Below are 136,281 nucleotides of genomic sequence, written 5' to 3' on the forward strand. Positions count from 1 at the left end.
CTGATGGAGATGGTGCAAACAAGAGATGGCATAGGAGTTTGATGGCAGGGTAGGCAAGAGGTGGACTAGAGATGGCAGGTGTAGAAGCTTGATGGTAGGGCAGGCCATAGGTAGTAAGAGACAACAAGAGACGGGGGAGAGAATGTTCACACACACACATAGAGAGAGAGAGAGTTGCGTGCATAATAAGGGACAATCAAGAGTCCAAGATGTCTAATTGTAAGCATCTCCTCATTGGAATCTCTTTTGATTCCATTGAAATAAGATTTTCCATAATCATTCCTCCATATTTAGGTCCCTAAAAATTAATTTCTTAAATGTTGAATGCGGTTTTTGATAACTCGATTGTGTAACAAAGATTTAGAGAGAACTTCAAAGAGAGCTACACCACTTGTCAACATTTCAATGGCTTGCTATATTTAAGGTAAAGCGTTGAGCTAAAAGAGTAGCGCTAAATACTGCTCCTCGTAACCAATAGCCCAACGTCATGGAAGAGAGGGAAGGAGAGCTTCCATTCACTGTGTGTGTGTGTGTGTGTGTGTGTGTGTGTGTGAGAGAGAGAGAGAGAGAGAGAGAGAGAGAGAGAGAGAGAGAAATATTTAAAAGCTGATGTCCTTGAGAATGAGATTTTAGTTGCGATTTGAAAAATTGGTTCATGGAAAACAAATGAGGTTACACAATATTTGGCAGGAGGAGGATACATGACAAGAGGAATCAAAAGATTGGATACACACAACCTCAAATGGTGGCTACAGTCTTTGTAGCCAAGAGGGTTTCTGAAGAATATGATTGTAGACTTGGAGAAGAGATTGGTTAGGTTTGAGGATTGTACGGAGCCTGTGATAGTAGTAGTCAAGTATATGACATATAGAATGCTTCTAAGAAAAGTGATTTTGGATAGCCAAGCAAATTGTCGTTGGCTTGTAGAAGCAACACTAAAAAGATATTGCTATCAATGGAACGAGAGAGAGAGAGAGAGAGAGAGAGAGAGAGAGAGAGAGAGAGAGAGAGAGAGAGAGAGAGAGAGAGAGAGAGATGTACATTGTTCGAGCATCCAGGGGCAAACAAGCTATAAGTAGAACATGATGCAACAAAAAATGAAGGTGGGGGGTTTGTGGCTATCGGAGGAGCTATGGGTGGTTCAAGAAACATCCCAAGATTGCTATTTTGAATTCAGCCTTTGATGTTGTGTGTTGAATCTACTCTCTAGCAATGTGAATATTATGTTTTCTATTGATGCTTGTCGTAAGTCGACCTTGGATGTGGCCTATTGTTGTGCCTTTCACCCAATTGAAAAGACCCTTTTGAGGGTTGGGGGGATGGGAATGGAGCGAGCTTTTTTCAAATATTTCTCAGTTGGTCAATTTTTTAAAAAAAGGTCACTTCGGTCCAAAAAGAGTTTTTGGAGCGAGCATTTTTATATCCCTCTCTCTCTCTCTCTCTCTCCCTTCTCTCTTTCTTTCTCTTCCATCTCTCTCTCTCTCTCTCTCTCTCTCTCTCTCTCTCCTTCTCTTTGAATACCTACACACACACACGTATATATATATATATATATATATATATATATATATATATATATATATATATATATATATATATATATATATATATATATATATATAGATATATAGGAGAAGCCCTCAAAGCTATACACAGACTCCCATACAGAGGGTCCATCCTTCCAAACATTGAAGGAGGGGACACATGAGCAAACCATCAAATCTCTCTCTCTCTCTCTCTCTCTCTCTCTCTCTCTCTCTCTCTCTCTCTCTCTCTCGCGCTAGGAAATAGGGCATAGCTAAGTAGATATTAGAGTAGTTTACTTAATGGAAAGATATAGTCTTCATAATTTTCACACACGAGTATGAAAATTATGAAGACTATATCTTTCCATTAAGTAAACTACTCTAATATCTACTTAGCTATGCCCTATTTCCTAGAGAGAGAGAGAGAGCACACGACATATGTGGTTCACCCAATGTGGGCTTCACTCTCACCACCTTACATACACCTTGCTTCATCAACTTCACAATGCACCACAAAATGCGTTTTGTGTGTAGAAGAGGCCTCCTTTTATAGGCTAAAAGGGCTGCCCTCTCTCATGAGAGGCAGTCGTGTGAAGCCGCCCTTGTGTAGACAAGTCCAAGTTGCACTCTCCCACGCGTCCATGTGTGGCCACCCTTGAGAAGACAAGTCGCTAAGAAATCGGTCACCGGCCAACGACCATTGACTATCGGTCATCGGCCAATCGATGGGTCATTTTTAACTACTTTTCATCCGTCCAGCCATAATATTCCAACAAAAAGAGAATATTTTGTTGAGTTTTTGGTTTTCAAAGAATGATTTTTCTTATGCATGATGACTTCTCCTCATGATGGGGCCCTTACAAATGTGCGTTTTTAAGGCTAAAAGTTACAAGGGGTAAATCAGGATCCATACTTACATCTCTCTCTCTCTCTCTCTCTCTCTCTCTCTCAAGCTTGAGCTCATTATAAGATGTCATCAATCTCCAATTGTCACTCACATTCACAATCATAGAGTTATGCTTTGTGGGCGGGGGGGGGGAACTACTAAAATGAGTTTGTTGATCAATTACATCTCTACCATGTCCCCCTTTTCTCTCTCTCTACCATGTCCCCCTTCTCTCTCTCTCTCTCTCTCTCTCTCTCTCTCTCTCTCTCTCTCTCTATTTTTGTCTTTGTGCCTATCCTCTCTCTTTGTGATGCAAAATAGACGGCATGTACCATTTTCACATTTCTCTTTATATTTATCTATGTGTATATTTGTACCTATGTATTTTTCTATAGATATGTATTTGATATATCTACATTTACCTAGCTCTCACTCTTCCTACCTTAAAAAAAAAAAAAGAGGGCTTTAGCCCTATTGTATTACCTCCCCGCCCCGCCCCCCCCCCCCCCCCCCCCCCCCCCCCCCCCCCCGCCCTCGAGAGCTAGAAAAATACATTTTTCCTAACCAATGAAAGTAAGGGCAAACTTGAAATTCTCCCGTTTTTAGGTCAAAATTGGAAGCTTTTGCTATTGATAACACTAAAAAGTGTGTACATTTCTTGCTTTTTTAAAAGGCAAGCTCAATATCTACTCGAGGTTTTATAATCACAGCCGGTTAAAATTCACTCGGTTTTTTTCTAACACTGCCCTCCCCCCTTCTCTCTCTCTCTCTCTCTCTCTCTCTCTCACACACACACACACACACACACACACACACACACACACACACACATATGTTAATCTTTTGAGATACTCTCTCTCTCTCTCTCTCTCTCTCTCTCTCTCTCTCTCTCTCTCTCTCTCTCTCTCTCTCTCTCTCTCTCTGCCCTAGCCGTTTCTCTCTTCCTTCCCAGCCTCCCCTTGGGCGAAGGGCTGCCCTGTGGGGGGGACATCAAGCCTTAGCTCGCCCCCACCCGACTCAAGAGAACCCCTGCTCTGCTGGTCTCGGCTCATCCTGCACGTCGACCTAGTCCTGCGTTGCTCGGTGGTGCCCTGCCCAATTTTGCAAAGGTTACCACTCTAAAGGTCCACAATCGGAGAAGGCGCATAGAACAGCAACACTCAGCAGGTGCAGGATGCGAGAGGCTGCATCAGACTCATCGTGCAGGTCTCTCTCTCTCTCTCTCTCTCTCTCTCTCTCTCTCTCTCTCTCTCTCTCTCTCTCACACACACACACACACACACACACACACACACACACTCGTCAACCTACTCGGTGGTGGTTTTACCTTACGACCTCAATCAGCAGCAAGAATTCCTTAACTTTGACAAGATTCAGATTCATCTTTTGCTCTCAACAAACCCAATTGACTGGCTTTTCTTTTCCCACCACAGAAAAAAAACACAAGCATGGCTACAAGGGCTTCGTCCCGCGGAAAACTCACTTTCGCCGAGGTTGTGGCAACACCCCCAAAGATGGACAGCACCGCCCGCCTCCAAAATGAAGTCGAAAGGCTTCGCAAAGAAAACGACGAGCTGAAACAGAGAATCGTCGCCATCGAGACTCGACTCAACACAATGGAAAACGGCAAGAAAGAGGAGATAGAGCAAATGGAAGCGAGACTCAACAAAACAACGGCAGAGGTAGAAACCACCCTCACAAAGGCGATCAAGAATCAAGTGCAAGAGGTTATCTCCAACAAGGTCGAAGACCATGTGGCATCCACGTTACGCGAGCGACAACGACAAGAGGACATCTCCCTCAATGTTCGTATCGGTGGGCTCCCAAGTGACTGGAAAGGGGAGGGAGATCACAAGTTTCACGAGTGCTTTGCCCGTATCCAAGCAGTAACCCCCTTGGTACAATGAGATCCAACAACAATCACCTTTCTTACACATGAGCATCGCACCAATCACGCAATCCTCACTTTCAAGACCAAGGCGCATCGAATCAAACTCCTTGAGCAATCAAGGCTTCTCAGGGATACTAAAATTTGGTTTGCAGAAGATCTCACACCCACCCAACTCAAACAAAAAAAGGTAGAACTCCAGAAGATGCGAGAAGCACGCACAGCAGGGAAATGGGCAGTCTATCGAGGAGGTAAAGCCATCATCTAGGAGTTTCAAACTCCCAAGCCGGCTCCCTCCTCACTTTCCCCTTCTTAGTTTTGTTTATATTAACTTTTCTTTTGACACCTCTTTGGACCCTCAGTCCTTAACTGAGATGTATCTCACGATCCCCCTGTTTAGAAGAACTCCTTTGTAATGCTTTTCTTTCGGTCCCATGGGTCATATCTGACCTCCGCGGACGATAATTCAATCTATCTATCTATCTATCTATCTATCTATCTATCTCTCTCTCTCTATCTATCTCTCTCTCTCTCTCTCTCTCTCTCACACACACACACACACACACACACACACTCTTGTGCCTCGCCCTCTGCTAACCATGTCGAACGCAGCCTCTAGGATGGTTGTTGATGATGAACGCAAGCTCAAGTTTCTTGAGCTGAAGAGTAAGGAGCTAACCAGTACATCATTTACAAGATCGACGACAAAGCACAAAAGATTGTTGTGGAGAAGCTGGGTGGACCAAAGGAGAGCTATGAAGCCTTTACTAGATACCTTCCAAAGAAGGATTGTCGATATGCCATCTATGATTATGACTTTGTGACCCAAAAGAACTGCTAGAAGAGCAAGATCTTTTTCATTGCCTGGTCTCTTGATGTGTCGTGTGAGGGGACTAAGATGTTTTATGCAAGCTCCAAGGACCGCTTCAAGCGAGAGCTAGAGGTGACTTATGAGGTTCACGCCACTGATGATCGAGACAGAGAATCTGAAGGAGAGAGCTTATTGAGAGGTGTGCTCAATTTTCTTGGAGACAAGTTCTTAGTGCTTTCACCTGGAACATTTTATGGGTGCAACAATGGACCCTACTTGGGGCGTGTTTGAGTTACTAACCTGGTGATAAAACTTATATTTCTTTTGACCTTTTCTTAGGTTTGTAACACCATATTTTCTCTCTTTGACATTAAAGTATAGTTTTTTCTAGCAGTTGTATACGCAGATTTTCAAATATGTTGTTTTTTTGCTGAGAGAGAGAGAGAGAGAGAGAGAGAGAGAGAGAGAGAGAGAGAGAGAGAGAGAGAGAGAGAGAGAGAGAGAGAGAGAGAGAGAGAGAGGGAGAGAGAGAGAGAGAGAGAGAGAGAGAGAGAGAGAGAGAGAGAGAGAGAGAGAGAGAGAGAGAAGGGGTGTCATCAGACTATCACCTGCATGGATCCTACATCAAGGCACACAACATACGACATCATGGCCGGGGGGGGGGAGAAAGAGCTTGTATCCTTGCCACTAATTTCTTTAATATTCCACATCATATTTCTAGAGAGAGAGAGTTTGCTCATGTGTCTTCTCCAATGTTTGGAAGGATGGACCCTCTTTACGCCAGTCTACCTATAGATTCGAGGGCTTCTCCAATATATATATAAATATATACATATTATCAAGGGGGAGAGAGAGAGAGAGAGAGAGAGAGAGGAAAATAAAAAGCTCGCTCCAGAAACTCTCTTTGGAGCAAAGCAAGATTTTTTATTTTAATTGGTCAGTTGAGCAAAATCTGAAAAAAGCTCACTCCAAAGCTCGCTCCAAGCCTCAACTCGAGGGCTGGCACTTGGCTGGCACTTGACCATAAGATGCAGTTTACTTGCGTTCAAGATGAAGCTGCTCATTGTATGACCAAGTTCTTTGCTTAAGAGATGCTCTAATTCAAAGAGCCTATTGTACACAGCTCGTGTACATTTATGCTAATAGAGGGCTACTGTTTAGGTACACAGACAAATACGAAGATATTGGGAGACCCTAGGAGCGGCTGCTTGCACTTGCATGACAAAAGGAACACTAGAACTATGGGATGCCACCAAGAATATGAGTAGAGACTGAAGAGCAAGGGTGTTGCTAGTGTGCACCTTTAATGCTTATGCTTGTTAATGGAGCATTAGACAAAGGGAGAGAAATTTATGATGAGGTTGTGAAACAGGGTTGTTATGAGATAATGTCGAACTTGCATTGCTCGTGATGCCAAGTGCCATGCTCTCTTAAAGGCGAGAATGTGCCTGAGAAGCTCCATTTTGTAATGGAGTGTCTCTGAAGTGCACTGATTGCACAGGTATGTAGCAACATGTTAAGGTGACAAAGCATTAATGCACTAAGAACACACGACGGTGAGGAAGAGTTAGTGCAGACATGGATTCATCTAGTTAAATCCACTATTTAGAGTGTTCCCAACACAAGCCACTATCAATTGAATGGAGGGACACCGCAAGCGTGTATGCTGGCGGTTCAACGGCCTCTACATTTCTATGACAAATGCCTAATGGGTTCGTCCTCTGCGAAGATGTTCAAATCGTGACTTAGCAAAAAAACATTTCTTCACCTATGTGTAAGAGTAGCACCCTTGATGCAACGACGCAATACTACATTACGACATGCAATCACTCTAGAGGATCAAGTTTGCTCGGCACTTCACCGATTGTCCTTGGGCCCAAGCCTAGAAGTTTTAGCTGAGCTTTACTCTTGTGCCAAGAGCACGGCATGTGGGATTGTGCTTGAGTTTTTCCATGCCATTAGAGCATGTGGTTTGCATGACATGTACGTAAGATGGCCCTTAGAATCATGAACGCTACAACAAGCCGAGGAGTTTGAGAAAATACATGGAATCCCATTCGTTGTGGGAGCAATTGATGGATCTCATATTCCAATCATAGCCCACAAGAAAAACCATGCAAACTCCTATATTCGGACGGGTTTTCATTCTGTTCTATTGCAATGTACAATTGCAACAAATTGAGCTACGTAGGATTATGATGTAGGGTGGGCAGGCTCTATTCATGACTCTATCAATTTTACTCTTAGTGAAATTGGCAAGCGTTGTGATGCAGGGCGCCTCGGACGATACTGCCTTGTGGGGGATTGTGCATATCCACAATGTCCCTATATGTTAGTTCCATTTACAGGCAACAAAGATGGATTGTTTCGATTAAAATATAAATGGAACTTAATCCAATCAAGCACAAGAATGCTTGTTTAGAGGGCTTTTAGTATGTTAAAGGCCCCTCTCGGATCCTCTTGAAGAGATGCGATATGGATTTGCAGAATGTGCCCTCAATGGTTGCAACTTGCCTTGTGTTGCACAACATTTGCATAATGCACATAGACTCATTTGATATGGATTGGGTGAACAAAGCTGAAGGAGATCGTAGAGAGGTGCAATTGGAAGATGAGACCCTTTGTAGTGCGAGAAGCTCTTTGTCTGAGCTTCAAGCAGTGAGGTCGATGACAACCTCTAGTCGAGGCCTGTGAAGATGGGAGCATGCTTGGCAATGGTTTTGATCAGCATGACAATCTAGCGAAACTCATGTACAAGGAGTCTAAATGCAAATAAGTGCAGCTTGTATTTCCTTCTAGTGATTGTGAAACTAAGAGGGTCAATCAGTAGATGAGAGGTCTTCTCGAGTCTCTCTATGCACCTTCTTTTGTAATGTGGTTTAAAGAAAATGAACTTCATGATTGGACAATTATACCTTCTTCTAACTCTCTCTCTCTCTCTCTCTCTAAGGATTTTCTCTAACCCCAAATTGAATTTGGTTGTGGTTTAATTATGAGGTAATATCATCCGGATGGTTTTCTTGTGGGAAACACAGCTTATAGCATGTGGCTTCCTTTTGACGTGGCGAGGTCTTCTGGGTCTTGGTGTGAATGGCACTCACGGACTCTCAAGGGCGCAAGTCTGTTCCAAGTGGAAAAAGGTAGAGGATGGGTTGCGTAGATGCTGCACAATCTGAATGAAACCCGAAGAGGGGAAGGGGCGGGGCGGGGGCACTCGATTAAGAGATGGTGGGAACCGACGGATGGTTTGCTTGTGAGAAACACAACTTATAACGTGGGGTTTCTTTTTGATGTGGCGAGGTCTTCTAGGTCTTGGTGTGAATGACACACACGGACTCCCAAGGGTGCAAGTCTGTTTTGGGTGGAAAAGGGTAGAAGATGGGTTGAGTAGATGATGCGCATTCTGAACGCACCCCCAAGGGGGGCTCGTCACTATATGGCACGACTCTAGCTAGGGGGGATCTACGGTGGGAAAGAGAAGCGAAAATCGCAATGCAATCTCAGCCGTCCGTCGACTCGGTGAACTAAGGGTGAACTAGGGGCGCCCGAGTTCACTCCTAGTTCACCTGCCTCGCAGGGTGTGGGTCGAACTTGGGACATCTGGTTGCCACACAAATGCCCTACCACCACGCTAGCGCGCGTCGCTGCCCATGTGGGCACGGCACATGATCACACCCTCCAGTTCACCAACCCCTAGTTCACCCCCATTTCACTACATGATCCGACGGCTGAGATTAAAGCCGCCTCGCCCGCCCAAATGTGGGCCCTAGATCTCCTGTGAGCCAGAGCCGTGCCATATAATGACCCGGGGCGGGGGAGGGGGGGACGAGGGGGGAAACCAACTTCTATTATACCCAATCATTGCGCGCCATGCAAGCAGCACGGACCTGCCTTATATTACCAATCGAATATCTCCGACGTCCATCGTACTCCATACTTCACTACATAATCTGCAACACGACCAGATCGACAATCTTCCTTGTGAATTCGCTGCCATCGTCTGTCCACTCTTCGCCACGTGGGATAACATGGGAGTTGCAAGGGACCGAACAGAAGACTTCAAGGAATGCGTGCGTTCTGCAGCTATCAGACAGGGCATGGATGAGGTTAGCTCACCCCTTTTGTTTGCATAGTGATCTCTCTCTCTCTCTCTCTCACACACACACACACACACACACACACACACACGCACACACACAGAGTTTTCTCTCTCTCTCTCTCTCTCTCTCTCTCTCTCTCTCTCTCTCACACACACACACACACACACACACACACACACACACACACACAGAGAGAGAGAGAGAGAGAGAGAGAGAGAGAGAGAGAGATGAATGAAAGCACAGATCTTTTGATTGGTTGCGATTGTGAATCTGTGATCTCTGAAGACAGGTGTGGGATGGCCTTTTTATAATTATAACGTGGGGTTCGCCAAGTATTCCATTTATCTGGTTCTCTCAGATATTATTGCTTTCACTGGGCGTGCCAAACTTGCCATGAGCTGAGGATGCCCCTAATTCATACAAGTATGTAGTTAAGTGGGTTGTATTTCTTAGGTTTCAATTCCCAGCCTTGTATTGTTGCAAGTACTTTGTCCACTAATGTCTGAGATGAAGCCAATGAGATATGTTTACTAATAAGAACGAGGAACCAAGATACCTTTCATTTGTAGCGCCCGTTATGGATTCTTTTGAGGATGACAAGTCTGTGGGGATATTTGGATGTTCCTTTTGAGGAAACGAAGGCGACTTTCCATAAGACTTGGGACAAGCAAGAAAACATCTTCGGATAAGTATAGTCGTAAGAAAGCCTCTTGGCGCTCCCGCATGCGGTCGGAGCTGCCCTGAAGTCTCTCAAACTGACCCTGAGTCTGTACGAGCTCCAGCCAAATGTCCCGAAGAGTCTCAGCCAGTGGAACAGGTCGAGCCTCGAAGATGCGGAAGCAACGGGCCCGCTAAATGAATCAGAGTGTCAGGCCGTAGATAAGCTTACAACACCTCTCTATCACTGCTGTCACAAGACGGGCACCACGTGCCAATAAAAGAAGAGACTTAACGAACTTTTAGCACTTCAATAACAACTGAATTGAAAGAGAGAGAGAACACGTGACACGGAGTGGTGGATTTCCACCCCAGAGAGTATTGGTCCCAAACCTTGGCGCCCCTTTCGGTATTTATTTATATTTCATCAACATAGTACAAGCCGGTACTCCAGACTTTGCACCTCTCTAGGAAGCATGCCAAAGAATGAGCCCTAACCTCATATTTAAAGGCCCTTGACTTGAAAAGCAGTTACAGTGAAAAGCTTCAAACAAAGCAACTGGTCCAAAAAGCGTCAAAATCTGCAAGCGCAATTTGTGGAAATCCGTACAACTGCCACGTCAGTTGTCAACCCGTTTTGCGGCAATCTGCCACGTCAACATTGTCAACGTGAAACACTGAAATCCGTTTGGTTTTGCCATGTTAGCAGTCGACGGAAAATCCGGGCTGTGTATTGGTGGGTCCTGCTTTATTTTAATTCCTTTATGTCACTGGGCCCCCATCGGACGGGTCCCCATAAGTTGGTAGCACTTCTTCTTCTGTTACTTGTTCTTCTTATGGTTTAGGCCCCTCTAAACTCCACCCATTCCCTAGGCTAAGTCAAATACATTTGTTGACTAGTCCCTTTCTTGTACAATTTTTTCCACTCCTATAAATGCCCTAATAACTATCCATTTTTCCCCCCTTTTTTGGCAAGTACCCACTTAAGATGAGCCATCACCTGTCTTTAAGATAGCCTCTCCCTCTTCAAAATATGGTACCACTACAGTTTTTTGGAGCCACACCACACTTCCCTATTGGTACCACTACAGTTTTTTGAGCCACACCACACTTCACTATTTATACCCCCTCCATATCCTCCCTTTTGTTTACACCACTGATGAGCTAATGAAAGCGAAACGTGTTTGGTGTGAAACTGTTTGCTCTACCACCCCACCCCCCATCTCCTTTGTCTCTATCCTCTTTCGCAAGCTTAGGGTGATACGATTTCATTTTAAATTGCTGTTGTACCACCCCACCCCCCACCGCTTATCTCTTTTTTTTTTTTTTTTTTTTGCAAGATTCGCTCGCTATGATTTCATTTTGATACAATTTTGTTCTAGAGGAACTTCAATTATTCCTTTGTGATGTCCAGCGTAGTACTTGCATTTCATCATTTCCATACTTCTCTTATCCTCCCCTCTGTTTTCGCCCCCCCCTTATTTCACCGTCGGGAACCCATCTCAATAGATGTCCTTAACCCTTCATAATAAGCCTTTCCCTAGGCTTTGTGTATTTAAGAGAGCTCTGACTGCTTAAAGCCATGCAACTTCACCAATTTTCAAAACAAAGCATTTTTTAATAAACCCTGCATAATAAGCCGTTCCCTAGGCTTTGCTTATTTAGAAGAACCCTCACTGCTTAAAGCCATGATACTTTACCAACTCTCAAAAAAACAATTGTTTTAAAAAAACCTCGAGTTTCTCCCGAAGCTCGAAACCCACCCTAAGCTCCCAAGCGGGTTACTCACGCCCCGAGTTGCTCACCATTGCTCACCATAATCCACCTTTACAAACTGCTCGCCGCCTATTCTCCTTATCCCCCTTCACTCTGCACACTTTCTCCCCCATGGCTGGCCTCTGCTCACAAATCGCCCGCAGCTCACACATCTCCCACAGTGCCTCACGCTAGCACCTTTAATGCATCCTTGACGTCACTATAGAGGCAGCGCATACCCCTCACGGGTCGGCACCTCCACGCGGCGCAGGTCGCAACCACCTCCTCGACAACTCTACGCGGCGGCGGTCGCACCCTCCTCGACAACACACCGACCACGTCAACGACTGCAACAGCCGTTGCTCTCGGCGTTTGCCTCCGGCTTCTCAGCATCCCAGTACTTCCACTGTCTCGGCGTTTGAACTTTGCCTCCGGCTTCTCAGCATCCCTGCACTTCCACTGCCACGGTACAAATATTTCTAGGTGTAGCTATGGCTCTCGAAGCCGCAGGTTCGTGGCTTCTCTTGCTACTACTCGTCTCCTAGGCGTAGCTACGAGCTCTCGTGCTACTCACCTCCACGTTGCAAACTTCCACGGTGCGAGCTTCCACGGTGCAAGGGCCTGCTGTCTCGAGCTGCTCTCATGGTTTCTGCTGTCTCGAGCTGCTCCACAGTAGCACTAACCGCTGACGGGACTGGCAGATTCTAAAGGCGTTGTCATCCCGGCTGTTTTTTCTCGCACCTACGCTGTCATCTCCGGCTGTTTTTCTCGCACCCCTGTGATGTCGTCCCGCATGCACCCTTAAGCAAGGTCATCCCGCATCTTTTGAGCGCCCTTAAACTAGGTCGCGTTCCCACCAGCAAGATCTTCCCACATCTCAATAACCGACAACCCAGCATTTTTTGAGCACCCTTAAACGGGGTCGCGTTCCCACCCGGACACTCCACTCTCCCACCCGTAACTAGGGGGCAAGGTAATCTCCCTACCAACCTTATGGCGACTCCTTCCCCCTCTTCGACATCAATGTCGGGATCAAATCCTACCCCTATGACAATAGAGGGTAATTCCAATACATCGCTTTTGGCTCCTTTGCTTCCGGCTCCCTCCATTTCGGCCTCCCCTACCTCCAATATGGTGACCCACACCACAAATCTTCTAACGCCCACTTCCGCTTCCCCGACCATTGTAAATCCCTTGAAACCCAACACCCTTTCTAAGGGTAAATCTACCTTTCCCGGCTTTACCTCGGCGGCTAACCTCATGAAACTACCCTCTCCAACGTCATCTCTTCCTACCGCCTCGAAAAAGACCCTTTTTAGCTCGGAAGAAATTTTCGGCCTCACCGCTAACCTACCATTGGAAGATCTTGATCAACTCTCCCTTCCCGTAACAAAAAACATCGGCATCGCTAACCCCTCTCTCTCACATCATCCCGGCCTTACTTACTCTCCACAAAACATGCATGGTGTAGTTTTCCTCAACACCTCTCAAGGCGGCCTCCTCACAAGTCCTCCCCTTGCCTTCCCCTCTTCTTTTGGTTCTCTCTCCGCAAGTTCTTCCTCCCATACGGTTGTTCCCTCTCCCATTCTACCCCAAATAGAAAAGCCCTTGGAATTCAATAAAATTGTTTCCCTCTCCTTGTTGGAGTTTAAGGCCCTCAATCATAAGCTTAGCAAAGCCAAATCACATCTTTCTCATTTGCAAAACCTTCACTCCGTTCAAAAAGCCCCGCATAGCCTTTGTATGAAGCCTCCTCGTCTGACCTTGGAGGACTCTCAAGCTCAAGCACTCTTAAGCGCCAAGCTTAACGCTCTCAATATCCAATTCCAATTAGATTGCACTAAAGCTTACATCCAAGCCCAAGATTTACTTGTCAATAACCTCTAGAAAACCTTTGATGAGTACCGCGATCTTGTGGAAGAGAGGCTTTAGCCTTTCAGACCTTACCAAAAAACTTGCGCCCATTTCTTCCCCGAGGGTGCTACCCACCACTTGGGAGAATCAACTTTCTCTTTGGAAACAAACCTCCCTACATGAATTTGATGCACATTTTCAGAATAAGATACTCCAAGCTCATTTAGCCTCTTCATTAAGCTTAGCGGCGCACAATGCTAGGAAGAGGTCCCAATCTTCCATCTTGGAAGAGATAGAGTCTCTACCCAAGGAAGAAACAATGGGTGAATTGGTACTTCACGAAGTCACCACCCAAATGAAAAAGCTTCTTTCACCCCCCCCGAAAGAAGCCTTCTAACCAATCCTACGCAACCTCCTACAAGCCCTCTCCTCCAAAAGTTGTCTCACATAACACTCGGCAACCTTTCAAGAAGCCTCTCCCTTTGAATAAAACTTCCCATGAAAATTTCACCTATCAACGCTTTAAAAAGCCCAAGCCCTCTCCCCCATTAGGCCACCCTTGCAATACTACCCCCACCTACAATCCTCCCATGTTAACCTCTCCAAAAAAATCATGCCCTTCTCCTTCCTCATCAAGCATCACCCCCTTACCCACTTTACTCAAAACTCCCCATTACCCCCTCAACTCTTCCGCACCGCAACCCAAGCCTCTGCACCCTAAGTATAGCCTACCTAAAGCTTCAAAAAACTTGCAATGGAGGAGGGAGAAGTAGGGAAAGAGCACCCTACCACTTGGGTCCATTTGCTCTTCTCTCGTGTTCCTCTCTTTCCTCATATTTGGACCCCTCCTCCATGTTTGTTCCCTTTTCTTGCCCACCCTCCCTACATAGGAAGAAAACGTTGTAAATTTTGGCTACCCCTCACTAACCCCTACCTTTTTAAGATTTTGACTCTTAGCAAAATTACCACGTTTTCCCTTGAGCACAAGGTTACCAACCTCTCTTTCCATAACCTTTCTAATCGTTCTCTCTCTCCCTCCGAACAAAGGCTTGTCGGCCTTGGGCTCAATTATATTCCCCCCTCTCCCCCACCCCCCTATCCTCTATTCTTCAAGCTTATTCTAATTTAGAAAGGGGTTTGCAACTTAAAATGTTTTTTAATAAAGGACCCTCTCTTCCTCCCTCTCCTTTTTCTATCCCGAATCCTCTTTGGAATCCTCCTTCTCCCCCTTTACAACTCTTAACCAAACCTTTAGTCTTATCTCTTCTTTCCTAAAATCCCTTCTATCCTCTCTTCCTCCTTTTCACTCCAAACCTCTTTTAATGAATTCCATCTTATCCTTAAGAAATGATCGCAACATCATTATCAAACCAGCGGGGATAAAAATCTAGGACCTATTATCCTTTCTAAGTCTTGGTACTATAATGAAGCTTTCCGTCACCTTATGGATCCCCTCACTTATTCCAAAATCTCCACAACTCCTTTACCCTTTGTGCAATCCCTCCTTTCCTCCATCGTCACCAATTACTCTCTTCTTCCCTACAACGAAAAAGTTTTTATCCTCTTCTCCTCACTTGAAAACCCCCAGCTGTGCTCGTTCTTCCTTTTACCTAAGATCCACAAACCCATCCTCGTAGGCCGACCTATCTGCTCTTACAAAGGTTACATCTTGGAGAACGCCTCGAAGTGGCTCCATGCACAACTATACCCCATTCTCTTGTCTAAAACACAGCACCTTAAAGACTCTCACTCTTGTTTTAAACTTAGCTTTTACGTCTTTTCCTTCCAATATTATCCTCTTCACCTTTGATGTTGAATCTCTCTACCCGAGTATCCCCATCCGCGAAGGCCTCTTTGTCCTTAAAAGTTCCATCCAAGGGTTTTTTCCTTCCCCTAAAGTCAACTTCATCTTGTCCTTAGCCTCTTTTATCCTCAACCACCATTATCTCTCTTTCAATGGAGAGTTTTGGCACCAAATTAAAGGCACCGCCATGGGGTCAAACTTTGCAGTTGTGTATGCTTGTCTTTTCCTTTGCTTTTTGGAAGAAGGCATGGATCTCATATCTTCCCCTTCCCTTCTTTACTTCAAGCGATTTGTAGATGATGCCTTTGGAATCTGGAACGGTCCTCGCTCTAGCTTAAGCAAGCTCCCCCAAAAATATGGACACCCACTCCAAGAACATATCAAAATTTCTCTTTCAATCTCCTCTCAAGAATCTTTTATTTTGGACATCCATTTTTTCAAAGGACCCTCTTTTTTCACTTCTGGGATTCTTGATACCCATTGTCACCAAAAAAACCTAAACTCCTACAATTATATCCCTTGGCAATCTTGGCACCCTACTCACCAAAAAATTGCTTTTATTCTCTCAGAGCTTAAGAGGTACGTTATCAAGGAAAGCTCTCTTTCAGGCTTTATCTCTATATGTAACCTCTTTTATGCTAGGCTTAGAGCAAAAGGATATCCCTCCCCCCTGTTAAAAGCTTGCTTTCTCTACCTGTACTACGATCTTAGACCCTCTCTCCTTCAAAAATTGTTCATAACCAAACCTTCTCCTACCATCATCAAGATTCCCTTCTCACCTCAAATCCGCCATCTAAACTTATCTCGTTCCATTAACCAACCCCTCACTAATCTGCTTAAAAGCAATACGGACCTCGCGCACTTGCCTAGACCTTTGATATGTTGGATGAATGCGCCCAATCTCGGAACCCTTCTCTCTAAAAACACTTCTTCTTTTCCCGCTCAAAACCCCCCCTTCCCCCCTTCCCCCCCCTCCCCCCCATAAAATTCCGCCCTTATTCGACCAAACCTTACCTCAGCTAACTTCGGCCTCATGTATATATGCAACCCCTCTAAACTCCACCCATTCCCTAGGCTAAGTCAAATACATTTGTTGACTAGTCCCTTTCTTGTACAATTTTTTCCACTCCTTTAAATGCACTAATAACTATCCATTTTTCCCCCCTTTTTTTGCAAGTACCCACTTAAGATGAGCCATCACCTGTCTTTAAGATACCCTCTCCCTCTTCAAAATATGGTACCACTACATTGTTTTGGAGCCACACCACACTTCCCTATTGGTACCACTACAGTTTTTTGAGCCACACCACACTTCACTATTTATACCCCCTCCATATCCTCCCTTTTGTTTACACCACTGGTGAGCTAATGAAAGCGAAACGTGTTTGGTGTGAAACTGTTTGCTCTACCACCCCACCCCCCATCTCCTTTGTCTCTATCCTCTTTCACAAGATCAGGGTGATACGATTTCATTTTAAATTGCTGTTGTACCACCCCACCCCCCCCACCGCTTATCTGTATTTTTTTTTAGCAAGATTCGCTCGCTATGATTTCATTCTGATACGGTTTTCTTGTGGAAAACACAGCTTATAGCATGTGGCTCCCTTTTGACGTGGCGAGGTCTTCTGGGTCTTGGTGTGAATGGCACTCACGGACTCTCAAGGGCGCAAGTTCGTTCCAAGTGGAAAAGGGTAGAGGATGGGTTGCGTAGATGCTGCACAGTCTGAATGCAACCCGAAGAGGGGGGGGGGGGGGGGGGGGGGGGGGGGGGGGGGACACTCGATTAAGAGATGGTGGGAACCAACGGATGGTTTGCTTGTGAGAAACACAACTTATAACGTGGGGTTTCTTTTTGATGTGGCGAGGTCTTCTAGGTCTTGGTGTAAATGACACTCACGGACTCCCAAGGGTGCAAGTCTGTTTTGGGTGGAAAAGGGTAGAAGATGGGTTGAGTAGATGATGCGCATTCTGAACGCACCCCCGAGGGGGGCTCGTCACAATATGGCACGGCTCTAGCCAGGGGGATCTATGGTGGGAAAGAGAAGCGGAAATCGCAATGCAATCTCAGCTGTCCGTCGACTCGGTGAACTAGGGGGTGAACTAAGGGTGAACTCGGGGCAAAATTGGCACCCGAGTTCACTCCTAGTTCACCAGCCTTGTAGGGTGTGGGTCGAACCTGGGACATCTCGGTTGCCACACAAATGCCCTACCACCACCCTAGCGCGCGTCGCTACCCATGTTGGCACGGCACATGATCACACCCTCCAGTTCACCCACCCCTAGTTCACCCCAGTTCACTGCATGATCCGATGGCTGAGATTAAAGCAGCCTTGCCCGCCCAAATCTGGGCCCTAGATCTCCTGTGAGCCAGAGCCGTGCCATATAATGACTCGGGGGGGGGGGACGAGGGGGGAAACCGACTTCTATTATACCCAATCATTGCGCGCCATGCAAGCAGCACGGACCTGCCTTATATTACCAATCGAATATTTCCGACGTCCATCGTACTCCATACTTCACTACATAATCTGCAACACGACCAGATCGACAATCTTCCTTGTGAATTCATTGCCATTGTCTGTCCACTCTTCGCCACGTGGGATAACATGGGAGTTGCAAGGGACCGAACAGAAGACTTCAAGGAGTGCGTGCGTTCTGCAGCTATCAGACAGGGCATGGATGAGGTTAGCTCACCCCTTTTGTTTGCATAGTGATCTCTCTCTCTCTCTCTCTCTCACACACACACACACACACACACACACACACACACACACACACACACACACACACACACACACAGAGAGAGAGAGAGAGAGAGAGAGAGAGAGAGAGAGAGAGAGAGAGAGAGAGAGATGAATGAAAGCACATATCTTTTGATTGGTTGCGATTGTGAATCTGTGATCTCTAAAGACAGGTGTGGGATGGCCTTTTTATAATTATAACGTGGGGTTCGCCAAGTATTCCATTTATCTGCTTCTCTCAGATATTATTGCTTTCACTGGGCGTGCCAAACTTGACATGAGCTGAGGATGCCCCTAATTCATACAAGTATGTAGTTAAGTGGGCTGTATTTCTTTTGTGGGGGAAGGACTTTTTAGGTTTCAATTCCCAGCCTTGTATTGTTGCAAGTACGTTGTCCACTAATGTCTGAGATGAAGCCAATGAGATATGTTTACTAATAAGAATGAGGAACCAAGGTACCTTTCATTTGTAGCGCCCGTTATGGATTCTTTTGAGGATGACAAGTCTGTGGGGATATTTGGATGTTCCTTTTGAGGAAACGAAGGCGACTTTCCATAAGACTTGGGACAAGCAAGAAAACATCTTCGGATAAGTATAGTCGTAAGAAAGCCTCTTGGCGCTCCCGCATGCGGTCGGAGCTGCCCTGAAGTCTCTCAAACTGACCCTGAGTCTGTACGAGCTCCAGCCAAATGTCCCGAAGAGTCTCAGCCAGTGGAACAGGTCGAGCCTCGAAGATGTGGAAGCAACGGGCCCGCTAAATGAATCAGAGTGTCAGGCCGTAGATAAGCTTACAACACCTCTCTGTCACTGCTGTCACAAGACGGGCACCACGTGCCAATAAAAGAATAGACTGAACGGACTTTTAGCACTTTAATAACAACTGTATTGAAAGAGAGAGACGACACGTGACATGGAGTGGCGGAATTCCACCCCAGAGAGTATTGGCCCCAAACCTTGGCGCCCCTTTCGGTTTATTTATATTTCATCAACATAGTACAAGCCGGTACTCCAAGCTCTGCACCTCTCTAGGAAGCATGCCAAAGAATGAGCCCTAACCTCATATTTAAAGGCCCTTGACTTGAAAAGCAGTTACAGTGAAAAGCTTCAAACAAAGCAACTGGTCCAAATAGCGTCAAAATCTGCCAGCCCAATTTGTGGAAATCCGTACAACTGCCACGTCAGCACTGTTAGCCCGTTTTGCGGAAATCTGCCACGTCAGCACTGTCAGCGTGAAACGCTGAAATCCGTTTGGTTTTGCCACGTCAGCAGTCGACGGAAAATCCGGGCTGTGTATTGGTGGGTCCTGCTTTATTTTAATTCCTTTATGTCACTGGGGCCCCATCGGACGGGGTCCCCATAAGTTGGTAGCACTTCTTCTTCTGTTACTCGTTCTTCTTAGGGTTTATACCTCTCGACCGGGATTTGCAAGTTGGCTCCATTCTTCAGGGCTTAGACATGTTAGCAGTTTGTGACAAGTGCACCTCTTTTTGATGGATGAACTATGTGGCAAGTTGCAATTTAGGTCGACCCTCTTGGATCACTATCATCTTGCTGGTGGAAGCCAATTCAAAATGGAGTGCTAGGCTCGTGAGAGTGGACCAAGCTGCAACGCCCCAAGTGTATTGTCAGGTTGTAGAAAGGGCTAGCATCAGCCGGAGAACATCACACTAAACCTAGTGTGCCAAAGAGGTAAAGTTACTCATTGATACTTGGTGAAGTTTGAGAATTAGTTGGCCACGGATACAAAGTGGATGGAGGTGGGTGACCGCCAGAAGCTAGTACTAAAAATAAGTTTTCTTTTATATCTGTAGGGTGGCTGTCCCCAACGATCTCATCACTTCCATGCGGTGTCACAAATTGCTGATGTGTCAAGCCATTGAAGAATAGTGTAACAAACTGCTGACTTGTCAAAGCCTAAAGAAAGGAGCCAACTTACAGATGTCGGCCGAGGGGCCTAAACCCTAAGTGAAGAGGCACAGCAGTAGGAAATAAAGAAGGGCTCACACACACACACACAAGAACTTGCGAAGCAAACTGATGATGTGGTAGATTTTCGAAAATTGCGTTGGCATGATGACGTGGCAAGTTGTACGGATTTTCGCGTTTTGTGCTGGCTGATGACATGGCAAGCTGTACGGATTTTCGTGATTTACGCTGGCAGCTTTTTGGCTTTGCTTTTGGACCAAATGCTTTTGAGTTTGAAGGCTTTTCACTATAATTGCTTTTCAGGCAAAGGGCCTTTAAATAAGAGGTTAGGGCTCATTCTCTGGCATGCTTCTTGGAGAAGGTGCAGAGTCTGAAGTACCGGCTTGTACTGTGTTGATGCAATATAAAGAAATAGCGAAAGGGGCGCCCAGGTTTGGGGCCAATACTCTCTGGGGTGGAATTCCGCCACTCCGTGTCGCGTGACGTCTCTCTCTTTCAATTCAGTTGTTATTGAAGTGCTAAAAGTCTGTTCAATCTATTCTTTTCTATTGGCACGTGGTGCCCGTCTTGTGATAGTGGTATCAGAGCATCAGGCGTGTGCTTTTCTGAAAGCATACCGGTCCTACAAAAGAGCAGACAGAGCTATTGGAATTTTATTTGAGGGATCTTCGCCCTCCAACCCGGACTTATTAGCCACTCTCATCCTTTATCACGCATCGGGGGCGCTCCCGTCTTCACCGCTCATGTCTTACGGGGCATAAGCCATAAAGATCACTTGCAAGAGAAGGATCCAAATTTGTTTCAAGTCACAGTTTTTTCTCAAAAGCAGTGCCATGCAGATGTTGATGTCTACAGCTACTAAGCAGCACATTCCAAGGACTTGGCAAGCTTTCAAGAAAATTTTTACCCGAAGTCTTCCTTCGGAGTGCAACTTCTGGCAGAGTGGGGTGTCCTGAAATGCTTGCCATGGAAACCCTAGCAGATTATAACTTGAAATTTCTCGACATCTCTCAGTAGATGTCTCCCCACGAGCAGATGACCTTCGAGATCCAGTGCGATTGCTATCTTGGGACTACCATCGCCGCCAACGAAAACACTCTGTCCAAGAGCTGATGGACCATGCTGTGCTCGGCTACGACCTCATGGAAGGAACCTAACCCTAATTTTTGGTGTAGGTTTGAGGAGGGAAAGTCAGTCGACTTTTCGAGCTCGATTGATGTTGAGATTGCTTTTTAAGTTTGAATTTTGTCTGAGAATCTGTTTGAGAACTTGTTCGGTCATCCTGTTTGGAATTTGTGTGAAATGGATGGTATCTGTTTTGAATTTGTCTTGGTGCCGATTGACTCTGGTTTTAATACTGGTTTCAATGATTGGTGATTTTACTCCCGAGTGGAGTAGTGAGAAATTATGTTTGAGAATGCTTGTTCACCGGACCCTTGTGGTTATTTGTGGGGGGAGTATTGAATGTTTGAAAAGTGCTGTTTTTTTTATAAAACTCATGGCCCGGACCCTTGTGGTTAATTACGGGGGGAGTATTGTTGTTGTGACTCCCGTCCCGGACCTGGATGGTTATGCGGGAGGAGTATTAAGAAGTCTGAGCAGTGGTTACTCTCGGCACCTCCAAACGATGCAGGTTGCGGTCTGGGGGGCGTTTGGTTGTAAAAGGCCTCTATATCTCCCGGCCCATACCTTTTTAGGTTATGCGGGAGGACTGATGAGGGAGTCGTTGAATATCTCCCGGCCCGGACCTTGTTAGGTTATGCGGGAGGAGTGTTCATCGGCGACTTTATGTTTCTATGTCTTGTAACATGCATATGTGAGCATTTGTGTTGCATTGTGATGTGCCAATTACTGAATATTCCTAATTGGATGAGATTGCCCGGGTATGTAATTTTAGTCCATCAAGACACCCATGGATGATCAGTACGGTCTGGGTGTGATGGCTAATTTTACTACGCCGGAATATCAAGAGTTCCGATCTGGACGAAAGGAGAAGTTAACTCCTTGATCAAAACAACCGAAAGGAGAAGCTAACTCCTTGATCAAAAGAGCCAAAAGGAGAAGCTAACTCTTTAACTAAAACAGCAAACTGATTGTCCCTCAGAAATTTTTGAGCTAACTTGAGCTGTTTTGTAGATATGCTGTAATTGCGGAGGATTACTCTCTTTCAAGAAGGGGAGATGTAACAAATTGTTGATGTGTCAAAGCCTAAAGAATGGAGCCAACTTACATATGTCGGCCAAGGGGCCTAAACCCTAAGTGAAGAGGCAGAGCAGCAGGAAATAAAGTAGGGCTCACACACACACACACAAGAACTTGCGAAGCAAAATGATGACGTGGCAGATTTTCAAAAATTGCGCTGGCATGATGACGTGGCAGGCTGTACGGATTTCCGCGTTTTGCACTGGCTGATGACGTGGTAGCTGTACGGATTTCCGTGATTTACGCTGGCAGCTCTTTGGCTTTGCTTTTGGACTAGATGCTTTTGAGTCTGAAGGTTGTTCACTATAATTGCTTTTCAAGCGAAGGGCCTTTAAATAAGAGGTTAGAGCTCATTCTCTGGCATGCTTCCTGGAGAAGGTGCAGTCTACATAGTTACCCGGAACGGGAACGGGGAACGGGAACAGGAGGGTCCGGAACGGCACGGGAACGGGGAGGAGGAGGGGGGCCGGAATGGGAACGGGGCCGGAACGGTCGACTAAAGTAAGACTTGAATTACCTCCATTCAGCTTAGTCCCAAATAAACTCCTAAACAACCCCAAATCTGCCCCCTAACCTGCCTCCTAACCTGCCCTCAAACTGCACCAAATATGTTCCCCAAACAGCCCCAAATCTGTCTCCAAAAGCCCACTTTTTTGCCCCCAAATGCCTGCTTTTGCCTGTTTCGACCTGCGTTTCGCCGTTCCGCCTCATGTTTTGCCTTGTTCCCCCCATTCCGGAACACCGTTCCGATTACACTCCGTTCCGGAACGGCGTTCCGTTCCCGACTCCGTTTTGGGAACGGGACTCGTCCGGAACGTCGTTTCGAAACGTTTAGGCTGTGTTTCCCCCGTTCCCTGTTACACTGGGTGCAGAGTCTGGAGTACTTGGAGTACCGGCTTGTACTGTGTTGATGCAATATAAAGAAATACAGAAAGGGGCGCCAAGGTTTGGGGCCAATTGTCACGTGACACATCCAACCCTATGTGTCTGTGGACAAGCTACAACACGACAAGGGTTCCGTCAGCCCAGTCAGTCTAGATTAGAAGTGTTTTGGCACTTTTGTGAGTCTGTTCGCAGACCGTGCATGCCTAGGCACTTAGTGTAGATGCATATCCTCTGGTTGCACACAGCATGATCATAAGCATTCCCATCAGAATCCATCAGAATCCTTCAGGGGAATTTTCTAGTGCATTTAGCCTATTTTCCCTATTTTTGACATTTTTCAGTTATTACTTTTAAGTGACTTTTGTTGGAAAGTAGGTAGGGAAATTGAGTAAGTTTGTATATAAGCAAACCTAGGCTAGCACTAATTGGTAGAAGAGAAGGAGAACACAGGCCGCAGGTTCCCCCTCTCTCTCTCTCAGAAGATCCCCCCCTTGGTGGCGTTTTCCCTCCAAGCAAGAACTCCCAGTATCCAACGTTTTTCACCTGCAAGACCTCATCGCCAAGAACTCCCAGTATTCAACGTTTTTCACCAGCAAGACCTCATCGCCAAGACCACAGTACCTAGCGTTTTTCAGCATATCATGATCGCCCACATCCCAGGCATTTTCAGCAGTGCATAGCATCATAATATGAGCGTTTTTGCCAGCTAAAACCAGCGTTTCCAGCCGGCAGAATTCAGCTCAAATCAACGTTTTTGGTCCCAGTAGATTTCAGCTCATCAGCGTTTTTGGACAGAAGGAAAAGTAGCATCAATTTTCAGCCTTAGCGTCGATCTCGTCATCCCCGTCGTCGACATCGACCTAGCCTAGACTTGCATCAGTCACATGCATCCACTTTGTACCAGTTTGTGCAATCAATAGTAGACCACTCTCGCCAACGAGAGTGGGGCCTTCGGAAGAGGGTTTTACAACGTCTCTGGTGTCGTATTTCTCTTCTCTCTCTCTCTCTCTCTCTCTCTCTCTTAGTCTCATCCACTTTCTCGCACTGTGTCCATTCACTTCGTGTGTCCATTGCACTCTCTCATTAAGAACGGAAGGCTCTCCCTTCCATAAGAACAAAAAGGAACCTTGAGCACAGTTCGGAGCACTCATCTTGAGCAAAGTTCAAACATTCATTCCGCTGCACCTTACATTGGTATCAGAGCTTTGGCAATGTTCTGTATCACTCAAGGAAAGAACCACAAGAATTTTATTTGCTTGTTGCGGTCGCACGAGCCCAAGTTCGCTTGGGCGTGTCGATTTCTAATCGTGTTTTGAAGAGTGACAGGAATCCCAAGAAAGAAGGGCTTGTCTAGCCTCCCCTTGTGCCTCTTTTCACTCATTGAGAGCGGACCGTGCACTTAGCGGCCGGCAATTGACGTGAGGTGGGAAAAAGCAACCTTGGTGTGAGCGCAAGGCCGCCAAGGGGTGCGCCTGCGGAAAAGAGCAGAACTCGGGTGAAGAGAAGATCCTTCTCTAACACAGTTGCAAGCAAAAGAAGACCCTCAAGAACCTCAAGAACCTCAAGACCTCAAGACCCTCAAGAACCCAAGAACCGCAAGAACCCAAGTTTCTCGCGAACTTAAGAACCAAAGATCATAGTGCATGGTCATCACCCGAAGCGGAATAGATACTTCGCATACAGGTGATGAGCATGAGAGAGGCGACGAAGAATTTTTCCCACCAGGAGGTTTTTCCGACCCTCCCCCTTTTCCATCTACGCCACGAGTTGTACCAAATCCTATGGAGGCGTTGGTCAAGTCGATGCTGGAGATGTTGGCACAACAACAAGAAACGAATCGCGTTGCGATGGTACAACTAGAAAGAAAAGCAGAACAACAAGAAGCGACTCGCATTGCCTTGGAATGCGAGTGCGATGAACGACAAGAAAGACAAGCAATACAACAAGAAGCGACTCGCATTGCCTTGGAACGCAAGCACGAGGAACGAAAAGATAGAAAAGCACAAAGAAAGGAGGAAGCCGAAGCAAGACGAGCGGCCTTGGAGACCGATCGGGAGGTTCAAAGAGACCTACGCACGCAAGAATTGGTTCGACAAGTTCTTGCCTCGAAGTCTTAACCAGCCAAAGATGTTGGTAGTTCCTCATGTGGCGCAAGCCGGGATGCGGACTCCAACAACCCAGTCACAGAGAAGTCGACTTTCAGTAAGTATGATGGTAAGATGGATGCTACGGTTATTTATTCTTGGTTGCATCGATTTAATGCTTATTTTGCGACAACTAAGAAGACAGGAAATAGCAAGGTTTTGACGGCAGCTATGTACCTTGCCCGTATATGCCATGAATTGGTACCACGCATGGCAAGAGGCACAGTTAGCCGCGCACCTAGAGGAAGCCGACGAATTTACGCCCCTTTCCTTCAATTGGGCTGATTTCCAAGACAAGCTCAAGGCGCGGTTTATGCTACCTCAGTACCTTGCACGATTGAAGGACGATTGGCGCGCTCTCAAGCAAAATGGTATGCCGGTTATGTCTTTTTTTAATCGTGTTTTGCAGCTAGGTACCCAATTACGCAAGTCGGCTAATGAGCGCAAAGAGGCTTTCCTTTATGGATTGGACGAGTATATCAAGTACGATGTTGAGGTGCTCAATCCAATCGATCTCAACAAGGCGGTAGCAATTGCTCTCGCACAGGAGATGAAGCACAACAAGGGAAAGCCTAAGGAGAACAAGACTTTAACAAGTACCTCCCAGACTTCTCAGAACCCTCCGAATGGTAAGAACGGTAAGAATGGTAAGAACGGTAACTCTTCTAACCAATCTTCCAATAGTCTCTCAGAAAAGAACTCTTCCAATGAACCTAAGGGTAAGGCTAACATTCTAAGGAAGGTTGTTGTTTTCATTGTCACATTAAGGGTCACATAAAAAGAACATGTCCTAAGCTTGAATCTAATGAATTTAAAGAATCCACAGTATCCACTTCCTCTGTCAATGCAATCAATGACAACACGAGTGTGCTTCAAGTTTCTCCCGACCCTCCCATTGATGAGTTTCTCATTAAATGTTATTGTCATATGATGGGGCAGCGTTTTGTCATATTGTTTGACCCAGGTAGTATGCATGATGTGATCAGTCCCTCTCTTGTTGGGAGAGCCCGCCTAGAGGTTAGTCAGAAATCTCCTCTCGAGGTCTCTGGCTTCGCTCCCGGTGTGGACTCTCATCACGAAAGAGTGCTTTGATGTGTTGTTTACAGTTCAAGCTGCTTTCCGAAGAAAATTTTTAGTCTCTCCTCTCTCAAGATGTGATATGATTTTGGGTATTCGATGGTTTCTTGAGCATAACCCTCTCATTGATTGGGCAGAAAATACGTTCACTTTCAATGCCAAAAGTGACTCTCCCATTGTCATTCGTGGAGAGGAAGTTGTTCATTCTCCCTCTCTCATTGCAAATGTGCAGGCGAAGATTGAACAGATTCAGGAGAAGGAGACTCTCTCAGTCTCTTCTTCTCCAAAGCATGAAACACGGAATTTGCATGATGATACGCATGATGATTTGAATGATAATGATGAGCATGATGATTTGGATGACACTGACAAGCATGATGATTTGCATGATCTAGATGTGATTTCTCACAAGCATGATGATTTGCATAAAGATGACGTGATTGTTCACAAGGATGATGTGCTAGTTGATACTTTTTCTAGTGAAGCTAACCTCATTGCAGATTCGATCAATCACAAAGAACCGATCTTGGCTCTCAAGCCTAGGTCCAAAGAAACCCCTCAGGAAGAATCGATCTTGGCTCTCGAGCCTAGATCCAAAGAACCCTCACAAGAAGTTTTATGTATTCGCATGTTTAGTACGCACGCATTGTTCGAGTGTTTCATTCGTGATCGTTTCTTGTATTTTCATCAAAGCATGAAACACAGAATTTGCATGATGATACGCATGATGATTTGAATGATAATGATGAGCATGATGATTTGGATGACACCGACAAGCATGATGATTTGCATGATCAAGATGTGATTTCTCACAAGCATGATGATTTGCATGAAGATGACGTGATTGTTCACAAGGATGATGTGCTAGTTGATACTTTTTCTAGTGAAGCTAACCTCATTGCAGATTCGATCAATCACAAAGAACCGATCTTGGCTCTCAAACCTAGGTCCAAAGAAACCCCTCAGGAAGAATCGATCTTGGCTCTCGAGCCTAGATCCAAAGAACCCTCACAAGAAGTTTTATGTACGCATGTTTAGTACGCACGCATTGTTCGAGTGTTTCATTCGTGATCGTTTCCTGTATTTTCATCAGCGTCTTTATGTATTCCTTTTCCTAGGCATGACATATTGTCCGTTGAGCACGTTTCACTCATGAGTGAGCACGCATGTATGCGGATTGTTCACGCAAAGCTGAAAAGTATGCATTTTAGGAAGTCACATTCCATGTCTCTTCCTTGGCATCACACATTTGTAGAAAGAGCACATGATAGTATGAGCACAAAGCATGGGCATTTCCGTTGTGAATTGCCACAGTTAATTGCTTTAGATCATAAGAGAGAGATTTGATCTCATTGTTTGCGTGTGTGTGGTGAACGGTTTGGCACTCCGTGTCTTTGTTCATCTACATTGCATGCACAATCTTTTAGGAAGACGAGAGTTTTTCCACTCACTTTACGTGGAATAGGTATGTTCATGGTTTTGTGTTGGAAATGGTTCCAGGAATTTTCAGCCATGGAGATTCTTGAAGGAGAAAGAAGCACGACTCTCGACGAAGTTGAAGCATCGAAGAAACCTAAGAAGGCTTTGTGTCGCTTTCGGCGCGGCCCTAAGAAGCAAGCGTTACAGACCTTTATGAAGTTCAAGTACCGCACGACGCACACATCAGAGTGGGCCGGCAAAGAGTCCCTCCCAGGATTCCGAAGGCTATTGACGATCTCCATCGACGCCATACAGTTCGGTACCAGTACCTCACTTTGAAAAGGAGGGGATGTCACGTGACACATCCAACCCTATGTGTCCGTGGACAAGCTGCAACACGACAAGGGTTCCGTCAGTCAAGTCAGTCTAGATTAGAAGTGTTATGGCACTTTTGTGAGTCTGTTCGCAGACCGTGCATGCCCAGGCACTTAGTGTACATGCATCTCCTCTGGTTGCACACAGCATGATCATAAGCATTCCCAGCAGAATCCATCAAAATCCTTCAGGGGAATTTTCCAGTGCATTTAGCCTATTTTCCCTATTTTTGACATTTTTCACTTATTATTTTTAAGTGACTTTTGTTGGAAAGTAGGTAGGGAAAATTGAGTGAGTTTGTATATAAGCAAACCTAGGCTAGCACTAATTGGCAGAAGAGAAGGAGAACATAGGCCGTAGGCAGTAGGTTCCCCCCCTCTCTCTCAGCAAGATCCCCCCCTTCGTGGCGTTTTCCCTCCAAGCAAGAACTCCCAGTATCCAGCGTTTTTCACCAGCAAGACCTCATCGCCAAGAACTCCCAGTATTCAGCGTCTTCCACCAGCAAGACCTTATCGCCAAGACCACAGTACCTAGCGTTTTTCAGCATACCATGATCGCCCACATCCCAGGCATTTTCAGCAGTGCATAGCATCATAATATCAGCGTTTTTGCCAGCTAAAACCAGCGTTTTCAGCCGGCAGAATTCAGCCCAAATCAGCGTTTTTGGTCCCAGCAGATTTCAGCCCATCAGTGTTTTTGGACAGCAGGAAAAGTAGCATCAGTTTTCAGCCTTAGCATCGATCTCGTCATCCCCGTCGTCAACATCGACCTAGCCTAGACTTGCATCAGTCACATGCATCCACTTTGTACCAGTTTGTGCAATCAATAGTAGACCACTCTCGCCAACGAGTGGGGCCTTCGGAGGAGGGTTTTACGTCTCTGGTGTCGTATTTCTCTTCTCTCTCTATCTCGCAGTCTCATACACTTTCTCGCATTGTGTCCATTCACTTTGTGTGTCCATTGCACTCTCTCATTAAGAACGGAAGGCTCTCCCTTTCATAAGAACAAAAAGGAACCTTGAGCACAGTTCGGAGCACTCATCTTGAGCAAAGTTCATTCATTCATTCCACTGCACCTTACACCAATACTCTCTGGGGTGGAATTCCGCCACTTCGTGTCGCGTGACGTCTCTCTCTTTCAATTCAGCTGTTATTGAAGTGCTAAAAGTCTGTTCAATCTGTTCTTTTCTATTGGCACGTGGTGCCCGTCTTGTGACAAACAGAGCCAACCTACAGATCCCGATTGAGAGGCAGTGGTACAAGAAGAAGCAAAAGAAGTTCCCACCAAATTATGTGCCCCATCGGATATGGGACCTCGTCGAACGTGGCCCAAGTAAACTAAAGATAATAAAATAAAGCAAGACCAGTCCACACACACACATGCTAATTTGTGAGTAGCTTGATGACGTGCCAACTGTTGTACGGATTCCCGAATTTTGTGCTAACTGTTGACGTGGCAGCCTACACGGATTTCTGGATTTTACGTTGACTATTGACATGGCAACTTGTATGGATTTCCGCGTTTTATGCTGACTGTTGACATGGCAGAGCTGTACGGATTTTTGTATTTGTGCTGGCACTTTTTGGGCATCTGCTTTTGGGGCCAATAGCTTTTAAGTTTATAGCTTTTCATGTAAAATGCTTTTCGTAGTCCAAGGGCCTTTAAATATGAGCCAAGGGCTCATTCTCTGGCATGCTCTTCGAGAGGTGCAGAGGATGGAGTACCGGCGTTGTACAGAGTTCAAGTGATATAAAGAAATATAGAAAGGGGCGCCAAGGTTTGGGGCCAGTGCTCTTTTCGGGTGGAACTCTGCCACTCCTCGTCTTGTGTCGTGCATCTCTTTCAGTTTAGTTGTTATTGAAGTGCTAAAAGTGTGATCAATCTGTTCTTTTTCTTTGGCACGTGGTGCCCGTGTTGTGACAATGGTATCAGAGCTACAGGCATGTGCTTTTCTGAAAGCATACCGGTCCTACCAAAGAGCAAACAGATCAAGGTGACGCTTCCAAAGTTTATTGGAACTTTATTTGAAGAATCTTTGTGGCCCGACCCTTGACTTATTAGCCACTCCCACCCTTACTTCATCGCGCATGCGGCGCGCTCCCGTCTTCATCACTCTCTCACAGGGCATAAGCCATAAAGATCACTTGCAAAGAAGGATCAAGGATTCTTTTCAAGCCGCTGTTTTTCTCAGAGGCATTGCCATGCCAAGCCGTACACTCCAAGGACTTGGCAAGCTTTCAAGAAATTTTTTGTCACAAAGTGATGACGTGGCTGTCCGAAACCCTAATTCTGATGAAACCCTAACCCTAAAATCAGAAACCCTAATTCTATCCAAAACCCCAATTCTACTGAAACCCTAACCCTAAAATCAAAAACCCTAATTTTGCCCTAACCCTAACCCTAAACCTTAACCTATCCCTAACCCTAACCAGCCTAACCCTAACCCTAACCCTAACCCTAACCCTGATTTGTTGACGTGGAGGGCTGACACGTGGCCTGTTGTACGGACACCAGCGCGATTTACGGAAAGCTGGGCAGAATTTTGGCATTGCTTTTGCTTTTGCGTGGGCTGTTTTTGATTTCAACTTTTGGCATTGCTTTTCCACGCAATGGGAAAAGAGAGAAAGCCTCTTTGCTTTATTTCATTTAAGCAAGAGAGAGAGAGAAGAAAAGCCTCTTTGCTTTATTAAAAGAAAGAGGGAGAAAGAACTTTTGCTTTATTTTTCAAAGCTTTTACTTAAGCTTTTAATTTTCAGCTTTTGGGGCTCTACTTTTGGCAACCCTTGTACTCTTTAATTAAATGGGTAGGCCTCTCACAACTCAGAGCATCTGGATCGCAGAGTCTGAGTGTGAGCGCCTTCCCGCACTCTTGTACTTAGAACACAACAAAGAGAAATACCGAAAGGGGCGCCAGTCTTTGGGGCCAATATCTCTAGGCACGGAACTCCGCCGGGCCAGTGTCGAATCAATTGTGAGTCTTGAAGTGGTTATTTGTGCTGTGGTGGTAGATTCTTGACTTGGAGTGTCCAAGTCTGTTACAGTGGTATCAGAGCGCAACCGATTTCTCTTCTACGGAAAATCCAATCCCAAATTTTTTTTCCGCGGCACTTGTGGCTTCAGGCAAAGATTAGTCAACTCCCTCTGCATCCGGAGATGCGGGAAGGGATCACAACGAAGATTCCGGCAAGGAGTATGGCCTACCTCGGCCTACTCAGGCGGAGTGTCGAGAGATGGAGCGTCGTCAATTGATCGGCGATGCAACAAAGATGATGCTCAATTTTGCGAAGGACCCAAAATTTGCAAAATATACGAGTGAGACTTCTTTTCAGGAAGTGCATGCGCAGTGGCAGAAAACCACAACACCACACTCAAGAAACCTTCTGCTCACAAGAAATATTTAGAGAAGGAATTAGAAGAGGTGGTTGATGCACGAATTGCTGAGCTTTTTGATGCGCAAAACAAAGCTAAAAAGCACGGCAAAAAGCAGGAGAAAGGCACTGACTTCCCGGGCTATTTGGGTCATTAGTCGACATTTGAAAAGGCAAAGAAACAGAAGAAGCGTGTTCAATTTGAAGAAGTACCCAGTTCTTCTTCTTCTGATAGTTCTTCTAGCTTATCTGACTCAAGCGAAGAAGACCGAAAAGGCAAAAAGCGAAGCAAGAAACAACGCTTCGGAAAGGGCAAGAAAAAGACAAAGAAGTCTAAATCTCGCCCCGTGAGTGACAGTTCTACAGAGGACTCGTCTACAGACAGTTCGGACTCTGATGACAACAACTTTTATGCAAAGAAGAAGAATTTTTACAAAGCCAACCAGTATGACTTTTTGGAAGACAAAAGCAAGAAAGTCCGAGAGTTTAAAGAAGGTGGACAGTCAATTAAATTTGACACATTTTTGGGATATAGAGATGCTTCGAAGGCTTTGTCTTTTGTACAACAGTTTGACATCGCTTTCGCGGGAGGACGTTTCTCGGAGCACTCTAAGATTCGGAGAGCTGCCTCTTACTTTAAGGGGAATGCTCGAACTTGGTGGTCCACGCTTCTATTAAGCAAGACTGGGCCAGTTAAATGGCTGAAATTCAAGAGGCTTTTTATTTTTTCTTGGCTGGCTCGAGAGTATGAACGTGATATACGAACTGCTTGGAACCATCTTCAGATGACCAAGAAGGATACAATGGACGCTTATTACAAGGGATTTTGAAGCTCTTTTCTATCCGCCTCTTCATTTAAGATCTCGTTCAAGGAACAGATTGAGCGGTTTACCTTGGGTGCACCTACAGAGATCCGAGATCACTGCTTGGAACAGAAGTCAGCTTCTATTGAGGAGTTGATGAGTCATGCGAAACGGGGTTTTGCCATCCACTCTGGCAGTCTGACTTACCCCACCGATGAGATCATGTTACAAAGAGCTGAACAGACTTCGACAAATGAAAGTAGAAAGAGAAAGAGCAACTCAGAAAAGAAAGATGCACGACCCAAGCTTACTCCTCAAGAGCGGGCTCGCTACATCAGGGAAGGAAAGTGCTTTGGATGCGGGGAAACTGGACATATCTCCGCGAAGTGCCCTAAAAAGGCACCGAATGAACAGGATGACGAAAGGCCAGAAAGTTCTAAAGCAGTCGAGAAATGTGGCAGAAAAGGCAGATAAAAAGGAGCATTGGTATCACATTGTGTGGGACCCGAACCGAATTAGATACATAAAAGTATAACTTTTCCTTTTTTAGGAAAAAAGAAAAGATTAGGAAGCTCTTTTGAGGGAGCCAAGGCCAACTTCTTGTGAATTGGCGGCTCGATTTGGAATTACGCCCGACAGGCTGAGGCCACAGGCGGAGGTAGTTCGGGTGGCACCCGAACGGGATGTTGCCATTACACCGAGCATTGGCAAACTTCGTTTGCAATGACAGGGGTGTTTGGGGCATGCGGAGTTTTACGTAATTGCCTTGGAAGGTTGAGACGTTCTACTCGAAATCCCTTGGTACCACAAGAACAACGCCGTGGTTGACTACCGGGCGAGAATGCGACTTTGACATTTGAAGGGCTCAGAGATTGTACTTGATGAACTTCAGTTTCTTTACTCTAATTTTTTTGGGAGAGAACTGAACGATGGATAAAGGTCGATATGTTTTGACGTGAACAAAAGAACGTCAAGATTTTCTCCACACTCATGCCAATTGCTTTTCAGAGGGTCTACCAGGCGAGTTACCACCTGCTCGTCTTGAAGATCATACCATTGATCTGATTTCTGGAAGCACACCACCAAACCGGCCACCCTACCGTGTGAGCTGAGCACAGAATGAAGAGATTATGAACCAAGTGAAAGGCCTCCTAGAAAAGGGTCTTGTCCAGCCTAGTACTTCACCGTATTGCTCTCCAATGTTGTTGGTTTTGAAAAAAGACAGATCTTGGAGAATGTGCATCGATTATAGAGCTCTCAAAAAAATCACCATCAAGAACAGATTTTTGATTCCTAGGATCGATGATATACTCGACAGATTACATGGATCCTCGTGCTTTAGCAGGATTGATTTGAAGACTGGATATCATCAGAGCAGAATCGCGCCGGGAGATGTGTACAAGACAGCCTTTCGGACGACTTTTGGTGATGCCTTTTGGCCTAACCAATGCTCCGGCGACATTTAACCGGATGATGGACAAGATTTTTCGAGAGTACAGGCTATTTGTTGGCACTTTCTTTGATGATATCATTGTTTTCTCCAAGAATGAGACAGAACTTAGAGATCATCTGCTTCAGGTCTTTTAGGCATTACGAGATCACAAGTTAGTGATTAATGCAAAGAAAAGTGAATTTTTTCTACCAGAGATGCACTTTTTCGGACACATTGTGTCAGCAGTAAGAGTGCAGATGGGTCCGGCCAAGAGAGAGAGACTATCCGTGATTGGCCCGATTGAAGAATGTCCATGAAGTTAGAAGCTTCTTGGGATTGTGTTCGTACTATAGGCGATTCATTCGAAAGTTTGTAGAGGTTGCTTCCCCTTTGCATATCTTGACACAGAAAGGAGTCCCTTTCTCGTGGGGACCCACAGAGGTGACTGCCTTCCAGACTTTGAAAGAGAAATTGACTATGGGACCAGTTTTTGACTTTGCCGGACTTGCAGAAGTCATTTGAAGTATATTGTGGTGCTTGTGGTCGTACTCTCAGTGTGGTCTTAATGCAAGAAGGCCATGTCATTGCTTACGAGAGCCGATTGTTCTCAAGGCACATCATAGATTTATGAGAGAGAGCTTTTGGCGGTTATCCATGCTCTTACTCGTTGCGGCATTACCTCTTGGAGCGGATTTTACTGTCTTTAAAGACCATCAGAGTTTGCGCTACTTCTTGTCACAGAAGCAGCTATCAGAAAAGCAGATGCGGTGGGTGAACATCTTGTCACAGTTCACTTCCAGATTGTCCATGTTGAGGGACAGAAGAATGTGGTGGCAGATGCTTTGTCTCGGAAGGCGTTGGTTCTGGCTATTTCCGTGATACATCATAGGAACTTCGAGGATATGGTCGGTCAATACGCCACATGACAGATTTTGTAGATTTATTCAGTTGAATACAGAAAGGGGAGATAGTAGCGGACTATTCCATTCGGGATGGCTACTTGATGAAGAAAACCATGTTGTGCGTTACACAGCCGTTGAGGGAAAAGGTTCTAATTGAATGCCACTGTCCGCCTTTTACGGGTCACCGCGGCATTGCTATCGCCATGAAAGGGGCCGAGACTCTAGAAGGATGTGGACGAGTTTGTGCACAGATGCTTGCTTCTTCTGACCGAGACTCTAGAAGGATGTGGACGAGTTTGTGCGCAGTTGCTTGGTATGCCAGAAGGTCAAGTTTGACAGGCATAAAGCACAGGGATTGTTACAGCCTTTACCCATACCCACCCACCCCTGGGAAAGTATTGCAATGGATCTCATCTCCCGAGAACACAATGTGGGCACGATTGTTTATTGCCCAGGTCTTCAGATTACATGGCATGCCTGAGAAGATTGTCTCTGATAGGACCCTAGGTTCACGAGTTTGTTTCGGACGGCTATTTGGGAGAACAGAGGCACGCGGTTGCAGTTCTCGTCATCGTTCCACCGACAGACTGATGGGCAATCAGAGATTGCTAATTCAGTGAAACACGATTAACTCTTTGATGGGGAATGTGCCATTTGCGATTCTTGAATTTGCTACGAAGGTTTCACCCTTCCTTAGCACGAAAAGATTTTTCTTTGAAGCCGACCAGTTCACGAGGGACTTGGTCCCGAAGGCTTTGCAGAAATTTCAGGAAAGATAGAAAAAGGCAGCAGATCGCCATCATCACGATTTGAAATTGAAGGAGAATGATTGGGTGCTCTTACATTATGGGAAGGCACGCTCGAGAAAGAAAACAAAAGGGAAAGGAGCGGCTTCTTTGTAAGCTTAGCATGACATAGTGTGGACCTTTCTAGGTTTTCCGGAAAGATAAATGATATCTCCTTTGGACTGAAGCTGCCAGAATGCTTGGAGGATTTACATTGTTTTTCATGTGAGTCTCTTGAAGCCTTTTGAAGGCGATGTGCCTGTTGATGATGAACAACCCGAAATGGACGAAAACGAGCAGATACTCGTTCCAGAACAGACATTGGCATAGAAAGAAAGAAAGAAGGTAAAACGAACTGACGGTTCTTGGATTAATTCAAGACCTACTTTGCCTTGGATGCGAAGCGAATGGAGGAGGAAGACCTAGCAGATATTCCTGGGAATGAGAATCTTTACCTTGAAGCTTTTGGTTTAGCATAGTCTATTCCAAATGGAACCCATAATTCAGCTTGGCCGGAGATCTGGTGCAGTGGGTTTGCACAAGAGGGGAGTTACTCCGCTCCTTTGTCAACAGATGCCTCGATTTTTCGAATACTAGATTCACTGATGTCTCTGTGAGCTTCAGGGATATTGAGAGCTGGCAGTATTCTGCTGGATGACTTTATGAAATGGAATTCCTGAATATGAAACTGATTTGTTCTTGACTTGTTTATAAGTGCAGGAATCGATAGACGAAATGACTGTAGCAGTTTGGTCTACTTGATCTCGAATAGACATGGTTGCAATAGGGGTTAGTCAATCGGGCAAGGGATGGCAAGTGGGGACGGAAAAGTGGGAACGCCCAAAAACTTAATAAAACCTTTTAAGTTAAAAACAATGCTTTCACAGCACTTCCCAACGTCCCTGGATGCAATCACATGCACAGTTGCAATGCAGACATAGACTCCCTCGTGGGAAAGCATCTGCTTTCCCGAAAAGCAATTCCGCTTCCTTAGAAAGCATTTGTTTTTTCCTCAAAGTTTCCTCTGAACCCATCTTCATTCAAGTGCTTGCTTTTCCTTGTGCACAATACCAACATAGTTCGGAATTTCCTCCTGACTATGGATATTCCTTTCCGATGTACTCATCACCCACCTTGTGACGCATCAGGAATACCCATCACCTAGTCCCTTTCCTACCGGACTTACGGTACAATCTCCTTCGCGATGCCCTATGTCACCCATCCTATGATGCATCAGAGATGTCCGTTCCCGGATGGTCGGATACTTCTTCCCGATGTTCCCTGTCACCCATTCGATGTGACGCATCAGAAGTACCCGTTCCTGGTGGCCTTACAGATATTCCCTTTCACAGTGCTTCCATCATTACTCTGAATGACACACTAGGAATTCTCTGTACTCGGATGTCTCCAGTGAAAAAAACCCCTCTCACTTAAAATTCTAATAATTCATTTATAATTATTTTTCTTGGTGTTCCAAGCGAGAAAACCCTTCTCACTTATAAATCCAATAATTCATTTAGAATTATTTTCCTGTCAGGTAAAGCCAATTTAGCAACATCCCTCTCACTTATAAACAGTTGTCCTCAACTGTAGAGGTCCAACTGAACTGCTGGGGAGAAACCGGAAAAATTCCAAATCTTGCTCAATGGTGAGTTGAGCTGGTCCTTTTTGAGTAGAGAATTAAAAAAGTAATTTTTTTTTCATAATTCAATACTTACCTTACGAGTTCATGTCCTTCCTCTAGTACCTCGAGGATGTCCTTCATCATTCATCAAACTTACGAGCCATGTAAGAACTTGTCATTCGCGTCTTTCTAAGGATCTGTTAACTGAATTCCACCTTCTCAATCCTGAGAAGAATAATTTTCCTAAAAATCAATCTAGATCTATGTCCTTGCGCATAACCTTGCGCTATTAGTCGTGAGGATATTAAACCTCTTGTGTCCTCCCGCATAGGGCATGTCGAGAGCATTAAGCTCATGTGAATCTTCCTGTGGCAGACAAAGTGTGTCTCTTACCGAAGTAAGTTCTCTTATTCCGGGCCTTTGCTTTGGGTAGGTCAATTGTTCTGATCCAAAGTTTCCTTATTCGAGACTCTGTTAACTTGATTCCGTCTTCTCAAATTTGAGAAGAATAATTTTCCTAGAAATCAATCTAGGTATCTGTCCTTGCGCATAATCCTGCGCTGTTAGTCCAGAGGGTATTAAACCTCTTGTGTCCTACATAGGGAAAGCCCAAGTCATAGAGCATTAAGCTCGATGTCTTTCTTTCACAATTTGCGATCACCTTAAAGAAGGCTCTTGTTCCGGGCCGTCGCTCAACGTAGGCGGACGGTTCCAATCCGAAGATTCCTTGTGCACGGCGGCACTTCCTTCCAATCTTTTCCTCCTGCGAGTTATTACCACCAGCAGTGTTTTCCCGACGCCCATTAGAGTCTCTTCCTTACAGAATCATAAAAAATGATTCACCGTGCAAGCATCAATGACGACTTGCAAAATCTCAGGCAGATAGGATTCTAGCCATAGCATTTTCTGAACGTACATTCAAACCGGGTTCACAATAGAGTGAATCCTCTTTGATTCTCAGGGATGTTCTCCCATATGTAATTCTTACTATTTTGAAACGGTTGGCGAACTATATTTTTACGAACATAATGATTCGAATTTATTCCAGCAGCGTGTAAATGCTACTTGACAAACTCATGGAGAAACATATACCGCAACCAAAAGTTGCTACTGTAATGGTAAAAGACACATAGCGTACTCAATGATCAACGACCATTAGAAAACCTCTTCTCCGTAGAAACTCAAATTCCTTCTACCGAACACATCTCAAATAGAGATTCTCGTGTCGGGGAACATCCTTGCGCGCAAAAAGGCGCTCAAGAGAGTATAACAAACTCCCGTCGAGTTCCTAAAAAGGAAGTTGGTTCATCTCATTCCATTCAGCAGGAAAAAATTCAACTGGTAGATGACCCACCTTGGCATAGGTCTGCATCTTCGTGTGTTATCCATGTATCCAAAGGTGTACATAATTCTTAAGTTGTGTTAGAGTTTCGGTGAGCCTGGGAAATTACCTTCCCTTTGTAAGATCCTTAGAGCAAAGACGCTCACCTGACAATCCCTTTGCTCGATCTTAGAGCAAAACCCGCTCATCAGATAATCTAGGATTTCAATCCTTGGATTCCTTGAGCAGAGGCCGTAGTCGTCGCTTGTTCCTTCCCTCGTAAAGAGAGTATTCCTTCACTTGTACGAAAAGCACTACCATATCTTCTCTTACTGGGTAGGGGGTGTGGGCTTAAAGAGTACTCAAGCTTCATGAAAGCTTTTCTTTGCTTGAAAGCTCAGAATGGTTTCTTCAAAATTTCCTACCCGCAATAGCAGGTAATTTGTTGGAGAACTACTGGATACCAGATCAATCATGGACCTTCCGGATGGTTAAGCAAAGCAGTTCGTCGTATAAAACAACGTTTTGACTCAACCCTACTCTCATAAACACTCGAGAGTGATTGTTTTGGTTAGACACGTGCATATCTTGTGCATAAAAGCAATACGCAGTTGATGAGTTCCTCAAAGATTTAACTTTGATCAAAGACCTACCCTCTCACTTAAAGTTTGAGGGTCTTCTATTAAAAAACTCAGGATTTGGACTGAATTCCCTTTCTCCAAACTTTCTCCGGATAGCAACGTATCCTTCGAGGAGAGGTAACAAAAATTCGTTGTTTTTGTGTTCAATGGTTCTCGTCCCACTGCGGGGATTGTATTCTATGTACACTAAGGTGTACACTTTCAGCTTTTATTGTTGAGTCCACCATCTGTTGCAAAGTATCTTGCAGATGGGTTTTACAAAATTCGGGCAGAAGTCCTTCGTTAAATTTTTTCATCTTTCCTTTCTCAGAGAGGATCAAGAATGGAGCTACCTTGGCAAGAGTGAACCACTACTTGCTTTGACTCGCTCTTGTTCCTATTGAGCAAACCGATCCCAATCTTCTTGAATGCCTTCCTCAAAGCGTAGAGGAAAAAACTTTGTCGGAAAATTCAGCCTTGAATTGAATCGAAGTCTTGTTGTAAGTTCCTTTGCAAAGCTTTGGTATACCACCAAGTACTTGCAATCCCCCTTGAGGTGTTTGGTCACATGCCTCACCTTCGACGCTTCTGAGAAAACTTTGTCGGAAAATTCAGCCTTGAATTGAATCGAAGTCTTGTTGTAAGTTCCTTTGCAAAGCTTTGGTATACCACCAAGTACTTGCAATCCCCCTTGAGGTGTTTGGTCACATGCCTCACCTTCGACGCAAAGGCAACTTCAAACTGTCGAATGAAAGCGGTAGCTTTCGGAACATCTTCCCTTCCGTCAAAAGTATGAAACTTGACTGGAGAGTTCTGAGGTCTAAAGATCTTCATATCCTTCTCGGAATGATGGGATTTCTTGGCTATGGTTCTGGATTGATGTTCATGGATATTTTCTGGATTCTGAAGGATCTTGAGCATTCCGCTCCTTCGATTCTCTAGGATCTTGAGAATCATGCTCTTGTTGCCTTCTCAGAGAATCCCAACTCTTGTGTCGACTTCTTGCAGATAGAAAAAACATTTCCCAACTCTGCGAGCTTTTTCTTGCAAGACTTAGGGTTCCGCCTGCTTATTTCTCTCTTGGCTTGTCATGGCTTCTTCCCGTATCTTCCCAGAGTCGTCCTCCTTTACAGAGAAAGAGAGGAGACCATGCTCTGATACCACTGTCACAAGCGGGAGCGCATAGCAATATAAAATATACTCGGATAAATAAAATTTACCACTTAATATTGAAGCCAGAGGATATAGAGAGAAATAGATAGAGAGAGAGAGATAGAGTGAGAAGATCGACACAATACTGGGGACCAGAAGATGGGCTGGTCCCCCCCCCCTGTAATAGTATCTTAATTACTGAGGAGAAGTCTATACAAGCACTTGAACCGAACGTATTACCACGTTCGTTCTAGAATAAGACTTGATGGTTCCCGGAAACCTCAGCTTCCGGTTCCTAGGGCAAAACCCTATTCCAAGGAACTTCCGTTCCTTATTCCAAATCCTTAAGAACCAAGGTTCTCGCCTCTGGATCTCACCTTCCAGACTCAGGGCATGGCAACCCTGCAACTCTTTTCCGACTCTGTTCCAGAGTCCTTTTTCCCGCAGAACAACTCTGCTTTCTTGGACACGAAGTCCTTCCCTTGGGAATTTCAACTTCCGGATCACATCTCGAGAGTCTACCTCTCTTCTATCCGTGGATCTGCTTCCCAAACTTGGATAACGAACCCTTGGGCTGATCTGGCTCTAGTTCCTCAGAGCGCTTTCTCCTGCAAAGGCTCATGCCTTCCTCTGCTCCTTCTCCCTCACTAAGAGGAAGTACACCTGCAAACAAATACTTAGAGATCATAACATGAAAATAGTTACCTTCAGAGTCTCGACGCTCGAAATGCAACTTGGTCCTCGAAAAGCAATTCCCTGGAAGAGATCTCTACATAGAAAATCCTCTCTTCCAATCCTACACACAAAAGGGGTGTATTCTTGGGTTCCTTCTCGTAAATCAGCCCCGTCTACGACGTTTATGGGCTGAAAACAGAGAAAAACAGCAGCTTGTCGCGATGGAAACACGCTCCGTAGGCACTTCTTCGCGAGGGAAGTCGCGCACTTGGTCTTGGCGACATTTGGTACACTTGGGGCAGCCATGGGCATCACCGGCAACGTCTTCTTTGCGGATGAAATCTGCAGCAGCATCTTCTTCTTGCAAAAATTGATCTTCCCCTTTGAGTGAGGGCATGTGATGCTTTTATAGCTCCTGGCCACGGGCACGAATAGCTGCTCGAGTAAAGATCGTAGTCGGGGGTTTTTTTTTTTTTTGGTTTGCGTTGTTTTGCCAGAAAAAGAGAGAGAGAAAACGCTGGCTGATCTGTTGCCTTATTTATCAGATGGCTGCCCACTTATTATATGGGCGGCCGGCGTATATAGTCTGAATTTGCCCAAAAACAATGCTTTCACAGCACTTCCTAGGCGTCCCTGGATGCAATCACATGCACAGTTGCAATGCAGACATAGACTCCCTCGCAGGAAAGCAGATGCTTTCCCGAAAAGCAATTCCGCTTCCTTAGAAAGCATTTGGTTTTTCCTCAAAGTTTCCTCTGAACCCATCTTCATTCAAGTGCTTGCTTTTTTTTGTGCACAGTACCAACACAATTCGGAATTTCCTCCTGACTATGGATATTCCCTTTCCGATGTACTCATCACCCACCTTGTGACGCATCAGGAATACCCATCACTTAGTCCTTTCCTACCGAACTTACGGTACAATCTCCTTCGCGATGCTCTATGTCGCCCATCCTATGACGCATCAGAGATGTCCGTTCCCGGATGGTCGGATACTTCTTCCCGATGCTCCGTGTCACCCATTCGATGTGACGCATCAGAAGTACCCATTCTTGGTGGCCTTACAGATATTCCCTTTCACAGTGCTCCCGTCATTACTCTGAATGACGCACTAGGAATTCTTTGTACTCGAATGTCTCCAGTGAGAAAACCCCTCTCACTTAAAATTCCAATAATTCATCTATAATTATTTTTTCTTGGTGTTCCAAGCGAGAAAACCCTTATCACTTATAAATCCAATAATTCATTTAGAATTATTTTCCTGTCAGATAAAGCCAATTTAGCAACAGCTGACGTGTCAAGCCCCTCAAGAACCAACCTACATATCCCAGCGAGAAGCCTAAAAACTAAGATGTAGCAGTAGTAGAAGAAGAAGCAGAAGAAGTTCCTACCAACTTATGGTACCTCGTTTGATGGGGCCCAAGTGAACTAAAGATATTAAAATAAAGCAAGACAAGCACACACACAAAGAGGCTAATTTTCGAGTAGCTTGATGACGTGGCAGCTGTTGTACGGTTCCATAATTTTGCACTGACTACTGACGTGGCAGCTTGTACAATTTTCCGGATTTTACGCTAACTGGTGACATGGCAGAGCTGTACGGATTTTTGCTTTTGCGCTTGCAGTTTTTGGGCATTTGCTGTTGGGGCCTGTTGCTTTTGAGTTTATAGCTTTTCATGTAAATTGCTTTTCATAGGCCAAGGGCCTTTAAATATGAGCCAAGGGCTCATTCTTTGGCATGCTCCGTGAGAGGTGCACAGGATGGAGTACCGGCGTTCTACAGAGTTCAAGTAATATAAAGAATTATTGAAGGGGGTGCCAAGGTTTGGGGCCAGTGCTCTCTTGGGATGGAACTCCGCCACTCCCCCCGGCTCGTGTCGTGCATCTCTTTCCGTTTAGTTGTTATTGAAGTGCTAAAAGTCTGTTCAGTCTGTCCTTTTCTGTTGGCACGTGGTGCCCGTGTTGTGACATGCTGCCCTTGCCGTAGCGTTTTAATTCTGCTCCCTTTGATGCTCTATTGGCTGCCCCAATTCAGCCATCAACCATTGCTGTAATCTCAGCCCTTGTTACGTATCCAATTCAGCCCATCTCTCGGCTTCCAGAGGAGTTTTCATCTGCTGCAGTTCAGCCCATTGTTGTCGGTTATCGTGGTGGTTAGAAGGTGTCAAATAAATGCAAATCTGCTGCGTTTTGTGCGGACAATTTTCAGCCAAGGTGGACTTCACATTTGGGACATTGTTGGCCTCCTAATCAATCTCCATTGGTGGCCATACACAGCTCACATCGAAGATCTAAATTGGCTACATCAAATCAGCCCCAAAGGTGCCTCTTTCGAGGAGTTATTGAGGCAATATTATTTCCTTTTTTAGTGACTGTTGTCCTACGCATGGTGTACATTCTATTTTGCAATGCAAAAGCAAATACCAATCCAGTAACATATTGGGGGAGCCTTTAGAGGGTTTGAGACCCCATCGGTGTGTCGGTCTTTTCTCTCTCTCATTCTCTCTCTAAAAAGAACCATCACTCAAGCAAGAAAAGAAGTAAAGATTTGTGGAAGGGTAAAGTCTAGATCTTCACTGTTTCAATTTTGCTGCACCTAATAGAAACAACCCCACTGAGCTCTTCCCCTCGAAGCTCCAAAACGAAAGGTCTCAAGGTCTAGTTCCCAAACCTAAGGGTTATCAACCAATTTGCCCTCAACTCAATCTAGATGATTAGGCATCACCAAGTCACTTGCCCCCTCCAAATAGTTCAAAAAGATCTATCCTTTTTTTTTTTTCTTGTTCCTGCACGTATTCAGCCAAGTATATCACCTCTAAGTATTTGAAGACTGAATTCTAGAACGTCGAGATCCTCCCTTTAAAAAAAGAAAACCTTAAAATTTTTCAATAGTATTCATCTGATGCTTTTCTTTCTGTGCAGGGATACATTGTGGCTAGAGAATTTCCTCCATTTCTTCTAACAGTAAGATTTTTCATATACTACCCGTCCTGAGCATGGGCCATCATCTGTTGAACGCTTGTCCCCTATTTTTCAAGTAAAACGCTTGAGCTCCTGAGGCAGCCCCAAACAATACTTTTCCAGGTGCTCTTCCGGAGTAACAAGTCACAAAGAAGCTGTAGGAAGATGAGAGTTCCAAAACTTCTGATCATAGTCCTTAAGGGTATCTTCCTTTCAAAATGCAACTGGTTAAATGCCATGAGAATGTCTGCTTCAAAGGATGGTGTCAGCCATAAAGATGCGCATAGTTGCTTGAACTCAAGCCATGTTCTCAAGGCCTGGCCTTATGACAAGAGTGTTGACCACCATTGCAAAGCTTTCCTCATAAGAAAGAAGTACCCTTTCTAACCTTGCAAGCTTCTGTGATATTTTTCCAAAAAAAGTTGTTTCGAATTGCTATATGAAGGTCAAGGCGTTTTGTTTATCCCGGGAGCCATGAAAGGTGTCAAAGTTGACACTCCCTTCACCTGCCTTGTAATCTTTCTAGACAGCCCAGGATGTAAGCTGAGCCAATTTGGCCGTTTGCATGGATGGTCTTCTATGGTTGTTGAATGCACTTGTCCATAATTGGCGGATTTTTGCAGAAGCAACTAGAGGAGCTTCTATTGCTTGAGCATCAGAAGCCTGACATGGTGCAGGGCGCCTAGGAGAGAGGAATCGACACACTTCATCTGTGGGCTGATTTTCCGGTTTTATAACCATACCTAGGCCAGCCGGTTGCAACTTCAACTTATTTCTCATGTTCACTATCATCATGACCTTTGATGTCTTCTTCATCAATGAATTCAACCTCGACCTTCTCCTCAACTCCTTCATAATCCTCTTGATGGTTGATGCAATCCTCGGAGTTCTCCAGAGTTGCTGAATATTGCTATCCAATCTGGATCAAATTGTCCAGTAACCAACAAGCCACTAGCAAGGCGGTGAATCCGATACACCAGCAGTTGTATTGTGGATTTATTGATATAAAAGAAGTACCGAAAGGGGCGCCACACTTTGGGGTCAGTGCATCTGGAGGTGGCACTCCGCCACTTCGTGTCTCGACTACAGTTTGTTTTTAAGCTCAAGTGTTATCAGTTTTCAGTTATGTTCGGGAGTTTTCAAAGGCTCAAGGCTTAAAAACATTTGTTACAAAAGCAATGCACCCTCAAAAGCTTCCGTTGCTAAAACATGGCGCCCAAAACCTTGGAGGTGAACTACTTCTTATAATCAATGCTGAAAGAGCTCCCACATCAACCATTGTATGGATTGCCACGTCAGCCAGCAATTCGTCATGGGACGCAATTTCCAGCACCTTTTCTGGGCCGTAGGTTGGGCTCTGTCCTACCAATCGATGGTCATGCCATGTCATCATTTTGTGACATAACCCCCCCCCCCCCCCCCCCCCCCCCCAAAAAAAAAAAGAAAAAAAAAAGAAGAGTAATCGCCCTCGATTATGATTGCAAAACCAGTAGTGGACAATAAACAAGCTCAGTAGACGCCGGCTCTGCATTTGACCCCTCAAACCATGCATTTAGGACAAAGACACTAGTCATTGGTGTAAAGGCAGAGAAGCTCTAGCTTGTATTGTTGACAAGGGTTTCTAGAGCCTGGTGGACTTTGATGATGGTTGCTAGCACTTGTTGCCATTGGAGATCAGGATATTATGGGCTGTACGGTATTCTGTCGAGAAATGTGCATGATGGAGTGGTGGAGTGTGTAACAGACTTGGGCACTCCAAGTCAAAAATCAACCGCGACAACACCAAATAACCACTTCAAAACAATTCACAGATCACAATAGATTTGCACTGGCCCGGCGGAGTTCCGTGCCTAGAGATATTGGCCCCAAAGACTGGCGCCCCTTTCGGTATTTCTTTTTATATTAATCAGTTCAAAGTACAAGAGAGTGGGTCGGGATTCACTCTCAGACTCTGCGTCTAGATGATCTGAGAAGTGAGGCCTCACCACTAATTTAAAGGTTACAAGGGATGCCCAAAAGCAGAGCCCCAAAAGCTTCAAATCAAAAACAACTGCTCTCTCTCTTTCTCACAGAGAGTCGAAACTTGAAAGAAAAAGCATTCTCTCTCTCTCTCTTTCTCATTGCATAGAGAAAAAGCAAGATTTGCGTCGCTCATCATTCTATAATTTTTTATTTTTTATTATTATTTTTTATTTTTAGTCTCCGCGATTTTTGAAAATTAGGGTTTTTGGCAAAAATTAGGGTTGCACGAATTTTAGGGTTTCTAGCAGAAATTAGGGTTTCTTCTGTCCGTAGCCACGTCATCACTTTGTGACATACCCCCCTCTTGAAAGCATTGTAATCGACCGCGATTACGCTTGCAAAACCGACAAAAGCCATAAACCGTCTTAGCAGACACTGACTGGTAGTACCTACGTACTAGGAACACACATCTAGCACATGTACAAAATCGACAGTCACATCACACGACATCACAGGACATCACTAGACATCACAGGACATCACATGACATTCAACATTCATTCGGATCTTAGACCATGATTTATCGGCAATGTAGCTAGCAATCACATCTAGGTCCAATCGGGACCTCATCGATGTCCGATTGACTAACCCCTATTGCAACCATGTCTATTCGAGATCAATCAGACCAAAATGCTGCAGTCATTTCGGCTATCAGTTCCTGCACTCAAAAGAAGTCCAGAACAAATCAGTATCATTATCAGGAATTCCATTTCATAAAGTCATCCAGCAGAATACTGTCAGCTCTCAGTATCCCCGAAACTGAAAGAGACATGAGTGACTTTAGTATCAAAATCAATCAAGGCATCTGTTGACAAAGGAGCGGAGTAACTCCCCTCTTGTGCATCCCACTGCACCAGATCTTCGGCCAAGCTGAATTTCTGGGTTCCGTTTGGAGTAGACTATGCTAAACCAAAACATCGAGGTAAAGTTTCACAATCCGAGGAGTATCTGCTAGGTCCTCCTCCTCCATCCACTTCACATCAAATGCAGGAAAGACCTTGAACTTAACCAAGAACCGCCTTCGGACTTTACCTTTCTTCATATCGTTATGTGCCAAATTATCTGTTCAGGAACAAGGATCTCCTCGTTTTCTTCCACTTCGGGTTGCTCATCAGGCTCCCCATCATCAAGCACATCCCCCTTAACAGGTTTCAAGAGATTCACATGCAATGCATTGTGAATCCTCCAAATATCTGGCAGTTTTAATCGGAAGGAGACATCATTTATCTTGTCAGTGATATGGAAAGGTCCGTAGTATCGCATACTAAGCTTTGGAAAAAGCCTCTCCTTTCCCTTTTTCTTTCGTAGGCGTGACTTCTCAAACCGTAAGAGAACCCAATCATCCTCCTTCAATTTCAAGTCGCGACGATGGCGATCCGTTGCCTTTTTCTGTCGTTCTTGAGACTCCTGCAAAGTCTCGCGAATATTCATCCGCTTCAAATATCTAATCTTTCGTGCTCAGGAAGGATGGAACCTTCGCAACACTTTCAACAATCTCACATGGCGTCTTTCCCGTCGAATAGTGTATGGTGTTATTGTAGGCAAATTTCACCAAAGGTAAGTTCTTTTCCCATTGAGTCTTCTGATCCAAGATAGAAGACTTCAATAAATCTAAAATCACTGAATTGGCAATCTCAAATTGCCCGTCAGTCTGCAAGTGGAACGATGACGAGAACTGCAACCGCGTGCCAATGTTCTCCCAAATTGCCTTCCAAAACAAACTCATAAATCTGGGGTCTCTGTCGGAGACAATCGTGTTAGACGTGCCATGTAATCGGAAAATCATCGTGATCATTCTGTGTAATCGGGAGATCAAAAATAAAATCCATTTCAATATTTTCCCAGGGGCGGGTGGGTATGGGAAAAGGCTGTAACAATCCCTGTGCCTTATGCTTGTCAAATGTGATCTTCTGGCATACTGCGCACAACTCTTCCACATCCTTTTTGAGTCTCGGCCAAAAGAAGTCTCTCTCTACCCCCTTCATGGTGGTATCAATGCCGCGGTGACCCATAAGAGGTGGACAGTGGCATTCAGTTATAACCTTTTCCCTCAACGGCTGTGTAACGCACAACATAGTCTTTCTCATCAAGTAGCCTTCCCGAAGGGAGTATCGAGCTACTGTCTCCCCATCCCGTATCCGTGTGAAAAATATCTGCAAAATCTATATCTGTTGCATACTGATCGACCATATCCTCGAAGCTCCTATGATGTATCACGAAAATAGCCAGAACCAACGGCTTCCAAGACAAAGCATCTTCCACCACATTCTTCTGTCCCTGCGCATGGACAATCTGGAAGTGAAACTATGACAAGATGTTCGCCCACCGCATCTGCTTTTCCGAAAGCTGCTTCTGTGACAAGAAGTAGCGCAAACTCTGATGGTCTGTAAAGACGGTAAAATCCGGTCCGAGTAGGTAATGCCGCCACTGAGTAAGAGCATGGATAACCACCAAAAGCTCTTTCTCATAAATCTGTGCTGTCATCTCCGGCCTAGAGAACAATCGGCTCTCGTAAGCAATGACGTGGCCTTCTTGCATCAAGACCGCACCCAGACTATGACCATAAGCATCACAAAATACTTCAAATGACTTCTGCAAGTCCGGCAAAGTCAAATCTGGTCCTGTAGTCAATTTCTCTTTCAATGTTTGAAAGGCAGTCACCTCTGTGGATCCCCACAAGAAAGGGACTCCTTTCTGTATCAAGATATGCAAAGGGGAAGCAACCTCTGCAAACTTTCGAATGAACTGTCTGTAGTACGAACACAGTCCCAAGAAGCTTTCAACTTCATGGACATTCTTCAAATCGGGCCAATCACAGATAGTGTCTATCTTGGCCGGATCCATTTGCACTCCTGTTGCTGAGACAAAGTGTCGCCCAAAAAATGTATCTCTGAAGCATATGATCTGTGTGGTCTACTTCATTCTTGGAGAAAACAATGATATCATCAAAGAAAGTGCCAACAAATAGCCTGTACTCTCGAAAAAAATCCTGTCCATCATCCGATTAAATGTCGCAGGAGCATTGGTTAAGCCAAAACGCATCACCAAAAACTCAAATAACCCAAAAGTCGTTCGAAAGGCTGTCTTGTAGACGTGTCTCCGCGCGATTCGGATCTGATGATATCCACTCTTCAAGTCAATCCTACTAAAGCACGAGGATCCCTGTAAGCTATCGAGTATATCATCGATCCTAGGAATCGGAAATCTGTTCTCGATGGTGATTTTGTTGAGAGTTCTATAATCGATGCACATTCTCCAAGATCCGTCTATCTTCAAATCCAACAACAGTGGAGAGCAATACGGTGAAGTACTATGTTGAACAAGACCCTTTTCCAAGAGGTCTTTCACTGGGTTCATAATCTTTTCATTCTTTACTCGGCTCACACGGTAAGGTGGCCGGTTCGGTGGCGTGCTTCCAGGTATCAGATCAATGGTTTGATCTTCAGGCCCTCTGAAAAGCAATCGGCATGAGTGTGGAGAAAAATCTTGGCGTTCTTTTGATCAGGTCAAAACATATTCAACCTTTATCCATCTTTCAGTTCTCTCCCAAAAGAATGAGTAAGAAACTGAAGTCCATCAAGTACAATCTCTAAGCCCTTAATTTATCAAAGTCGCTTTCTCGGCCCGGTAGTCAACCACGGCGTAGTTCTTGTGGTACCAAGGGATCCTGAGTAGAACGTCACTCGCGTGCCCTGAACACCCCTGTCATTGCAAACGAAGTTTGCCAATGCTCGGTGTAATGGCAACATCCCATCTGGGTGCCAGTCGAACTACCTCCGCCTTTGGCATCAGTCTGTCGGGCGTAATTCCAAATCGAGCCACCAATTCCAAGTGAAAAGAAGTTTGCCTTGGCTCCTTCAAAAGAGCTTCCTGATCCTTCACTTTGCCCCAAAAGCGGCAAAGTTTGTACTTTCATTCATTAGATTAATCCTAAAATTCTTGCAAACCCTAATTTTTGCCAAAAACCCTAATTTTCGGAAATCGCAGAGACTAAAATTAAAAAAATTTATAGAATGATGAGCGACGCAAATCTTGCTTTTTCTCTATGCAATGAGAAAGAGAGAGAGAATGCTTTTTCTTTCAAGTTTTGACTCTCTGTGAGAGAGAGAGAGAGAGCAGTTGTTTTTTATTTGAAGCTTTTGGGGCTCTGCTTTTGGGCATCCCTTGTAACCTTTAAATTAGTGGTGAGGGCCTCACTTCTCAGATCATCTGGACGCAGAGTCTGAGAGTGAATCCCGACCCACTCTCTTGTACTTTGAATTGATTAATATAAAAAGAAAAACCGAAAGGGGCGCTAGTCTTTGGGGCCAATATCTCTAGGCACGGAACTCCGGCGGGCCAGTGCAAATCTATTGTGATCTATGAATTGTTTTGAAGTGGTTATTTGGTATTGTCGCGGTTGATTTTTGACTTGGAGTGTCCAAGTCTGTTACAAAGTGGACTTGTAGATTCAAACTCTTGGAGCCCCAGATTCTTGGCTCTCCAGAAATTGAAGGGGGTGTGTCACCAGCGTGTGACTACTATCTATCCTTTTTGTTGATTTCTTTCTTATTATCTATTTACTTTCACTTTTTGGAAACACCCCTCGGGAAATCTAACTGCCCTGCATTGCATAGCTAGTGTGGAACTGTTCAGAGGGAGTCCAGGCCTGAGGGCAAGAGAGCACTAAGGTTGGACAAGGACTATGGTTAGCCAAGTGGGGTCATTGACTAGCCAAAGTGGAATCCTTTGCTATAGAGGCTACATTTCAGTTCTGGATGTGGCCGCAGTGTACAAAGAGGGTCGGATGACCTAGAAAGATACAATGGCAGCATCTCCTAAAATTTAGGGAACTGCTACTTTGGGACCTGAAAATGTGTTGACGTCATTATCTCCGGAATGACAAGGGGAACATTTTCTTACTCTGTCGTGAAGTCAACTGGGCAACCGGTTGGGATATTTTTAGACGGCAACCCCGAAACGGGAAAATGCTTATAAATGTGCCAAGTGGCACCTTCTGGTGCACTTGCCTCATGCAACAAGAAGTGGCGCTGAATTTAGGAGGGGGAGAGCCTCATTTTCAGATTTGTCACAGGTTAAGAGCTATGGAGTGCTTGCTTTCCCTCTTATGCACAGTGCGGTGCTAGGAGTGATGCCCTGCACGCTACGCACTGCCCTCTCTCTCTCCTTTGGCAGTATGTTATGCCCCTCTAGTGGGCTCTTCATTTGACCAATGTACAGTTGTGTGGGTTCATGCGCGATTGCCGAGGCAAGAGCCTCTTGCACAGGTACTGGATTAGCTAGCGGCTAATTCCCCCGTAGGTACAGGTGAATTTGGAGAGGTTTCACGTGCGAAATCCCGTCCGATTCAAAGGGCAAGTAGCCCAACAGGTGCAGGAGCTCGAGGACTTGCTACGGATGCGACCGGCACGCGAAACGGAGCCCGAAACAGTAAATTACAGCCTGCTGTGTATTTTTGCAGGTTTAGGGTTTTGGCCCTAAACGGACCCTAATACCCCCAGGAGGTTCGGGGACGCAAGGGGACCGCTGTACAGGTGATCTGGCGCATTTTCAGGGCTGAAAACAGAGAATTCAGCGTGCTGCAGATTCTCGCCAGGTTTTGCAAAGTGCCCGTTTGCGTCGGGAAAGTCAGTCAATGCGTGGGAATACTGACTGTGAAGGGTCCTAGTACAGTTATGTTGCCGAAATCAGGTCGGAACAGTTGAAATTCAGCCAAATTTGTGCGGGGCAGCTTGTAGGGATCCACAGCATTTATTCCCTCTTTTAAAGAATAAAGAAATACCGAAAGGGGCGCCTAAGTTAGGGGCCAATCTGGTGTCGGTCTTCTCATATAGGTGCATTCTAGCATCTGTATCCCATTCCCCTCTCTTGTGTCACTATAGCGCAGGTATAATAGAGGACTAATAATGGGTGAAAGCTAAATCAAGGTTTAAAGTAAAGTCTACCGCCCTTTTTGGATTGAACAGGCCGGTTTGATGGTTCCATCGACGGGACTAAATCACTTTTTCCCATAGAAGTGAGCCTTGGTCAGTTTTGGGCTTGAAGACACAGGGGATCATAGACCAGACACATGGAATTGCAATAATGGCTGACAGACCAGATGATGTGACTGAAGAGGTTTCCTCTTCACAGGGTCAACAGACACATGAAGTGGGTGAGTCTTCAAGACCACCACAGACAGATGACGATATATTCAGGACCCAGCTGGCTACTGCTGTGGCTATGTTCACACAAGTAATGCAGAACCCGAGGTTTTTAGCCTTTCTGCAACCTCCTGTTCCGTCTCAGCAAGTTGGGTCACTGGATCATATTCAAAAGCCTGTTAAGGCTCGAGCACAAGTGATTCATACCGCACAGTCAATGGAAACACCTGTACACTTGACGGAGAACATGCAGTCTCCACAACCTATGCCTAAGGTGCAAGAACAGGTGGCTGAGATGCCAGTCTTTCAAGCTGTACCAGTTCAGCCTGCCACCTTTCAGCAGCCTATAGCTGGTTCTAATGGGCAGGGAAGCAACCTACAGGCTATGCAACAGGTCTTCCCACCACCTTCAGTACACCCTGGCTATTTTGGAGGTGGATCCGTATTCCAGAGCATGGCTGGTCATGCACCTGGAAATCAGTTTTACACGCCAGGAACAGTGTTTGGGGGTGCTCAAACGATGATGCCTAACCCCATGTACAGTGTCATGGGTATGCAACCAGGGTTTCAGAGCACTCAGGGCCAATTTGGGATGCCACAAGCAAATTTTGGTATGGCTGGAATTACAAATCAGCAGCCAAATATGGCATTTCCAGGTCAAGTTAATAGCGGCCAAGGAACACAGATGAACCCTAATAGTGTTCCCATGTTTCAGTCACTTCCATATGACAATTTAACGCCGCTGGAGAGGCCAACTCCGTACAAAGAAGGTGGCAAAGGTGTGTCATTCACGACCTTTACAGGGTTTGATGACAGGAAGAAGGCTCTCTCATTCCTCCAGCAGTTTGACAAGGCCTATGTAGGGGGAAACTTTACAGAGGCTTCAAAGGTCCGCAAGGCAGCCACTTTCTTGACAGGGAATGCGGGACAATGGTGGACAACTTTATTGCTTCAAGGGCAAGCTCCGTCCACATGGATTTACTTCAAGCAGATTTTTGCAGTAGCATGGTTATCTGATGACTTTGAAGCAGATGTCATGACAGAATGGCACCAGCTAAATGCTGCCACTTGCAGAAATCTGGATGATTACAATCGGAAGTTTTGGAAAGCTCTACTTCCAGTAACTTCCTATAGGTTTGTGCCATTGACAGAACAGATTGAAAAATACTGTTGTGGCCTACCCAAAGGATTGAGAAAATACTGCACGAAGACAAAAGTCACTACTTTGACGTAGCTCATCGAGGTAGCAAACACTGGCAATGGTTTGCTCAAGGGAGAAGATTGTGAATTTAACACTGGCGTCAAGGCAGGATCAGGCAAGAAAAATTCAGCCAAGAAGCACGTTCCCAATGAGGCTCCTAAAGGGACTCAGGAGTCAGCCAACGCAGGGAAAGATAAAACTACGGCTGAATCAGAAAAAGGACCAGCAAAGAAATGGAAAAGACGTTTTCCTCGCAAGTCAGAAGAGCAAAAGAAGGTCCTGAGAACAGAAAACAAATGCTTTATATGTGAGCAGCCTGGCCACATTGCTTACAACTGTCCTACAAAGAAAAGGCCAGTTGATTCTGAAGACAAGGAGGACAGGAAAGGAAAGAAGCCCATGGCTGGTCTAGTGCCAGATATGGTGGGCGACAAGCCAAATTCAGATGCAAGTGAGCTTTGCAGAGCATGGGGAAAGGTCAGGGATCAAACAGTGCTTATCTTCTTTGATCCAGGTGCCAAAGCCAACTTCATTTCCCTAGAATTGGCTTCAAAGTTGGGAATCAGGCCTGAAGAGATGGGGTATACAGCAGAGGCAGGTTTGGCATGTCCTGGCCATACAGAGGCTGTGACACCCATCATTGGAAAGTTGCGTCTACATATCCAGTCCTATGTAGATGTTGAAGAATTTTACATCATGCCACTGGACGGATGTGATGTGTTGTTAGGTATTCCTTGGTTGTTTCGTGTACAGGGAATCATGGATGCCTACAACAAAAAGATCACTGTACAGAGCAGGGGAAAGACTCACATTCTGGATGTAAAGCTTAAAGGGGAGTCTATTCCCATTGTATCAGCTTCTGCTATTACTTCTGTAATGAAAAAGCATCTTTCTGCGTACTTGGTTTTTGCACGTGAAGTGTTAGATTGTGATGAATCAAATTTATCTATGCTAGATAAAGAAAGGTCAATGTTTTTACAACAGTATAGTGACTGTTTTTCCGATTCATTACCGTCTCAATTACCGCCAGAGAGACCCGAGGACCATGCGATAGAGTTGGTGCCAGGCAGTAGCCCACCAAATAAGCCTCCGTACAGGGTTAGTGCGGCTCAGCAGAAAGAGATAATGAGCCAAGTACAGGAGTTGTTAGAAAAGGGGCTGATTCAGCCTAGTTCATCTCCATTCTGCTCCCCAGTGTTGGTGCAGAAAAAGGATGGCTCATGGCGTATGTGCATCGACTACCGTGCACTGAACAAGAATACCATCAAGAATAGGTTCCCTATACCTAGAATTGATGATATTATGGACAAATTAGAAGGAGCAGCTATGTTTAGCAGGATAGATCTAAAGAGTGGGTACCATCAGATCCGCATTAGATCAGAGGATGTGCACAAGACTGCTTTTAGAACGACGTTTGGCCTTTACGAATTTTTAGTGATGCCCTTTGGTCTCACAAATGCTCCTGCTACGTTCAATAGGATGATGGACAGAATTTTCCGTCCACACCAGCAGTTTGTTGGTACATTCTTTGATGACATGATAGTATACTCAAAGAATGAAGAGGAGCATAGGCATCACTTGGCCATTGTGTTCAAAGAGCTACGCAGTCATAGGTTGCTCATCAATGCAAAGAAAAGTGAGTTTTTTCTGGAAGAGATTCACTTTCTGGGACACATTGTCTCAAAGGATGGTGTCAGAATGGATCCTGCAAAAGTTGAAGCGATCAAGTCATGGCCAAATTTGAAGACGGTGCATGATGTCCGAAGCTTTTTGGGACTATGCTCCTATTACAGAAGGTTTATCCGAAATTTCGCTGAGATTGCTTCACCTTTACATGCTCTTCAAAAGAAGGCAGTCACCTTTAGATGGACACAGAAAGAGATTTCAGCTTTTAATCTCTTAAAGGAAAAGATGACTTCGGATCCAGTCATTGTGTTGCCAGATCTTAGGAAGTCATTTGTGGTCCAGTGTGATGCCTGCAGTAGTAGCATTGGTGCAGTGCTAATGCAAGATGGCAGGGTAGTAGCCTATGAGAGCAGAATTTTGCAAGGGCCAGAGATGACCATGCAGGTCTATGAGAAAGAGTTACTGGCTGTGATTCATGCGCTCTTAAGTTGGAAACACTACCTGCTAGGTGCAGATTTCGTTGTCCAAACGGATCATCAGACCTTGCGGTACTTCTTGACACAGACAAAGTTATCTGAGAAGCATATGCGATGGGCAAATATCTTGTCCATGTTCCATTTTCAGATTGTGCATGTGGAAGGTAAGAAGAACGTTGTGGCTGATGCCTTGTCAAGGAAGCCACAAATTTCAGCTGTGTCAATTCCTTATCATCATGAACTTGATAATATGAGAGAACAGTATGAAAATGAAGAAGATTTTGCAAGGGTCTTCGAGCAGCTAATGCAAGGACAACGTCATGAACACTATCTTCTCAAAGATGGGTTCATGATGATGCATGGCAGATTGTGTGTCACAAAGCCATTGCGATGCAAAGTGATGGAAGAGAGTCATGTCCCACCGTATGCAGGGCATCGTGGTATCGATGCTACAGTTAAAGCGGTTGAGACATTCTTCTATTGGCCTACATTGAGAAGGGATGTGGATGCCTTTGTGCGAGAATGCCTAATATGCCAAAAGGTCAAGTTTGATAGGCAAAAGGCACCGGGGTTATTGCAACCACTACCTATTCCAGATAAACCATGGGAAAGTATTGCTATGGATTTTATCTTTGATCTTCCGAGAACGCAGACAGGAAACGATGGTATTTGGACCATTATTTGCAGATTCAACAAACAGGCTCATTTTATTCCTGTCAGGAAGAAGATAAAGCCAGATCAGATGGCACGCTTGTTTATGAGCAATATTTTCAAGTATCATGGCATGCCACAGTCGATTGTTAGCGACCGTGATCCACGCATGACAAGTTTGTTCTGGAGAGGCTTGTTTGAGAATATGGGCACCACGCTCAAATTCTCTTCGTCATTTCATCCTCAAACAGATGGGCAGTCAGAAGAGGCAAATTCTACTGTCCTAGATCTGCTGAAGTGTTATGTGTCAGAGCATAAAGGAAAGTGGGAGCAGTATTTGCCATTGGTGGAGTATGCATACAATAATACAGTGCATTCATCAACTGGCAAGGCACCCTTTGAGATAGTTGAAGGTGGCAAGAAAGTTCCTCCCATACTGCATACAAAAGACAAGATATTTGAAGCAGATAAGTATGTTCAGGACATGGATGAAATGTACAAGAAGGTCAAAGTGGCCTTAGAAAAGACTCAGGCAAAGCAAAAGAAAGCAGCTGATCGTCACCGTCGTGAAGTGGTATATTCACTTGGTGATTGGGTGCTTTTACGCTTTGAAAAGGCAAGGTTAAAGAAAATGAAGGGCAAGGAAAGACTGTTTCCAAAGCTCAGCATGCGTTACTATGGGCCTTTTCAAGTATGCGACATAATCAGTGATGTTGCATATAGGCTGAAATTGCCTGACAGTTGGAAGATTCACAATGCATTTCATGTGAGTCTTCTCAGACCCTAGGTGGGTGATATGCCAGAAGATATGCCAGCTGAAGATCAGCCGAAAGTCGAGGAACTTGACGAGATCTTGGTCCCGGAACAGATTTTGGCACACAAAGAAAGGAAAGTGAAAGGCAAGGTTGCTAGGCGATACTTGGTAAAGTTCAGAAACTATCCACCAATGGATGCTAAGTGGATGGAAGAAGGTGAACTTGGAGAGTCACCAACTGTGTTATCACTTTACCTTGAAGCCTTCGATTTGCAACCTACCTTGACCCCTTGAGTTTCAAAGCTACATGGATTGTCAGTGTGACAATGGCTTCTGAAACAAATGATGTACATGGTATTTAAAGTGAACTCAAATGAAATACCTGTTACATGAATGTTAGAGCTCTACAGATTGTCAGTTTGGCAATTGCTCTTATGGAATGTTCAAAAGTTTGGTTAGTGCTATAGAAGTGAGTATTTCTTGTCAGTTTGTCAAGGATACAGTGATTGCTTCTATTGAAGAGTACATGTGTAACTGCATTCTTAAACTGTCGGTTTGGGTATATGCTCGAAAGTGTTACGGGATCCAACGTGTACTATAAGACAGTGGCAAAATGTGCAGCTACCATTTTGTCATTGGAAAGTTAGTGACTCAAAGCAATGGCAGAGTGCGAAGCTACCACTATGTCATTGGGACAGGGTTCACACGCAAGCAATACATGAGTCGACGAGGTGTTGAATACACCAGGGTTGACAATGAGCATGTATATGTCGCACATGTGTCGACAGGTGTTGAATACATCAGTGTTGACTAGGAGCATGAACGACATAGATGCAAACGAGGACGTTTGAGATTTCAAGAGGGGGGGTATGTCACCAGCGTGTGACTACTATCTATCCTTTTTGTTGATTTCTTTCTTATTATCTATTTACTTTCACTTTTTGGAAACACCCCTCGGGAAATCTAACTGCCCTGCATTGCATAGCTAGTGTGGAACTGTTCAGAGGGAGTCCAGGCCTGAGGGCAAGAGAGCACTAAGGTTGGACAAGGACTATGGTTAGCCAAGTGGGGTCATTGACTAGCCAAAGTGGAATCCTTTGCTATAGAGGCTACATTTCAGTTCTGGATGTGGCCGCAGTGTACAAAGAGGGTCGGATGACCTAGAAAGGTACAATGGCAGCATCTCCTAAAATTTAGGGAACTGCTACTTTGGGACCTGAAAATGTGTTGACGTCATTATCTCCGGAATGACAAGGGGAACATTTTCTTACTCTGCCGTGAAGTCAACTGGGCAACCGGTTGGGGTATTTTTAGACGGCAACCCCGAAACGGGAAAATGCTTATAAATGTGCCAAGTGGCACCTTCTGGTGCACTTGCCTCATGCAACAAGAAGTGGCGCTGAATTTAGGAGGGGGAGAGCCTCATTTTCAGATTTGTCACAGGTTAAGAGCTATGGAGTGCTTGCTTTCCCTCTTATGCACAGTGCGGTGCTAGGAGTGATGCCCTGCACGCTACGCACTGCCCTCTCTCTCCCCTTTGGCAGTATGTTATGCCCCTCTAGTGGGCTCTTCATTTGACCAATGTACAGTTGTGTGGGTTCATGCGCGATTGCCGAGGCAAGAGCCTCTTGCACAGGTACTGGATTAGCTAGCGGCTAATTCCCCCGTAGGTACAGGTGAATTTGGAGAGGTTTCACGTGCGAAATCCCGTCCGATTCAAAGGGCAAGTAGCCCAACAGGTGCAGGAGCTCGAGGACTTGCTACGGATGCGACCGGCACGCGAAACGGAGCCCGAAACAGTAAATTACAGCCTGCTGTGTATTTTTGCAGGTTTAGGGTTTTGGCCCTAAACGGACCCTAATACCCCCAGGAGGTTCGGGGACGCAAGGGGACCGCTGTACAGGTGATCTGGCGCTTTTTCAGGGCTGAAAACAGAGAATTCAGCGTGCTGCAGATTCTCGCCAGGTTTTGCAAAGTGCCCGTATGCGTCGGGAAAGTCAGTCAATGCGTGGGAATACTGACTGTGAAGGGTCCTAGTACAGTTATGTTGCCGAAATCAGGCCCGAACAGTTGAAATTCAGCCAAATTTGTGCGGGGCAGCTTGTAGGGATCCACAACATTTATTCCCTCTTTTAAAGAATAAAGAAATACCGAAAGGGGCGCCTAAGTTAGGGGCCAATCTGGTGTCGGTCTTCTCATACTGGTGCATTCTAGCATCTGTATCCCATTCCCCTCTCTTGTGTCACTATAGCGCAGGTATAATAGACGACTAATAATGGGTGAAAGCTAAATCAAGGTTTAAAGTAAAGTCTACCGCCCTTTTTGGATTGAACAGGCCGGTTTCAGGGTGTAAGCATATTGGAGGTCATCCCTAGGGCTTTCTCATCTAGATCTTGTGAATGAGGGCTTCTTTGTGGTTGTGCCCAACCTTGCGAGGCTTTTCTAGAGTCTAGGCAACATGGGGGATTTTTCTCGGATTTTGTCTGTTGTGCTACCTTTGTACTTCTATTGGGCACCTATTTTTATGTTTTTGACCCTCCCATTTATTTAACATGGGTTATTGAGATGTGGGTCGGGCATTTTTATTAGTTCCCTATCTACGGGGAGGGGCACCCCATTCTAGCATTGTATTGTGCAGAACCTTGTATTCTCTTGTTTGCAGATTGCCCCATAGGACTTGTCCACTCTCTCCATCTTCTCTCTCTAGCATTTCTCTCTCTCTCCCCCCCCCCCCCCCCCCCTTCCCGCATGTTCCCTTGTCACTACACCTTCCGCTACACTTTGACATTAACAAGGAACCAATAGCACAACATTCGTTACCTTTAGAATAAACTTGATAAGACGTCTCTTAACACAAACCCTCGAAACACACCACACCATATCATCATCCCTTGTAGATATCCCTAGAAAACATACTACTATACCATTATCTTGCTTGCAATGAGAGATCACAAGCTACTCCTATATTCAATAAGTCTTGTCATTGACAAGCGTGGGGTGATCTTCTCTCAAGAAGTGTGGTGCTCTAGACTATACGAACCTAAATGGCTCTACTCATGGCAAAGATGCAACACCTAAGGTGAATCTGCCAAGTCATCCTCCTCCATCCATTGTTAATGTCGCCAAATGGTTCTTAAACTTCCCAAGTACCAATAAGTAACTTTACCTCTTACCTTACTCTCTTTATGTACTAGAATCTCCTCATGTTGTAGAACCTATTCAAATCTTTAACATCGGCAATTATGCATCTTCTTATTGTGTTGGCACACATCCAACAAGTGTCATAAGGCCTTCTCAATCCTCGAAAGCACCTAATCTGCTTGCTTGAACTAGAGACAGCATCGATACTTATCGAATGTTTTTTTCTTGCTGTTTACTATATATGTTTGCTGGTTTCTTTCTTTTGATTTTTATTTAATTTTTGGGGCCGTTGGCCGAGAGTTTCCCGCAAGGGTCAAGGCCAGATAACCATGAGATGGTTGGGCCAATCGGCATTGGAATCCGACTAGTAAAGAAGTCAAAAAGCACAGTTAAAGTCATTTAGGCCCCTCAGCAGGACTTCATAAGCTGGTGGGTACTAGGAATTGAACCAAAAGGAGCAAACTGGACACATGGCAATAGGAGAGCAACGTGCAGGTCAAAACTCACTCCAGAAGGTCTCATCCAAGAGCGGGTGCCCAATTTGAGGTTGGGGGCTGATTTTTGAACATTGTGCTCCATAGTGTGTGTGTGAGTAGTGGGTGCAGGTGATCACAGCTTTAATGGAAAGCTTGCCTTCTCCCTTGTCTCATGGAGCGCGATGATTTGCTCTCGTGCATCTCTCTCCCCCCTTTGTACATCTGGTAATGCCCCACTAGTATGACCATGTACAGTTCGGGGGGTTTTATGCGTGTTTGCCAAGGCAAGAGCCTTTTGTACAGGAACTAGATTAGCTAATTGCTAATCCCCTACAAGTATGCATAGTTCCATCGCAAAGGATTGCTAAAACGGAGAGTTTTGCCCCGTGAAAAGTTAAAACTCGTCCGATTCAAAAGAGAAGTGTCCCATTGCATGCGGGAGCTTCTGAGACACGCATAGACGTGTTTGCTCCGCTCAAAATGATGTGAAACAGGGAATTATAGCCTGCTGTGTTTTTTTGCAAGTTTAGGGTTCCGCACCTAAACTGCAAGGTAATGCCGGGGAGCCTCGGGAAAGCCTCGGGTGCTTGTACATAACAATTTAGAGAGATTTCCCGCGAGGAATCTGGTCTAATGACCCTACAGATACAGGAGCTCAAGGGCTACCCACAGGAGTGATCGACACGCGAATCGGAGCACAAAACAGAGTATTACAGCTTGCTGTAATTTTTTGCAGGTTTAGGGTTTTGGCCAGTTTTGATGCCTACAAGTTCCAAGAGCTTTGGGGAAGCCAGGGAATCATCGAGCAGGTGTTCTGGCCATAGTTATCCGGAACGGGAAATTGGAACGGGGAACGGGAACATGCATGAAATGCCATTCCCTGTTTCGGATACTCACGTTTGAAACACGGAACGGGAAATTGGGATGGGAACGGGGGACAGAGACTTGAAAATGGCCATTTCCTAGTTACTATGGTTCTGGCGCAAATTGGAAGCCAAAAGCAGAGAATTCAGTATGCTGTAATTTCTCGCGAGGTTTTGTAAAGTGCTCCAAAGTGCGTGGAAAGTCACTGTTTACTTGGGATTTTGTTAGTGGAGACTTCTATTGTGGTTATGCTACCGAAATTGGGTTAGAGTAGGGAACTTTCAGCCCGATTAAAGTGGGACAGCTTGTAGAAGTTTATAGCTTCTCAAGTGGAATAAGAATAAAGAATATCGAAAGGGGCGCCAATCTTTCAGGCCTATAGAGTGTCGTTGTCTACTTGGAGGCACGCTAACTGCCAGGCTGGAGTTTGTTTGAAGTGTAATTCCTAGTCACAGGTTTATTCGTAAAGTTCCTCTGTGTCGTAAAGTTAAGCAGTTTAAAGATGGGGTGAAAGCTAAAGTCTACCGCCCTACGGACCAGTTTTATGGTTCCTTTACTGGGACAGAATCACTTTTTCCTTAAAGAGTGAGCTTGGTTGGTTTTCGGCGAAGACACAGAGCACAAGAACTTTAAATTACACTATCGTTGAAATAGTAAATGACACCAGGGAAGAGGGTTCCTCTTCACAGGACAGAATTTGAAGTGCTTAAAGTTGTTCAATCTGTTCTTTTCCGTTGGCACGTGGTGCCCGTCCCGTGACATTTATTAACCATAACCCCGATCATTGTCTGCACATTGCCACGTCACAATATGCCCCTCTTCAAAGAAGAATAATCGCCCTCGATTACGCCTGCAAAACAGACAAAGGACTCCAGTAGACACTGACTCTTAAGTACCAACGTGCGAGACTACACACATTCAACACTTGCACATAGACACAGTAATTGAACATTCACATCATTATCCCCGTCGAGTCTGAGATCTCGTATGAGAATCATGATCATTGTAACTTATTTAGCAATCACGTCTCGACCGTGCTTATCTTTTCACAGATGTCTTGATCTACTAGATTTGGTTACTATCTCATTCACATCACCAGCGAGTGGGCCCCCCTTGCCTCTCTTACAGTTTGGTTGTGCCGTAGATCCGCATCCCATTTTGGAGTTCATTATCAGGAAATATTAGAATGGATGCAGATGATTTTGGAGGCATGTCTTAGGGGTTTCATATTCCCTTGGCTTTTGTGAGCTGCTACAGGAGGTTTTTACAGCGGATGTTTTATATCAGTCATATAAACAGAACTGGGCTTGGTGGTTTTCGCTACATTGGCCGAGGTGGACAAAAATTTGGGCAGATTTGTTAGACTTGGTCACTATCCAGACAGCTATACTTCACCATCTGGTTAAAGTATCTCTATCCCAAATGTTTGTGTGGTTTGTTATGGGTATTTTCCCCATGAGTTCATTGTACATTCGTCTAAGGTTTTTCCCACATATCTTGTATATGGACCGATGGTCTATTTTTATGTAATGCAAAGGGTCAAGCCCCACTTTTATTGCATAGAGAGAGAGAAGAAGAAGAAGAAGATTATTTTAACGTCGTAGGAAAAGAGAGAGAGAGAGAGAGAGAGAGAGAGAGAGAGAGAGAGAGAGAGAGGCCCTGATACATTCTCTATTGGCAGGTACACTTGGTGAAATTGTCGAACTTTCTTATTATGCCTAAAGCTGTTGAGAGATCATCTTTCTTGAATTCAGCAATTGAGACGGTGGGAAGGCTCTTCTCTAAGTTAATGAATACTAAGGATGCTCGATGTTGTACTCTAGATCATTGTTAAAAGCTTCTTGTGAAATTTTTAATCTATGTTTCTGTATGTATTGAAAGCTTGCCATTGTGTGTTAAAGTGTAGGACATGAGATCTTCAGTTTTGAGGTTCATGGGCCTAAACTGTTTGGGATGAAATTTATGAAATAATTTCCCTTAATTACTATGACGTACGCACAAATTGAGTCATTCAGCCAAGCTGCTTTATGAAGACTGAGACTTTGCTTTTTCATTTTGTTCACGCGTATTTGATTATCGACTTTAAGGCTACAACCTTAATATTTCTGGAAAAAAAATGTTTTGCCAAGCTTGGTACAATGTGTGACAGGTAAGAATGGTCTGCTTCGGCTAGATACAGTAGAAAAAGGTTGGATTTGAGAGTTCTTGTGGCATGCCATTGTGGTGGTTGTGGCCATGCATATTTGGACACTGGTTAGAGCGGATTTGCTCTGTATTTCTGCTTGCTTCATTTGTGACGGGTTTTAGGTTCAGGCTATATGTGTTGAGGTCAAGACACAAGTGTACATTGTGTGCAGTGGAAGGAGAAATGGATTGATATATTAACATCTATGGAAGGCCAAAGTGACCCATGAGACCCAAAAAGTTACAAGTGGTGAATCTAGTACAATGTTTGAGTACAACTAAAAAGGGGGGGGGGAAATGGGAGATGATACAATGGTACAATGGGTGGGCTGATACAATGAGTGATACAAAGCTAGTAGAGGTAGGCGGATCAGGGGAGGAGAACGGGGGGGGGGGGGGGGGGGGGGGGGGGGGTTAGAGGAGATCTCTCATCGGTCAGTGGTGAATCTTGTCAATATCCTCCATAGTCAGTACTCTGATTGGGCGACTGGCATGTCGAGCTAGGGTGATCCGGATCCTCTGCTGCAGCCTCCTCCCATATTTGAACTCCATAAAGCATAATTAAAGCCACTAGAGTGTCAAAAAGCCAGAGCTTTGTTCGAGGTTAAGCTTTGGTCATTCTCGTCTGGGCCACTGAAAACCACCTCAAGATAGGTATATTCATTTGTATATTCCACTGTCTCTCGACCATACGTAAAGGTGGGAGTGACCTCCTAACCCAGTGTGCCGTGGTGTTAAACACCATTACCTTGGTCTTACACATGTAATGCATCCAAATGACGCTGCATCCCCTTTGGAGAATGTGAAATCAACACAATTTCATTAGCATATAACAACAGCGGAAACCATGCCTGCTAACTAAGCACTGTCTCCCTCTCGCTCTACATAGTCTGAAAACTCATCCACATACATCCCAAAAAGAGTTGGAGATAGGGGGCATCCCTGCTTCACCCCAATAGTGGAGTGGACCATGTCAGACATGCCCTAAGTAGTATGTACCTGCCCCGCCACTATCCTATATAAAGCCAAGATCCCCCATATCAACTGTGTGGGCATCGCCTGAGTCCTGACTCATAGATACCAGATACAGATCCCGCTCTAACTCAGATATATCAGCCCTCTCTCAGAAGAGGACGAGCTCTCCTCCTCTGAACTGCTAGATGGCCTTCCAGCCTTCTAGTCTTTTTCAGAAATCTGCTTTTCTTGCTTTTTGTCCGCTTCTTCCACCTTTTCTCATCCTCAGAGGACGACAAACTGTTAGAACTCTCTGAAGACGAAGAAAAATCTGAGTCATCCTTGAAATGAGTACGCCTCTTGGATCTGCTTGCCACCTTGAAACTCGATTTCTGGCCCTAATAACCGGGGAAACCCACCAATTTCCTCTTCTTCCGAGAGTGCTTCAAGCCTTTCATAATTTGGTTCATCTTCTTTTTCAAGAGCTGTGTCCAGCTCTTCTTGCGAGTATAGTTTCCACTTTTTTGCACTCATTTGTCCTTTCAGTTTTCTTCCCAAATTGAGAGGAGAATCATTGTCCTCACGCCATCTCAAGTGAATGAAACCGGCCTGTAGGGCGGTAGACTTTAGCTTTCACCCGAATCTTTACTTCATAAACTTTACGACATAGAGAAACTTCACGAATAAACCTGTGATTATAATTAACACTTCAAACAAAGCAGAGCTTGGCAGCTAGAGTGCCTCCAAGCAGATAGCGACACCTTGTAGGCCCCAAAGATTGGCGTCCCTTTCGGTATTCCTTTATTCTTATTACACTTGGGAGAAAAATCTGCAAGTTCCTATGAGCTGCTCCGCAAATGGCGTACTCTAGCCCGAGTTCGCTAGCATAACCACAGTAGGTGGCTTCACAGACAAAATTCCTGTGTAAAAGGTGACTTTCTTGGAGCATACAAGCACTTTTTTAAATTTGGCGAGAATGTGTAGCACGCTGAATTCTCTGTTTTCTGCCCCAAAAGTGCATTAGATCACTTGTACAATGATCCCCTCGCTTCTCCGAAGCTCCTGAGAGTGTTAGGGATCAATTAGGGTCAAAACCCTAATCCTACAAAAATACACAGTAGCCTGTACTTTACTGTTCAGGGCTTTTGCGTGCTTGTCGCATCCGTAGCAAGCCCTCGAGCTCCCGCACTTGTAGGGCTACTTGCCCTTTGAACCGGACCAGATTTCTTGCATGAAATCTCTCCGAGTTCACCTGTACCTGCGGGGGATTAGCAATTAGCTAATCCAATACTTGTGCAAGAGGCTCTTGCCTCCGTAATCGCGCATGAACCCACACAACTTTATATATAGATGAAAATCCCTTGAGCGGGGCATCACGATTCTGTACTCAAAGGGGGGAGGGGGGATAGATGCACGAGAGCGGATTCATCGTGCTACATAAGACAAGGGAGAAGGCAAGCTTTCCATTAAAGTTGTGATCACCTGCACCCACTACTCACACACCAAGTAGTTCACTTATGAAGCAAATTAGCCCCTTCTCTGAATTTGGGTGCCGTCCCCTCTTCATGGAGATGTGGCAAAATGATTTGGAGCCGCCAAGTGTCCACTTTGCCTCTTTTAAGTTGATTTCTTAGTACCCACCGACTTAGAAAGTGTAGCGAGGGGCCTAAATGACTTTGAACTGAGCCTAGACACCCTTTTACTGCTCGTATTTGAGTGCCGACTGGCCCGAGCATCTCGTGGCGTCCAACCATTTGTGAAATCAAAAAGAGGGTCCCAAAAATTAAATAAAAATGAAGGGAAAGAAACCAACAACTAAGGTTCGTGATTGCCTCAGCCTCGTGACATACCCTGCTCTTGAAATCACAAACGTCCTCGATTGCATGCTCGATATACATGCCATACATGATTTAGTGTGGCTAGCACCCTTTTATCAAAATATGTATCCGCAGGAAAGGTCATGAAACATAGATACAAATGACTTAATGAAACCTTCATACTTTTGTCATTTCCATCTATCATAGAAGTGAGCATAATACCTTTTCTAGAGCAGTGTACACTTCTATTGCACTGAATCCGTATGTACATTTGATGTGCTAGCTCCGTTATTACCCCTCTTTCGAACACGTTGGGTTGGGGCATACGTAGGTTGTAACCCAAAGGCCTCAAGGTAAAGTTGCAGTACATTTGGTGACTCTAGCAACTCACACTCTTCCATCCATAGGTGGATAGTTCCTAAACTTCATCAAATACCGCCTTGCAACTTTTCCCTTAACTTTTCTTTTCATATGTCCCAAAATCTGCTCAGGTACCAAGATGTCATCAAGTTCATCAACTTCTGCTTGATCCTCATTTGGCATATCTTCTGACACATCTCCCACGAACGGTCTTAGAAGACTCACGTGAAATGCATTATGAATCTTCCAATTATCAGGCCATTTCAGCCTATAAGCAACTTCGTTGATCTTGTCAAGTACTCGAAAAGGCCCATAGTAACGCATGCTTAGCTTGGGAATAACCTTTCCTTGCCCTTCATCTTCTTTAACCTTGCCTTTTCAAACTGTAAGAGTACCCAATCACCAGGTGAAAACAATAACTCATGGTGATGATCAACAGCCCTTTTCTTCTTTGCCCGAGTCTTCTTCAAGACAAGCCTGATTTTCTTGTATCCATATTCTCAACACATCGATTTGCTTCGAATTTTTTTCCTTATGTGTGGAGGAACCTTTTTGCCACCCTCAACAATGTCAAAAGGTTCCTTGCCTGTTGACGAATGCACCGTATTGTTGTACACATACTTAAGCATGGGGAGATATTGTTCCCACTTGCCCTTATTATTTGACACACAGCATTTCAATAGATCTAAGACAGTAGAATTAGCCTCTTTTGATTGTCCATCAGTTTGTGGATAAAATTAGGAGGAAAACTTGCGCGTGGTGTCCATGTTTTCAAATAAGCCTCTCCAAAACAGGCTCGTCATATGAGGATTACGATCACTGACAATTGATTGTGGCATACCATGGTACTTGAACACCATACATTTATGTCGAAATGATGTTGGGTTCAAGGCCTAAATAATCCCTTTTTGTACATTTTTATACTTTGTCAATATGAACCTGGACACATTTTTTAAAGGTCACTTATAATAAAAGTGGGAAAACCCAAAACTCACTTATTGAGTTTTCCCCAAAAACGTGAGCCCTCTCTCTTCTGCTAGAGCTTCCTCTCCTGCTGGTCTTCACCTCCCCTCTCTACACACACTGCACTTTCTCGCGTGCTCTTTCACTTGCACACACCGCCGCGTGCTCATCAACTGGTATCAGAGCCTCGATTAGAGTTTGCCCCCAAACCTGCAAATGCTGAATTTCAGCCAAGAAGGTCAACTTTCACGCGAGATTTTGCAATTTTGTCGCCAAAGGACTCGTCCCCGGACACTAGAGAGCTCCCGGCAACCAAAATTGACCTAAAACAGGTTGAAATTAGGTCAAAAACAGGAAATTACAGGTCATGACAGCAAAATACAGGGTTTGCAAATGATGTATTAAGGTGTGGGAATACTTTTGCTAAGTCCCCGCTACCCGAAAACCCTGAAATTGTCGAAAAACAAGCTCTAAAACAGGTGTCTGAAGCAAATTTCAGATTTACGCAGGTTTTTGCAAGTGTTTTTATAGTGTGATTACATTCGGAAAAGTGAAAATTGATACAATCTACGCACGTTTGACAAATTTTGTCGATGTATGACCATTTGTGGCTCAATTTCATGCAATTTTGATGCTACAAATTGGGGCTTTTGTGCTTACATGCTTCTAAAGGCTGTGTATTAGCCTTATGTACGTCTTCTGAGGCTAAAAACAACTAAATTTGTTGTTTTCGAGCACAAATTTGCTCGCTGAAATTTCCTGCGCATAAATTTCAGAAATTGAATTTTGTGTCCAAATCGGCCTATTTTGCCCCAAATTGCTCCTGTGACCATTTGGAGCTGTAGTGCACATCTCTGTGAGGCTATACTCCAATTTTTGCGCATTTTGTCCAAAAATTCAGCGTATTATCCCTTTTATTTCATGCAACTATGGCCTTATCTTCTTCGGATGTGAAGAATCTCTTCGAGATTAGGAGGTTCGATGGAACAGGTTTTGATCTTTGGAAAGATAGGATTCAAGGAATCCTATTTGTTAAGGATTGTGAAGGGGCACTTGAATAGGTGAAGCCACAGAATATGACAGATGAAGCATGGGTTAGCATGAACAGGAAAGCCGTTACATACATTAAAATGGCCACGACAGATGAGACCGTCATTGATGTGAAAGGTCTCACGATTGCTTTTGATGTGTGGGAGAAGTTGAAGGGAATGTATGAAAATACAACGCCTGTCAACCAGGTGCACTTGATGCGAAAACTTGTTGGCATGCAACTAGATGAGTCCAAGAGCGCGGCAGAGCACTTGTCATTATTCGCAAGTACTTTATCGCAGTTACAAGATTCTGGCTTGCCCCCTTTTGATGATAAGCTGAAAGCTATCTATGACCTTACCCGAGTCATGGGAAACTTTGGTGGTTTCGTTGTCCAATAACCCCAATTTGACCTTTGATGGTGTTAGGGGTTCTATCTTGAATGAAGAAATCAGGAGGAAAGCAAGTGGAGAGGGAGGCAGCTCTGCCAACATGGTTAGAGGCAGGACAGAAAAGAAGAATGCTTATGCACAAAGGAGTAAGAGTAAGAGTAAGAAAGGGGAAATGCAAGCAAAGGCAAGGGTGATGTGACTTGCTATCAATGTGGCAGGAAAGGTCACAAGAAACCCGATTGCAGGTACTATAAAGCTGAGTTAGAAAGGAAAAAGAATGGTGGAGACAAAAAAAAAGAGAAGAAGGAAGTCAAGGCAGATGCATAGGATAGCTCAAAGGGCAAAGAGAAGGCCAATGTAGCTTCTAGTGTTGTGATTGAGGAGCTGTCAGATGTAGAGGACATCTTGTGTGCCACTTTGTCAGATGATGATGCTTATGACTATGATGCCTCTCTCAATGTTCATTCACAGGAAATGTAGATCACCAAGAGTGATCTTATCGATGCTTTGTTGACTATCAATGATGCATTGTCCCAGACTTGGATTGTTGAATCTGGTGCTTCATTTCATGTGACTCCTATTAAGGAGTGTTTCTCTACTTTTGATGTAGGCAAGCGTTGCCATGTATACCTTGGAAACAATCATGCATGTTCCATTGAGGGTATTGGCACTGTGCATCTCTCCATAGATGGCACAAATGAGCTTGTCTTGCATGATGTTAGATATGTGCCGGGAATCAAGAAGAGTCTGCTTTCTGTTGGTCAGATGGATATGCATGGTTACAGCATCTTGTCTGAGAGAGGATCATGGAAAATGACCAAAGGCTCAAGGCTGATTGTAAAGGGCACAAAGAAAGGGCACTTTACTGCATGCATGGAAAGGCTGTGCTGGGCAAGTTTATTGCATTGGCTGAAATTAACTCTCACATGGAGTTGTGACACAAGAGGCTTGGCCACATGAGCCAAAAGTGCCTTTCTAAGCTTTGTACTTTGAACAAGCTTGATGCTAAAGGCACAAAGCTTGACTTTTGTAATGAATGTCAATATGGCAAGCAAGTAAAGCGTTCTTATTACGCTGGTGTCTCTCATAAATCTTGTGTGCTTGATCTTGTACATTCTGATGTATGTAGCATGCCTGCTAAGTCTATGGGAGGTGCATGTTATTTTGTCTCCTTTGTTGATGATCATTCTAGGAAAATTTGGGTTTATTTGCTTAAGTCTAAGGATGAATCCTTTGCTGCGTTTAAGAGATTTCATGCATTTGTGACCACCCAAACATGTAGAAAGGTAAAATGGTTGCGTACAGACAATGGGGGGGAGTACACAAGTGCTGAATTTAACAAGTTTTGTGAAAATTTGGGCATTAAGAGGGAGCTTACTGTGCCATACAGCCCCTCTTCTAATGGTGTGGCTGAAAGATTCAATAGGACACTTTGTGAGAGGGTGAGATGCATGCTGTCCACAGCTAATCTCTCTCATGGATTTTGGGGAGAAGCTTTGAAAACTGCAGTGCATATATGCAATCGATCCACTCACATGTCTTTGAAAGGTGACATCCCTGAAGAGGTTTGGTCTGGCAAGCATGCTTCATATGATCACTTACGCATTTTTGGTTGCGAAGCTTTTGTGCATGTAAGACCTGAGTTGAGGAGTAAACTAGATGCGAAGTGCATTAAAGGCCTCTTCATGGGATATGGTGAAGAAGGCGAAATGGGTTACAGGATTTGGTTACCTCAGCTCAAAAAGGTTGTAAGCAGCCGGGATGTTGTTTTTAATGAGGCAAGGGTGCTTCAAAACAATTGTGTCTCAAAGCATGACCATAGAAGGGTGAAATTTCAGCATGACCAGCCACCTGTTAGGCCTATTTTTGACCCTCAGGATGCACCACAAATGGCTGAAAATGTAGATGATCCAATGGTGTTTGAGCGAGATGATATTGGACAGCAAATTGAGGCTCCTGAAGGGCATTTGCAGCCAAGAAACAATGCTGAAAATGATGTACAACAGCCCATTGTTGATGATTTTGTAGTGCCACCTGATGTAAACCCATTGCCGGATAATGTGGATCATTGGGTGAGGCGGTCTACTCGTCAAAGACGGCCTGTGAGTCGATATGACTCCTCTTTGCATTACATTATGTTGACAGATGAGGGAGAGCCTTTTACGTATAAAGAGGCAAAGACATGTGAGCACAGCGACAAGTGGGAGCTTGCTATGCAGGAAGAGATTAAAGCTTTGCATGCTAATCATACTTGGGATTTGGTTGAATTGCCCAAAGGAAGGAAGGCTATTCCTAACAAATGGGTGTATAAAATCAAAACTGTTGATGCAAAACCCAAGTATAAGGCAAGGCTTGTTGCAAAGGGATATGTTCAAACCAAGGGCATAGACTTTCAGAAAGTGTTCTCTCCTGTTGTGAAGATGACCACTTTGTGTGTATTGTTTGCCATTGTGGCTGCTCGTGATTGGGAAATGGACCAAATGGATGTACATACCGCTTTCTTGCATGGTGATGTGGAAGAAGAGCTTTACATGAAGCAACCCGAGGGTTTTGTCATCCCTGGCAAGGAACATTTGGTATGTATGCTCAATAGAAGCTTGTATGGGCTAAAACAATCATGTAGACAGTGGTACAAGAAGTTTGATCGCTTCATGCTTAAACATGGTTACAAAAGAAGCCATGCAAACCATTGTTTGTATACCAAACGTGATGAGGATGGCAGCCCGATCATTCTTGTGCTCTATGTAGACGATATGTTGATAGCTGCAAAGAAAAGAAGCATTATAGATGCTCTTAAATGGCAGCTGAAATCTGCGTTTTCAATGAAAGATCTTGGGGCAGCTGAACATATACTTGGAGTGAGTGTTACACGGCAAAGAGACAAGCGCCTATTGTATTTGTCGCAAGAAAAGTACATTGAGAAGGTGCTGGACAGATTTAACATGGCTGAAGCAAAGCCTCTTGGTGTGCCATTACAGCCATATGTTAAAATTTCCAAGGATGATTGTCCCAAGTCAAAGGAAGAAGCCAATGACATGCAAAGTGTGCCTTATGCTTCAACTTGTGGTTCACTTATGTATGCTATGGTTGCTGCTAGGCCTGACATAGCCCATGCAGTGGGAGTTGTGAGCCGGTTTATGGCTAATCCAGGCAGGTTGCATTGGGATGTAGTGAAGTCCATTATGAGGTACTTGAAAGGGACTAAAAACAAATGTCTCTGCTATGGTAAAGGACCAATGGAGTTGAAGGGATTTTGTGACTCTGACATGGCTGGTGATGTGGATACACGGAAATCCACAAGTGGCTATGTATTTACTCTTGCGGGAGGTGTTGTTTCATGGTGTTCTAGATTGCAAAAGATTGTTGCATTGTCTACGACAGAGGTTGAATATATTTCAGCCACTGAGGCTTCCAAAGAAGCTATTTGGTTAGCACGCCTATACAGCATAGTTACTAGGAACGGGAAACCGGAACGGGAACGGGGAACGGGAACGCGGAACAAAATGCCATTCCCTGTTACGGGTACTCACGTTTGAAACACGGAACGGGGATTCGGAACGGGAACTTGGAATGGGAACGAGGAACGGAGACCTGAAAACGGCCATTCCCTGATACTATGCTATGCAGTGAGTTTGGTTTGCCTGCCAAGGCACCTATGCTTGGTTGTGATAGCCAGAGTGCCATATGTCTGGCAAAGAACGCCATGTTTCATGCACGCACAAAGCATATTGATGTGCGGTATCACTTCATACGTGAAGTTCTTGAGGATGGCCTTATTACATTGGTTAAGGTCTATACATCACAAAATCCAGCAGATGCTCTCACTAAGTGCTTACCCAAAGCACAACATCATCTATGCATAGAGATGGTGGGAGTCACGTAGCTTAAAGGCGCCATTTATGCCTTTAAGTGGGAGGTTGTTGGGTTAAAGGCCTAAATAACCCCTTTTTGTACATTTTTATACTTTGTCCAGGTTCAATATGAATCTGGACACATTTTTTAAAGGTCACTTATAATAAAAGTGGGAAAACCCAAAACTCACTTATTGAGTTTTCCCCAAAAACGTGATCCCTCTCTCTTCTGCTAGCGCTTCCTCTCCTGTTGGCCTTCGCCTCCCCTCTCTGCACACACACTGCACTTCCTCGCGTGCTCTTTCACTTGCACACACCGCCGCGCACTCATCAAATGACCTAGTGACACATAGTCTGCTATGCATCATCATAAAACCGTCCCTGAGGAGGTAGTGCTTATGGCATTGTCCATCTTGTAACTGTTCAAAGATTCTTGCAAAATCTTTATCAGTATCATACTCTTCCTTCATGTCATCAAGCTCATGATGATAAGGAATTGACACAGCTGAAATTTGTGTCTTTCTTGATATCGCATCAGCCACGACATTCTTGTTGCCTTCCACATGTATAATCTGAAAGTGGAACATAGAGAGAATGTTTGCCCATCACATATGCTTTTCAGGAATCTGTACAGCCTGTCACGTCATCAGTGCAAAACGCGGGCATCCGTACAATTGCCACGCTATGAGTGCGATTTACGGAAAAATCCCTCTAGAGTTCAAGCTTTGGGTTTTTAGGGTTTTTGGCCCCACGGCCGGTGCTCGCAAGTTCTTCAAATTGGTGGGTTGAGTTTCTCGTCCACTTGGCCATTTCTCTTCCTGCTGGTCATGCCACGCCATCACTTTGTGACATCAGCTGTCTTTTCCCCTCATCTTCATCATTGATACTCTCTCCCTTCCTGTCCATCCATTACCTCTCGCTGTAAGATCTTACCAATTGGCGGGTATATGCCCGATGCCGAGCTCTTGCAGTTGCTCATTGTCACTTTTCACCACTCATGGGTCTAAGTGGTTCAGGTGCTTGTTCTATAGTTATTGATTGGGCTTTTGGTGGAAGTGCCTTTCTTTCAGAGGCTGTTGTCATCATTAGGTTAACAGGGCACTTTTTACTCCCTCCAAGAGGAGTTTTTTTTACCCCAGCATTCAGTTTATACGGTTTGGCCATGTGGCTAGCTATCTAGATCTTCCAGATTTTCGTTTGATGCCTTTGGGCCTCCTATGTAATCAGTGATGTACTTGCCCTCAGAATAGGCGGGCATTCTAGGGGACTTTCAAGTAATAGAATCAACCTCTTTTCTTGGCAGAGAGAGAGAGAGAGAGAGAGAGAGAGAGAGAGAGAGAGAGACGTATATTAACCTAGGAGACTAGTGAGTTACATCATGGTGAGGAACCTACGAGCCCTCCTGAGTCCTGCTGTTCTTCATTGCAATTCTAGGGGTATACGCGCGCTGCCACCAACTGAGAAACCTGCTGCGCTGCATGGGTACACCCTCTGCACCCCACGTGTTGCCAACTGCAAGCCTGCCGTGCTGATTGTTACCTGCAGTGCTACTTGCTCCCTGACGTGCAGCCTGCCCTCTGCACAGTAATCCATGCCCTGCGCAGCAGCAGCCCCTGCACGTTACTTATTACATGAACAGCATCCCATGCCCTGCGCAGCAGCAGCTCCCTGCACGTAGCCAGCTCCATGCGCAACAGCCTGCACATAGCGCTTGCTGGCTGCATTCTGCTGTCGCAATTCAAACCATGCTGCAGCAGAAGAACCAGCATAACCAGGCAACAGGCTGCCCAACTTCCGAGCTACCGCCCTACCTTCCGCTACTTCCACGCCTTTGCCTCCCATACCAGCTTCCCTACCTGGTGCTGTAGACTCCCTGGCACTTGTTCGGGCGTTTCTCCCTATGTTGATCCTGCTGGTTTGTTGGTGCCTTGCCTGCTTCAGGTTTGGTTTTTCCTCTCTATCGCTCCTTCCTCTCTCCTTGGTTCCTTTTTTTTTTTTTTGGTTTTGTGTGTGTGTGTCTGAAACCGGCCTGTGGGGCGGTAGGCTTTGGCTTTCACCCAAAATTCTTTACTTTACTATAGACACAGAGAGAGAGAGAGAGAGAGAGAGAGAGTACTTTGCAAAGGTAACTTGCGACGGGAATTAACACTTATGCACACACACGGCTCGGAAGCTAGAATACTCCGAGCAGACACGCCGACAACTTGTAGGCCCCAAAATTGGCACCCCTTTCGGTATTTCTTTATTCTTTAAAAGGGTAAATTACAGAGAAGAGTCTTGGGAATTCTTTAACTGTATCCAGCTAGATACCACTTGTTTTGGCAAAATTTCGGCCGCATAACAGCCCCAAAACTTGCCCAAAACCAATTCCCCTGCTGGAAGGCATAAACCCTCTGATTCCTGCCCAAAAACAGTAAATTTAGCACGCTGTATTTGCTAATTTTTGCCTTGTTCTCAGCCCTAAACAGTCCCTTAAATTCTTTCAAGAGGGGGGTATGTCACAAAGTGATGACATGGCATGTCCATCCGGACTCAATATTATAAGTTGTTCCAACTTATGGGGTCCCGTCCGGTGGGGCCCAGGGGACACTAGGACAATAAAAATAAAGCAATCGCGTGAAATTGCTGACGTGGCAGCGCTGTACGAACAGCTCCACGATTTGCGTGGGTTGTTGACGTGACATCGGCAGCTTTTGGCGCTAGGGAATTGAGACCAAATGCTTTTGGACCTGAAGCTTTTCATGTAACTGCTTTTGGAAGGCCAAGAGCCTTTGTAAGGATTGCTAGGGCCTCATTCTCTCTCAGATTGGCTTGGGAGCACTGAGCAGAGAGAGGACCCTCAGACAGTGTACTTACCAAGAATTAATAGAAAAAGAAATACCGAAAGGGGCGTGAAACTTTGGGGCCAATATCTCTAGGCATGGAACTACGTCGGGCCATGCCGTCTTTCTCAGCTGTGATTAAGATTTTTTAATGGTTTTCACTTTCAACTTCTCTCACGTCTGTCGTGCCAGATTCTTGACCTGGGGTGACCAAGTGTGTCACAATTTCTTTATATTGCTTTAACACGGTACAACACATGTGGCTCTGCACATGCATCTGCATGTGGTAGAATCCCAAAGAGAGAGCCCACAATTCATATTTAAAGGCCCTTGGCGTATCAAAAGCAGTTTACATAAAAAGCATCGAATTCAAAAGCATTTGGTCCCAAAAGCTGCCAACTCAATTCGCGGAAGCTCGTGGAGCCTGCCGTGTGATCAGCTAACGCAAAACGCAGGCATCTGTATAGCTGCCACAACATGAGTTTTTATGCAAGGCTTTTTGTGTGTGTGAGTGAGTTCTGCTTTATTTTATTAATTTTGGGTCCCATAGGATGGGTGCTAGGGTTAAGGATCCTAACCCTTCCTTAATACTCTGGGCCACTCGGCAAGGAACATAAGTTGGTGAGAACTTTGTCTTCTTTTGCTTCTGCTAGGGTTTAGGCCCCTTGGCTAGGATTTGCAGGTTGGCTAGGGCTAGGGCTCAGGGAGCCCTAATCTGCTGCGTCTTCAATGGCTTGATACGTCAGCAATTTGTGACACCTGGATTCATAAATCTTAAATGGCGCCTTCCCTGTCAATGTATGGACCGTGTTGTTATAGGCGAACTCACCAATGGCAGATATCAGATATTTGTCCATAAGCATTTTCAAATTTAAGTCTGATATCACTGGAACCGGCAATTCACCTAAATAGGTGGTAAATTACTGCAACAATACTAAATTGAAAGGAAAACAACAAACTTGAACTGAAAAATAACACTGTAGTAGACAAGAGACTCAGAGTGGTGGAGCTCCACTGTAAGAAGCACTAGCCCTCCCTTGTGGTATTACTTTATTCATTGACTGTGTGGATGACTCAGAGGGAGTGTGTGTGCTCTTCGACAATTGTAACTTCAACTTACGTCAATGAACAAGGGGCGCCTACTTGAGGGCAAGTGCTTCTGAGAGTTGAACCCTGCTTCTCTATGTCTTGTGTCTACATTGATTTCTTTCAGTTCAATTTTGCTGTTTTCAGTTTAGTGTTGTTGCAGTGAGTAGTGCCTTTGCATTTTTCTGGTTTTTCTCCATCTTCTCCACAAGTGTTGATTTTAGACGTGATTTTCTTGAGAGAAGCGACCTCAGCCTGACTATCACTGCGAGTTATTTTTCCTTCGCAGTTTCTGTGTTCTATTGTCCTTGAGCCTTGCTGTCTCCATGCAGGTGACCCTCATGTGATGAAGCTTGCTGACTGGGCTGTGCAGCAGTGAAAAATCATTAGACAACAGTCAATAACGGGATGCCTGTGAATCGTGCCTACTTATAGATGTGCACAGAAATTTTTTTCGGTTGAGTTTAGCTTGCAGCAATACCATTTTTTTAGCATGATGTCACACTGTATTTCTGATCAATTCATCCTCTTGAAGTATGCAGATGAAAAGCATTAATACTTTACAGAATTTTGTCCTAATGCGACAGAAGGATTATACAGATAGACTTCGAAGCACTGAGCAAGATCGAGACAGCATCGAACACGAGGTGTGCTTAAGCTACAGTTATAATCAGATTACATTTGTGCCATGTTTATATTGTGTGTATCCAATGGGATTTCAAGAAAATTATGTCCTTAGTTTTTGGTTTTTTAATAGTTTAGACTTGGCATAACATTTATATGTTCTTTTGTCAAGTAGACTTTGCAGCCATTTTGTTTTGCTTTTCTTATAGCTTAGTAGCTGAAAGGACATGGTTGTTCATCTTAGTTCAATTTTGTTTCTTTAACTTATACAGTTTTTCCCTTTGTACGATTCACTGCTGTGCAGCAGGGCATTATGATTTTGCCAGTAGTAACTTTGTAGTCATGTTCAGGTTGGATTATTTGTAAAGACTTGCCGAGAGCGTATAGATTTTCTGACAGCTATGATAGAAAAAGAGGAAATAGTGGGCCATCCTAGATGGTTTTCTGGACGTGCTGGCAGTTCTGGTAATGCTGATATGGTTGCACATCAGCACGGTGTGGTAAGTTTTTTTCGGCTTTCATATGTGAGTTTAGTATACTCACGTTTGGGCTTACTATTATGTGAGTCTTTTGGAAATTGACCAGCTGGAGTAACAGGTATGGTTTCCAGGTCTTAATATTGAGTGAACGCCTACATTCTGTGACTGCGCTGTTTGACCGTTTTCGTGCTGCACGGTTTCAAGAGGCCATTGAGAAGAGCATGCCAAGGTGGAGAAAAGGGGAGAAATCAAAGAAATCAAATACATGGGCTGACAATCAAGAACATGGGAAGGAAGAAGCTTCAATCGTACAGGATCTCAAGCAGGACCTGCTAGAGGAAGAGACCCATGCTTTGCAGGTATTCTCTCTCTTCTCTTCTCTTCCCCCCCAAGCCTGTTTTCTTTTCTCACTTTCGTGTTTATTACAAACCACTCTCTCTTTGGTCTCATAGGTCATTTTGGCCTTTCGAAGACGTTAATATAACATTTCATTTCATTTCTCTCTCTCTCTCTCTCTCTCTCTCTCTCTCTCTCTCCTGCCCATGCTGCTGAAATTCATAAGTAAAAAGGCTTACGCAGCCCCCCTTTTGCCCACGCTGTTGCAGTTCGTAAGAAAAAAGGCTTACGCAAAACATTAAAGCAGTAAAGCTTACGCAATAAATTACACCAGTATGTGGACTTGCGTGGCAACAAACGGCAGGGAGGCGGAACCTACAGTAAAGCACCAGGGACAGCAAAGATAAGGTCGTAGCACTCAAACAGCAGCAGTAGTCTCTCTCTCTCTCTCTCTCTCTCTCTCTCTCTCTCTCTCTCTCTCTCTCTCTCTATTTCAGAACCTGCAGACCTGGTTTTTCAGAGCATTCAGAAAATTTAAAATTCAGAGCAAAGAATTTCAGAAATTCAGAAATTCATAGAAACTGCAAGGGGAGGGAGGGGGGGGGGGGGGAATTTGTAAGCGAAATGTATGCTTGATGCGGGAGAAAATGCATGCATAAGTGTGGAAAGTTCTGGAAACAGCTGTGTGTTTAGTGTGGCCATCTTGTGATGGAGGTCATGAGCGCAAACCCAGCACTTCCTAAGAGCTCTAGCCCCTCCTCCTTGAGTGGTTTGCATGCAATGGCATCATCAACAATGAAGCAATCAACTTTTATGGCTACCAGCAAGAGATTAGCAAACATGAAAAGGAGATGAAGACGTACAAGAGAGAGATGGAAGAGTTGAAGATGGAGAAGGCGGTCTTTCTTTAGGGGAAAATCAAGGAGGCCGAGCTTCGAACTGTGGAGAAAATGGAGCATCGGGCCGAAATTGAAGACCTCAAGAATCAGATTTCAGCCCTCAAGAGAGACCTAACCGAGGCAAGAGCCAATGGTGGACTAGAAGAGGGAGAAATCCAACCCTCAGTAATAGAAGAACTTAAGGTAATCAAAAAGCAAATGCAAGCCATTAAGGAAGAGGAGAAACAATAGGGAGCAAAAACATCTTTCGTGGATAGATATGATTATCAAAACCCATAAGAAAATGGAGGAAGTCAAGCAGTGGATTTCGGTCGCAAAGAAGGACAAAGGCAAGGAGGTATCAATCCCCACTCCCACCATCATCAACATGACACTTGAGGAGGAACAACGAAGACGTATAGGGGCTTTGCATGTGAGGGTTACCGGCCTCAACGATCAAGACAAAATTGATGAGGAAGTACAGGAGGTCATGGTACTAATGGGGATGCAAAAAGCGACACACACAAGAGCATGGAGAGTTGGTAAGAAAAGTGGAGGCACGGGGGAAACATCGAGAGGAAGAGCTCTCATATTGCGCTTCCCCTCTATTGAGGAGAAGGACTTTTTGAGAAGGAGGCCCACTCTCAAAAAGACTTGTATCTTCCTTGGTGACGATCTAACCCTCTCACAACTTGCCCACATGCAGAAGTCATGCCAGAGATTAGGGCCGCAAGAGAAAAAGGGAGACAACTTTTTACAGAGAAGGAAGAGTGGTCATTATGGAGAGACGCCCTACATGACGGTGTGAGACCTATGGGACCACACTAAAGATGGCTACTTGAAATTGTAATGGGTCTATGAGGTTGGATGTTGGGGCCTTTGAGGACAGTTTCAGAGACAGGGACATTGTATTCTTCTCGGAGACTCACCAGGCGCCTGTACAGGTGATGCCACATGTGGGTGGATATAGATGGGAGACAGCCCACAGGACCGTCACGAGATCTGAGCATGGGAGTAGAGGTTCAGGAGGAGTAGCGGTGCTATTTAGAGAGGAGCTAAAGTCACTACTACCTATTGTACGGAGAGATGAGCATGCTAGATACATGTGGGTGAGGTTGAGAGCTGACACATGTCGATTTCTATACATTGCCATATGTTACTTCCCTCCTAGTACATCAGTATATGGTGCATCCAAAGGACAATCGCCTTTCTCTATACTGGACGATGATATATGGGAGTTTTCTAGGGATGGTGATGTCATCCTCCTAGGGGACTTCAATGCCCGAACGGGTAACTCTCAGACAGTCTTCTACGACACTTTAGATGAGATGCTTAGAGAGTTAGATGTGGGGGAGTTGGGGCTTGACAGACGCTCACATGACAAAGAGCAGACGGAGTATGGGAGATACCTCACAGAGATGACGACTACACATGGGTTAGCCATACTTAACGGCTTACAGCGATTTCTTGGAGGAGCCGGCTTCACATATTTTCCACACAGACATGGGGCGAGTACAGTGGACTATGTTATGACACAGTCGAGCTTTATCCCTTGCATTCAGGATTTCACAGTGGAAGCAAGGCCAGTGGGCGTAGCAGTAGATCATGCTCTCTTGACACTACCTGTTTCATTCCAGTATAGTACAGCCCAGACATCAGGAGGCAGGTCACACACTCGTTATACATTTACACCAGAGACTGATTCTGTTTATACATAGGAGATCTGGGACCGTCTATAGCAAGGCACAGCTGGTACAGGCCTCTCAGTGGAGGAGTGCACCACTTTACTGACTTAGACACTGCATGGTGCTGCATCAGTGGCATACCCACACACCCAGCCGGGCAGGAGACCACATTCTGGGAGCATGCCCCAGAATAGTTGGTACGATGAGGAGTGCAGAGAGATGAGAGCCCAGCTTCAGAGGGATCTTCTTTTAGGAGTCATCACTTACAGACAGTCTCGGATTGCTTCCCTGCGCCTTGTGCGGCAGAAGAAGCGAGCTTACCTGGCTCAGATGGAACAAGAATTATATCAGATGTTCTTGAGTAGGGGTTCAGGAGAGGCATGGCGACTCTTTCATAAGCACTCCCCTCCCCCAGTGATTACTTCACCTAATGTGTGGGGCCATTGATAGGATGAGGACAGGGAGGGCATATGATCATGACGGTCTAGTAGCGGAGCACTTTATACATGCTAGGGATATGCTGATGGAGGTTCTTGCAATGTTGTTCAATCGTGCCATGTGTGAGGGGTTACCTGAGACTTGGAGGTTGTCTACTATTGTGCCTATCTTCAAGGCAGGGGATCCTACAGAGCCTGGGAACTACCGCACTATTATGGTTGGACACACATTGGCACGGTTGTATGCATCCATTCTTGAGCAGCGCTTGAGTATTTGGGCAGAGGATGAGGGGGTACGGGCAAAGGGTCAGGCCGGTTTCAGGAGGGGTTTCTCCACTCTTGATCATATTTTGACACTCAGAGCCATCATTGAGGAGGGCAGGTCACATGGGAGATAGATTTATTGTAGCTTTGTGGATTTTCGCAAAGCATTTGACATGGTAACGAGAGCTCGATTGATGCACAGACTACAAGAGATGGGGGTGCCCTTAGAGTTGATATGGGGGATTATGGCTTTGTACAGATCAGTGATGGGACATGTAAGCACTCCTGAAGGGGTATCTGATTTAGTTCACTCTACTATTGAGGTGAAACAAGGCTGTCCACTGTCTCCTACTCTATTTGGTATGTATGTTGATGAGGTGTCTGATTACATTGTCAGAGAGGGTGACAGAGGTGTCTAGCTGGCAGGGACGTGGATCCCATTGTTGTTATATGCTGATGATATTGTGTTGATATGTGACTCACCAGAGGGTATGCAGCGACATTTGGATGCACTACACAGTTTTTCAGAGGATAGTGGATTGTGTGTAAACCTTGGTAAAACCAAGGTTATGGTGTTTAACACCACACCACAGTGGATCAGGAAATCAACACCTACTTTCACATATGGTCAGGAGATTGTGGAGTATACAGATGCGTACACTTACCTGGGGGTAGTCTTCACTGGGCCGAGATTTTCTTTGAGAATCGAGCGGAGTTAGCTGGCCCCCCTATGGAGATTGAGGCGCTTACCAGATTAGTCTCCTTTGTACACAGCCTGTGGGATACTACCAGAGACAGATATGCCAGGCTGGCCCTATTGTCCTCCAGACAGCTAGCTCTACAGGGGGATACATCATGCTGGTATGCACAGATGACATCATGGTTTCAGACACATGGCTTCACTATGGACAGGCTGCCTCCTTTTCAGTACTCTCTACAGGCACCCTTGATGTCTCTGACACGGGTGGAGATTACTAGAGTCATTCGCCAGGATCTGATCCAGCTGGACACGAGGAGGACATGGATAGAGCCGGTACAGGAGTTGGGCACGAAGATGGCTTTCTATAGAGAGCATCTTCTCCACCTCACAAGGGATGGGTTTGTGATTCGACCTAGCTATATGGACACACATCTTTCTCATGGCTTGCGCTGTGCCATTGGCCAGATACGCACATCCTCACATCAGCTCGAGATTGAGACTGGCAGATTCAGAGGGATACTAGCAGATAGCAGGATATGCCGCTTATGTCATATAGAGCCAGAGACAGAGTCACATTACATATGTCATTGCACAGTGTACTATTCAGAGAGGGTTTTGAGCCTCTATCTAGGGTCATGAGCTATGAGATTCAGAGATGTCTTAGACTGTATCTACTTGAGTTACACAGGCACAGAGACACTTTATTGAGGAGAGCTGGAGAGAGACGGTCTTAGAGACAGATTACAGATTTCTTTACAGTGGATATTGGACCCCCAGAGGAGCAGCCAGAGGAGCAGACACCATTGCAGAGCTCTGCCCGCACTCATACTACTGCTACTGGCATTCTCATAGACCGAGCATTGGAGCTAGGGAGATCTAGAGGCCCGCGATTGAGGAGAGGAGCTACACAACATCGACGGAGACTACAGCAGAGGATTCGAGCCATACTCTCTCAACGTCCGGAGTGCAGATGAGGATGGATCTCCACCATATCTTCCTGCCTTCTTTCATTGTACTACACATTGTATTTTGTTTCAGTTCTTTTTGATTCCGGACATGGTATCAGATGGCTTGGTCTCATAGGTCATTTTGGCCTTTGAAGACGTTAATGTATCATTTCATTTCATTTCATCTCTCTCTCTCTCTCTCTCTCTCTCTCTCTCTCTCTCTCTCTCTCTCTCTCTCTCTCTCTCTCTATGTGTGTGTGTGTGTGTGTGTGGAAGCGTGAACAACAGATCACACTTCCACACACACACGCCCGCTGTTGTTGCCAGCTTTGGTGGAGCAGCAGCAACCCTGGGCTCTCATGGTCACACATTTGTGTATGCACATTGTCACCCCATCTTTTGGTCATTGGAAACCTACTTATTGAGATGTTGTTTTTGGGAAGCTTAAAGGAACATTCCTGGATGTCCCTTTACTTCTTCTCTCATTGTTGATTGGAAGGTTGTCACTTTGCATTTGGCTTGGAATGGTCGACAATCCTCTGTGGGTAACTCTCTTCATTTGGAGAGTCTGCATTGGAGCAGGGCCTTCACTTCGACTTTGGTTCAACGGTCTCCTCGCCAAGTGTATTTTTTTTCCCAAAAAGGAATCTTTTAGGTGTATCAGGTGCTTGATGACTCGGGTTATGTTCTTTCGTTCGCGGATGCAGTGTCCCGCTTTCGGTTGGGTCCTCACTATTCTCCTCTCTGGCGGGAAATTCAAAGGAGGAATGGGTGAGTGATTGGATGGCATCTCAGCTGGCAGTGTCTATGCCATCCTTTAGTCTGATGTATGGATTGTGCATCATGGTAATCAGCTGTGGTTGCTTTCCGAGTCATCCTTGTGGTAGCAACACACATGGTCTCGCATTTGGCAGAGTCGTCTACCTTTGAAGGAACGTGTTTTCTTGTGGCGCTGCTTGGTGGGAGCTCTACCTGTTGGCAATGTGTTACATGCTCGGCATATTGCGCCTTCCCGTTGCCCCAGATGCCTTGAAGCTAAGGAGACCGTACCACACTTACTGTGTCGTTGTTGCCACTCCAAAGCCTTCATTCATTAAGTGTCGACTACTCTTCGGCTGTCTTTTCCTTTCGGCTCTTTTCACAGACACTTTTGGCTTTTTAGGGTGCTCTAGTCACCGAAATCTCAGTTTGCAGTGTTCTTCACCTAGGTCAGATTTTGGACTCTGTGGGCCATCTGACACCATAGAAACTCCTTAATGTTCCAAGGCACTTATGTTGACCCCTTTCCCTATTTCACATTCTCTTGGTCAAGTGTTGCATTTTGCTTATGACGTTGGAGACATCACTCTTGATACCTATAAGATTTACTTTGATTGTTTCTAGCCTTCGGAGCCTCATCATAGTGCTCCGCTTTTGTATCCCTTTCTTTTCGTGGGTTTTCCTCGCTTACATTTTTTCCCTCTTTAGGAGGTTTTTTCCCCCGTGCATTGTATACACGCCCATCACTCTAGGGCTATCTATCTTTCCATTGCACACTAAGTAATATACTCTCCATTGTGTGCCTTGAGCTTCCTTCGTCTTCTCCAAGCTGTGTGTGTTTCTCTGCAAGCCTAATTCCAACAATCGGTATCAGAGCAGGTTGCTTCCTCCCGGGCTTAGTCGCCAGCTGCTCCAATACACGCTTGCTCACTCTCTCCGATTTCTGTGAGCTTTGGCGAGCGTTCGCAGGTCGACAAATATTTGGGGCATGCTCAAAGAGCTTGGTCTGCTCAGATTTTTGATTTGGGCTCATTTCGGCCTCTGTTTCCACTACAGGCAGTATTGCACAGGCTATTTCGTCATTTTGTGCAGAATTTCTGTCAGTGCCGTTTTCTGCATAACAGGTGCCTTACAGTCTTCTATGGTTTGTGCTATATAGCACGTGTTGTTCACGTTCCGTTTCTCCTATTTTTGGGCAGTTTTCACATCAGGTGCAGCATTTACCATGGCTGACAATAACAACACAGATGTGTTCAAGATGTTTGCTGCTCAGGACAGGTTGGATGGGGACAATTACCCTATGTGGGCTTATATGATGCAACATGTTCTTGTGTCAAAGGGCGTCTGGAACATTGTGCAGGGCATTGATGTACGTCCTGGTTCTGAGGATGTAGGCAATGTTGAGGATGTTACAGGTCTTGCTGCAAGAATTGCTGCTGTTAGAGTTGTTTTGCGTACGGTAGAACAAGCTCGTTGGGATGTTAAGGATGCGCAGGCTCATGCATTGATTGCGTTGTCTGTGAAGCGCACCATTGTTCCTCACATCCGTTCAGCAAAATCTGCAAAACAGGCTTGGGATATTCTAGCAGGTCTTTATACAAATGTAGCGATTGTTGAGTCTTCTGTGAAAGGAGAATGTGGTGCTGATGTTGATGCAGAATGGGCTTTTAGCGCAGAGTGCACTTACAATCCTGCTGTCCATGATGCATGCTTGTTAGTTGCTGCAGATTCACATGTGTGGTATTTCGATAGTGGTGCTACAAAGCACATTACCTCACATCGTGAATTGTTTACCTCTCTCGAGTCTGTCCCTCATGGGAATTCTGTCACTTGTGCCAACAATGCCTCTTATCCAGTTCAGGGAGTTGGAAAGATTGTGCTTACTGCTGCTAATGGCAGTTCTTTCACACTTGTTCATGCACTTTATATACCTGGGATCAAGAAGAATCTCTTGTCTGTATCCGCACTTGCTAGACTTGGACTTGTAGTCAAATTTGTGGATGACAGATGTACAGTTCATGATCTCAGTTTTGGTGATGAAATTGTTGCATCTAGCCTTTTGTGCCGTGGGCTGTATAAGCTCACTTTGTATGACAAGTGTGGACAAAATTTTGCAAATGCTGTTGCAGATTCAAGGGCTATTTCAGATGCAAAACTTTGGCATGCACGTTTTGGTCATCTGAATTTTGCCAGTTTGCTGCGTTTGCAGAAATCTGATATGGTTGCTTCTTTGCTGCCTCTTGAAGCACCTATCAAACATGTTTGTGAAGGCTGTATTTTGGGTAAGATGCAGAGTTCTAAGTTTCCAAAGGATGGTTCAGTTTGGGCCACATGCATGTTGCAGCTTGTGCATAGTGATGTTTGTGGGTCCATGCAAACTCCGTCCTTGGGCAATTACGTGTACTTCGTGACTTTCATTGATGATTACTCCAGGCATGCATGGGTATTCCCGCTTAAAGCGAAGTCTGAAGTTGGATGGCTGCCATGCAATCAGAATATGATGCACTCATAGAAAATGACACATGGACTTTATGTGATTTGCCTCCTGGCAAAAAGGCCATTGGTACGAAGTGGATTTACAAGTTGAAACGCAAGCCGGATGGTGAGATTGATCGCTATAAGGCTCGACTTGTTGCAAAGGGTTATGCACAGCAAAAAGGCATAGATTATGAAGAGACTTTTGCTCCCACTTGTCGTATGACTACTGTGCGTTTTCTATGTGCATTGGCAGCTCATTTTGGTTGGGATGTACATCAATCAGACATTGTTACTGCTTTCTTGAATGGTGACATATTTGAGGAAGTTTATGTAACGCAACCTCGCGGTTTTGTCATAAAAGGACAAGAGGACAAAGTGTGCAAATGTAAGAAGGCTTTGTATGGGTTGAAGCAATCTCCTCGTGCTTGGTATGAGAAAGCTGACACTCATTTGGTCAAACAAGGCTTTCGTAACAGTCCAACAGAAAGCACATTGTATGTAAAGCGTGAGGGTGATGTACTTCTCATTGTGGTTCTTTATGTTGATGACTTGTTGATCACTGGACCAAATGAGAAACATATTGCTGAATTTAAGGCTGATTTGAATGCTACTTTCAAGATGAAAGATTTGGGGCTGTTCCATCATTACTTGGGTATACAGTTTAAGCAATGTGATGGTGGTATTGCCTTGTCAAAAAAGTTACATAGAGACATTGCTATGTAAGTTTGGACTTGAGGATTGCAAACCTATTGCCACTCCCATGGAAACAGGTTTGAAGTTAAGTCTACATGATGCTAGTGATCCTGCTGATGTCACTCTTTATCAAACTGCTGTTGGCTGCCTCATTTATGTATGCAACACGAGGCCGGATATTCAATTTGCAGTCTCACAAGTCAGCAGATTTATGCATAGCCGAGGGTCTAAGCATTGGCAGGTTGTCGAGAGGATTTTCTGCTACCCATAATCAATCAATCAAACACAGAGTCTTCTCAGTCTTGTTTTCGAGGTTCAGTTCGAGCTTCTTAAGTCTTAATCATGAGTTTAAGTACTTAATAAAGGATTAGTACCTAGAATCCTCACACACCCCAAGCACAAACAAACACCAGAGGCACATGCATATGGTATACATACAAAAAAAAAGCCACATGCAGGCAAAGGCACCAGACAAGCATAACCAATGAAACCAAAACGACCAATGCCTGTGTACAAAAAGAAGCAAACGCAGGCAGCACACTTTCACCATAAGAAGGGTAAAGGAAGGGGTTGGGGGCACAGAGAGGTCGGGCAGCCAGTCGTTGGAAAACTGCGGAGCATCAGGTGGGCGAAACAGTTCACAGAGGGCAACGAGCGGCTGAAGGCGACGTGGCATGGAGAAGAATGAGCATGATGAAGTGGCACAAGGCGCTGTCTAAGGAGAGGGAGAAGTGTTGCAGCAGATCAGTGTCCTTCAAAAGCCCTAGCTCTTCTCTCTCTGATTGATTGACTGATTGCAGGATGACTGAGAGCGGGCGGAGCAAGCTCTGAGTTGGCTCATGCACGCATTTTGAAAATACCATCTCTCTCTCTCTCTCTCTCTCTCTCTCTCTCTCTCTCTCTGGCTCGACATACACAACGCCCCTTCAGACTATCGACCAAGGTGGATCTCCTATGATTTAGCTCTTGTGAGGATTGTATCAGCCTTTGTATCAGCTCTCACCCATTATATACCCACACACACACCCACATTGTGTTGTATTAGCCCCCAGTCACTACTTTCCCCCCCCTACTCATATCCTACACAATTCCAGCTAGCTGCTTAGTTCACATCTAGCAGTTAAGATTTCAGTTTTCCACTTTACTCCATTTTACTTTTGTACCCAGACATTGTATTAAATCCACCAAGATTGTATCAATTTGGTCTCATAGGTCATTTTGGCCTTTTGAAGACGTTTATTATTACATTTCATTTCATTTCATTTCTCTCTCTAGAGTCATGAGATACCAGGATTAGAGATGCCTCAGATTATACTTACTGGAGATTCGCGCACACAGAGAGGACCTCTTGAAGAGGGGCACAATGACACGAGATCCAGGGACTAAGGTAGATTACAGATTTCTTTCAATCACAGACAGGAGAGTTCAAGCAGCCTCCACAGCAGAGCAGCTCCAAAGGCACCAGAGGCATACTGCTTGATTGGGCGATAGGGTGGGGGAGGTCCCGTCGCCCACGGATGAGGGGGCCCTCACAGATTGCGACAGAGGATCCATACCATACTGGTGCGACATAGGAGCCGTCCTTTTGGATACTGATGTATATGTATATGATGCTCCTACTGTTAGAGATCTCCATTGTATCAGCTCACCCCCCCCCCCCCCCCCCCCCCTTTACGTCCCCTTTGTATCGGCTTTCACCCCACCCCTACCCCCCTTTTTTTCTTTTCAGTTCTTTGTACGTTTTGTACCCAGACTTGGTATTAGATTCACCACATGTAACCCTTTGGTCTCGTAGGTCATTTTGGCCTTTTGAAGACGTTAATATTACATTTCATTTCATATCTCTCTCTCTCTCTCTCTCTCTCTCTCTCTCTCATAACAGGTCTCTTCGGATAGTTTCCTACGACGTTAAAACTCTCTTCTTCTTTTGGGGGGGGGGGGGGGGGGGGGGGGGGTGCGCGTGCTAATAAAAAGAGGAAAATGGTATAACCTTTCTATCACCCAAGTGTAGATTGGTTGTGCCATTTGTCTCTTGAATAACAGGTCTTGAATTTAACTCCTCCTCGTCGGCTAGATCTTTAAGGTCTCTTGGGATAGTTTCCTACGACGTTAAAACTCTCTTCTTCTTCTTCTTCTTCTTCTTCTTCTCTCTCTCTCTCTCTCTCTCTCTCTCTCTCTCTCTCTCTCTTGCGCGCGCGCGCGGCATGGGCAGGCAGCTGGCTGTGCATGCAGTTGGTAGATAATGAGGCTGAACTCGACAGGCTGCAGTCCCTCACGAGGGTGTTCACAGCAGGTGATAGGCTTCTTCATGTGACGGTGTCCACAGGCCTCGGACACTAATGTTCATTTTAGCTTTTATTTTTACTTCAGTTTATTTTGTACCCAGGCATTGTATTGGATTCACTAGGATTTTATTTGTTTGGTCTCATAGGTCATTTGGCCTTTTGAAGACATTTAATATAACATTCATTTCATCTCTCTCTCTGACCTATGTGTAACATCCTCTATTCTCCTGGCGGGGGCGGGGGTCCTGAATGCTTAGAAAGTGAAGATGCATGGGGCTTGGTTCCTATGATGGTTGACGTTGCACAGCCATATCATTTGTATTCAACAGTTTGTCCCGTAGGACAATTTAGTTTTTGGCAGATGTATTGATCTTTTTGTCTATTAAGCATTTCACTGTTGTCCATGTGTGTTTCTGAACTCATTATCTGCTCAACAGGTGGAGTTGACCAATTTATTGGATACGGCGCAAGAAACAGAAAGAAAAATGATAGAGATGTCAGCACTAAATCACTTGTTCTCGACTCATGTGCTACATCAAGCCCAGCAAATTGAGAAGTTGTATCAGCAGGTAAGTGTGGTATCAAGTTTATCTTCATATATGAGATAGAAAGCTTACTTTTATATTTATATGCCAAAATAAAAAAGTGGCCAAGCAAGATCTGAAAATTGTGGTCAATTCAATGAACAAAATGCCTTTTTAATGCATACTAGATGATATGAAGATCTCCAACTTCTGATATGTGGCATGTATTTAAGAATGTCTTAAGCTCTTGCATTGAACCCTGCAGGCCTTGGATGCAACTGAAAATGTGGAGAAAGGAAACAAGGAGATACGCAAAGCAATTGGTCGGTCGAACAGCAGCAGAACCTTTCTATTACTTTTCCTTTTTGTCCTCCCCCTAGCTCTTTTATTCTTGCATTGGTACAACTAACATTTGTGGATTGGTCCCAACCTTAAGAACGTCTTTGTGAAACTTGTGAGATGGCTCAAAGGATGTGTGAAATGTTTCCTGAGGTGGTATGTTTGTTTATGATGGTGTAACGAGTGAGCACATGCTGGAGAATATTTGGCAGGGGAGGTAGGAAACATATAAAACCTCTGAAGGCCTGTGCACATACGAGAGAGAGAGAGAGAGAGAGAGAGAGAGCAGCTCTTAATTTTGTGTGGGACTCGGCTCTAAGTTGTTTTAGCAGTTGCTTCGACAATGTTATTGCTTTTGGGCAACTCGGAGTTTTTTGAGCAAGGCCAGCATCAGCATGCCTTTTGTAGGTATTGTGTGACCACATCTCGATTCTCAGCTCTACACTTTTGCTCATATCAATACAAGAAAGAAGTACTGCCGGGCACTCCGCCCCCTAGAGTCCAAAGACATGGCTTCATTCTATTTCAAGGAGAGGAAGTCGGGGGGATTTGTGAAGGTTATTCTATCCCAGCAAAATTGAAAGTCTACTTGTCAAGGGATCAAGCACGCCGGCAGTGCCTTTTGAAGCATTTCTAGACACCACCAAGTCTTCAAACTCTCCTTTTACCCCAGTCGTATGCAAAGGCACTAACTACCACTACTTTGCTCTCTCGAGTCTTAGCATCGGTGCCACTTTAAGGGTGAACCCATTCCTAGCTTTTAAAAAGAGAGTTCTGAAAGAATCGGCAAGCTGTTTTTTGCGCAAGGGCATGTTCAAATAACGAGGAGTTTCTCAAGCAAAGAGTGGTTGCTAAGCAATGCCATTTTAGACTTGAAAGACTTGTTTTCAAAGGCTTCATTCAAAAATCAAGCAAGTTTACAAAGGGGAAAATTGTTCACTTTGGGTTCTTTTCGAAGTCTCTCTCAGACTAAAACTTTTGCAACCAAGCAATACTAAAAGAAACACATGGATGTGTATGTCATGATTTAATTTTGGGAATGATAGAATCATTGTGTTATTTTGAAGGAGCTTTAGACAATGATAATGGCCAAGGTTTCACACGACAAACCAAGATGAAGAGGGTATCTAATGAAAGAAAAGAAAATCCATGGTCAGCTGTAAGAGTTTCTATAGACAAACAACCCGAAATTGATCTTACATAAACTAGGGCATTCTCTTTCATAATCACCCCTCCAATTGGTTGCTATAGATGAGTGAGCATTGGCGATTATCACCACTAGGTTACACATAAATTATGTCAAGCCAATATGACCACCACATAGTCACCATTCTCAAGGAAAAGGAAGTTGCACTTGCACTACTAAGTGTAATCAATTTCTTACAAGAAGAAAGGAAGCATATGAAAGAAGCATTAAGAGGAGTTTACCTAACCTCAACACCAAAGACCAAGTGCCACACATGTGGTAAGCTTAAACACATCTCAATAATTGCTACATAAACAACAAGTGTACCCAATACAAGAAGACATGTCATCCACCTGTGAGATCTTTTTGCAATGACCAACCAAAGAAGAAGAAACAACAAGAAGCAAATAAAGATCGAATAAAATATTGTAGGACAAAAAGAAGAGATCAAGGGTGCACACACTAGTCTCCTTTGACTTTGATTCAAACATCTTGTAGATCACTTATGATTACCTCTACCTCTTATTTTTGTATCACGTTGGAGATAACTTGATAGTGCTTGGTCTGAATTGCAGTCATGAGTTTGAGAGGAGTGTTTTTAGGAGTCTATATGGAATTATAATTATGAGATATTATGGCACTTATGAGCCATTTATTCTACAACCATGTTGTGAGACATCTTTGACATGGAAACCTATGAGCGATTGACACATATCTCATAGCCAAATCCCAGGTGGAGGATTGATGAGTGGGTTTTAGCCTGTGAACCTACACTTAGGCAAATTCACATCACATGACGCTACATGAGATGAAATTACATGACATGAAATGGTCATTAAGTTCATGTATTGACTTCCATGAGAGGTCAACCCTAGTAAAGTGTATTACATGTTTGACAAGTCATGCACGCAATCCTAGCTTTGGTGTAAAGAGCACCCCTTTGTATTCTCTTGATGCTTGTTCAATAATCAAATTTTCGACTTCATCTTAGTATGTGTCTTTATGATTAAGTGAATCATGAAGGCTACTTTGCTTCATCCTCCATAGCTCAAATACTTAAATATGCATCATGCAACCTTTCATGGAGGCAAGTCCACCAAACCCTTTAGAGTGATAAAGTCCTCGTTTTTTCTTAAGGACAATGCTCTTTAGTGGTGATATATGCTTTCGACAAAAGGGTGGCTTCTTAGATTTGAATTGGAGTACTAACAATTCCTTCTCTATGGTTAAAGAGGGTTCTACACCCTTTTCTAAGGTGGAGAGTTTGCATAAGTCTCAATCATGACATAAGAAGGCAATGAATATGGATTTACGTTGAAAAGGTGGAGGTTTGGGTTTTCTTAGGTTGGAGAAAGCGAAGCTCATATAGATGAAAGGAAAAAAGAATCTTTATTCAAAGCTCAGTACGAGATACTATAGTTTCTCAATGATTACTCAATAAATCAATGATGTATCTGTCATACCACAACTACCAATTCATTAGAGGTTTTCTTCTGAGGCACTTTCATGGGCAGATTCTCAAGGATATGATTCTTGAGGAAGTTTCTTTGTCTAGCACATGCAAGCAAGAAAAGATGAAGGGTAATATTATCTTAAGGTACGTGGTTCATGAAGTTCATGATTCTTTTATTTTTTATGCCAAGTGGTTGGAGGAGGGAGACTTGGGAGACCATCCTTGACTATTGGACCTTTACCTTGAGAATTCTAGTTGGGAGCCCACCATTCCAAGGGCATAGACAATTTCAATGGTTGAGTTTGATACAGTGCCGTTCTACTCCCTTGTGAATAGATGAGATGGATTGTGTGTAGTCATACTTTGGTAGTGCTTTCTAGCATACCAAGAGGTAATGAGCTGACAATATTCTACCTATTAGACGAATGTATGGAACATTGCATCTTCGGAGGTTGTACTAGTGTATCAAACATCTATATGAATCTTATGTGATGTTAGACCATGGTGTGATGGCTAGTAAATACATCCAAAGTCTAATGTGGAATGTGGGGATGAGGATCTCAAATTTTACATGCTCTACCTTGTGTGTATGCCATATGTGGGTATACTATCTACTTTGTGTGACTTTCGACAAGTTTAATTATTCGATCACTCCTATCTTCTGTTTTTCCTTGGGTTGGGTTTTTTATTTTTAGGAGAAGGAAAAAAAGGGGGGGAGAGGAGGGGGGATAGGATTCATGGTTTGTGCATACCCCCATACCCACTCACTAGCACTTTCTACGACATCTACTTTAGGTATGGCATGGAGGGACAAGTACAACCTTTTTTTGCACGTCATATTTGTGACTTTGGTGCACCATGTTGGCATGCTCACCATCATGGAATTATAGCTCAGCAAGCAAACAAGTGGATTGTTAATTTGGAAGGTTACTAGAATGTAGCTTGAACAAGTCTTAGATCACTATTTGAGTATCCCTTCTTTGTTATGTTGATCTTGTGAGTTAAGATTCCTCTAGTGCATATAGCGATGAGTGGTATCATTACTTTCTTAATCATGTTATCTTCAAACTCAATTTTCATCAACTGTTGTTTCCTTGTAGCCTAAATGGTGAAGAAAAGGCATCCAATGTGGAGAGACTACACATAAAATCAGTTTAGTCCTTAAATACCTTAGTGCCCTCCCATAATTATCATGCACAAGGAGCCGTCCTCCTTAACAACTGTAAGAAATCCCTAAACAAAGTCTTCAGAAGTTACAATTTCTATTTTTAAAAGGTGCACTTTGTCAAACTCTTATAGATATTTTAACTACTATTTTTTTCATGGACTCCTCCCAAGGATGAGGACTTGGCAACACCCATTGTTACTTTGTAAACTTTTGAGAATTGTTAACAATATTTGGCTAATAATCGTAGTTTTTATCCCTATTTTTTGTACTTGATGTCATATAAAGTTACGTATTTTAGTTTTTTGCTCTTGAAAAAAATAAGTGTGCAAATACTCCAATGAGAAGGGAAGAGGAAAGAAATAGTAGACTATATTAACATTAGAGCCAACACATTTTGACCTTGATGGATCTCATTAGGACTATTTTTTATCTTTTTTATATGTTTATATAAGTCAAGAAACAATGCATCATGGGGTGCATCCAAAAGAGTGAAAGAACTTAAACCTAATTGCAAGTTGGAAGACACTGATTTGGAAAAAACATTGGGCATTCAAGAGTAGAAGTTTGCATAGAAGAGGATTTTTTAAATTTTTTGGGAAGTGCGAGTAGTGAGACTAGGAGTTTGATGATGATGTGGTGAAATGTGATTTAGTGATCATAAAGTTAAGAGTATAGAATCTAAGCACTAATGAAAGTCGAGTTTCTTTGAAATAGTAGGGATGAGGAGGGGCATGTTTTATTTAGGAAGCAACTTGCAAGTTATTGCTAAGAACTTGGTTGGGTTTTAAGAGCAAAAAAAGGATGTACATAAAAAATATATAGAGGATAAAATTAGGGTGGCATTCATAAACAATTAGACATGATTAATCAAATCACTAATCATCATCAATTCAAAAGAGAACAAATGCAACTCATGCAAGGTAAACAATAATGTAAGATGTGGTACTCTAATCTCAAGACATGCCATCAGACAAGTGCACAACACGTGCCTTTGTACAAGCCTTGAGAGAGAACTTGAAACCAACCATTTTTTTCTAGAGGTAGTACTCATGGGAGTACAATTGCGTGTGTCTAATCAACGCATGAGTGAGGATAACTTTTAGTCTACTACATTTGGATGGAAGCATCTTGGCTCATAACATGGAGACAGGGATGTCTACATAGACTCAATATACATATCATAGGTGGAGGTCTCCATAGAACATGAGGAAAAGAGGGATCATTTCCCAAAAACCCTCCCCTATAACTTTTGTGGAATGTTTACAACAAGAAAACAACAACTAGAATCTTGACCATAACATCTCTCCCCACAAACAAACCTCAAGCAAACAAATGGAACAAACCACAACAACAAGGAAATCCAAAAAATCCTCTACCTTGAAAAAATGAGTGGTAGATCTAAATATCAAGACCTCTACATTTAAGCAAACATCACTTCCAAGCATGAAGTTTCAAGTGGTCGCTCCACCAACTTGGAGTGTGCCTTTACTCTCGTCTTCCTTCTTGTCCTTGAAATCACACTTTGACCTGGTGGTTTGCCTTGCCAAATTAAGAGCAAGGATTCTTTTTTAAGCAATCCTTAGAAGTAACCAACCTTGTCACATTCATGGCACTTTTTTACCTTTAAAGAAGAAATATGAGCTACACGTGATTCTTCTTTGGCCTTCTTGGTGGTTGCCTTTTTCTTCCACTTATTGTCCGCGTCTTGCTATGAGTTAACGGTGTCTTATAAGCCTGGTACATGGTTTCCTCCTCAAGCACACTAAAATTTTGCTAAAAATCTCCAATCCTTGCGAGGGCCTTCAACCAAATAAAACTTTGTCATCCTCTTGAATGTCTCACTCGATTAGGCCAATTACGTGGTTCTAGACTTGAACCTATTGACAAGGCTAGTGATGTCTTTCTTTTGTGTAACATTATGCCAAAAAACGACAAGTTCACTGTATAGTGTAGCTCTTTGCAACAGTTTAAGAGATCCCTTCAAGTCTACAAATGCCTCCCATTCTGTGAAAGCATTGTCCATACTTTGGATGAAGTTGTCATTTAAGGCAGTCATGATGATTCCAAAAACTTGCTCATCCATTTGTTTTGAATTAAGCATGTGTAGCTTTGATGAGGATGTTCCCTCTCCCAGTGTCATTGATCTCATAACAGTCCAAAGATCTATCCTCATAAGAAAACACTTGTCTTTACCTACCAGCATTTGAGATTCTCTAATCTTATGGTCAAAAGATGAGGTTATTGGGAAGGTCTTACCTTGACTCAAGTTAGTGTCTAATCCTAAATTACATAAGAAGCATCAAAATATCATCTCCAAAGATCAATATCATGACACAAGGGTGTACCGTAATTGGTCGCCAATTTTTATGCATGGCCAAAAATGTGGGCTTTAATGTGAGGAGCTCACTGAACCATTGATTTCAAGATTTTTTGTGGAAGCTAGGTCCTTGAGGGGTGGCAAGGTGAGGACTTGGATGAGCTAGTGGTTGGTTTGCAACAAGGTCACTACTAGTCAATTAAAAAAAACTAGTCTAATGATAACATAATCCAAGTAGTAGGAGGACTTTTCTTGAGCAAGTGTGCACTTCTCCTTTGTATAGCAACACTCGGATGCACCACCCATTCAACTAGAGAATCCAAGCAAGTGCATTGTATCCACTTTTCTTGGTTTGTAGAAGGAGTGGTTAAAGTTTCTTCGTAATGAGAGGATTCCCTTAATTAAAAAATACTAATGCTACACCAAATAGTATATGATAAACCCCGTTCGGACAAGGAGGGTGTGCCTAATGATCTAGCATAGCTAATCTTAAGGAGCTAGTGAACTTAGGAAAGTGCTAAGCCCAGCATGCTCTACTACTATTCTATGGGAAATAAGTAATAAGGAGAGTGTACCTAATGATCTAACATAGATAATCTTAAGGAGCTAATGAACTTAGGAAAGTGCTAATCCCCACATGCTCGACAAGGAGAGTGTGCCTAATGATCTAGCATAGATCATCTCAAGGAGCTAGTGAACTTAGGAATGTGCTAATCCCAACATGATCTACCACTACTCGATGCAAAATAAATAATAAGGAAAATTTGGTGTGGCATTCATAGGACTTAAAAAAGGACAACTTAATCACTGCTACAATTTTCACTATTCTTCTATTACTTTTTAAATTCTTAAAGGGCTACATCCCCCCGATAAAAATAAAAGAGAGATTCTCCCATGTTGAACTTCTTATGTACAACATCTAGATCATAAAATGGGAGGGAGGAAAATCCAGATAGGTGGCCTTTAATGGAAATGACCAACACTCCGTTAGCTCCCATCTGTAGTCTCACTTTTGTACCCAAATTATTGCAAGGAAATCAAGCATCGAGCACTATTGACTCCATCTTGTATGAAGATCCTAAATGTAGTTGACCATGTCATAGCCCCCCATGCATACAACTTACACGAAGGATTTAAAGCCATATATGTTGTGCACAAGGGCAATCTCATACCTAGTGTCTTAGATTTTTCTTGAGGTGCCCACATCAAGGTCAAATAGAGGGGTGTTCGATGTATTTGTCATTGTCCCTCTCTACACAACTAGCCTTTGAAAAATAGTTATCTTACAAGGCTAGTGGCTAGCCCAAAAAATAGTTTGAAACTCTAAGAGGAACTCATCAATTAGCCCTTGTTGTTGCCAATGTCAAGCTACCTTCAGGATGGCCATACAATGTTGCCATCAAAACGTGCCGTCGAAGCCATGAAGTGTACTAGAAAAAGGGAACCACATGGTCGTTGGGAGAGGTGTAGAAGCTTCTCCACTCATATCTTACAATGCCCTATTGTTGAGTATATTTGGACTTCTTCTTCACTCTCCACCATACTTAACATAGACTTTGACTCATGCTCACCTATACTAGCACGATCGACACAACTTAAAGAGTTCAAATACTTTATCTTGAGAATCATCTAAAATATCTGATACTTGTAGACCACGTGGATATTACATGAAGCTTTGAAACTAATGCCTTGGGGTTCATTTAGTGGCTCAAACGCTTGACTCTAACCATGCTAAAGGATAAATTTTGCATCCACGTGACTAGATTCTTGAGCTCACAACAAACATATCATCGAGACTTAAGTCATCAAAAAGTGTATTGCTGAAGGACCAAATTGGCAAGATAGGTTTCTATTTCCATATTTGTCTGATTGTGTTTGATTTTTTCGTGTTTGTGTTGGAAATAGGGTTGCGAGGAAATACACACAATTTGGAGAAGATGAAGAAGCTCAAGGCACACAACAGAGAATAGAATTACTTAGTGTGCAATAAAAGATAAGTTAGCCCTAGAGTGATGGGCGTATATACAATGCAAGGGGGAAAAACCTCCTAGTGAGGGAAAAAACACCCTAGCAGTCTTAAGTGTTCACACACATCACTACCACATGTATATGGTAACAAATCCCCCCTAGGAATGATGCGGTGAACAAGAGCTGACACAGAATGTGTAGGGAAGTGCCATGCCCTGAGTGCATGATCAATCCACAAATGGGAGTAAGCCCAAAGCTTTGCGGAAAGCTTTGAACTTCTCACGAGGCAATGTCTTTGTGAATAGATCTACAAGGTTGTCCTGTGTTGGCGCATAAGCCAAGTTGATCTCTCCTGTTGAGAGTCTCTCCCTGACATAGTGATAATGCGCCTCAATGTGCTTTGTACGAGCATGAAAAATTGGGTTCCTTGCAACTACAAATGCGCTCTGATTGTCAGTGTAGATGATGTTGGCAATGTCTTGGCCAACACACAAATCAGCCATAAGGCGTCTAAGCCATACACACTCAATCGTAGCTATAAAGACTGCCCTGTACTCAGCCTCACAATTGGAGGTGGTCACAGTAGGTTGCTTCCCCAAATATTTCATCTTGAAAGTAGCATTTAAATCGGTCTTAAATTCAGCCATATGTGTCTCATTAGGTCCAGTGGTCAACAAATCATCAAGATAAAGAATGACGATGAGAAGTACAACACTCTTAGGCTTTACGAAAGCCTCATTTAACCAAATGAGTGTCAGCTTTCGCATACCAAGCACGAGGAGATTGCTTTAGCCCATACAGAGCTTTCTTATATTTGCACACTTTATTTTCCTCCCCTTTAATGACAAAAACCGGGAGGCTTCATTACATAAGCTTCCTCAAATATATCACCATTCAAGAAGCAATAACATTATTTGATTTGATGTACATCCTATCCAAAATGAGTTGCCAAATGCACATAGAAAACGCACAGTAGTCATACGACAAATGGGAGCAAAAGTCTCTTCATAATTATGCCTTTCGAGTGTGCATAACCTTTTGCAACAAGTCGAGCCTTATAGCGATCAATCTCACCATCCGGCTTACGTTTCAACTTGTAGACCCACTTCGTGCCAGTGGCCTTTTTGCGAGGATACAAATCACATAAATTCCACGTGTCATTATCTATAAGTGCATCATATTCTAATTGCATGGCAGCCATCCAATTTTCAAGTTTGTGCTTCATCAAAGATAGAGGTTCATCTATATCACATAAGCTAGAAACAACCAAAGCATAGCAATTTGATGCATAGGATGCATGGCGAGAACCTGAACGAGTATGACTAGACAAAGGTGCATCCAATTTACTGTTATGCAAAGTAAGCACCATCCATTTTGGCATACCTCTAGCGTGCTCATTCTCAGCCCTTTCCACGTCAAGTACATCATGTACAGATCCGTAGAATTTTCTAAAAACACATAGGCTGTACATTTTCCTCACTTGAATTTACATTCAAATTTCCATCACTGAAAAGAGGAAACAAACTGTCATAAATATCTTGTGAGTTTACATTATTGTCTCTAGTACATGACAACAAGGGTTAAATAGAATCTTTCACAAACACAACATATCGTGAAACCAAGATACACTTTGTTTGTGGATGGTACAACCTATAACCTTTGCTTTCAGTACCGTAACCAACAAAATGCATTTAACAACCTTATCATCCAATTTTTTGCATTGTGTTTGTGGCACCAAAGCATAAAGTTTGCACAGGCCCGCAAACATCACTATGCACAAGTTGCAATCTATATGTGGCCTTGACTAAACCATCCTTTGGAAACTTCAAATTCTGCATCTTACCCAAAATATAGCCTTCACAAACATGCTTCATAGGTGCTTTAAGAGGCGACAAAGAAAGAACCATATTAGATTTTTGTAAACATAGCAAACTGGTAAAATTCAGATGCCCAAAAGGTGCATGTGAAAGTTTTGCATCTGAAACAGCTTTTGAATCCACAATTGCATTTGCAAAATCTTGCCCACACTTGTCATACAGAGTGACTATATTCCCATGAGGGACAGCCTTGAGAGAAGTAAACAAGTCACGATGTGATATAATGTGCTTTGTAGCACCACTGTCAAAGTACCACATATGTGAATTTGCAGCAACAATTGACATACATCCATCATGGACAGAAGGATCATAAGTGCACTCTGCACTAAATGCCCACTCTACATCTACATCAGCATCACAATCTCCTTTTACAGAATATTCTACAATAGCTGCACTGGTAGTAGGACCTACCACTTTTTGGCCTCTTTTTCCTTCAATCTGCTTGATCAAGTGATCATTAGCTTTGCAGTAATGGCAACACATCTTCTTTTTACCCTTTTCACTTGAATTTCCAAATGAGGTATTGCCAACATAAGCATGCAAAACAGGTGATTTTCCACTCACTAAAGAATCATGAGAAGTGGCTACATTAATGTTACCACCTTTTCTTTGAGCAGTAATATAAGCCTATTCAATTGCACACTATTTAGCCCTCTCTTTTTTCTAAAGTGACTCTTGCAAAACAGCAATGTACATAATGCATCAAACTTGACAACATCAGGATTTCCTTCGGTTATAAGTCTCCAAGTACTAGCAAAAATCTAATAGGAATCTCGCGATGCATCAAGAACAGTTTGCATAAGGAAACTATCTGAAATGACTTTGCTTACAGAAATGAGTTGCTTATCAATATCCTTGATACCAGCAAGGAAAGTGTCCATGTCATCTTTCTCATGCATAATCTTTAACTCCATCTCTTTATGTAGCACTGCAATTTTAGCCTCATTGCGACTTGCATAAAGACCATCTAGAATATCTCGAGCCTATTTAGCTGATTTAGCTAAGCAAATGTGAGTAATAGTGCACTTCATAGATAATGCAATCAATGCATGAGCCTACACATCTCTAACATCCCAACGAGCCTGTTCAACCGTAGGCCAAACAGCTCTAGCACCAACAATCTTGTCACCAAAACCTGCAACATCCTCAATAGTGTCTACATCCATGGAATCAGGATGCACATCAATGCCCTATACAACATTTCAAACACCCTTTGACACAAGAACATGTTGCATCAGGCAAGACCCCATCCAATTTATCCTGAGTAGCAAATATCTTGAACACGTCTCTGTTATTGTCAACCATGGAGAGTGCGTGCATCTGATGTGAAAACTGTCTGAAAAGAGGAGAAACGAAGCAAGACCAACACATGCTATATAGCACAATCGACTTCAAGGGACCTGTTGAGGATGGCTATTAGGATCATAACTCGTACAACATATCCCCATAGCTACTTTTTTTTTTTGCACTAACTTGCATTAACGGTTACTCTCTTTGGGACAAGGCATTGTGTACCATGTGCTCCGTGCATGTCCAACTAGAGTTACCACTCCTTGAACAACGTTTTCATAGTCCCATATTGTTGTTGAGAAAGGGGAGTGCCTTTTGCACACAACTACATGGGAGAATGGAGGTTTCTACAAGAGGACTCCACACAACACAAAGCCTCCACATTGCCCCCCCCCCCCACAACCAACAACAACACCCCAAAAAAACCAAAAAGAAAAGGCCCGTGTGTCCACCATCTCTTGCCTTTATCGCAAAGAAAAGAACATGAAATTGCCCTTCCAAGGTGTAAAGCTTTGCTTAACTTTTCATTATTTAAAGTAATAACGAGAGTCTCATAGTGTCACAGTTTAAAGTAACAACTAAAGTTTAATGTTTCCTTCACAAACTAAAATGTCAAAAAAGTAACAACTAAAGTTTAATGTTTCCTTCACGAACTAAAATGTCAAAGAAGGCCAAGTATTTTATTTCTGAAGTTTTCATTCTACAAAGTGATCCTTAGTTTTGAATCATGAAACTTTAACACTAGTTTGGTACCAAAAAGGATATTTTAGTGTCCTTTTTTTGCGAATTTACATAAAATGGTACATGAAATCTAGAACATATCTCAAGAAATGCTTTTGCAAACTTATAAAATGTTATTCAAAGTACTCATAGAAATTATAATCCCTCACTTTTGATCATAACCTCAATAGTAACTACATTCATGAAAAGAACCTACGCAAAACAGCATTCAATGTTTCATTAAAACTTGTACTCTAGCCTAAGAAAAAAATGAGCAAGGTACATGCAATAATCCGTGGTAACTACTTATATATGTCTTTGATCTTTTTACAATTTTCATGTGAGAAAAAAATCCTTTGTGACTAGAATTAAATATAGAAAGTCCTGTGGGTCAAATATGCAACGTTCACAAATTCAATTGACGATCACAAAAAACATTTAGTTCATCTAAATTTACAATGTCGCATGATGCATATATACTAGATCTATGACTCCATTACATAAGGTGATAATTTTTAATGGTTATGCAAGCCACATTTGGTGATTTATGGCGTATCTAAAAACCTGCGTATGTTGTAATTATGATTTTTTGTTTATCAAAGATAAGCCTTAAAATAAAGTCCACTTCTGGATTTTTCCATTCATCTCACTTATTTGTATACAAATACCTCATATGGACACAATTGGGAGATTTATATACACACTTTCATTAGTTTTTCATAGCAATATTTTTTTTGCAAGAAATTATGCACTATAATTTTTTTAAATGGGCTTAAATTACAAGATGCCTATGAGTTTGAACCCTTGAAAAATGCTTAGTTTATGGTATTGACCTATAGATACATTATACACCTTAGGTTTTCTCCCATAACCTCATCATGTTAATGAAAGAGGCCTTGAAAGACCAAATTTTCCTCTTTGTCAGCATTTTCAAGATTTTGGTCTTTTGATTATAACAAAAATCTAGTCCCATAACTAGGTTATGAAGCTCAATTTCTTGCTATAATAAGTTTTTTCCTATGCATACAACTTGAAGTCTATGCAAAATCTTATTTTGATGAGAATTTATATTCAATTTATGAAAATTTTGTTAAAACTGCACTAAATTTCTATGATTTTTCATCTTAGAACTTATCATTATAATGTTAATTTGGTATTAATTTTGGCAAAAGTAAAATTTGGCTATGTTCTTCACCCTCATTGTTGACCTAAGATATGAATGTGACCTCTTTTTTTTTTTTCTAGATTCACCAAATAATTATGACAAGTTGCTCGAAAAACAGGACACTTTAGTGTTTCATGACATTTGAGTGTCCGATTACAGAACTAGTGTTAATATATACATAATCTCCAAAAAAAAAGAAAACTCATTGAAGGAGTGTAGACCGGCGTACAATGAAGATTTCTATTTTTTTGAGAATTTAATTCATCCACTCACACTTTATATCCCCGCCCCCCCCCCAAACACTTTATTAATTCATCCACTATCCCCCCCCCCCCCCCCCCCCCCCCCCCCCCCAACACGACAAACCAAAATTCTCATAAGATTCGAACCCGAGCGTATGAAGGATCGACTCCACAATCACTACGGAAACCAATGTTGCAGCATTTGCGGGTTGCAACGTGAATCACTTCACACATTTTTTTTAAAATGTTCTTGCCCCTCCCGGCCCAGGGCAGTGTGTGTGGCTTTCCTACCTCCCTTGCACGCTCTGCCACCACTTGTCTCTCGACTTCCCGCCTACCTTCCTTGCAGCTCAACCGCACTTGTTGATCACCTTTCATCGTTCTCAGTTCTTGCTTGCTATCAACAACATATCACGTCAGATTCCATTTTACTTTTGATATTTTCTAGCCAGGTACCCTTACTAGTCAGTTTGGCAAAAACAAAAAAAGCTTTCTATTTCATGTCTAAGGTTCATAACTATAATTTCACAGCTTTAGAGCTTTATAGTGTCATTTTGTGAGTCTTTTAAATTTCTCTCTCTCTCTCTCTCTCTCTCTCTCTCTCTCTCTCTCTCTCTCTCTCGGATAATAAAGCAATTCTTCTAACTACTATTAAAAAAAACAAGGTGATAAGGCATGAAGGCCTGCTAAGTAAAGGAAAACGAGGGAGAGTAAAATTAAGTAAGTGCTTACAATCATCTGAAATTTTTGTTTTGTTTTTAATATGAAATTGTATCATCTATTTTTCAAAAGTGACTTCTACTAGCTCGCTTAAAATAAAATACATTGATTGAAAGATGTCTTCAAGATTCCCTATATTCTCATTGCCTAGTCCTCACCTCTTGCTCATGTCGCCAAAACCTTTTTTCGTCTGTGTGTTGTCCTTCCCTACCTTTGGACTCGTCCCTACGAGCCTGCAAATTCGCCTTTCCTGCGATCTTGCACCTAAGCTTCCCCCACCATTCATGGGCTTGCACCTACAAAGCAGTCTCCCCACGTCATCTCCACTATGCCTATATCAAGAGAGGACTCAAAAGAGAGAGAGAGAGAGAGAGAGAGAGAGAGAGAGAGAGAGAGAGAGAGAGAGAAGAAGAAGAGATTCTATTCACCTATGCTTTATGAAGAGTCCCTACCTCTGCTCTACGATGAGAGAGAGAGAGATATTCTCTTCGGCTATACCTTATGAAACATCCCTATCTCTGCTCTACAACGGAGAGAGAGAGAGAGAGAGATCCCTAATTGGGAGACATGGCCTCCACGTGGTCTGTATCCCTCTTATCAGTCCTCTACCTCTAAATCTCTTCAAGCATCTTCTTATCATCTCCACTAATGGGCCATTTTTTTATTTCCTTCTAGTCAGTACCCGCTACTCGCAAATGACTTATATTATGAAAGGGCCCCAATAATAAGGTAAATGGTGCACATTGCACATCAGTATTTTGAAACAAAATAGAAACAAAAGGAAGTAAAATAAAAAGACACATTAAAAATCAAAACAAAAGAATATTTTAATGCTTTCAAATAAGCATAGAAAATAATTAAACAATTTAGTGAAGTGATTTTTTTAAATCCTCAAATGAGAGAATCGTTTATCAATACCTCACTATATCAGTGTTTGAGAAAGGTGTATCTGAGCTTAGGCTTAAGCCGATTGAAAATCGAGATTAGCCGGTTGCAAAGGATGGTGAAGGAAAAAAAACCCGATAAAATATAATAGAAATTATTTCAAACATTTTGCAAATTTGAAAATTTCTACTTGTATTTCCAGTATGTATTTGTCTAAGAAGGAAACTTGCCGCTTAGACAAAAAGACTTTCTCGTAGACTGCATCATAAGATCAAACTCCTATGGATATTTTGTTTAATGTTTTGATCTCTAAAGTCATTTTCAAGCATGCAGAGAAAGTAAATGCTGCCTTGGAAAATAGCTTTCTCTTCCAAAGTTTTAGCTTTCTATTCAGAAGACTTTTGAATCCTTTAGGGACGATTTTCTCTCAAAGAAATTTGAAGTAAACAGTGCCTTGGAGAATAGCTTTCTATTCCAAAGTTTTAGCCTACAGAGGGCCATAGTGGGGTGGATGGGTTTTTGGTGCAAATTATGGATCGTGGATGTAAATCGATCGGACGGAGGACACATGTACTATCTGCTTGTTTTTTAATTTTTTTGGCTTTCTAAAAGAAACCCTTAGTGTTGTGTTGGGTTACGGAGACTTTCATTGTTTTCAGTGTATGGTGGAGACTTACCTTTCATTTCACATCCTTACTTTTCTTCAATTCTATTGTTTTAGAATACTAAAGTGAAGCTTCACCTTGCATAATTATAGTAAATTTTACACACTTTTTTTTTTTGCATTCTATTGTTTTAGAATGCTAAAGTGAAGCTTCACCTTGTATAATTCTAATAAATCCTACACACACACACACACATTAATTAGTTCTTTTTATTTCACCTTTCATTTCATAACTTCACATGGCTTTACATTTCTTGCATTCTATAGCTTGATTCAAGTCAGTGTTAAAGTTCAAGAAAGTCTCTTTTATTAAGCGGCTGTTGGTTGAGTTTCCTCCTCACAAAGAAGAAAACCAAAAAAACTAGCATAGATTTTGAGATTTGTAAAATGTTTGGACGATTTTCTCACATGTTTCATTGACTTTTCTTCCATTTACTATGGTTTGCAGCTAGCCAGTCTCGATTTTCAATCGGCTCAAGACTAAGAAAAGGCAATCCTTTCCCAAAAACTGATACGAGTTTATATTCAACCTAACAATTTTCACTTTCTTATTGTTTTTGAAAGCTGTCATGACCATTTGACTTGTTTTCTAGGTTTTTGTGAAAGGTGTTGACATTTATGTACCTTTTCTTTAAAGAGGACAATTGAATATTGGGTCACACACAATCTTTTTCGTCCTCTTTTACCTTTTTTTGTTATTTTAGTTTTATTAAAAAAATCATTTCATTTAAGAGCATAGGCTCCATTTCGTTTAAAAAAATTTAATATGCCAATCGATTGTATTGTTTTTTATATTATTAATTTGATAAAAATCTTTTAATTTAAGAGTCTCATATGTGTCTATTTCATTATATTATTTTAGTATACCAATGTGACCCTTCACCTTGTTAGTTTCAATGGACTCCTTCATTTAATAATTTAATAACTCTCTTTGCAATTTTTTTATTTAAAACATATTTTTTTCGTTGTAATTTTTTCTTTCAGTTGAAGACGATTTACAACTAAAAATTTATAAATTGTCTTTAAATGAAAGAATTTCTTTACAACTAAGAAATTCACGCACCATTGTCAGTTTTGCAACCAAGAAAAAAAAAGGGGGGAGGAATGAAAGAATAGTAAATTGCTAAAATTAAGTAAATTTTTTCACAAAAAATTATAAATTGCCTTAAATGAAAAAATTCTTCACAATTGAGATTTTTTTCAACTTTTGGTTTTAATAGGCAAATGTCACCTTGTTACTTTAGCGTAACATGTATCATTATTAGGGATTAGGTTTAGACATTCCCAATGTTGATAAAATAAATTTTAAGTAAAAACTCATATATATATGTCACATATAACACATAATTAAGAGAATTTTACAATTAAAAATATCATTAATTAGTGTCATTTTCATGAAATTTTATTATTGTTAACTTAAATTTTCACACAAAATTATTTAAGGCCGTCGTTTCTTTGGAAATGTTTCTATAATGCAATGATCAATGTCATTTGATCATACTTTGATGTCATTTAAATGTAAATATTAACTTTAAAATCCCAACCTATATTGAAATGATCACATTGGTTTTTTTATGTAGTTCACTACAACATTTATCTCAAAAAACAAAAAACTAAACTTCTAAGTTTGGCAAAATTTTGTCAACAGTAACCTCTCCATGTTTATCATTGAAACAACTTAACCTACACGTACTAGTCACCTTTTGCCATATATTTATTACTCTCTTTGTAATATACTCTCTCTACAACCTTTCAGAATATTTGTTGTTAAAAAATAAATCCTGCAAACGTAACTCTCATCTACTTTTGCATTACATTTCTTTAGGAGGCCATCGTGATTCTTCACCTTGTTTAGGTTGAAATTTTGAAGCATTTGCTAGTTTTTACACAAACTTATATGATTTTAACAATTTTCTTGAGGGCAAGGTCAAATGTTGCAAGGATTTATTCAAACTTAGTCGTTTGTTAAAAATACACTATGCCCCATATTGTTTTAAATTTCTCTCTCTCTCTCTCTCTCTCTCTCTCTCTCTCTCTCTCTCTCTATGCAAACTTAGCTTTCTAGTACAATTATGAAAAGTCTCTAAAATCTCCTTGAAAATCATTTAGCATCGCGGTAGAATTTTCAAATAATTTTTTAAGAAAAGCTAGTTTGTTTTCTATTATGTTATTAAATCTTAGGCAAAATAAAAACTTGAAGACATAGACCGCATTATGAGACTTTAGAAAGGAAAAAAATATCTAAAAGGGTTTTTGTTGCCACAAACTCCTCAATGGAAAAGTTTTTTTTATAAATTCAATATAGAACTATGAAATTTAAAAAAAGAAAAAAATATTTCAGAGGTGCAAACCTCTTCAAACGGTTGTTTCATATGGGACAGGATTTTGTACTAAGCTAAGGGACTTTTTGCATGGCTCTTATAATATTTAGTCCTCATGGCAGTGAACGCTATAAATGAGAGTGCAATACCATGAAACTAGCTCAATTTTTGAGATGGCAAAAAAAAAAGTGTATTGGTTAGGATCTCTTTTTTTCACTATCCTAAGAGTGCTTGACCACAAAAAATATGCCCTTTCTTGTGCTTTATAGTGAAAGGCTGCGAGGCTATGGTGGATGCCAGCGACAAGAAGCCATGGCTAGGAGATGGCGTGCAATAGAAAAAAATAAAGAGAGAGAGAGAGAGGCTTGACACATGAATTAAAAAGCAATGTTATATTCATCATTGGTTCAAAGAACCTTACATATATATTTAGTAACAACTTTCCATGCATACTCCACTAGAATAGTGGCTCTCACTGGGTGTATCTGCATGCTCATAAGAGAATGTTCCCATGGGTGACCAGACTAGGGATTGAAACCCAACCACCCCCACCCCCCAAAGCCCAAACTACTGACAATGGACTTGGTGTAGACTATGGCAGAGTTCAATCACTTGAACTATGAGTAGAAGTTCCCCCCTGCCCCCTTCCCCCTTGACAACAACATAGGGGTATGTGTGTGTGTGTGTGTGTTTGTGTGTGTGTGTGTGTGTGTGTGTGTGTGTGTGTGTGTGTGTGTGTGTGTGTGTGTGTGTGTGTGTGTGTGTGTGTGTGTGTGCACTTCCCTTGGACAACAATCAGAGTGAGACAAAAAGAACTCAAACCCAAACATAATTGGGAGGTATACCACTTATATTTGGCAGTGTCTATAATCAGTACGACTTATTGACAATGACTAACATAAAGACAAACTAGAACAAATCTGTGACACTTAACTGAAAAAAATAATTTGTGGTCTTGTACCACAATCTCAAAGTAAATCTTGATGTTCCGCATCACTTTCCTCATCTCTAGCTTCAATTGGTCAAAAATACCTCAAATCGATCTGCATATGTTGATTGACCAGGTTCTTATGACAATAAAAGCTTGTACTTGAAAGTTCACACATCTTCCTCAATCGGGCCATCTGCAGTACCAGTTCTGATGCACGATGTTGCTTCTATGTAGCATTTATCATCTTGTCGTGTTGCATTAGTTGGCATCATTGTTGGATGTCTTTACAAAGAACCTCAGGTAGGCAACTCAAAGGAGAGAGAAGTAGATGATGACATGCAATGGGGTAAATTTTTGAATGACTTATGAAAGTTTAAAATATATGTGGTTTGTACTTAGTATTGAAGTAGGAGTATGGAAGGTAAAGTTGTGGTGTAGAAAATACTCCAACCTGAAGGATTCAAATATCTTCTTTGAAAGGAATTGGACAGTGCTCCATAAATTTTTCCACACCAAGTAGCCCTTGATTTGCATATCAAATCCATTGAATCTATTGAGCTTTGACATCATGATTGAAGTTGTAGATAGTTTTTTTCTCAAAGCCAATGTCAAGATCAATGAAGATTAAAAGCAACCCAAACCATGGAAAAACAAGCTCACAATCACCGAAGAGTATAGTTCGTGTGTAAAGATGTTATTGATCAAAAGGCCTATCGATGGTGATGAATAAGATGGGTGTGATAAAGCTCTTTCTCAATGGCCAAGGTAGTGTTTTGATTTGGATTTAAAAATTGCTCCTATCTTGAATGTTTTAGCAAGCAGGAGAGCCTTCATTGTTGACTACAAGTGCTTGATGCTAGTAGTGTTGTAGAGAAGCTTTGTTGCCTATAAGGGACCGCCCACAACATTTTGACATGCTACAAAAAAAATTCTAACAAGCGTCGTCAACCTACAGTCAGATAGGCCTTTTGAGAAGTTATGTGCAAAGAGCTTTGTTGCGAGGCAATGGTGGATGCCAGCGACAAGAAGCTATGGCTAGGAGATGGCACGCAACAAAAAAAAAACAAAGAGAGAGAGAGAGAGCAGCTCGACTCACAAATTAAAAATCAATGCTATATACATCATTAGTTCAAAGAACCTTAAATATATATTTAGGTAACAACTTTCCCTACATACTCCACTAGAAAAGTGGCTATCATTAGGTGTATTTGCATACTCATAAGAGAATATTCCCAAGGGTGACCAAACAGGGGCTTGAAACCAAACATATAGTCATGCACATTTTTTCGATTGCACGCTTTTGGCTTTGCTCAAATAAGCTCGCTCGGAGTTTGGATATTCTCATTCTTTAGTAGTTGGTAGTCTTATGTATACCATGGTACCCACGAGACTGGACATTGCTTATGCAATGGGAGTGGTTAGCAAATCTATGGCAAATCCTAGTAGAAAGCACAAGGAAGCATTGAAGCACATCTTGAGGTCTCTGAAAGGTACATCAAATAAGTGCTTATGCTTTGGGAATAGAGACGCGTCCATTGTGGGTTACATGGATGTTGATTATGTGGGTTGTGTCGATAGTTGAAGATCCACATTTGGCTATGGTTTTCTATTTGTTGGTGCAGCTATGTCATGGAGATCATGTCTCCAAAATTGTATGTCATCTTCTACCATAAAGGCAGAGTATGTGGTAGTTTTTTATGCTAGCAAGGAAGCTATGTGGTTAGGGGTGCTTTTTTCTTTTGTGAGCTTTTCATTTGGAGCTTTTTACAAGAATTTAGGTCTTTCTTGGTTTTGAGCTTCATCTATGGGCTTTGCTAATATTTTAGGCATGACATAGCAAGATGAAAACATGCATTATTGTGCAAATAATTGTCATTGAATTTTAAGACTCCTATTTTGTGAATTGGGAATCTCTTAGATCCCATTTATAGATGGCCAATCTACTAAATCTCAATAAAGAAATTTGATGTAATCTATTCAAATTTTGTAATTTTAGCAAGAATGTGAGTGTCTACATGACCTCAAAACTATCATGCTTATGGTTTATAAAAAAAAAAACAATGAGAATATTGAACAAAAGACCAAAGGGGGATAGGGAGGATGTAAAATAGTATACTACATGTAAGAGGTGTATTTTATCCAACATTAGACAGTGGGGAGATACTTATATTTTATTTTAAGATGAAGATCTTCATCTTGTTTAGATATGGGTCTCATATATGCCATCATTTTTCTAAGAGAGAATTTGGTGTCATTTAGAGCAAGCCCTACTTCACTTTCAAATCAAGTCTACATGTTAATTATGTGCCTCACATTCAAATCCACTTTTCAAAATAATTGGTCATTGTATGGAAGTGTTCAATCATAAACTCCTTAAATGGTATTCTTAGGTCTTCATTTGAACCTGTGGAAATTATTAGAGAGGGGTTGTCGATGTATCATGTGATATAGTTGTAGATTTAAGCTAGCTTACAACTTACCTTCTAAGGTCCACACACACACAAGCTCAATAGAGGTGTCAAGATGACCACAAGGGTTGCACTTTTCAAAACCCCTCTGTATAACCAGCATTTACAGGGTAATTAAAAAATCCCTTTTTAAACATGTTTGAATGAATAAAATGATCACCTATTTTAATAATTTATTTATTTTAAATGGAGTATAAAAATTGGTTTTTATTAATGTATCTATGTTAATTTGGCCAAAATATTTGCATTAAAGAACTCCTTCTGCTCAACTCATATAATACATTAACATGATTACATAGTGTACCCCTCCAGAAGATGGCTCTTTAGATGGGTAGTGAGTGTAGAGTTAGCTAGTGACATCCTTAGTATATCTACTTTAGAGGAGATAACATTTCAAGTAAATGTACTAGAGTTCTACTAGACCACATCGAGGGTAGATGTTAACAGTCCACATCTATGTCTCTATAGATCATTGGAGATAGTCTGCATGCAACATTCTAAACACCTCAATCATAGATCGGGATACTAGGGATTGGTGTGTGAAAGGTAACTTAGATATCAAGGATTGGGACAACAACCAAGCCCCAAAATACTTGTTCTTATGACTAGGTCAAGGCACTAGTCTACCAATGGTTGTTGTTGGAAACTAGAAATTTAAACCCATCACCTCTAGCATCCACCTTGATTAAACTATCAAACCAAGCTTAGATAGTAAGAACAACTAAAATCACACTTGACAAAGTAGTGGAAACAAGGATCTCTTGTTAAGGCACAAGCCTATAATAGTTATAGCTAAGAAGCTCTCATGGATCACTTATGATGCTATGATTTATATTATATTTACTGTGGAAATGTGAGGCTAGAGTTTGTGGCTCTTCTAGGAATAATTGTCTCCATCTATGATTTCCAAGAGCTTAGGTTAAACAGATGGTTAAGGTATACTATCATGTGGGTTGGATTACAAACTAGAGCGATCGTGTTGTAACAAAGAACCAATACTTAAAGAGATCGCGGTGCATCTTTGTATGGGAATATATAATATAATAATAAGGATGATTTGAAGGGATTCTTTCAAAATATTTAAAGCTACTATCCAAAATTTGCCTCAATAACAAGCTTTCCACATTGATGTAAAGTAGGTCAATAAGGGGAAGCATTCCACATTTTTGTCTCTTCATTTTTTGTGTGGTGGTGACATTTGTCTACCGCCTCTCATCAAGGCTTATCATCATCAGCTTAACAAAGTAGGTGAACTAAAGTTCTAGGCTTTACTTATCATGCAGGCTGACGACATGGCATGGGTATCCCCATCCCAGTCTTCTGAGTCTTGCTTCCGTTCGAGCGTATAAATCACCACTCTACTTTCTTGTATAATCTCTGAGAAGCTTGCCACACTAAGAGCTCCTTCAAACACATGGCGGTTCCTCGCCTGCCATACATGATGAAAGAAGTACCTGAAAGTTTGAGTGTAGATGAGAAGAGTGGAACTTTCCAACTTCTTACCACCAAGGAATAGATCAGTCTTGAAGAATTTGATCTTCCATGTCCTTTGGACCCACTTGCAGATTTTTCCTGCCAGGCCTCTAATTGCATGGAATTCCATGGATAGGTGGGCCAAATCCTCACTATCTAACCTCCACCCCAGACATTGATCTAACCCAATTCCTCTCTCCTGGATCTTTACGCTCGTTGGTAGAGCCCCCCACATCACCTTCAATAGAAAAATCTTTATAAATTGCGGCCACTTTGGCTTCCAGATGTTCTCCATGACTTCCACCGTTCTTCTGACCATTGTCTCTTCCATATTTTGTTGAGCGGGCTAGACCAATTATTCTCATGCATTATTGCATTATATATGCCTTTAGAATGCGGTTTCCAAAAAAGGCTACTTCCTAGCCATCTCCAGGCATTCCAATCAAACCTGGATTTACAGATTGGTATTACAACATTTTCAAGCTCTTTTATCACTCTGTTGACTCAAAATATATCAAAGCCATTTAGTTGAATGGTTTCCAGCTCTTATTGTTTACATCCCAGAAGTGAGCTAGCCGATTCAGCCCCTTATTAATCACTTCTGGTAGTTTCTATCCAATAAGGGCTTTGTCGTTGTCCTACAGCTTTAGAGAGCCAAGGGGACCAATTCAAGATGGAGTTCTTGAAGTCCCTTGTTTCTTCCCCTCACTCCAAATCCCCAGGTACTCTTTTGCACTTCCTTAATAGTTCCCTGAGATGCCCCCCAAACTTAGTCCAGACCACGTCGCGGCTAAGAGTTTGTTGTTGTGAAACTCTACTGATCCTTTCCACTTACCCCCGTTTGAACCAAGTTTCGCTGCATCTACCATATCTTTGGTCACGATAGTCCAAGCTTGGTCCTGTTTAGCCAATGGGATCATAAATATGGTGACATCTTCTAATGTTGAAGAAGACGAATGTGAATCAAGAGTCCCAAGTAAACTAATGCCATAGTGTCTACCACAATGATTGTTTTCCCTTCTTAGTCTATACTAGGCCAATCTTGTAATTCATGGTGCAAAAGAAATTTTATGATGATTTGGAAGCATTTGTAGGGATAGAAGTTCTCAATTACTATTATTGTCTAATTGTACTTCCATACTCGGTATAACTCAATAAGCATGACTTTCTTCGATTGTCCTTCATTTGAGAATGTAACCTCTACCATTACATTCTCATAACTCATTCCAAGCTTGTTGGTTGGCATCCATGCGATTCTAAAACAAAAAAAACCAAGGCAAAAGAGACTCTTAAGAAAAAGCATAAATGCTTTAATGAATTTATTAGAGGAGTTTTAGGATGTCTTTCTTGGTGATTTATCAGATAGCTTATCGCCATCTTAGGAAGTAGGCCATGGCATCAATGTTGTGTCAGGTTCAAAACCTATAAGCAAACCTGCTTATAGATTAAGACCCTCCAAAGCACAAGAGGGGAAAAAAAAATAATGGAATACTTGAACAAAGGCTTTATTAGGGCTAGTTCTAATCCGTGGGCATCACCTATTCTTCTCGTAAAGAAGAAAGATGGATCTATGAGGATGTGCTTAGATTATAAGACTCTTAATCAAATAACAATTAAGAACAAGTACCCAATGGCGTGTATGGATGAGTTTTATGTCCATATTGAGGAAAATCCATAATAGCTTTCTTAGATGATATACTAGTCTATAGTAAATCTCAAAAAGAACACTCAGAACATTTACGTCTAGTGTTCAAGTGATTGAGAAAACATAAATTATTTGTGAAGGAAATAAAATAATATTTCTTTGAGACCAAGATTCATTATCCAAGTCACATTATATCCGTAGAGGGAATGCAGATGGAACTTGAGAAGGTTGAAGCTATTCTTAGGTGGCCAGCACTAGAAAATCATGATGAACTACATATTTTTCTTGGTCTGTCATGGTTTTATCGAGAATACATAAAGGACTATGCAAAGATTGCAGTCCCCTTGACAAATCAATTGAGGTCATAAGTAAAAGTATAAGCTGGAGGAAAGCCCAACAGAAAAGCTTTGAAAAACTTAAATTGGCTATAGTAGTTGCACCTATATTGACTATAGTGGATCTGAATGAGCCGTTTGTCCTGGAGACAAATGCAAGAATGAGGTTGTTGGAGCCATACTTATGCAAATGGGATATCTAATTGTATTTGAGAGTAAAAAGTTAGATCATGCCCAACCTATGAATGATAGTTTGTGCAATTAAAAAGTGGAGACACTATTTATATAGTGCCTTTCTTGAAGTCCGGACGAACCATGAATTTTTCAAATGGCTTTCAAGTCAAAATGCTCTTTGGGCGGAGATCCTACAGGAGTTTGACCTTCAGATACATTACTAGAGGTAAATATAACATAGTAGAGGATGCACCTAGTCACATTGCACAATAATAAAATCTGGATTCATAGTCTTCAAGAACGAGTTCTTGGAGTCACTACGTGGCTTTTGTGAGCATGATCCATCTTTTGGAGATGTCTGGTGCACTGTACACGATTGCACCACTTAACATACATGACCACCTTCGTCGTTGGCATGGAGTGCTAGTCCGGAGAATCAAGTTGTAGGTGCGACAAGTAGTGGAGCGAGATTAGTCCAAAGAGACTAACCAATCCTTCAAGGTATAGTTAGGAGCCCGAGAGTTTTGATGTAGACCCTTCATCACCTCAGATAGCTATAGCTTCAAAGGTGGGTGATAAACTTCATCAGGGGGAGAAGTATGCTAACTACTCCCATTGATGACAAATGCTTACTCTACAAAGATAGAGTGTATGCACCAACTATGCATTCTTAAATAAAGTCGCAATAGTCCAAGTGCCGATCATCTCGGGATTCAAAAGACCTATGCACTAGTTAAAAGACAATTTTATTGGCCTAGTTTGTTTAAGGACGCAATAAGAGTCGCGTCAATAAACATGAGTGTCTCAAGGTTGGGGGACTACTTCACCTTTTATAAATTCCTCAAGGGGAATGGGAAAGCATTTCCATGGACTTCAATATGGGTTTTAGTCAAGCGAATGACTCAATGTGGGTAAAAGTGGACAGGTTAACCAAAATGGTAAAGTTTATTGCCACAAAGAAAACAGTTAAAATGCTAGAGTTGGCAAAACTCTTATGAACATCTCTACAAGCTATATAGCCTGCTTGCAGATATAGTTTTAAATATAGATAAGAAGTTCAATAGTCATTTTTTGGAAGCCTTCAAAAAGCTAGATACCACTTTGAGTATGAGCACAACAAATCATTCACAGTTTGATGGTCAAACCAAAAGAGTCAACCAAATCCTAGAGGATATGTTGCCCTCTTATGTAAGTAAGAAGCAATATAATTGGAAAGAGTACTTACCCATTTTGGAATTTGCTTACAACAATTTCAAACATGAAGAAATTGGATTTACACCATTCATGTTGATGTATGGTTTTCAACCAAGATCTCCTATGGTTGTAGGCCTAGAAAAGGAGAAGATTCAATATGTCAAGGATGTCCTTGACGATATGAATGATAGATGAAGGCAGCAAAAGAAATCATTCGTAGTGCACATGATCGTGCTAAGACATATGCTGATAAAGGATAAAGAAAAGCTACCTTTGCAGAAGGTGACTTTGTATTCCTGAAGGTTCTTGTGAAGTCACAAACCATGAAAATGGGAAAGTGGACAAACTTTCTCCTAGATACTATGGTCCCTTTAAAGTTCTAAAAAATATTGGGGACATAGCTTATAAACTTGAGTCACCGAAGAGTTCTGAAGTCCACTCTGTCTTCCACGTTAGTAAAGTAAAGAAATAAGTTCATAGTTTGGAGAATGTAGTTTCTCCAAATATTTTGGTTCTCTTGATAGAACCATCAAAGGTATCATATGAACTACAAAGGATTCTAGGGTATCCTGATAGACAAATGCATGATAAAGTATACCAGGAGTTACTAGTTAAGTAGACAAATTTAGATAAGGAAGCGACTATTTGGGAACGATGTAATGCAATTACCAAGGGCTTTTCCCATGTTGTTTTTTAGGACAATAACTCTTTATAAGGGGGGCTAATGTCACATAGCTATAACGGTAGATACTAGGTTGACTGCCTTCTATTTGTGGAGTCAGGAATGCAGGGTTCTTGAGAAGAGCATCGAGTTGTATTGCCCGAGCATCCAAACCAATGTGGATGGTAGCCCACACTTATAAACAAGGTTCGAGGATGAGGGGTAATAATCTTTGTCTCATAAGCTGGGTGGTGAGCTTGACGACTTAATGCTCTCTAGGCAGATGCCCGTAGTGGCATTACAAAGATTTAATAGCAAGAAGTATTATTTTTAGGCCTAAGTCCATAAGGCAACATATCAAAAAGGATCAGAGCGAACACAATCTCAGATTGTCCCATAGCAAAGGCAAAAAAGCCATAGTAAAAAGATTTAAAGTAACTAGCCTAAGGCTAACAAGTAGTCCCAAGTCCAAAACAAACAACAGTTAAACCCAAAGCCTTACTCAAAGATCAAGAGTCGAAAATCAAAAGTCAAAAAAAAAGGAGAGACAAAGTATAAGCTTTTCCTCTTTATTTATGTTTAAAAAATCAAAAAACAAGTAGCCTTCTCTTCTTTAAAAAACCAAAAAACATGCAATCCTATCTTCTCAAAAAATTTCAAAAAACAAGTAGCTTTATCTTCTTAGGAAAACCAAACTTTTGCTTAGACTACATATCGTGTTGCAAAATGTTTTTATTAGTGCAAGCATCAGAAAATACAAAAGGAAATAACGTATTAGTATTTTTCACAAGCAATCCAGATCCTAGCACAAAATCTTGAGGGTATGGCAAAGGACTTGAAGTTCATGCTAGGTCCTTGCATTCGGAAGAAGAGGGGAAGATGCCCAGCATGTATATTTAAACCAAGGGTTCATTAACCAAACCAAAGAAGCCAAGAACCAGAAAGAGTCCTTTAGACCAAAAATGTATAAGTTTTAAAGATCATAAGAACATCATCAAAGTCAATAGCTCCTAGAAATAGATTACAATTTCAAAGGAGGCACTCAATTTTATGGTCTAATAATCAAAGGTGTCAATGCCCTCCAAGCTATTATCAATATTCTGTAAAGCCTTAAAGTCCAATGAAAAGATCCAATCAAGAAATATTGGAATGTTAAGACCAGATTCTCTATTACCCAATAATAATACAAAGACATCCAATGTAAGACGTAACCACCTGCTAAGACATCACCATGTGCTAAGACTACTTAGAGTAAAAACTGAACCAAATGTTTTATAAATGTTATATAGGGCGGAGGTGTGCCCATAAAATCATTGTTCCTTTTACCATGAAATGCACCTAGAGATACCTAGCATCTAATGCAACCCATGAATGTTGGGATAAAGGCAGTGTGCCTCTTATCCGGTCGGATGTGCCAAAGGCGTCCGATCGCCCATCATTTGTACGTGCACCTTATTCTTTACTAGATAAAAGAATAAGGGGATCTCTTACATTGTGGTGAGTTGCTCCACTCACATCATGTGTCTCCTACTTCTCCTCCCTCGCACTCTACGTGCACCTTGCATCGCTTTTGCACCTAGCGTTCTCACATGGTATCAAAGCTTCGAGATTTTGACCTGCTTCTGATGCGCATGCAAGTTTCCCAGGCCATGGCTAAGGTTGATACATTGAGCATACATTAAGATTCCGTTGATGTAGACTCTAAAGCTCAACTGGTTCAATATACAGTACAACTTGGAGATTTGAATCAAGTGAAAGAGAAGGGGAGAGAGCAAGTGCAAAGAGAAGGGGAGGGAGCAAGTCTTGCTCTCCGTTGTAGCAAACAAAACCACAAGAGGGCATTAATTTTCTTTTTTGAATCATTGGTTATTGTGGCTTTTGGAGATAGAACTACTGCTTGCAGCTACTCCAGGTTATAGCAAATTGAGGTAGCATTGAACAAAAAACAAAACGCTCGCAGGCTTCTACAGTAGCACTACAGGAGGGAAATAGCTAGGAAGCGACAAAAGGGACACACACATGAGATCAAGCATGGGCAAAGGGAAAGCACAACAAGGAAGAGCTCAGTTTTTTGGCCTTGGGCTAATTCAAAGGTAGAGTTTGTGAGCTTGAGCACATGACAGTGGGCCGAGCAAGCTCATGTGACCTTGGCAGAGAAAGTGTGGAGCTGTGGGAGCTCCAGAAGAGCTTGGTGGGCTTGCATTAGCCTGGATTGGAGGTGGTAGAAGATAAACCTCCCAAATAAGCCAAAACACACACACACACACACACACACACACATGTGCGAGCCACTTAGGTAGAGAGAGAGAGAGAGAGAGAGAGAGAGAGAGAGAGAGAGAGAGACTTCTTTTTGGTTTTGACAGGGATAGAGAGAGAGAGAGAGGGAGAGAGACTTCTTTTTGGTTTTGACGGAGATAGAGAGAGAGGAGCATACTCTCTCTGACACCGTCTCTTTTGTCTCCCAGCATTGGTGAGCTTGAACTACGACATCAAACTTTTCTTTGACGTTTTTGGACTTCCATTTGGCAGTGAAAGACTTCATCAACATCTTCCTTCTAGCTTGGACTTTTGACTTCTTGGTGAGGGACTTTCGTCCAATAGCAAAAGACAACAGCGGTATCTTCTTCTTGGCTTTGACTTAGCGAGAGCGAGAGAGAGTAGTTTGTCTCTCCTCTAACATAGCCTCAACATTGGCTCTTCTCCTCTATATTACACATTTGGAGCAGCTCAAATCCGACATAGTTTCCTCGGCGACCCTCTTGAAATCAATTTCTTCTCCACTGACAAACATCAACACATAGCTGCTTTGACACATCATTCCAAAGTGGTTTCTCTCAACGAGTGGCATTCTCTCTGGATGGTGACTTCAACCACTGCTAGTGGTTGATTGTTCCGTGTGTTTGAGCGTTCCAACCAACGAGGTAGTGTGCTAGATTCTAGGCATTTTTTCAAAGTTGCACCTTTTTTGTGTGGATTATGTGGCACAACCATTATGCTCGTGTATGACCATGTAGGCTACTTCAGAGAGTTTTCCAGTACGGTTTTGTGCAGTGTTTTGCTACGTATGCACATGTGAATACAAAGTGAGTTAGTTATAGCTAGCAAGTGGGAGATTCACAAGTTTACAGGGATTCTACACACAGGTGCGGTTGCCCATAGAGCCACCCGTTTAGGAGTGAGCTAGATTGTCATGCTTTTGACAATTTATGTATATCATATGTGGATTTTCTACTAAGACACCGAGTCTCTATTAATGGACTATGCGGTTTTGGTGAAATTTTGAGATTTTGCTTAGATTTTAGGGGAAACTCTATTCATTTTTCCCCATATTATTGTCATGCTTTCCACGTATTTGGAGCTTACCTTACGATGTTGTAGTGGCCGAGATTTACTCCCACTTTGATAGTGATTGAGTTTTGACTCTCACTTTGATAGATTTTGTCAGGTTCAAGCATAAATTGGTGTTCTTGTATCCATTCTCACAGGAGTGAGATTTATGTATGCTCATAGTGGCTACAAGTTACATGTTATGCATTGTTTTTATCGATCAATATTTCAATCATGAGTCTACTACTTACAAGTTACAGGTAGTCAAAGACTCTACAGGTTCCAAGTACATTTGGCAGTTGAGACTTGCATCAGTGTAACGATTGCAGAGCACAATGTGGCTATGCTAATGTGGGAAATTTTACGCATTGATGCACTTGAGCACTATGAGTGTTGGTGATCTCTCTTGAGAGAATTTCCTCCCCACAAGAAGCTCCTTCATGCCAAGTTTGATGCACTTTTTTTTGGCATTGGTTTATGTACATTTCCTTCATACATATTGTAGAGCCTTAGCTCTTGCTTACGCTTTGCTAGCATCATGTCTGTTGAGATTTTGCTCCATATATAGGGGAAACTCTATCAGTCTTTCCCCAGGATTCACCATTGTCTTCGTGATAGTGGTCAAGTTGATCTCCACTTTGACACACTTATGGCAATTGATATGTGTGACAGATCTAAGTCCACAATGACAACTCATGTGACACAGCGGTCTCATTTGCATTGACACTTGCAATGGCATTGTGGTCACATTAGACGACGTTGTTTACAACGCATGAGGCAACAAATGAGATGTATGAAAGATGCAAATGCATATTTGACACATGTAAGAGAGGCAGTTGCAGTGGTGGTATATGCCAATGATGTTGATGTCATGCTTACCTCAAGTATACCTCTTGCAGATTTTTTTATGGATAGCACATTTTCCCCACAATGGTTACAAGATGGCGATGTTGTTTTCCACGTCACACCATGTCATGAGTGGTTTAATAGCTTTTCTAGTTGGAGACATGGTTATGTGTGACTCGTTTTTTTATGGTTCAACATGTGACATAGAGGGTGCATGAGACGTATGTTTGTCATTGCCCTCTAGTGGTGCATCATCTCACTTCATCATGTGCAATACATTCCTTAGTTGAGATAATGTTTGATCTTGGTGACAGTTGAGAGATTGGATGTCAGGTATTGCTTAGAGAGCACTCTTTCCAAATGCATTGCAGTTTGCTAGCAAGAGGAGCTACAATTGGCTTGGTCTACCCTATGCATGTATCTGAGATACGAGATAACATAGTCTTGATTGTGTAGCCAATGTTAGCGAGAGACGACATGAGTCTCTTTTGCAGATCTCCAAATTGTTGTGCACGATGTGTCTATTGCTGCAAAGCTAGAGCGGACATGCTCTAGTGAGGCAGAGCAGCTTGATCCTCTTGAGACAGAGATGCCTCCTACCACAAAGATGAGAGATGCAGATTTTTTCGACGTGCTCATGCTAGAGGCTGATATGGTAATGCTAGGACATGTGGATATAGTCCTTATGGACGATGAAGGAGTGACGACTACCCTGGAGTAAGGATTGATGTGTCCATGCATGACTAGTTCTGGTGGTGATGCAATGAGCATTGAGATACCTGCTATGGATAGATTGGCAGAGGTCATTGCACATAGTGTTGATGTGATTGCCACAAATATGTTGGCAGAGGTTACACATTTGTCATCAGCCTTCGGGACTCTCATGTACAACCTCTTAGTGTCAATACCCAATATAGCAGATGTAGTGAGAGCGTTTGCAGACGAGATTATCAGTTGAGTGATGATCAACACTAGCATGATGCAGCATGGATTAGTGTAGGTCATTATAGGATACCTACAAGATATGCATGCTAATTCTAGCAGGGATACACTTTCACACACTGCTAAAGCCTATACGATGGCATGCCTCAACTTTGAGAGAGCCAATGGGCATAGGTTGAGACAAGATTTCTCCATATACCTTATTTTCGTTTTATAGTAGTACCAGTTATCACCACATTCGCCTTTGAGTGGGAGATTGTTGGGATAAAGGCAGTGTGCCTCTTACCCCGGCCAATGCGCCAAAGGCGTTCGACCACCCATCAGCCATACATACACCTTATTCTTTACTAGATAGAAGAATAAGGGGCTTTCTCACATTCTAGTGAGTTGCTCCACCCACATCCTGTATCTCCTGCTTCGCCTCACTCGCACTCTGCATGCACCATGCACTACTTTCGCACCAAGCATGCTCACACTGCATGTGTATCAATAAAAGTGGACTTAGAAAATACCAAGTGGAGGGTGAATATATTTGTATACTACTTCCTCCACCGTGAAGGGAGAGAACTGAGAGAGAATAGTGGAGGGTGAAATATATTGCACACGTGGATGCAGAAGAATACATGATATAATTTTTTATTGCCCAAACTAATTAAAATGACATGAACCATAAATTGATGCTATCAAAAAATTAGTACATCATAATTTTAAACAAAAATTGACTTTGTAACAACACTAGACCCTGTGTGGGATCAAGTGATCCATCCATCTACCCACTCCTACCTTGGACAGAGATAATCTCACTTCTCTAGAAACAAGCTGGAACACCTTCGTCCTGTGCCACACTGCAAGCAAGGCTACTTCAGCTCCCTCAATGAGCTTGAGCTCTAAAAGGATTCTAAAATACCTGCCAGTGGTAGGAAATCAACACCATCCAAACAAGTTTAGGTGCCTTGCCTCTATGGTGACTACATTGTGTACCATCAAACCCCTCATACATGAACTGTATGTAACATACGGACCTTCCATGAGTCTTTCTAACCAACTCAATAGTGCACATCCATTTGATAATCCTACCTTAGCCAATCCCTCCTACATGAACACAATGAGAGCCAGCCAACATAGACCCCCCCTTTATTGTCGTGTAGTGTGGATTGCTAGGTGGTTATCCAACGATATTGATGTCAACACAAACATGAATCCTTTTTGTGCCAGCATGAGACATTTCCTTCCAAGACAATCAATCATGTTGGGCCTCTGCCATTATTATGAGTCATAAACCATATGTATGGCTCTCACGTCTCATATGAACACACCTTGCTCATGGCCAAGCGACAAAACCATCAATAATAATCCAACCATGAATGATAAATCCATCAAAAACATCACATGGGTGATCATCCCACCCATCTTTGGGTAATGCACGACCATCCTTTCAAAACCACTCTAGTACAATACATGGCTGCAAATATATTGGGTAGCATAACCGGCTTTATAAAAATAATCCAAGGGCCACATCTGGCTATCACAACCATAATCACAAGGGAAACTTCAACCCTTAACCATAAACAAACATCATCTAACCCCCACACTTGCAGTTTGACCATATTCGCAACCATTAGACTTATAATTTATAAGCAACCCTTGAAATATTATCTTTACAAAAATGGGGTTTTTCGAAAGTGAATAAACACGTTCTTAAAGTTATCCCTACTCACATGCAAATGAGCTAGTCTGACTTAGAAATATGAAAAATAATGCATACATGCACATGAAACATCCACATATGTTTTTCAAGGTTCCATGCATAAAATATCATCAACAAATGACCATAAACATAATACAAAACTTCCCCATCACTTTGGGTAAGTATATGCCATAATTTTATCCCTATGCATAAGCCAACTTTGGTAGCATGTTAACACAAAGAGAGAGTGTATGAATTCATACCAATGCATCAAGCTCAGCCCTAAAATATAGATTATCATCTTTACACGTCACTTAACTCATATAAGACTTACACAAACTTCACGATGCAAAAAGAACCATTTTATGTGAGATTGACCACGGTGTAGGTGACCATACATTAACCCATATCTCCTAGGACATAAAATGAGTGCAATGAACTCAACAAAACAAGTTATAAAACATATACAAACTTTAGATCAAACTCACAACTTTATATGGTACCTCCCTTTGGTAGCACCCTTGTGTACATAAGCGATTTTGTACCCATATGAAAAACTCATGGTCAAGACTTGGTGAGGGTATCTAAATTTATATTATAGCATGTCTAATCAAGGTTATGAATTGGCTAAAGGGCTTCTCCATCAAGTGAGTCCATATGGTAGCCCTCCTAAGAGCTTCGAGTCCTAAAGTGTATAAAAACAACAAGCTGTATATTGACCATAACTTTTCACACCAATAAATTTTGTACATGAACCATACAAGATACAACACTCTAAACAAAGTAAATAATACATGCTTTGAAGATTTCAACCTAATTCTCAATGGTTTAGGAGATACGACCAAAATAGTGTCTCTATCACATACATGATGTTGGAAAAGAACATGCTCTTTATGTGTCTATGCAGCATGTCATAAGCATACATCAGCATGTTAAACACGACCAGATAGGCAAAAAATGTTACAATACACTTTTGACAAACCCGTATATGCATATGTCTACATAGAATCACCAATCGAGAGCATAGTTTTTGTGTGTGGAGCATAATTAGAAGTAGAGAGAGAAAGAGAAGCAAAAAAACTCCTTATTGTTGTTCAAGAGAGGATTTTTGTTGTTAAAAGGCTTCTTGCATTTTCATAAGAGAGCGGAGATGATAGTTATATAGAGGTTTATGCCATGAGGTTGCTAATGCAAAGTGTTATCACCATTAAAAGAGAAGGGAGATAAAGATGCTTCTTCTTCTCGCTTAGCAGGAATAGGGCAACGAGTGAGAGCACTTCACTCAGGGATCGAGAGCACATAATTGATGATAGAGAGAAATAGTGCTTGCTTCATCGGTGGTGGTAGGTGTGTAAGTACGTATGTGTGTGTGTTGGGGGGGGGGGGGAGTTGTTCCTTATATAGACATCTAGCAAGAGGAGAAAGGGTGCTCCAAAAATAGGGTGCCTTGTTTTTTTCCTTAAAAGTAGTGCAAAATTTTAGGAAAAGACCTATTTTTACCTTTAAACATGCCATGCTTATATTAGTCAACTCTTATCCTACTTTTGGTCTCTACCCTTCAATTCTAACCAATTATTTAAGAATCTTCTCAACTAATGATATTGTAGCTTCCCCATACTTTCTTTTAAGATTTTCCACGGTGTTTTTCATGAAAAGCATTCCCATAAAAAATTACTCTTCACCATTTTTACATAATACAATCATCGGGCATACATTCGATGGCAAAAAAAAAAAAAAAAACATTTAAACGTCATAAAAGGCATGTTGTTTATACAGAAACAATGTGTTTGGTTTTATGTATATGTTTAAATTCAATATATGTTATGTGATAATGAATTCACAAGAGTGAAATGGATATGACTGTGAGTACTATATCATGACTTCTAATGTGTTTTTTGTTGAGGGAGGCTTGCAAAACTGTTGATCAAAAGCTTGGGTAAGTAAGATACACCAACTAATGTTATGCAAAAATGTTCTAAATCGTTGTAGTGACATATTTATCATTCTAACATGCTTCTTTATTTTTAGTTTTTACATGGTTTCAACATGATGATGTGGTGCTTCTGAAGACAAGGCTTTCAAAGCAAATCCATAGAACTATATGAAAAGTGACAATGACATCTCCTTATATAATTTTTATGTGAACTTTACAAATATGTTTTGTTTCATATAACATGCAATGCGATATGGTTGTTTGGTTATATAACCTTTGTATTTAAGGTCATTGAGCAATGGTTATTGCTATGGATTGTGATTTTTTTGGTTACGGTTATGGTTAAACCTTTGGTCGTTGTTATGGTCATGTGAATATGTATTTATGGTCTTTGCTTTCTTGCCACTATGTCTTTCCTATTATGGCACGATTTGGATCTATAGTTATGCTTATGGATTTTGCTTTGTTGTATATAGAAACTTTTGGTTATGGTTGTGGATATGTGCTTATGATCTCGGCAAGAAGCCATGCTATGTCTTTCATGTTACAGTGAGATTTGGATACATAATTATGGTTATGGATTATGGTTTGTGACATATGAAATTTCGCTGGGTATCCCTTAACCACCTCATGTATCCCTATCTACTTTATGGTTCTTCAACATCCCATTGTTTCTTGTCCCCCTATACTTGGAGTTGTTTCGCACGCTTTCTTACGTTTTTATGTTATGAGTGTGGAGAAACCATGGTTGTGATCATGAATCATTGACAAACTAACGTACATTTAAATGCTCAACGGTTGGTCATGAGCACAAAACAATGAACACTAATTGTTTTATTCACAACATATGTCATCAAGATTTCTTCTAGAAAATTTAATCTCAAGATTCCAATATTATTTTTTTCAAAGAAGAGGCACTTCAATATACCTCTCTCTTTATAAACAACCAAATTTGCTTATAGCTTAAAAAAAATTTATAGAAGAAAACAGTGGACTGAAGAATTACACGACTTTAGACATTTGCATAGAATCAAAAGATAGATTGGATACATTAAGTTTGCATCTCTAATATTTACAATAAATTCACAAGATTTGGTATACATGAGGATGACAAGCACATATCTTATGTAGCTTATAGATCCACAATGTGAAGAATTTTTTTTCATTCTTTGTAGAACCATAGCCGCATGAAGTGACAACACCCACAAAGCTATAGCTATTGTTACATATTTGGGACAGATCTTCCTAGTAGGCATCTCTCAATCCCTTCATAAGCATGTCTTCTAGACAAGGAGAGCAAAACATGGTAGCTGTGACCTAAGAAGACTAATTAAGGTTCCACCATCAATGTTTTGGTGCAACTATGTGGACATCAAATTGAGGAAATTTTTCAAAATGGAGTCGATTTTGATCGAGCTGATGCTTTTTTCAAATATAACTAGTTTTATGTGTTGGCTTTGCAGATTAGAAGGAAGATCCAACCTCATACATGCCCTCTTGAACACATGATTTATGATGTGACCTCGCATGGCCAAGATAGGTTTGTGTTACATTCTTTTGGATTTGATGCATACTCCCTTGGGTAGACATATCTACTTTGGCCAAAGATACCAATCAAACGCATGATCTATTTTCATGTTCTCTTCCTCTTTGTCACTATTTGTACCAAGTTCGTTGATAGTTGCTTCAAAAAGTTGTCTCGTAGATTGTCCATTATGGGAAGTAGTGGCTTTCATTCCAAAAAATGTTTCTCAACTATCAACCAAATACCATGAATATGCTTGCATTGGGAGCTCCAATCTACACAATCACAATAGTTGCTTTGCAAGTTGACATGGTACCATAATCTTTGATTTGATCCACTTTGTATCTTTGATAGTAATGGCAGGCATTACAACATCAAAACATGATTGTTCATGAAGGATTTTTGTCAAAATTTCCTCTCTAGCATGTAATTTTAAGGTGTCTCTTTGTTGAGCCACAAATAGAGGGATGACTTAGCTGCATTGCCAAATTGTTCTTTACTATGCAACCATAAACTTAAAAGGGTTTCATATTTATTGTCAACATATAAAGTGTCACCTATTTTTGCTTTTATTGTTGGAAGAATCTTGTCAATGTTCCATTGATGCAATTTTTAGTCTTATAATCTCCCACAAGTACATGCAGCAGCTCAACAACTAGTTGATTTATATGAGCCTCTAAAAGGGTGTACTTGATATAATGCCAGTGCCTCTGAACCAAATTGGTTGTATCAACATTTCCATAGTTGAACATTTGTCCAGTTTTAGGCCATCTAACTCTTTGCATGCAACTTCTTTCACACCAACCATTTCTGACATATCACTGCAAATTAGGTAGTGGCATCTCAGTGGCATACGTTTATAAGAATCTTAGTAGCTTCCTTCAAAATATTCAATAAGCAAGTATAAACATCTTTTCTTGTCTCCTTTGGGACCTAATGACAACATAAGTACAAGTTAGATAAATATCTTGTGAGATGAAAAGATAGAAGCAAAAGAAGGCGTAGAACTTGTAAATGTACACGTGGAAGAATATTTTCAACCCAAGCCTACTTGGCATGGAATCAACATAGAAAAACATGAAAAGAAATCAACTATTTAGTTCCATGATCATCAAGTATCCAAAAACGAGGATCCTCATTCACAACCACTCATTCAAGAAAAAATAATTCCGAGTGTCACCTCTAAAATAATGACTACATGGAAAGAGCTTGGATCACATGTACGTATCATGAGCCATATTGTTATACCAACTCCAACTTGATTAGGTAGCAGTACACCAAATCAAGGTAGACGTTGTCTTGAAAGTGCTATCAATTGCCCATGCATTATTATGATAAAAGCTTATAGCCATTAGTATATCAAAGAAGCAATCAAAACATAGAAACTTCTTACGCATAAGATCTAAGAGAGAACAATACCTTGATGTCGTACTTGATACAATAAACAAGGAAAGTCTTGAGAAATCACAAAGAACTTGAACACAAGACGATCAATAAGAGTAGCCTTCTCCATGTGAACTCTCTTTTTGGAAATGGACATTTGTGCAACTGTTGGATTTGTTGGCCTGTGTTCAATCGATCGTCACTAACTCCCGTCACTAACTCACTTCCAGTTACTTTTATCCAATTGTATAGATAATACATTACTAGCCATACACACTATCTCTATATAGTGTGGGTTGTGTAGGAGGCGTGTCTGCATACTCTCTTCTGTCTTGGACACTCTCTTCCTGCTCCTGCACTTGATCCAACAATTGGTATCAGATTTTGGCTTTGCAATAGATGGAGTGCTACAAAGAAGTGAGCTTTCGGCTATGGTGAGTTCGTTTTTACGGAAGCTTGAGATCGACGAGCAACCACCAGATATGTGCTCATGAAAGCTTCAAGGACATTCCCAAGCTTGAGAGGAGGGTGTATTGCAAGTGTGTATGCTTTTTTGCAGTCATACTTGCAGGAAGAATGCGGATTTTCATTTTTGCAAGTCATTTTTCGGGCTCGAAAAGAGAGTTTTTTGCGTAACTTTTGCATACGGAATGCGATTTATGCAAGGTTAGGGTGTAACCTGAGGTTTTGGCATGCTACGGATGCAATGCTGATGTCCATTTGTACTGATTTTGACCTTTTGTTTTTTTTTGCTGCAGCGAGCTGTTTATTGTGTGTCGAGGATTTCACACATGGTTGCTCTCAGATGTGAGAGTGGTACTAGCTACAATATTGCTCACAAGTGGGAGGATACAATGTATAATCTGTGTGGTCAGATGCTCAGAGAGTTGGTAGCACTTGTCTGAGGTCCACTTGCGGCCACATACGGGAGATGCGGTAGATATCTTGCGGTTGTTGATTTGTCTTGCCATTATGCGAGACACTTGCAGGATACTTTGACACCTTTGTGAGCTGAATATTCAGCCAATGGGATTGCTGTTTGGGATGCTATTTTCATGCATACAGAGGGCTGAAATTCTAAGCCACACATAGCTTTACAGGTGCCATATTTTTGGCAGTGGTTGAATCTTAGATTTTGGTGGCATAGTTTTCTCGACATCAGACAGGATATACAGGTTATCTTTTACGAACATTTTGGCAGTGATTTTGGAGCCTAACAGGTTTCATGCATTGAGAGCTTAGCATAGTTTATGTGTCTAGGTCGTTAGCAGGCTTCCTCAACTATACTATTTTATGCACAATTGATTCCAGAGTTGGAATTTGATTATTTTTTCTGATTCGCCATACGCTATGGCTGTTATGTACATCACTGGTATGATCTTTTGAGAGATTTTCTTTGGAAGATTTGACCACAATTTTGGACTACTCTCAAAGTTCTCATCGGGTGGGAGTTTTCTAGCATGTTGCTTGCACTTTTTTTGGCGTCTGTTTGTGCGTATATCCTGTGATTAGCAATGAGGATTGTACGTTATTTGTGGATACAACCATCATACACTTTTGTGGAGCCATATTTGGCTTGTACAGCAGTCCCGGCCATTTTTTAGGCTTGGTCCGAAAGAAAGCCATTTTTCTGAGACTTGGCTATATGTTTGTTGCATATCCTACATTGAGAGGGTCGTGGTGAGGTTTTCTTGAGCTGGGGTATTCTCAAATATGGAGATACTTTCGGTGATATAGGTAGCTGGAGATCCCCCTTTGTGGCCTCGCCATAGGATATGTATAGAGGACTAGGTGCTCGTTAGCCATGATGGCTTTTGGTATGTCAGTTTGACAGTTTATGCATAGCTAGTACTCTCAGTTGTTCTTGCTATTTGGTTAGAGATACCATTTTATGCGTTTGGTTACATTTTTTGGCACGTTTGGTCTCTATTTTGGTTGAGATTTGCTCCCAAAAACAAAGGAGACTGCCGAAATTTTGCCAAATATTTTAAGCTTATAGTTTGTCAAGATGTCGCTTAAAGAGCGTGATGTCTTGACATTAAGAAGTTTGATGGCACAAACTTTGCTCTTTGGAAAAACCAAATGCAAGGTGTTCTTGTTCAAAAGAAGAAAAAGTTGTCTATCATGTACAAGGAAAGAACTAAGCAAATGGACATGACTTAGTTTCAATGGGATGAGTTGGATGAACTATACAAGTCTACTATTAGATTGCATCTTGCCAAATTTGTTTACTTTTCTATGTTGGAATGTGAGCCTGCTTACGCGGTATGGCAAAAGGTATGCAATACCAATGAAAAGGATACAGCTAGCAATAAAATTTCCTTAATGCGGAAATTTTTCAACCTTCGTACGCAGGAGTCTCCTAGTATTGCCAGCCATATCAATGATTTTGACTCTTTGTTTGTTTAGATACGTGTGCAGTGCATGAATATGGATTATGAGATGTGAGTCTGCTTACGCGGTATGGCAAAAGGTATGCAATACCTATGAAAAGGATATGGTTAGCAATAAAGTTTTCTTAATGCGGAAATTGTTCAACCTTCATATGCAAGAGTGTGCTAGTATTGCCAAGCATATCAATGATTTTGACTCTTTGTTTGTTCATATACGTGCGCAACGCATGAATATGGATGATGAGATGAAAGCTATCTTTTTTATTTTCTCATCACCTCATCATGGGATATATGTTGCACCACGATAAGTAACTGCACCTAATGGTACACTAGTGTATAATGATGTCACTAGTTCTCTTTTGTCTGAGGAAATGTGACGAAAGTCTATGGGTAGCTCACATCATGGCGAAGCTCAATATGTGGAGAAAGTTGGGAAGCAAAAAAAGGGTCGTTGCTAAGCAGCATGATGCAAGTAAAGATGGCAAGAGGGACTCATCCCGTGATAGGTCAAAATCTCGTGGACATTATAAAAATATTCAATGCCATTATTACGAGAAATATGGTCACATGAAAAAAGATTGTCATGCTTGGAAGCGTGATAAGGTCAAAGGCAAAAGTAAAGATAATGACGGTAAAGAGAAGAAGTCAAAGAGCTCAGTGAAAATTGAAGAAATCAATGTGGTTTCAGATGACTGTGATGTGCAAGATATCAATATGCTGACAGAGGTTGATGATGTGTTCTTTGATGCACATGAATCTCTATCATTGCAGAGTTCATTGCTAGTTGAATTGCTTGTCAGTGGTGAGGTTTCACACACCTGGTTACTTGATTCAGGTGCTTCTTTGCATGTTACTCCACATAGAGAGTGGTTTACCACCTATGAGGAGACCATTGGATCTGTCACGCTTGGAGACAACTATGCATGTGACATCTGGGTGTTGGTGACATTGTTATGGTTATGACAAATGGCATACGTTTCATGATCCACAATGTGCGTCATGTCCCAGCTTTGACATGCAATAGTTTGATTTTAGTTGGTTGCCTTGATGACTTGGGTAACAAAGTCACTTTCTTTTAGCAATCTTGGGGTATTGCAAAGGGAAACTTGATGGTTGCCCAAGGTTCAAAAGTGGTCTCCTTTATCCTCTTTATGTGTAAGCCAAAAACAACGTTCTATCTATAACCGAGCTACCAACCATTGCATTGTGGCATAGCCGGTTAGGACATATGTCCAAGAAAGGAATGGAGACTCTTTCTTGTTCAGGCTACTTGCCTTCTCTTTCATTTTTTTAAATTTCCTTTCTGTGAGCACTGTCAACATGGGAAGCAAACACATGCTTCTCGTAATGGTTCATTTGAGAAAGAGCGTAAACCTTTAGAGCTTGTGCATAGTGATGTGTGTGGCCCTATGTCCACTAGATCTCTTTGTGGAGCATCTTGTTTTGTCATGTTTATAGATGATGCAACACGTAAAGTCTGGGCTTATGCTATGAAGTCCAAAGATGAGACATTTTCTTGTTTCAAGAAATTCTTATCTAGTGTAGAAACTCAATCTGACCGAAAGTTAAAAGCTTTTCGCTCAGACAATGGTGGAGGGTACATTTCCAATGAGTTTTCAGATTTCTGTTCAATAAGAGGAATTAAGCATGAGTTCACAGCTCCCTACACCCCTGCACAGAATGGTGTTGCTGAAAGGATGAATAGGACCATCCAGGAGAAGATTATGTCTATGCTTTCACAAGCTAATTTGACCCAAGTTTTTTGAGCTGAAGCACTTTATACGGCGGTTTACTTGATCAATAGATCACCACATGCTTCTTTACAGTTTAGTGTGCTTGAGGAATTATGGTTAGGACATAATTTATCTGATGACAAGCTTAGGATGTTTGGTTGTGACGCTTACGCACATGTGCCTAAAGAGCTTCGTGGTAAGCTTGATCCCAAATCTGGGAAACGTATCTTTATAGGCTATGGACAGGATGGTCAGTTTGACTATTGTTAATGGGATCCTAAGAGTCGATCAGTTATCCGTAGCAGTGATGTAGTCTTCAATGAGACTAAGATGCATAAACAGCCAGAGAAAGAGGTAGAATTCCGAAAAGTGACATTTTTTGATGTATCTCCTCCTTTGCAAACATCTCATGAACCAGTTATGCCGCAAGTGAATGCTCATGTCACTAGAGAAACTGAGCAGGCTAGTACTAGTCAATCGAGAAGGTCTTAGAGAGCCTCAAATCTGCCAGGACCATTTTGTTCTGGCCTAGATTTGTATTGCTGACAGATAGTGGTGACCCGTCTTGTTACAAAGAGGCCATGCTAGCCAAGGATAAGACTCAGTGGGAGCTTGCGATGAAACGTGAGTTGTCTAGTATTCAGAAAAACAAAACTTGGGAATTGGTTCCATTGCCAAAAGGTAGGAAAGCACTGCCTTGTAAATGGGTTTACAAGAAAAACATTGAGAACTACAAAGCTCGCTTAGTGGCCAAAGGTTTCAAGCACGAATATGGTATAGATTTTCAAGAGATTTTTTCTCCAATGGTCAAGATGACGACACTGAGAATGTTGCTTGGTTTGGTTGCCACTGAAGATTTGGAGCTTGAGCAAATGGATGTCATTACAACTTTCTTACATGGAGAACTTTATGAGGAGATTTATATGCAGCAACCTGAAGGGTTTGGGTTAAAGGGCAAGGAACATTTAGTATGTAAGCTTCTGAAAAATATATATGGCTTGAAGCAATCATCCAGACAATGGTATCAAAAGTTTGATGCATTTATGCGTTCCCAAGGCTATAAGCGCATTATTGAGGATCCATGTCTTTATGTGAAAAGACAACCCAATGGACAACTAATTATGCTTATTCTTTATGTGGATGACATGCTCATTGCTCTTCATTCAAAGAAGGACATTGCTGACCTCAAAATGAAGTTGAAGAGTCAGTTTGACATGAAAGATTTGCAAATCACATTTTGGGTATGCGCATTACTCGAGACCATAAGAAGATATTGTTATACTTATCTTAGAAGGATTATGAGCATAAAATTCTTGAGCGTTTCAACCTGCAAAAGGGGAAGGCATTGAGTACCCCATTGCCTGCATATTTGAAACTTAGCAAAAACGATTGTCCCAAATCTGCTGCGGAAAAAGCTGCAATGGCTAAGGTTCCTTATGCTTCAGCTTGTGGCAATCTCATGTATGCCATGGTGGCTACAAGACCTGACACATGCAGTGGGAGTTGTTAGCAGATTTATGTCTTACCCTGGTAAAAAGCATTGGGATGTTGTCAAGTTGATTCTCGGATACTTGAGTGGCACAATGAATGGATAGTTATGCTACGATCGTGGAGATCTATCCATCAAGGGATATGTGGACAGTGATTATGCAGGCTGTGTTGATACATGTAGATCAACAACAGGTTGGATCTACACATTTGCTAGTTCTACTATCTCTTGGAGATCCGTTCTTCATTTTGTATGCCGATTTCTACTACAGAGGCTGACTATGTTTCTTTGAGTGAAGCATGCAAGGAAGCTATACGGCTTGCTCGCCTAGTGGGAGATCTTGGATTGGAGCCCAAATTGCCAATTCTTCACTATGATAGTCAGAGTGCTATTGCTTTGGCCAAGAATCCGGTGTTTCATTCGAGAACGAAACACATTGATGTGCAGTATCACTGCACTCGAGAGTGCTTGGCAAACAAAAAGCTTGACTTGGTGAAGATTCATACGCTAGAGAACACAGCGGGTGTACTCATGAAAAGTCTCTCCAGCCATCAGTTTTAGGACTATCTCGTGAGCTGATGGGCATTGGATGCGATGTAGTCTTCCTCGCTCGTTCTTTCTTTTGGCCTCCCACATTGGCCATCAAGTGGGAGATTGTTGAGATTGCTGGCCCGTGTCCGGTCGATTGTCACTAACTCACTTCCAATTTCTTTTATCCAACTGTATAGATAATACATTACGAGCCATACACACTATCTTGATATAGTGTGTGTTGTATAGGAGGGCAAGGCTCATCCTTGCCTTTGTTTGCGTACTCTCTTCTCTCTCTTCTTGCTCTTGCACTCGATCCAACAACAACATTTCTATAGATTCTCACATCAATTGAATCTTCCATGCATTACTTGATCACATATGGATGAACAAGAAGGTGATTTAGATCACTTCTTGTCCCTATTGTGTAATGGAATTAGCCTATTCAACTTGAGAATAGCGGAAATTAATGAGAATACTTTCGAGAAATAACTTTGTGAGCATAGCGGGTAGGCATAATCGAAGATAGCAACATAATCATAGCAATTAGTTAACTTGGCATGAACAATACTTTTGCAAGAGAGAGAATTTAGAGAACATGACAACAGTTGAGGATCGGATTTATGTGGAGCCGGTCCCCCCTCCAATAGGCATTTGTATTATGATTTCTCCCATTAAGAGAGACTTGTTACAATACATTCTTTGTGTTCCTTGTGACCTAGGTGATGCAATGAAGATGGAAAGCTTCATGCATCACAATCATAGCATAACATGAACTTGAAGAAAGCTTTAACTATCCCAAGCCTCAGTCCCAAGACCTCAAACACCTTCGAAGGTGGAGAGAGCTAGCAGGGAATGAGGGTAGGGAAGAGGAAGAAGAAACATTTCGTAGGAGAAAGAATTAGTTCCTCACTTATCATACTCTTGTTGCTAGCATACATAATAGCATAGTAATGAAGAAGAAGGAGATGGCAAGCTTAAGCATTGAAGCATGGCTCTTGGTTGGATTTGCACTCCATAGCCCAGAGTGTTGGTGTAGGCTCTCAACCTCTACTTACTTGGAGAGGGAGCTCTTGCACTTTGCATAGCACACAATGAGAGTGCTTGTGAGTGTGTGTGGGTGAGTATACCCCTCAAGCAAGCCCCTAGCTAGCTTGGGTCGACCCCCCCTTGTAGCTCATGCTTGAAGCTCATTGGACCCTCCCGGGCCTAGCCAATCACAAGCAAGAGCCATTACAAGCAACATGGGTAGCCTTGGGACAAGTGTCCCCCTTTCCCCTTTGAGAGAGAGGACTTGATAAATGCAAAATCAATTAGATAATTCAAGTAATTTATCATTGGACCCCTTTGAAGCCTAGCCAATAGGCTTCAAACAACTCATGAAGGTAACATGGGTAGGGACCTGACATGTGTCCTTGCTGCCTCTTCAAGTTGGGGCTTCCCTTGTGTGTGTGAGTGGGTGTTCTCTCTCTAGCCCCTAGGAAAAGGGCTCGCCCCCCCTCTTGTAGGAATGCTTTTGACTTTAGGTGATCAAGCACCTTACTCACCAAGCATGACAAAGCACTTGAACTAGGGGGTGTTCCCACAAGCATCTCAGGCAAGCTTCTCAAGGCACCTCAAGTACCTTAATCATGCAGCAAGTCAAGCACCTCAAGCAAGGAGCCATTCAAGCACCTCAAGCATCTTAATCAAGCACCTCAA

The 136,281-nt window shown here is 42.6% G+C and overlaps 1 protein-coding gene and 1 pseudogene across 7 annotated transcripts; both read left to right on the forward strand.

Moving 5' to 3' along the window:
• The first annotated feature begins 4,899 nt into the window (after nt 1-4,899).
• On the forward strand, nt 4,900-9,060 carry LOC147424645 (actin-depolymerizing factor 10 pseudogene; annotated as a pseudogene).
• On the forward strand, nt 9,043-90,086 carry SYP81 (syntaxin of plants 81). Of its 7 annotated transcripts, XM_086499504.1 has the most exons (9): nt 17,828-17,965; nt 18,196-18,329; nt 62,730-62,813; nt 76,839-76,963; nt 77,049-77,153; nt 77,481-77,630; nt 77,741-77,968; nt 89,509-89,640; nt 89,861-90,086. In XM_086499504.1, exons 5-9 carry the CDS (start codon nt 77,049-77,051, stop codon nt 90,002-90,004), a joined length of 759 nt encoding a protein of 252 aa, XP_086355630.1. In that variant the 5' UTR covers nt 17,828-17,965; nt 18,196-18,329; nt 62,730-62,813; nt 76,839-76,963; the 3' UTR covers nt 90,005-90,086. The 7 variants fall into 7 exon arrangements, with proteins under 7 accessions (XP_086355624.1, XP_086355627.1, XP_086355629.1 ...); XM_086499501.1 differs by lacking the exons at nt 17,828-17,965; nt 18,196-18,329; nt 76,839-76,963 and adding exons at nt 9,075-9,217; nt 9,501-9,634; XM_086499503.1 differs by lacking the exons at nt 17,828-17,965; nt 18,196-18,329 and adding an exon at nt 9,164-9,217.
• The last annotated feature ends 46,195 nt before the right edge of the window (nt 90,087-136,281 follow it).

Source organism: Adiantum capillus-veneris, chromosome 25 (assembly GCF_014529385.1).
Source record: "Adiantum capillus-veneris isolate H3 chromosome 25, ASM1452938v2, whole genome shotgun sequence".
NCBI classification, from domain to species: Eukaryota; Viridiplantae; Streptophyta; class Polypodiopsida; order Polypodiales; family Pteridaceae; genus Adiantum; species Adiantum capillus-veneris.

Bases quoted from the DNA above. Each gene is read 5' to 3' on its own strand.
- SYP81 (XM_086499498.1), top strand. From the start codon at position 9,140: ATGGGAGTTGCAAGGGACCGAACAGAAGACTTCAAGGAATGCGTGCGT. The intron at 77,969-89,508 runs GTATTCTCTCTC...TCTGCTCAACAG, and splicing joins AAGAGACCCATGCTTTGCAG to GTGGAGTTGACCAATTTATT. The intron at 89,641-89,860 runs GTAAGTGTGGTA...TGAACCCTGCAG, and splicing joins TTGAGAAGTTGTATCAGCAG to GCCTTGGATGCAACTGAAAA.